The sequence below is a fragment of the Parasteatoda tepidariorum genome, chromosome 12, assembly GCF_982258835.1.
Source record: "Parasteatoda tepidariorum strain Cologne lab strain chromosome 12, Ptep-v5.0, whole genome shotgun sequence".
NCBI classification, from domain to species: domain Eukaryota; kingdom Metazoa; phylum Arthropoda; class Arachnida; order Araneae; family Theridiidae; genus Parasteatoda; species Parasteatoda tepidariorum.
Window position 1 is genome coordinate 15,549,079 of NC_141766.1, and position 144,179 is coordinate 15,693,257.

Below are 144,179 nucleotides of genomic sequence, written 5' to 3' on the forward strand. Positions count from 1 at the left end.
AGTACACGCTAAAATTAACTCACAAATGTTTATAGAACTTTCACTATTTATATTTTGATAATAAAGGTGAAAGTTTCTTACTCATCATATAAATAAAGAACTATTTATTATCTTATTAAAATACTACTTTGCAATAGATAAGACTGAATTTTTGTTTTTATTTCCCTTTTAATGTTTTCAATGAATTATGAACGACAAATCTATCTTACCAACATAATGAGTTTTAGAATTAAATGAAATTCTATAAGAATATTTTTATATAAAAATAGGTGTGATATTTTTTTAACCACTAGATCCTCAGAATTTTTTCCTCTTACTCGTTTATAATAAAGCGTAGCGTTTTAAAAAGTGCGTAAAAGTGCTTATTTTTGATTTACGTTTTTTAAAAGCCCTTAAAGGTGCTTTTTTATGCTGGGTTAGTAAAAAGTCTTTAAATTCTTATCTTTTAAAAAGGGATTTTTTCTTTGCCGTGTCGATTGTCGTTCCAAATTTCAAAAAATGCATGATTTTCACAATTTTCTCTGCAATATTTATCAGGAACTAGTTATTTTATCATGGTTATGTAAAGTTTTTAAAAATGTTTTTGAATTTTATTGATTTTAAGTTTATAAATTAAGAACTTTAAGCGATAGGGAAAAATAACTTTTATTACTGCACAGATCCTAATTGCGATTTTTGTAATTAAAAATATTTCTTGAGTGCTTAAAAAGTACTTAAAAGGTGCTTATTTTTTGTTGAAAAATCTGGCTACGCACCCTGTGTTTGAAATAACGTGGAATTTAAATTCATTCATGTATTCAATGTTATGGCTTTTTTAGATTTATTTAACAATTTTCTTAGAAGATAAAAATTTTACTAAATATACCATTGAAATTTTTCCTTCAAATTATTTTCATTTAAAAATTTCCAAAATTCAATAATAATGCAGACAGAAAGTACATACAAAGTGCAAGTTATATAGAAATATCTAGATGACATTCGATTTAGAACATCTCAGTTGCAAAAAGTGGTGTCACCCAATGTCAAGGATATACCCCTAAGAATTCAAACATTTATACTAAGAAAATGATCGTTCCATTTCTTCTCCTCCGCAGAATAACAGAATAGAATAATATAACCATCTGATGTTTGGAAATATTACAAATAACCACTTTTTAGTAAGAAACAAGGCTGTTTTTCCGGTGTATGCACTTGTCATCATCATAGTTGGCCACACAGCCCAATGTGGGCCAATGCCTTCCTCTGAAGATTTCTCCTTAACGACTTCCGATTTATCTTTGATCTCCAATTCTTTTCATTAATTAAAGTAAAATCAGACCCCACCGAGTCAGTCCATCTCAACCGCGTCCTTCCCCACTTTCTTGTTCCAGTGGGTCTAAAAAGCAATTTCTTTTTTATTGTATTGTCATCACTCATTCGAATCACGTGGGCCATCCAATTCATTATATTTTTATTCATGTATTTAATAATATCAGGTTGCTTATAGATCTTGTACAGTTCAAAGTTAAATCACCTTCTCCAGTAATTGTTTTCATTCACACCACCAAGAATACTCCGTTCGCAAAATCCTTCTCTCAAATATTGCGATACAATTTTCTTCCAGTTTTGTCATTGTCCAAGCTTCAGAAGCGTATGTCAAGACTGACCGGACAAGAGTTTTGTAGATTAAGAACTTTGTTTTTCTAGAAAGAAACCTAGATTTAATAAATCTCCTCAGCCCATTTGTGCAGTCGTCATCAAAATGATAACTGACAAATAAATAAATAAATCTTTATTTTTAAGCTTTCATATTTTAATTTAGAGTGCTATTCATACTTCATAATATGCATTTTAGGTCAAAATCACCTAAATGCTATCTTTCTTTTCACTGCCTGTTCACTTTTGGTGTAGGCAGTTAATAAGATTGAAACCTGTGCAAAATTTCAGCTTTCCTGCAATTTTCAGATTATGTCAGAAGTTTACCCCATATAACTTACTTCTTTATAGATATTACTCATTAATGTATCATGTATTGGTTGAAATATATGTGTAAGTGTGGTTTACTGTCAGCATAAGTAGATTTTGACTCTAAAATCTAAGAGGAAGAAAAAAAAAAGCCTTATTTTGTACAGTTTTGAATGATCTTTGTGCCAAAAGTCAACCATAGGTATTTATAGTTTAATAGTTATGACTTAACACTAAAAAATAAGAGTCAATGCCGTGGTTAACTCTTAGCACAAAAAGTATTGCCGTATGTAAATAGATTTGTTTTCCTCAAAATACCAGATGGATTTCAGTTTTAACCTACCAAAACGTAAGGACTTATTCACATATATGTATAAGAGCAATTCTACAAATAAACGGCCAAAAAAAGAAAAAAAATGGGGGGTTAATAATTTTTTTTTGGGGAGGGGGCACGCATTTCTACATGAATCTTCTTTTTTTTTTACACCCTAAAAAAGCAAGAAAAAATCGTGAACATGAAATTTTTTCTTTGTGACATACTTTAAATGACAAAATACCAATTTTAAATTTCCAATTCTAAAATACCAATTTTAAAATACCAATTTTAAAATAAATGGATCAGATAAATCTGAGCCATTTATTCAGATAAAACGATTTTTTCATAAATGTAATATTATTATAATGTCTCTCTAAAACGTATTTATAGAGATCTCATACTATAGGATTATATTTGAGTTTAAAATACAAAAATAAAAAAATTTAATCAAAGTTCGTAAATTGAAAAAATCGGGAAAAATTTAAAATTGGTATTTTGTCATTTAAAGTATGTCACAAAGAAAAAATTTCATGTTCATGATTTTTTCTTGCTTTTTTAGGGTGTAAAAAAGAAGAAAATTCATGTAGAAATAGCCTGTCCCCCTCTCAAAATTTTTTTTTGGCCGCCTAATTGGCGATTATTTGTAGAATTGTTCGTATACACATGTGCAATAGTTTTATATAAAGGACATGTCCTGGAAATTAAAAAAAAGAGTCATGTATCCAACCTTGCTTAATTAGCCCGATTTAAAAAGAAAAGAAAGAAAAAAAAAAACTGGCAGTGGTGATTGTGTTCCGGTACTTTCTTTTCTATTCTAGTACCTAAAATCTGGTAATTTCTACAGGGCTAATTTTTTTTATATTCAAGAAAAACTCAATTAGCTTTATTGAAGGAAGTTGAATTGAAGAAACTAAATTAGTTTTTTTTTTTTTATCTTCGGCAGCGTGATTTTCTTGACTGCCCGGACAAATAAAATAAATAATGAAAATAAGTAAATAAAAAAGGAAAAGAAGCGATTTTTTCCCCTTTCGGGTTGGCGAAATGTCAGTCTCTGCTTGAAAGGTTTTAGTTCGTTGCGCCTATGACCTTCGCTGGCAGAATTTCTCTCAAATAATCTTCAATTTTGCTCATAGATTTCGTTCTTTCTCGATAAGTAACGTTTCTTCAAATTTTAAATTCGTTTGTTGTTCCAAATTTGTTATACTTAATCAGTCGTTATTTCAAGTATTAAGGACAACAAATATCACATAAATAATAAATATCAAATATCATACGAACACTGTCATATAAATATGGATGAATTATTATATTAAATATTTTTAACGTTTCCGTTTAATTTTTGTGTGATTACATCCCGAATAAACAAAATTCAATTCTTCAGATTTGCTTTTATTTTTCTTAAATTACGAATCTCATATCACGTGTCACACTAATATCACGATTGTTATTTAAACGGTAAATTACGATTAATATCCGCATGACTTACGACACATTTTCGCTATTTATATTGGCCCGTTTTATATCACCTGTCACACTCATATCATGATTGTTATTTTAACGGTAAATTACGATTAATATCCGCATGACTTACGACACATTTTCGCTATTTATATTGGCCCGTTTTACAAACTACAATTGCAATTTAATCTCGATTTGTGAGAAACAAATGTGATATATTATGTACAGTGTACGATAAAAAAAAAAGAAAAAGGATATGACCCTGAATAACTTTTGTTCTAATTATCAGAATTTCACGAGCTAAGTGTCTTAATGGTTCGAAGGGGTGACTTCAATTATGTTTATTAGTGATAACTATTAACGTACGAATTCAGACAAAAGCGTACTTATTCTGAATAAACGTTCGACTTTTTTTTTACTATTTCGATTCCTGACCCCTAAAATAGGGGGGGGGGGTGTAGATAAAATATGAAAAAATTGGCACGCTAGTGAGCTATATATATTTACACTATATTATATATTACATTATATATTACACTACTACACCCCCCCCCCCAAAAAAAAAGCCTAGCAATATCGACGAAATAAGTAATATCGAATAAAAATCGACATGTTTCGAGCGCTCGAAAATAAACGTCCATTCAAAAGATTCGCAAGGCGTGAATAAAGAAAAAAAAAGTGATTTTAAACAGAAAATGTAAAGTTGCCAACAAAAATGAAAAATAAAAGTGAAAATAAAACTGGAAAAATTGCATTACCCGAGAGTGAATTACAAAATAAAAATTTAAATAAAGATAGAAACAAAATTAGAAGAAACACAGTTGCCGAGAGAGCGCTCGAAACAATTCGACCTTTCGACATCTTCATATTTTTGCAAGTTTAATAAAATTTTTATCTTTCGGCTTCAATTTCTTAGGATTATTTATTGAGTAACGCAGTATATTAAATTAAAATACTTAATGTGATATTAAAATAAGTTTTACGCAAGAAAACTTTTATGGCTCTTAGATTGAAAAAAAAAAAAAATATAATACTTTACAACTTTCTAAAAAATGAATGCAGTACAATTTTTATTTATTTATTTCAGGGATTTTTACCCACTCCAAACCCTATAAAACCAGAGTGGGTTTTATTAAAAAAATCCGAAAGAACCCGGGCTAATTTTTTTATTAACATAATCAAAATTTACCCTTTTATCAATTGTTTTTTTATATGACTTATGAATAATTAATATATAATACACAAATATAGGAAACCTTGCTTTCAAAACTTCGTGTATTTAGATAAATATATATGTACCTTTGAATTAATATATTCATTTTTCTTGTTTCAACATTAGGAAAAATCATATTTTTTTAAGACAATAATTTGAGCTTTCTTAATGTAATTTGCTCTGAACTGAACAGGTGCAGAGTACAGGCTGGAATTACGTTCTTTTATCTCCTTAATAACTAAGTGTTTAGATATTAATAAAATAAGCATATACACTCAGGGCTAAAGAGAATAGAAGGGCTGGTTCACTCCGCTCTTAGAGCTGAAGCTACGATTTCCCTCCTCATGACGTCACTGTGTCCACAGATCTCGGAGATCGCAAGCAAAGATATTATGATAACTTTGCATCTTACTCCTTGTAAAAATAAGTTAGACTTTGTCTGGTTATTAGCTTTCAAACTTTACGTAATCAACACTTAATTTCCGTTCATAAACATAGTTCAAAAAAACTTTCTTGGCCATTGTATTAAAAAAAATACCATTTTAAACTTATAAAAATATTTAGTTGGCGAAAATGACACTATAAATACTTTATTTTAAAAAGTTCAGTTTTAAATTTAATTATTAAGAAAAATGAAAGCATATATCGACACTTTTTTTTATCTACATATTCTTTTATAACAATAAGTTGAGTTAAATTTAGAATCCCTGATTTTAAAATATGCCGTTAATAGCAATTTGTTCATACTTAATCATTAGGAAACATCAACCTTAAACGCTAATTACTGAAACAAAATAATAATTTAGGTTCATAATGACATTAGAAATTTTACAATTGTTTATAGATATTTAAATTTACGATGATATAATTTATAGATATTTAAATTTAAGAGAATATAATTTTTAAAAAAAATCATAAATATTTAGAATAACTACATTAAAAAATATGTTATGAAATTAGGAGAATTCCAACTATATACTATAAATTTTATTTATACTTTTTATTTACATTTTAATTTTCTTTGACTTTTCCATTTCTTAATTTTTTTCACCTGCCTTTCTTTTTAAAGTAACGAGGCGGTTTCTATTTAGATAATGAATTTTTATAAAAGTTCTTAGCGGCAGAATAAACGTATTGCTGTTTTATATTAACTGTGTCATTTTGAAATCCATTCTTTACATAGTTGTTCATTTACTTTAGGGAACACGCGGAAAATTATATTTTTTCCTTTTGTTTTTCTATCAAAATTTTTCCAATCTGCAATCGCGCAAACTGGCATTTCGATAATAGTTTTAAATTCTTGTAAATTCACTGCAAAAACTGGGGAAAGTCATTATTGAAAATAACAAATGTCTTAGAATATCTCGCAAAAAGAAATGCTCCAATATTAGTTAGAGCTAGTAAGGCCGAACGCTGCGTTCTTGAAGTATAAGTGCGAGCTTTGCGCCAAAGTGACGTCACTAGAGAAAATCGGAGGATTGGCGCGGCGAGAGCTACGTCAAAGGACTGAACCAGCCCTTTTATTCTCTTTAGCCCTGATATACACTACTGTACAAGATTGGAGGAAACACCTTCAGTTTTTGAAAAAAAAATTTTTTTTTTTGATTTCTCAAGAAATACTTAAAGAATTATTTCGCAACTTTGGAGATGCTCAGTTGAGGCGATTTTTCATACTTCGCAATAAAATTTAAAGCTTTCAAAGTCTTGAGCGACCTACAATAAGTTACGAAAGAAAACAAGTTTTTTTGGAACACGCTATGCCAGAAAATCAAGTAATAAGCTTCCCTAATGAAAAAATCGAGGTATAAATGAGGTATAAACAAGGTATATTTTAAAGGTATAAATGAGGTTGTTGTTTAAATACGTCGTAAAGGTTGAAAAGGGTGCAAATGAATACCTCAAAATCAACCTCAAATATACCTTAAATATACCTCCAGAGGTATATATGTTTCAGCCTGAAGTATATTTTTTTACACTTCTGGAAGTATTTATTCAACAACCTAAGGTGTGTCATTTTACACTTCAGGTTATTATAAATCAACCTCAGGTGTATTTTGTTCGACTTCAGGTAATTATTTTTCAACCTCAGGTATCTAATTTTATGCTTGTAGAGGTAGATATTTTTCAACCTATAGTGTGTCATTTTACACTTCAGCTTATTATAAATCTACCTCAGGTGTATTTTGCTCGACATCAGGTAATTGTTTTTCAACCTCAGGTATATAATTTTATGCTCGTAGTGGTATATATTTATCAACCTGTGGTGTGTCGTTTTACACTTCTGCTTGTTATAAATCAACCTCAAATGTATTTTGTTCTACCTCAGGTAATTATTCTTCAACCTCAGGTATATAATTTTATGCTTGTAGAGGTATATATTTTTCAACCTAAGGTGGGCCATTTTACACTTCTGGTTGTTATAAATCAACCTGAAGTGCATTTTCAACAATTGGAAAGGTTATTTTTAATTAGCGCCATGTGTTCCATGTTCTACCTTAAGTTATTATTTCGTAACCTCAAGTATATATTTTTGTATTTTTAGAAGTATTAATTTATCAACCAAAGATGTTTTTTTTAGCACTTACGAAGGTGTGGTGTTATACGGACCACCTAGTTTATTAATTTTTAGACTCACTATATAAAAAATATAATATATATATAAAGATATTATATATATTATATGAAGAATAATGTACATTACACTTTTTTCACTAGTAGAAATCATTTATCAACCTGAAATTTTTAATATTAAACCTTCGGCAGTAATTGCTTCTTTTGTTAAGCTATAAAAGAAAGTTTTAAATGCATAATTCTTCTATAATTTTAATAGATTGATTTAAATCATCTTAAAATAACACTTATCCAAATTCTACAGTTAATAAAAATTATTTATGGGAACTCATACTCGTATTTTTAGAAGATAGTTGTCTAAGGTGCTTGAATTTTTAAAGCTATAAAACTACAAATTTAAATAATTAGTCAGCTGAAATTCAAAGTACTTTTATTTAAAACTAAAATTTCACTTTTTTTACAAACCAACAAAATTATTTTAAATACTGTTTCCGTCTACATGTTGAAACTTGTAATTATTGGAACCTAAAAGGAAAAAATATATAAATTAGTAAGAAAGTCATATTTACAATAATAGTGGCAGGTCTTAAAATATTAGAAGGTATTTTTTTTATCATTTAAATTAACTGGATGAAATTAATTTTCCTTTTCAGATAAATATCTTCTGCCATTTCTATTCAATCCTCATAGCTAAAAAGCATGACATGTATCACAGCCACAAAATAAAATACACTGAAGACAGTATTACTATTAACAACATTTACAGAAATTCAAATATACAGGGTGTTTATAAAGTCTCGGACCCATTTTGATGGTTAATAACTCATAAAATAATAAAGATAGATTAAAATTAATAACATAAATGGTTAGATAGACTCAAAAACTTTCATGAACCTTGTCAATGAACTTCCACGTGTGCCCCCTTCGTCGCACGGAGAATATCAAGTCGATAGTCAATTTCACGCCAGGTAGCGGCAAGCATGTCGGCATCCACAGAGGCTATTGCGGTTGTAATTCTGGCTTTTAGGCCATCAATGTTCGACACGATCCTCCTGTAAACATTGTCCTTTATAAATCCCCAAAGAAAAAAGTCCAGCGGCGTTATATCAGGTGATCTGGGTGGCCAAGGAATTGGACCTCCTCGCCCAATCCATCTTCCTGTAAAATGGTCATTCAAAGAACTACGAACGATGATACCCCAATGAGGTGGTGCACCATCTTGTTGCAAAAAGACATGTGGCTGAAGCTCTTCTAGTTGTGGAAATACGAAGTTTTCCAACATGTCTAAGTATACGACTGATGAGATTGTCTTTTCAGTAAAAAAGAAAGCTACCTCTCGTGAAATTGACTATCGACTTGATATTCTCCGTGCGACGAAGGGGGCACACGTGGAAGTTCATTGACAAGGGTCATGAAACTTTTTGAGTCTATCTAACCATTAATGTTATTAATTTTAATCTAACTTTATTATTTTATGAGTTATTAAACATCAAAATGGGTCCGGGACTTTATAAACACCCTGTATAATTCCAATCTTATTATGCAATTTTAACACTTTTTATTTTTCTATACATCTGTAACATTATGGTACTTGTAAGTTTAATAATTAGATTTCCTTCCCTTTCTTTTTTAAAAATCTTTAAACTCAATAAACCTAGCCTATATTTTTCAACTTTTTGTCAGACTTCATGAAACTAGCAGCTTTTTTTTAAATTTTTGACGCTGATTCTGAAAAGGACTTATGTTATTGTCAATCACATCAGAGTTTCTTAAAAAATAGCTATTTTAATAATTTTTAATCAATGTAATCAAGAATCTACAATCGTTTAATAAATTAAAATTTTAAAGTTATGTACCAATTTTTATTCTTTTCTTACACTCAATCGAATAGAACAAATTACAAGCGGATAAGGAGCATTTATTTTAAAGTTGTGAGTAATTTTATGTGAGGAAAATGTCTAAGAGAGAATGATTTGAAATAATACTTTTAAAATAAGTTGAGTATAATATCTCCTATATAACTTATAATACCGAGCAGAATAAAACTAATAGTTAGTTGTTACAAACACTTGTTTAAATATAAATACACATCCCATAGGATGAAACTCAAAATAATGCATATTACTTTTAACAATAAATGTCTTTATTTGCAATTGATTTTATTTAATTCAGGATTAAAATTGCATACTATACTGACTTATTTCTAAAATATTTAAGATTTCCGAAATTCGCACATTTTTGAAGTAGTGAACCATAAACAGCTGCATGAAAAAGCTCATAACCTTGAAACAAATTGTCATATAAACTTGAAATCGGATTTAATTTCATTCTGCCCAATATTCTAATAAGTAATAACAATCTGCTTAGTAAATAATTAACGTGGGTAAAATGCGAGAAAATAACATGTAGTGAAAATAGCAGTTTTGTGATCAAACATAAAGAAGTGAGCTAGTACAGTTACTAGTTTTCAATTATCAAATATCTAGCAAACTATTGTTATCAACAATTACACAAATTCTGTAGTTTATTAGGAGAGATTACTTTTTCTTTTAGGTATAAATTCAGAACTATATCCTAGGGGAAGGCTGAGCAGTAGCTTGCTTGTCTTTTCTTCTGCGCCGCCGCGCATGTGCTATTTACAGCCTAGGCCATCTCAGTAATATCAGGGAACTGTGGATAAGCTCTGTAAATATAAATATATATATATATATATATATATATATATATATATATATATATATATATATATATATATATATATATATATATATATATATATATATATATATATATATTTATATATTTATATATATATATATATATATATATATATATATATATATATATATATATATATATATATTTATATATTTATATATATATATATATATATATATATATATATATATAAACTTTGTATATATATATAAACTTTGCAACAAATATCCAAACGATAAGCATACAGCTATAGTAGAATTTCAAAGCAAAATTGCTATTTTAAAAATCTTTCAATTTTCAATGATTTATTTATAAGAGAAATTGTGAACATTTTTCTCAATTAATCAGCGTGCATACTGCTACTCTAAAACATATACATTTAAGCAAAATAAAAGGAATAGTTCTATTTGACTGAACTACGAACAATAAAACATACTGTGCATAACCTGCTGTAACGATTCACCAGTAATGTTACCTAAAACAGTGACGAGAAATATTTCGGTTATTCTCTCTTATTGCTAAGCCTACAACGATAGCCTCTAAGAATATCCTCCAACTTAAACTATTTAAGATCAGGAGGCATCTTTAAAACAAAAATAATAAAATTTAAGTTTGAAAATTGAAGCATATTTGATTGAAAGTGATAAAACCAAATTAATAAATGTCAAGCACACTTACCGAATTTCGAATACACTTTCGATTGTCAACACACACGCCATTTGCCGGCTCGCATGGAACTCTGGGAAGTGAGTTAGTTAATATGAAATGTACTCTAAGCAACCTTAAAACAAGCTTAGGTATAAATAAAACGACTTCAACTCCTCAATAAATACCTCACTCTCTTTAGTTGAAATAAGGTATATTTTTTTATACCTCATAAATACCTCAATATCGTTAGTAGAAAAAAGGTTTATTTTTTATACCTCGTAATTACCTCACTCTCGTTAGTTGAAATAGGGTTGATTTTTTTTATACCTCATAAATACCTCTTTTGTTACAAGTTTAAGAGAAACAACCTCGTATACCTTAAAAATCATCTTATCAGTCTGGATGATTTGAAGTGAATTTAAAACAACCTCAAAATAAGCTTAGGTATAAATAAAATGACTTCATATACCTCAATAAATACCTTTGTATCGTTAGTTGAAATAAGGTAAAAATTTTTATACCTCAAAAATACCTCTTTTGTTACAAGTGTAAGAAAATAAACCTGGTATACCTTAAAAATCTCCTTATCAGTCTGGTTGATTTGAAGTGAATTTTAAACAACCTCAAAACAAGCTGAAGTATATATAAATCAACCTCGTACACCTTAATTACAACCTTTACGAGGTATAATTTTTATTGCTGTTTTCTCTGCAACCTTAAATATACCTCAAATATACCTCAAAACAACCTTAATACCTCAAAAATACCTCAAATCAACCTTAAATATACCTTAAATTTTCATAAGGGAACAAACTTCGAATTTCCCATCGACCATTTCACTATTCTGATCTCCTAATTTTTCTTTGAGCTCTTCCTTACTAATTGTCTCATCTATATCAAATAAGATGACTCTAGGGAGTCTCATGGCTGGGATTTGACATTTAAAATCTTTATCCAGACCCTGCTCTTCAAATTCTTCTTTGATTTTCCTTGCATCACTCTTAGTCAACGTTCTAATTGCTATTCCGCCTTCTTTTAATTTTTTAATTCCTTTAATTCCAACTCGAAGCTCAGTTGGGTCAATCTTTTCCTTAAGCGACTTTTCCGTTTCCTCAGAGGAGCAAGGCGCTATTGGACGCACGACTATCACATGGTCTGGCTTCGCACTGGGGGCTCCCTTACTGATGCTGCTCTTTGTAATTTCAGCGTAAGTCCTTTTAATCTTTTTGGTATTTGTTGTTGTTGTTGTTAATTTACGTCGCACTAGAGCTGCACAATGGGCTATTGGCGACGGTCTGGGAAACATCCCTGAGGATGATCCGAAGACATGCCATCACAATTTTGATCCTCTGCGGAGGGGATGGCACCCCCGCTTCGGTAGCCCGACGACCTGCGCGCGAAGTCGAGCACTTTACGGTAGCACAGTTTAACGAGGACCCATACCGCACACCCTCGGTCCCTACGCAGACTGATCCAAGTGGTCACCCACCCGCACACTGACCGCAGCCAGTGATGCTTGACTTCGGTGATCTGCTGGGAACCGTGTCTTATCGATCAGTCCACTGCGGGACTTAGTATTTTTGCAGATTACGTTATTTAAAGCTTCTTGTGCTTCATCCTGGAGCCCCTTTGTGTACGCTAAAATTTCACCTTGACTTTGAAATAAGTCGTTGTAGCTCATGGCAATTTTTATTAGATCAATCATTTTCATTGCGTCTAGTTTTTTGTTTACGTTTTGGCTGATAAATCTTAAGAATACTTTGTTGAGCTCTTGTGCCTTTTTGGACCACTCTTTTCGAGAAAGATCAAGCGACTCTTCAAGGTCCTCCGGGATAGAATCCCCATCCTCAAGATCGCTCTCACTCATGATGAGTCCTTGACTTAAAGTCCAAAATGATTTCAATCAGGTTTCTAAGTTAGATTCCAACTTCGGCTCCCAAGCTCCGATTTTGTCGCTCAAGCGAGCGTATATACTTAAAGTCTTAAGTGTAAATACTTAGAGTCTTAAAAAAGAAAAATTTCTTCGAAGAATCAATCAATCGAAAATCGAAGCCAGATGAGCTGTTTTCTGTCTACCGTCCCCTCTGTCTGCGTTAGCCACCCAAAGGTGTTACTCCCTCGTACCACGAAGAGGTGCAGAGCAGGTGCTATAAAGCTTGATTTTGATGTTAAATGGTAGACCTTTTAAGAATTTGACGCAGGAAATAGACTCTCGGCCGTTGTTTCACTGCGAGTATTCGTTCTCGAATTACTTAGTTAGCTCGTTCGAATTCTAAGGAACACGAGGGATTAATGAATATAAGGATATTTTTATAAAAAATTCTTTTGCCTTATGTTTTTTTCGATAACTTTATACATATTCAATGGAATTAAACACAATTTTTGGAGCAATTTAAAAGTCAATTAAGAAATTACTGATTTTAAATTTTAAAAACAAATCGCTTAAAACTGCGCAAGATATAAGTATTTAAGTTCGTTTATACTGCGCATGCGCAAAAAAATTTAAAGTTTTTCATAATATTGTAGTGAATCGTATTAGGCAAGTAATGAAAAAGGTTTGATTTGAATATCTTAAAGGTTTTAAAAGTTTCAAGCAATTTTCTGAGCAGTTTTTGTACTTTTTAGAAGAAGGCTCTAAGCGATCAGGGGTTTTCTCCAAATTTTATTTTGTATCATAAAACAAAATTTAATAACAAATGGTACCTTACAATAATCATCCGGAAACCAAACTGTGACGGCATAAGGAAAGAAAACATGCTTTTATAGGGGATGACCCCTCACAATACCAGTCTCATTTTTAATAAATCTTGTTTAATAGTACAAAATGAAATTTGTGGAAAACTCCTTATCATTTGGAACTTTTTTTTTAAAAGTACAAAAACTACTTAGAAAATTGCTTGAAACTTTTAAAATACTTAAAATATTCAAATCGAACTTTTTCGTTAGTTGCCAAATATACACTGAAGAGCCAAAAAAACTGGTACAGGCATGAGTATGCAAAAATTTAAAGTTTTTCATAATATTGTAGTGAATTGTATTAGGCAAGTAATGAAAAAGGTTTGATTTGAATATCTTAAAGATTTAAAAAGTTTCAAGCAATTTTCTGAGCAGTTTTTGTACTTTTTAGAAGAAGGATCTAAGCGATCAGGGGTTTTCTCCAAATTTTATTTTGTATCATAAAACAATCAAAGTACAGCGCTGCGATCGGCAACGCGTATATAAGACAACGAGTGTCTAGCACAATTCTTAGACACTTTCATTCCAGTTCCAGCCTTTGCAGAGTGCGGACGTGTTGAGTCTAGCTCTGTGCGATCATGCCTTGCAGCAATTACAACCGACGAGGACGCGGCGGCAAGGTTTTACCTACCGTCCGCAGACACGATGCTTCCATCTCCTTGGATGAACTCATTGAGACCAGAATTCCCGCGAAATATCTACCACTGGCTGATCTTGTAGGAAAAGATAATCTCTACGAATTCTACATGCAGTTTCCCTGGGAAGAACTGAACGAAGCACATAATCTCCTGTGTGGGCACCTCGGTACTCTAGGCCTAGGACCATACTACAAACACTTCCTGAGTATGTCAGACGCTGCCTACCACGCCAAGTACCTGACAACCATCAGACAGAAGACACCAACCACTGAAATCGCTATGGATTCTGAACCAACAGAGGAGGTGATACCACCTGAAATTGCAACTTCAACTGAGCCTGAGACCATGGAAGAGGCTGATGCCTCGGAAATAGTTACCAAGCTCGTCTCCGACTCCGAGCGACCTGAGAAGAAGCGGAAGAAAAAGAAGAAGAAAAAGTCTTCTCCACCTGATTCCCCTCCCGACTCAGAGCCTACACCTCCCATCGAACATGAACCTACGACGCGAGAGGAAGTTCCCGAAGCCAGTTCGCCGATGGACCCTCCCGCAACCAACGCTACTGAGGACTCTCCACCTCCTGGAAAACTGAAAACCCTTTTTAGAGGGCTTGATGTGGACACCAGCATCCCTGAACTGGAGAAATACCTGAAAGAGTTTGGACTTTTCCCAGAAAAAATTGTGCAATTTAAGAGGAGAGTCGGGCAGGGCCTTAGGCCCCTCCCACTTTTCCTTGTCATCCAATCCGATTCCAGTGCCAACAGGAATATCTACAACATCAGGACTGTATTTGGGAAAAGAGTACAAGTAGAGCTCTTCCGAGGTGGCCGCCACCAAATTCAATGTTTTAAGTGCCAAAAATTTGGACACTCTCAACGAACCTGTTCTTCCGAACCTGCATGCATGAGATGTGCCCAACCTCACTTCTCGTACAAATGCACGAAGCCCATCTCCGAGCCTGCGGCCTGCATAAATTGCAACGGTGAGCACCCAGCCTGTTTTTCAGGCTGTGGTGCAAGACCCAGGAAAGTAACAATAAAGAATAAAGAACCAGCCCAAGAAAGCTACTGACTCTGCCAGTCGTTTTTTACGACTTTTTTCAGAAATGAAAGAACTCCTGAAAGATAAAGAACTTGTGAAACTTCTTCGCTCCCTGCTCCCAGAGACCTAGACTTCCATGACCGGCCAATCACGGGACAGCATCCTGATAGCCACGCCCATCCTTACAACTACTACCACCTGAGATGTGCCTCGGCACTTTTTATCATCATCTTCACTCCGATGAATGAGTTAGGGCCGCTGACGGGGCCGATACTTAGGTAAACATCTGACATAGGCATATAGACAATTCTTAGATTGGCTACTGCTGCTACAATGCCAGGTTATACAGATTTAAGTGAGCTTGAAAGTGGTGTTATAGTCGGCGCACGGGAGATGGGACATAGCATCTCCGAGATAGCAATGAAATTCGGATTTTCACGTACGACCATTTCACGAGTATACCGTGAGTATCGGAAATCCGGTAAAAAATCAAATCTACGACATCGTTGCGGTCGGAAAAAGATCATGCAACAAGATGTTCAGAAGATACCCCCCCCCTCTTACTCCCACTGGTTTATGGACAGCCCTGCAGGTTTCATAGTGTCAATTATCTCCAGTACTACTTCACACATTGATCGAATCCATGCCACGTCGTGTTGCGGCACTTCTGCGTGCTCGCGGGGGCCCTATACGATATTAGGCAGGTATACCAGTTTTTTTGGCTCTTCAGTGTAATTCACTACAAATATTATTAAAAAACAATTTTTTAAAAAACTTTTTTCTGCGTATGCTCAGTATAAAAGAACTATTTTAAATATTCATATCTTGCGTATTTTTAAAAACAAATTATTTTTTAAATCTTAAAGCAAAAATTTTGTAATTTACTTTAAATTGCTCCAAAAAATTTGTTAAATTCTATAGAATAGTTGTAAAGTTATATTTAAGAAAAGTAAGACAAAAAAATTAGTCTATATCTTTTCTATATTTTCTATATATTTTCTATATAATTTCTATATCTTCATAAATATTTATGCTAGGTATACGGAATTTTATGTAGTTATTAACAATAATAATTTAAGTATTTTGATACAAGTTACAGGCTTATTGATTGATTTTCTGGCATAGGGTGTTCGTGAATAACTTGTTTTCTTTCGTTGGTTGGTTCTAATGCCACATGCCACACGGGCAAGCCTGCTAGGTGAAACCGAGCAAATTTAAGCAGAGTGTGCGATTCTTGTTTTTCTGTGGCGCCATCTATGGCCAAGAATTCGACTTCTGCCACATCATACGTCACACCTGTTTATAAGGCGGACCCATTCATACATCCATTCATTCATCCACAGATCGTAATTTTGACCTGAATCAGAGAACGATCGATCTTTAATCCAGTACCCCCAGAGGTATTGATTTGTTATGGGAACACGGAGGACTTTGCGACTCGACAGAATTTTACCGTGCATCAGTCACCAACTACACGGGGAGTCTTCGGCCGGCGAGGTTCGAACCCATGAACTCTCGGACATGGGCCCAGCACCCTACCGGCTAGGCTATCCCGTCTTTTTCTTTCGTAATTTATTGTAGGTCTCCCAAATCTCTGAAGGCTTTAAATATTATTGCTAAGTATGAAAAATTGCAGGAACTAAACACCTCTAAAGTTACAAAATAGTTTTTTAAGTATTTCTTGAGAAATTTCAAAAAATGACAAAAACTGAAAGTGTCTTTTCCATTAATGTAGTGTAGTGTATTCGTATTATAACAAAATATTAAAAATATAATTTTTTAATTCTTTTTAAAAGAATACTTCAGTTTCATGAATTATACAAATGGATGAATTAAAATTTTTTGTTAGTAGTTATATTTTAATGCTACAAAATAATGATTCAAATATAAAAATGAATTATATTTCAAACCATGATGAAATACTGAATAATATCAAATTAACGTTAACTTATTTTGCATAATATATTTTATTTAATAACACTTTTTAATAATTGATTAATCATTTTATTAACATTATTAATTATTGAATTCTCAGTAAAACTATTTCTAAATTCATAGTTTGAAGAGCAATTAAAAAAACTATTAAGAAATTGTTAAATAAGCAGTATAGTTATGTAGTTCGTTGACCGACAAAAAACTTACTTTAATTTAAAAAAAAAAACTGTAATTTAAGTATTTAAAAAACAAATAAATAAAACAGAAAACAGCATATTTCTCTGACCTAAATATTAGCTTTTATTTCTAGTCAAAGAAGGAATTAATTTAAGAGCCTTTTATTAATACCAGCATGAAGAGATGGTGCTACTACTGCATTAAAATCTGAGCTATTTTTTTTATTTATTTTAGTTCATTATATATTTATTTTACTATGAAAATAACTAAAATTGCTCTCGTTTGAATTAAAAAATAATATTTACGTAAAGTTTAAAACTAGGCAATATCTTAAAAAACTCAATAAAACCTAAAAAAGCTCAATGAAACTCAAAACAATCCACCTGAGTCGGGTTTCTTTTCCTCCTTTCTTTTTCTTTTTTTTAAACCGACGTTTTTTTAAACCCTGATTTATTTATTTATATTTATTTTATTTTATTTTATTTTATTTTATTTTATTTTATTTTATTTTATTTTATTTTATTTTATTTTATTTTATTTCATTTTATTTTATTTTATTTTATTTTATTATATTTTATTTTATTTCATTTTTGATTCTGCTCTGAAAAAATATTTCTTAAGTATGCTAAACTACCGTCTACAATTGAAATTTCAAAAGTCGAATGAGACAATGGAATGACCTCCGCCCCCCTGGATATTAAAGCGCTCTCTGGAGGTTAAATAAAGCAACGTAAATTGTTTGAAAACGTATTTTTTATTCATCAATTCAAATTTTATTCTAAGTATATTTTAGCATATAATTGGGGGCATATCACGATAGACTTTTATTTTACACTCTTTATTAAGGCAATATTTTTTGCTTAAATTACTAAGTTATATGATTTACAATATGATATACAAATAATATGATAGTAAAAGGGCCTTTTCACTGCTTTTCCTCATCGTTCCTGCGGTTCCGAAACAAAATAAAGGTATAAGTTTTATTTCTTATAAGTTTTCATTTTTAATAATAAGAAATAAGTTCATTTTTATGTGTTTAACAGTTTTTAACAGTTTCAAGTAATAAAATATTTCATCCAAACAGATTTCAATTCTAAAGTTAAGGAAGGCATTGTCACGGTTCAATTGAGCATCAATATAACATTAACATTCTTGTCTCCTTACAACGAAATATAAGAAAAATTTCTGCTCATAAGTTCTGAAAAACTCCCACTAGTATATCAAAACTATTTGCTGATATACCTTATAATATAATATATCTTATTTTAGAATTAAGGAAAATCTAAGGTTAGAAAAAGTACAATTTTTTGAGATGATGATTCTTAAAATAGCACTGTTTTGGAATCTTTTTACAATTTTTTTTATTTTTGATGCTTGCTATTTAATAAAAAAAAAACCATAACTTAAGTATTTAAAAAACAAATTAATAAAATAATATCGAGCATTTTCCTGATAAACTAATATTTCGAGAATCGTGCTAAAGTTGAGAAATAATATTAACATAATTTTTAAGCAATTTTTTCCACGTTATCTTTTCTAAATTATGTTAGCGGGAGAATCTGAACTTCAAAATAAAACAGTAATTTCAAAATTTTCTGTTCATTTAAATATATATTCATTTAGATAAGTAACTTTGTTTTTGTGTAATTTACGTGAAGAAAATTTTTCCAATCCAATTCAGTTTTTATCAGTTTAAAAAAGCTAAAAACAGATAAATGTAGAGAATAAAATAACTTGTTCAAGTTTACATCCTAGCATCCTTTAATTGCTTTGCATTTTTTTGAAATTTTCTTATAGAAGGTCTAAAAGTTATTGAACTCTATTTCTAATCATTTAATTATGTATCTTTTTCATTTGTGACTTTTTTCAAAACGTTTAGGACTTTTGTAATGCATTTTTGAACACTAGGGTGATCGTAAGAAACGTAAGTTAGATTTTTTTTTGACAGAATCTTCTAAAAGGTGCCATTTGCTATAAAAAAACTATATTGTGTGAGTTTCAGCTCAAAAAATTAATATATAGCGTCATATTTCCCGCGAGACTCAAAGTTCGAAAAGGTAGTAATTTTTCTAAAAAAAATTCGATGTTTTCTGCTATTAAACCGCACAAATGGAGACACAAATCTTATTTTGTAGATAATGCTGAAACTTTTATAAATAAAATGTGTTTTCCAACCGAAGCAAAATAATTTTTTAAGGAAAGATAACATCTGCTTGCTTATCTTAAAATGATTAAACTATGAAACAATAAATAATGATTTTTAAAGCAAGATATATACGTATAAAATAAATTTAAAAATTACTTATTTAGGAGAACAAAAATATTTTACAGATCATTCAATCATATATGAAGGCCAAAGGGAACAAACAGTTAATGTCTATGAAAGCTGATTTAGTGAAAGAATGAATTCGAAGTTGTTTAGAAGCTAGCATACGATTGAAATTGCAAAAATAAAAATATGCATGAATATCACAAGCATTTATTAACATCTCCAAAAAATTCCAAAGCAAAATTTTTAATTTTGATGTTGAGAAAAATAAAATTTCCTCAAAAATTCCTCTCCGAGCACTATTTCCTCAGCAAAACTTCCGTCGTCTTCGTCACTGCGTTTTTTTTTTCTTTTTTTCTTCACCTTGTCAACGCGTGCATAGAAACCGTTTTTCCCCTGAATGACAATCAGGGAGAACGGATTTTCCACTCTACTGATTTAACAAACTTAGTAATCCTCAAAATACAACAGATAGTGATCCAATCGCCATTTTTGTGAAAAATGGACCTAACACGTTTTTCTTCCTTAGTCTACATATAGAAATCATAGAACCAAATAAAAAAATAACAATTTTAGTTATAAGATTAAATTAAATACTTATTTTTTTTAAAAAAAAATACAGAAACAAAAAGTTTAAGGTTATTTAAGAGTAACGATTATTTCTAGAGTATTACACGAAGAAAAAAAAAATTCTGATGTAATTACCGTACTGCATAGTTACGACATTTCTTGCAATAAAATAAAATAAAAAACATGAATTTTTTCAATAAAGACCAGAATTCATTATATTTAAAACATTTAGTATTTTTTCAGTTCATATGGTAACGTTTTACCGAAATACTGGTTTTCAAAATTATCGCTCTTATTGCCACATATTTAGTTTAAAAAAAAAAAAAATACAAAATTGGATAGTAAATTTCGAATAAATAGTTTTTATGCCATGCTCTAAAGTATCATGATGAAATTACCGAATTTTATCACACATTAAAGAACGATTTTTACTTTTACCAAACTCATAAGCAAAGCAATTCGGTAAAAATTAGCTAGTTTTTTAGTGTTTTCATACCCGGAAAAATGCACCTTATTATGACAATTTTGACCATATACTTTTACTCAGAGTTACTATATTCGTTTCATATTTAATTTAATAATTTTCAAAATTTTCGTAAAAAAATAAATAAACTAAATCAAAATTGAAGTACTATGTTGCTAATTGTCATGTCTTGATAATGCAGATGATTATAAAGACAAGATGATTATAAAGATCTAGGAAAACTGCTTTTTGAAAATAAACATTTTTGTTATTTAGATTCGCCACAAGATATTTTGTTTTGACCTTTTTTGTTTTGTGTGACACAATTTATAAATATCAAGCACAATTACAAGATTCTTTAGTCTCCTACTGGAAGATATATTTTGGGTTTTGTAATTGTCTAGAAACAATTGCATAGGAACATCATTATTTTTTAATTTGTCCAGCTCATCATCAATCACAATTTTATTCATTGATTGTTTCGATAGAAGTTACCTTAAATTTAAAAAACAAAAAGTTAAAAGCTAATACTTGATTCGATTTTCAATCCGAAAATTGATCTTAAAACTAAAGTGCGATGATGACGCGCAAATTGTAGCGAAAATTTTTAAATAATTGCTCTGACAAAATGCAAGTTCTTCACCACTGAAGTATTGTTTGCGTTACTTTTATTTTATTTCTGCCCCCAATTATGTTCATCAGAATCATCAGTTTTTTACTACGTTAAACAAACATCAAGTCTAGACTGAAAATCTTCTAGTTCTAAACCTCTCACGTACGAATCTTCCACTGGTTTTGAATTAATTATGCTTTGAAGGTCAATCCACTTCTAGCAAAGAATTTCAAGTTAGGCAAGGAATTTTTAATTTACTTTGTTATCTTTGTTTCTCTCGCCCATCCTCTCTTAAAAATAAAATGTCTTGGACTCTGAGCTCTCCCACATTTTTTTTCCGCCAATTTCACTAAGAGCTACGAAGTGCAGCAACTCGACATGTCATGGATTCAACAAGTAGTTGGAACTCTCTAGTTGGAATATTTCGCCATGCAGCCTCGATAGATGTCCATAATTGTGAAAGTGTTGCAGGTGTAGGATTTTGTGTACGAACTGATCTCTGGACTATATCCCACAAATGTTCAATTGGATTCATGTCAGGTGATCTAACTGGCCAAATCATTCGCTGGAATTGTCCAAAATGTTCTTCAAACCAGTCGCGAACAATTAAGGGCAGATGACATTGTGTATCGTCATACATAAAATTTCCATTCTTGTTTGTACACATGAAATCCAGGAATGGCTACAAGTGATCTCCAAGTAGACGAAGAGAATCATATCCAGTTAATGATAGGTTCAATAGAACTATAGAATCCGGTCCATTCCATGAAAAAACAGCCCACACCATTATGAAGCCACCACCAGATTGCACAGTGCCTTGTACACAACTTGGGTCTATGGTTTCATGGTGTCTGCGTCGCACTTGAAATCAGTTCTGACCAGTTGAAATTGTGACTCATCTGTCCAAGCTACAGTTATCCAATCGCCTATGGTCCAACCAATATGGTCACCAGCCCAGGAGAGGCGCTGGACGGAATATCGTGTTCTTAGTAAAGGTATTCGAGATGGTCTTCAGCTGCCGTATCCCTTTGCAGACAAACTTTTCCGCACTGTCCTAACGGACACGTCTATTTCAAGTCTTGCAGTTATTTCACACAATGTTACTTTTTTTAAACACTGACAATTCTATGCACAAATTGGTGGTCTTGGTCACTAAGTGCAGGCTTTCAGCCACTACGTTGTCCATAGTGGGTATGCTTGAACTTAGTTATTCTTGGCGCACTCTTGACACTGTAGATTTAGGAGTGTCTCATGCATCTAGCTCCTACTACCATTCTACGTTCAAAGTCTGTTAATTCTCTTCCTGCTTTAATAATAACAATAAAATCATTCTCAGGTGAATAACTTGAAGGCAAATAAAGTCCCGCCAATGTATTATCCCTATATATGTTTTGTAAGCGATACCACTGCCATCTGTATATTTGCTTATTACTATCCCATGACATTAGTCACCAGTGTAAATATATTTACGAAAAAGATAATACATGGGAAAAAATCAATTTAATCTGATTTTGTCACTTCTTTTTGTAAAATCCTGATTTTTTTTTTTTACCGAAATAGTAACAAAATTATTAACATCTATCTTACTTGAGCCATTTTACGATAGTTAACAAAATCTATACCACATTGTTTTCAACAACTCTTTAAAAAATTGATTTTGCTAGGAGGATTATAACAAAAAAAACCCTTGTATGTTTTAATTTATTCATTTTACAAGGAGGTTTTAATTATAAAAGAAGCTAAAAAAATTATTAATGAGTCCAGATTTGTGTTTCTGTAACTATCCATTTGAAGTTCATGGCAAAAAATGTGCAATTCTTAAGAGAAAAATCATGCTTTTTTTCTTCAAATTTTGACGCTTGGGGACTGGGTTTAAATATTATTTTAGTGAGCTGAAGCTTTTCAAATATTAGTTGTATACCAAATGGCATCTTTTTACGGGCTGTTGTGAAAGATTCGAAGATTCGATGAAAAAACTTTTCACAATGTTTTATTACTTAAAATGCTCAGACCATATTAATTCAGACCAATTAAGTATGGTCCGACAGCAAAGAAAAAAAAAAAAAAAAAAAAAAAAAAAAAAAAACGTTTAAATGTTCGTTTTAATTTCCTATTATTTTCTTGTGCTATATTTGCTTAATTGTGAATACATTTTTTAATTTAAACATTAAATAAAATAATGTGCTCAGTTAATGTGAATCCGAATATAGGCGCGTAACAAGCATTATTTAAAATTATTAAGGGCTTTACAGAATTTTTCTTCTCAAAATTTTAGATTTTTTGAAAAAAATGCATGCAATGACATGCTTAATTTTGAATAATTTTTGATATCAAGAAAACTATTAAACAAATTTCCAAAGTTACAACAAAATTACTGAAACCCACTCACTGAAAACAGAAAATTAAAAATCTTATTTTATAAACTGAAATCTTATACAAACTTAAGTATTTTGTCAAGTTATTCATTTAAAGTTTTGTCTTTATAAATCTGCTTTTTTTTTACTTCAAATTCTTTCACTTTGCGCACAAAAATTCGTACTAGCTGAATGTTGGTAAAGGTTTTATATATTTTCTTTCAATATTTTTTCAATGAAAATCTAAAAATATTAATGTTTTCTATTTAAAACTACTTTGTTTTTCCGTTTCTTTAGAGATAATATGATTTTTAAAAAGAGCACGTTTGTCGTCCTGTTAAAAGTTGTTTCAAGTCATCAAGTCTTTATGAATTTTATCGAGCGTACAAGGCTCCATAGTATCTTTTTTCGGCCATAGTAAATTTTAGCCCTAAAGAAGATTATATTATAATAATTCTTCGCAGTACAGTATACTCTTAACATCTCGAACTGCGATGTTTCGAAAAACTTGTTTTGTCAAAAAAATATTTTTCTCTCATATATACACCTAATGATAATTTGAATTCCTATGTCAAAGACATGTCTTTTCTAAACCTTGCTATGTCGAATTTTTTCGGATATATCACAATGCAATATTATTGTACACTAATTCTTTTCTACTTATTGCATAATTATTTTTGTCTTACTTTTAAAAATAAAATTATCATAGTTGTATTTAGACTTATAGTCAACTATCATTACATACATATTTAATAGTAGATAATCTTATGCATCATGACTCAACTTTTTAGAGTAATATTTTAGAATATATTTTTCTAATTTTTAGAACATATTTAGTTCTGAACTTGTTATCTCGAAAACCAGCTATCTCGAAATTTTTTTAGCGTCCCTTCAACTTTGAGATATCCAAAGTATACTGTATTTCAAAAATGTGTTTGCATTTAAATAATGCCTGTGCTTATGTTAAACTCTTGTAAAAAATTCAGAATGCTAAGTTAAATTTAATATAAGTTATAAAAAAAATTGTAAATTGATGCTTTCTTGATGACATCAACACCCTCAGACCCCTAAAAGAAAATTACACATAAACAGGGACCGATCAAGACAAATTCACGCCCAAGGCCCACAAAATTTTCCGGGTCCCTAACAAAATATTTTGAAATTAAATTTCTGAAGAGTAGTCCCAACAATTAAAAGAATCTATTGAATTGCATTATTTCAAAAGTTTACGCATCTAAATATTAAAGCAAAATATAAAACGACAAAACAATGTTGTATGAAATTAAAAATTGTTTGGTGACCATAAACAATTGAAAACGGTGATTTTTGCTAAAAGTCAATGATTAGCTGAGTTACTCTAAAGATTGTAGCCTTCCATCTACAGCTTTACATAGTTGTTAAGAATAAGTTTTAAGTTCTTGTTGACACTAATCATTTATAAGAGACTTTGCGAAAATGCATTCTCGTTGCATTTGCTTAAGCCGTTGGAGCAAAAATTGCACCTATTAAAATTCAGCTGTACTTTTGAATTTGATTAATGCAATGTTTACACGAGTTTGGTTTATCCCAATAAAAAGAAAATTTGAAATAAAAAATGCCTTTTTCGAGAAAAACTGTTTCTTTCGCTAATTTTTAAAATTTTTTATAAGTAATATTGTGAACATTTTACTAATTATTGAGGCCCCCAGAAAGAGTGAGCCCTAGGCCCACATAGTGTGGGCCTAGGCGATAATCAGGCTCTGCACATAAAAGAAAAATATAATTTTTAGTTGACTGTATATCCATAACTGACCCTGGTTTACGAAGCACTTAGATTAAACGATCCCTTCGTTCTAAGTGAGTGTCTGTAAAAATAACTTCCTTTTGAGAATGAAAATAAAACTTCTTTTTGATATTTCACAAAAGAAAGAAATTTTACTTTCATGTAGTTAAGGGGCAAGTAAAAGAGGGACGGAATTAGGTTACAGTACTAAACATCGACCTAGATTAATAAAGCGTGTCAAAACCCACACTGTTCTTCTTGCATACGGATCTGTTCTCTTTCTTTAAGTCGTGGTTTTCCCTTTGCAAGATGTTTTTCAATCATTTCCTGAGGATAGTTTGCGATTTTAGTTTCTCTACATAAATTTCACTAGACAATGAGGTGAGTTTGCATTTCTCTATTGTTATAAAAACAAATTTAAAATTTGATGTGATATTAAAAACATTTTATAGATTCAATTGAAATATGTAGAGTCGAAATTGACGCCCGTATGCCTTTCTCTTTATTTCTTCCCATTTATTTTTCATCTAATTTAATAAATATATTTTATATTTTGTGATAAAAAGAGCGAAAATATATTGCTATATTTTAAAGAAAAAATCATGAATTTGATTGAAATACACAGAGTAAAAAATGATATATTTTAACAATTATATTTTATATTTTAATAAATATATTTTGCATTTTAATAACTGCATTTTTATAGTAAATTTTCGAAAATGTATTGTTATATTTAAAAAACAATTTGAATTGAAATATATAAAATATATGAAATATACCATACCCGCTTGTTATATATTTTTTCTTCTCTTCTTTTCGCCATTCAAGTTTTTTTTTTCTTTTGAAATTTACTAAATATATTTTAATAACAATGCTAGCGAAAGTGATATTTATAGACATTTCTTGGATTGAACTGATAAAAACGAAGTGTTGCCAAATGTGTTGAAAATTATTGTATGGACCAAACTTCATTGGTAATTATTAATAATAACCGATAAATGTGATAAATTCTAAAAGATTAATAATTTTAAGTAATTTAGTAGTAATTAATAATGATCGATTAACTACATTGATCGTAACATACATACCATATCGTCGGTGGATGAGTTTTTAAATCTGGACTCAGCTCGAAACGCTTGTTGACGAAAATAGTCACAGCCAGGGCTCATGAAATACTGTCACGCGGTCGCCATTGGCGACCGAAACATTTCGCATGACGACTATATTTTTAGTTTTTTAATTACGATCAGACTTTTTTTTTAATTTTAATATTTATATGAAAAAAAATCGGTCTGAGAATAAAGCTCGAACGATTTTTCTCCCCTGTTTTTGACCCTATCTTCAACAATCATCGGAGAAACAAAATTTCAATTTTATTTTTGCATTCTCGAGTGTTCTTCAAATTTCACTCTCTGTAATAGGACTTAGGAGATAATATTTTTACTGACTGCTAAAAGTTTTTGCTAGATACCAACATTTTCAAATTCTTGGAGCTCTGAGTCACAGATCAAAGTGCATATTTACGAAAGTAGCGAGAAATGCGTGCTTACGCAAAAATGCTCCTTTTCAATTTTCAACCCAAATTTACGTGATTACTTTTCCTTTTAAACATAATCATTTGTGGTCTGGGCAGTTATGTATATTACCGATGTAACTTTTCATTTCATGTTTCCAGATTCGATGAAGCGAGTTTTGTGAGTTAAGTCAATCCAGTTTATTCACAGGAATAAACCAGGTTTTCTCTACTCATTGCATCTCTATTATTATTGTTGTATTTTTAGTATTGGAGGATGTATTGGAGGATTTAGTATTGGAGCTATCAATCGATCTTTCAAAAAAAAGTCGAAAATGAAAATGCGTCTCATGATGAGATTAGGAGAAATAACTCTCGATTGTTTTTAGAGTTTCAAAGAATTTTTTTTTTATAAAAAATGTAAAACTGCAAAATGATGCTGCTCTAAATTTTGATAGTTATTCATTATTATGCCTTTGTTTGGATTGTTTTCGTTGTTCTTAAAACGAATGAGAATCTGAGTTGGATAATGCCGAAAAACTCTTTGGATTCCAATGTAACTTAAAACAAAGAATTTATGAATGTGGTTTGAAGTATTGTTTTTTAAAAAAATTAATATCTAAAGAAAATAGTTTTTAAAAGAGGTTAATTAATTAAAGAGTTATTGTAGTCTCATTGTTTATAAAACATCGATATTGTTTATAAACATCGACATTGTTTATAAACAAGCAACGAATGTTCGACTGTTTGAACGAATGTTTGTGTATTTGTTACCGGTGTGTAACTAGACTCCTAGATTTTCGTAAAATTTTGGGGTTTTGAAAAGTCGACTTATGCACCAAGTATTAACAAAATATAGCAATGGATAATGCGAAACTATCTTTCCGATAGCAGTATATGCCGATTGCAGAATTGTAACGGTATAATTTTTTTCTGAAAAAATCAATAGAGAATCTGAAATACATAATTTCAAATACATCACTATTTTTAAAATTCTGATTGGGTACTTTATGTGTTTCGAAATATTATTATGTGTTTCTATTATATATGCCGATTGCAGAATTGTAACGGTATAATTTTTTTTTGAAAAAATCAATAGAGAATCTGAAATACATAATTTCAAATACATCACTATTTTTAAAATTCTGATTGGGTACTTTATGTGTTTCGAAATATTATTATGTGTTTCGATTAAATATACCGATTGCAGAATTGTAACGGTATAATTTTTTTCTGAAAAAATCAATGGAGAATCTGAAATACATCATTTCAAATACATCCCTATTTATAAAATTCTGATTGGGTACTTTATGTGTTTCGAAATATTATTATGTGTTTCGATTATATATGCCGATTGCAGAATTGTAACGGTATAATTTTTTTTTGAAAAAATCAATAGAGAATCTGAAATACATAATTTCAAATACATCACTATTTTTAAAATTCTGATTGGGTACTTTATGTGTTTCGAAATATTATTATGTGTTTCGATTATATATGCCGATTGCAGAATTGTAACGGTATAATTTTTTTCTGAAAAAATCAATGGAGAATCTGAAATACATCATTTCAAATACATCCCTATTTATAAAATTCTGATTGGGTACTTTATGTGTTTCGAAATATTATTATGTGTTTCGATTATATATGCCGATTGCAGAATTGTAACGGTATAATTTTTTTCTGAAAAAATCAATGGAGAATCTGAAATACATCATTTCAAATACATCCCTATTTATAAAATTCTGATTGGGTACTTTATGTGTTTCGAAATATTATTATGTGTTTCGATTATATATGCCGATTGCAGAATTGTAACGGTATAATTTTTTTCTGAAAAAATCAATGGAGAATCTGAAATACATCATTTCAAATACATCCCTATTTTTAAAATTCTGATTGGGTACTTTATGTGTTTCGAAATATTATTATGTGTTTCGATTATATATGCCGATTGCAGAATTGTAACGGTATAATTTTTTTCTGAAAAAATCAATGGAGAATCTGAAATACATCATTTCAAATACATCCCTATTTATAAAATTCTGATTGGGTACTTTATGTGTTTCGAAATATTATTATGTGTTTCGATTATATATGCCGATTGCAGAATTGTAACGGTATAATTTTTTTCTGAAAAAATCAATAGAGAATCTGAAATACATAATTTCAAATACATCACTATTTTCAAAATTCTGATTGGGTACTTTATGTGTTTCGAAATATTACTTAATAGATAACCGACATCAGTTTATTTTAGAAAATTAAATACGGATGATTAAAAGCATGTTCAGAGTTTTTTTCTCTCCGTATCTTGACCCCTTTGATGGTTGAGTTCCGTCGGGAGGAAACAAATAATCCTCTTAACAAAACAAGGTAAAGATAGTAGCAGGATTTTCTAATTGGGAATTATCAAAATAACCATCTCGTGATGCTTCAATAAAATTAAATTAATTACTTAATATGGAACTATGTCGTGGAATTAATTTTAAATAAATTTAAGTTAATTGAAAAGGTTAATTGAAGAAGTTAAAAAATTATGAAATGTTAAAAGAATTATAACAATAGTTTTTTAGTAGATACATGGTCATTCAACACCTATAAGGATATTATCACTTTTAATAATCGTCTATAAGGATATTAGCGGAAAAAATACTAATTCGATGTTTCACTTAAATAAAAACCCTTATAAATGCATGCAAGAATGCCCGATGTTCGAAAAATTTATCTAAGTATTCAATTACTTCAATTTTATCAAATTTATATTGTAATTCATATTATTACTTTACATAAAATCATAATAATACTGTAATTAAATTCACAATATTAAAAAAAACTTGTTTTTACAAATAATTTCCAGTATAAAGTTTCTGAAATTTTTTTTTGATTATTACGAAAAAAAACTTTCATACAAAGATTATCTGGAACCTGCGCTAAAAGATTTAAGAAATGCTTTGACTTTTACAGTTATGTATAAAGTATTGTTTTTGTCAAAATAAATAAATGGAAAAAAAATGAGAAAATCTATATAAATTCAGAAAGTGTTGTTTTAGAACTATCCTTCGTAAGATGTTCGTGGAATGATACACCTGCAATTCTCAGAAATTAGTCTAATGTGGTCAGCATTTAAAAATATCAAATATTTATGAGTCATGGTGGTCAAATTAAGTTTATTTATGAAAACAATGATCAAATAATGACCTCTGAGAAAAGGAACTCCTAAGCAAAATGTGGCAATTCTTTTTCTCTGTCCTATTTTTCTTTTTACTTTAATTTACTACTTCCATTTTTTAATTTTACTTTTTCATTAAATTCAAAAATAATAATTAATAAAATTAAAAATAGACACTAAATATTTAAGATTGCTAATATACTAAATATTTATTATTAAAATTATTTCTTGCGAGAAATATTTTCTTTCCTGAGTATCAGAAACAAAAAATAAAAAAATCCGTTACCCTTTGAGTTCTTATGCAGAGATGCATTAAAAATGAAATAAGTAATTATACTTTTTATTATCATGCAATTCTTTTATTTTATTAAACACATTTTTAAAGTACAGGCAGAAAATCAAAAAATAAAGAAATCCGTAAAGTTATTTTGAAAGTTATCATGAAAGTTATTAATATATATTAAGTGAACCGGAAAATGATGTCGTTTCGGCGCATTAAATATTCGTTAGTCTTAAAAACCAATTTATTTTTTTCGATCTATTTCGATTCATTTTTCATTTTCGACCAGGCATTGAAATGTTGTTGTTAACGAGGGTGAATACATTATTGATTAAAAATAAAATCTTGATAACAAATATCGAATGCACCGAAATGACATTACTTTCCGGTTCATCTAATATATATACAGTCCTACTTCGATTTAACGAACTTCCATTTTGCGAATTTCTCTATTTTGCGATTTTTTTAGAAGAACCAAGAAGGAACCTATTTCCCAAAATACTTCGTATTTTACAGGAGAAATGACCTTGAATTGATTTTCGCAGCCACTTTTAGAGAAAGTGGTAAAATCCCTTTCCCTTTCTGTTTGCATTTCATACAGGAATCCATGCCAAAAATCAATTTACGAGAAAGCATCACAAAAATTTCAAAAGCTATTCGTAACAGTTTTGCTAAAGCTGGATTCTTAGTCAGCGCGGGGAATTTGGAAAGTGCTGAGGACGAGGGTAATATTCCATTAGAGGAACTTAAGAAGATGTGGGTAATGCTAAGAGAGAACCTCGAAATTAACAAGGATGTACTGATTAATGATTTTATTTTTATTGATTCTGAAGCCGCAACCACAGAAACATTAACAGAATCGGATATTTTGGACAGTGCAAAAAATAAAAACAATGCAGCAATAAATTGTGAGAAGGACGAGGAAGATGAAAACAGAATTGATAAGGAAATCACCAAAACTTCATACGATGAACTGCTATAATCATTTAAAACAATTCGATAGTAGATAACAATTTACAAAATAAAGGTGTATCAATTACTATTTTAATTATGCCAAGTGTTTTTGAATTTGAAAACTGCTTTGTGTTTAAGTATTTCAAATGGTGATTTTCTATTTAACGAACTTTCCATATAAGAAGATATTTTATCGGGATTTTTAACGATTTTGTAAAATAGAGGCCCGACTGATATATATATATATATATATATATATATATATATATATATATATAACATAAAAAGCTTTTATTAATCTTTTTATGTTAGTTTCTTTGCTATAAAACAACTCCTACTTTATCACTAATTAATTATTCAAATCGAAATACTTTCTCACACTTTTAAAAGCTACATCCTGTTTCTAAATCTATTTTTAGCCAAAGTATGCATAAATTTAAATAAAGATCTTTTTTCCCTTTTAAGCCGTGGGAATCACTCGAGCAAGTTCATTAACCAATAGTAATTTCTAAGATTTCCCTTTCTTCTCTAAATAGAGACATTTTCGGATTATTTGCAAGATTTTCCCAACCAGAAAGACTGATCCTGAATGGAGTTAACATCATTTTTCGCTGGTCTTCCATAAGAACATGATCTAAATAAAATACCTCTGATTTCATTAAAATCCTGTGTCTGTTTCCCTGCTCGGTCCGACTGCATCATTTTACAAGCCGAGCAGGATTATAAGAACTGATGAAACGGGCGCAGGATAATATTAAATGCTTCTTCAAAACATAAAAATAAAAAATTAACTAAAAGAACACACTTCTACTATGTTGGAAGATTTGAGCCTATTAACGAACGGATCGACGACTTCACAGAGAAATGTCATAACTTCAAACTAGAAGAGAATGATGAGCAGTTTATTGCCAATGCTGCGAAATTGATTGGATTTGGATGAACCTTGACCCTGGCTGGCGACACTTTCCCGTTCTACCCAGAAACGTTAGTCTGTGACTCATCTTAACGAAGAAAATTGGTTTATTCCCCATTTAACTAACTGCCGTGTTTACTCTTGGAATGGAGCGACTATGGAGAAAACATTAAGAAAAAAAAGAAAAAGATGTTTCGTTTGCTTCACCTTTTCGAGAATTCCATGCCTCTGAGTGACAGCGATTCTACATTTCCAGAAGTTCATCTTGGTGGCACTTAATGTTGGCCAAAGCGAGTTGTGTTCAGTGTGTGAACTTTAGTGGATCGTGCTTATTGGTGAAATCTAGTGAACAAGAATGGATGAGTGCTATGAAAATCTTCTTTGGGGGGATTAATATTTTACACATTTTATATCAATTATACTTATTTGACAAATCGTGCTCTGATATTTTTAATGATATTCTCCAGGTGAAATTTTTAAACGTGAATGCTTTCTAATCTCGTGAATATCTCGAAATTTAAACAAACAAATTTATGGCTATTGATATTTATATTTTGATAATATTTCCATTTATTGATATTATTATTCAATGGTTTACCATATTATTTGTTTAAATTAAATAATATTAAAATTTAGTGTTACCATCATATATTTTTTTTTCACTTTTGATTCAGTATGATTATAATTTTAATTATTTAAGGAATCACTCTTTTTATTGCATTATATATCACAGTGTATATTTTATTAATTGTAGAAGCGAAATTTAAATTTTTATTTTATTATGGTGTTTAAAAAAGCAAAATATGTGCTATTCATATATTTAAATTAATTTTTCTTACTTCTAAATGTTGTATTTAATTATTGAAATTTGATTATTTGAATGCCCTTACGGAGTGGCAAAAACTACAATTTTAACATGGATGAAAACGCTAAAAGCAATACAGAAAATTCTGTAAATGAATTGAATGATAACTTACAAAAATTAAGTATGGATCAAAATGTACCGGATAAACCAGACATACTAATCTTTGAGCCTGACATGGGTGTTCTATTCACATCCTGGCTCAAACATTTCGAAAAACAGACTTTAGATGCTAAATTAAATGACGAATGGAAAGTTAGACATTTTCAAAAATTCATTAAAGGTTCAGGTTTGAAATTGTATATTAATAACTGTCTTAATTGTAATTCATATCAAGAAATAGTTGAAATTTTTAGAGAACATTATTTTTCACCTCCCTTTGGCTTTAATGATTTTCAAAATTTAAAATTTTCTGGCCAAGCTAAAACCTAAATTCATATTTTACCGAAAAGGTAGAGTTAGGTCGAAAAATAAATTTAAGTAATGAACATATAATTGAGGGTCTATCTATAGGTTTGCCTCCCTAAATTAAAGCACTTTTGGTTTTAAAAGAAACTAAAACCCGATTGAATGGCTCACTATTGTTTCGAAAATAATTCATGATGTACCTATGGTCTTACCCCAAACTGAAACTAAACAAAAATTACCAGAATCCAAATTTAATGGGTATAGACCACAATATCAAGGCTGGGCACCAAGGCGACCATTCTTTAACAACTCAGGTAATCCAAATTATAATCCTCGACAAAATCAGAATTTTTCCCGGCCTAGTCAAAGTTTTAACCAACAATCCCAATTTAGACCTAGAATTCAAAATGAAAAGTTTCAAAGAAATAAACAACAAACTAATCATTTCGCCCAGGCTTCCCAGGAGTTGCCTCCTAAGCCATGCAAATACTGTGATAAGCTTGGTATAACCAATGCTTATCATTGGGGCCAAAATTGTATAAACAAACCTAATTCTTTTATGACTGAGAATCAAACTCAATCTAAACAAGAAAATGACCAACCAAAAAATTGACAATTAATTGTATCCGGATACATACAAAATACTTATGACAACTATAAAAGTGACAAATACCCGAATATGACAAATAAAACTATCTTGTTAAATATTGATACAGGTAGTACTTTAAATATCATCCCAACTAAACTTTTTGAAAAACTTAATGTCCAAAAAGAAAGAAAGAACTTTGTAAATGTAAAACAAACAAAAGGTATTTTGCAACTTGACCAAACCTGTACTTTAAATTTAAAAATTGGAAATATAGCTAAGTCAGTGGAATTTTACATTTTAAATACTGATCTACCTTATGCCATATTGGGTTTAAAGGAATGTAATGGGTTTAAATTTGTGATAGATTGTGTTGAACGAGTTGTAATGCAAAATCAGAGAAAACTGATCACTTTTTCGGATTATAAAAGCAACTTGTCTTTACACATTTCTCCTGAAATCCAGGTTAATGATTGCAACAAAAATACCAATAAAGAAAATAAAGCTAAGAATAAAAATAAGGAAAGTAGAAATAAAAGAAAAAATGTTAAATCAAATAATAATAAACAAAAGGAAGAATTTGTTATGGAAAATAAAATTTTGGACGTGAGAATAAACAAAAATAAAAATGTAAACAAAGTGAATTTAAGGAAAAATGGGATTAAAAATAAAGATTTAAATAGCAAAACTGAAAATAATCTTGAATTTTCAAATGTTCTTGAGACTAAATGTGATAATGGTGGCCAACATTGTCAAAATCATGTTGACGGAATTATGCAAATTCAAGATGATGAAAAAAATTTCCAACTTCAGGAAATTTTAGAAGATTTTTCAGATATTTTCGCTAAAGATAAATATGATGTAGGGACAATAAGAATTGAACCTCAAAGGGTAAGATTAACATCTGACTTACCAATATCCTTACGAGCATACAAAACTTCCCCAAAACAACAAGAAGAAATAGATAAACAAATTGAAGAATTATTAAAGCATAATATAATTAAAGAAAGCTCTTCTCCCTATTCTGCTCCAGTAACTCTAGCTTATAAAAAAGATGAAAATAAAAAAAATAGATTGTGTATAGACTTTAGAAAATTAAATCAAATCACTAAATCGGATGCAGAACCATTACCTCTTATAGAAACTCTTATAGATAAATTAGGGAACAGTGTTTATTTTAGTAGGCTAGATATGGTAAGTGGTTATTGGCAAATTCCAATCAACCTTGAAGACACTGAAAAAGTTGCTTTTGTCACCAATAGTGGGTTATACGAATGGTTAAGATTGCCATTTGGGTGGAAGAACGCCCCTGGTATTTTTCAAAGAACAATACGCAGAATACTCACTAAACATAAAGTTTCATTTGCAGCTAATTATTTTGATGATATCATAATTTATTCTAATAGTTTTGAAGAACATTTAAATCATCTAAAGGAAATTTTTGAAATATGTAGATTTGAAAACTTAAAATTAAAAGCTTCTAAATGTTCTTTTTTGCAAACTAAAATTCAATTTTTGGGTTACGAAATATCTAATGGTGTAGTAACTCCTGATTACAACAACATTGAAGCAATTAAAAACTTGAAACCTCCAACTAATGTTAAATCTCTTCAACGATTTTTAGGTTCAATAAATGTGTATAATAAATTTATAAATAATTATGCTAAAATTAGAGCACCTTTAAATAATCTCTTAAAGAAAAATACAACCTGGTGTTGGACTCCCAAATGTCAAGAGGCATTCGAAATTTTAAAAAATGCTTTAGTTTGTAAACCAATTTTGAAAATATTTAATCCTAAATTACCATGTCATATTTTTGTTGACGCAAGTCAAAGTGGTGTTGGAGCAATTTTGAAACAGCCAGATGTTTCAGGTGTCTTACATCCAATAGCATTCCATTCTCGTTCTCTTAGAGACTATGAGAAAAATTATGCTATCACAGAACTGGAATGTCTTGCTATTGTTGATGCATTAAACAAATTTTATCATTATTTATTTGGAAATAAATTTACCATACATACAGATCATGCGGCTTTAGTTTGGTTAAAAAATGTTAAAAATCTGAAAGGTAGATTGTTCCGCTGGTCTTTGCCATTAAGTATGTATGATTATGATATAAAATACACAAAAGGCACCTTGAACTTTAAAGTTGGCATGTTATCCCGAGACATTCCTGACAATATTGAACACAATAGTAATGTTGATTTAAATAATGTAAGCCATTTTTCACATCTTTTGCAATTAGACGAAATTCGCGAAGCCCAACAAAATGATAATTTAACTGGAAATTTTATTAAAATAGATAATGTTTTGTGTTTACGTAAAAATGGTTTTACCAAAATTGTTGTTCCATTTTCTTTAAGGCATAAATTACTTGAAATTACTCATAAAAAATTTGGCCATCCCGGAATTCAAAAAACTATTAATTTACTTACTCCTGTTTACTATTGGGAAAATATTACTTTGGACATTACAAATTTTAACAAACATTGTCATACTTGTCAAATTACTAAAAAACTTAGACAGAAAAGATTTGGGTTACTTCAGGAAATGCCCCCAGTTGACAAACCTTTTGAAATAATTGCAATCGATAGTGTAGGTGGTTTTAATTATTACAATTCTACCAAAAAATATCTAACTTTAGTAATTGATCATCACACTCGATATATGTGGTCTTTTGCATCAAAATCAATAACTACGGAAACTTATGTAAATTTTTTGCATCAAATTTCTCAAATTCAAACCCCAAAAAATATTTTGGTGATAGAAATGCCGCGTTTACTTCTTCCCATTTTAAAAAATTTCTTAAACATAGCAAAATCAAACAATTGTTAACTACAGCCCATAGACCTGAAACTAATGGAAAAGTTGAGCGTTTAGGACAAACCATTGTAACACGTTTAAAATGTAAAATTAATGATTCTTCTAAAAAAATTCCTTGGCCTAAATTATTAAAAGAAGTAACTGAAGAATATAATTTAACTCCACATTCGGTAACTAAATTTCCCCCAGCTTATTTAATGTTTGGCACTCTCCCATTTAATCATCCTTTATCTGAAGAAATTTTTCCACCAATAGAAGAAGCAAGAAAAATTGCAGTTGAAAGAATTAAACATTATCATGAAAAAAATAAAATTTATTATGATGCAAGATTCACTCATATTGAATTTTCCCCTAGTGATACTGTAATGTATGAAGATTTTAAATACCCCAATACTAGGAAACTTACCCCAACTTTTTCCGGTCCATATATAATTCTTGAAAAAATTTCTGATGTTAATTATAAAATAAATAAAAAGAATATTCATAATAAAGAAAATTCAGAAATAGTTCATATATCAAAATTGCGAAGGTACCACCCACCTGACAAACTGAAATTATGTCACGAATAAAAAACCAGTAATAGATTAAATAATATATATTTTTTATATTATTAAATTTAATGATTTTTCATTGTTAAAATAAATTAAAAACACCGAATATGACAACATTACACATGGTTCAATGAACATGTGGTCCCCTTTTTTCTGGAAGATCCGACCTTTCAAATTTTCTTCAAGTTCAACGTATACCCAATCTAGTAGGATATGGGGCGATGGTAGTTTTTGTCTGTGGTGAAAACCAAAAAAATCAATACTTAAGCATCTGTTGAAACAAGGATCTTCCAGTACATCATTGTTGAGACTAGGGACTGTTTTCCTCCTTTTGGGGAATACAGCCCCTAATCCAGCAAAACAATTTCCCCTAATAACACTGAAGTCTTAAAATTCAGATTAAAGACCATTGTGTCAAAATTTTTTTAAATTTTATATTGAAATTTTTTTTGATAAAAAGTGTCAATTTGTATTTTTATATCTCATATCACTTGCATTTTCCTATTTTTTTTTTATCTTTCATGTTGTTGAATATGAATATTTACATCTTTTAGAAAATTTTTATAGATTTTCTTGTCTTAAGTGAAAAGTTTATTTGAATTGCGTTAGTATGAGGAATAACTTTATTTACTGTGATTATCAAGAAGGACTGAAAAAACTTAATCACAAAAAATTCTTGAAAATGGAGATCTAACACTTCATTTTGATAGTAGAGCTAGTTCAATTTTTTTTTCTTCCTCTAACACTTTATGAAAAACATTTTTTATATTGTGCGCAAATGTGTTTTTTTTTATAATTCATGTTACTTTATATCTTGTTGATATTACAAATATTATTATTATTATTATTTTTTTATTTTAATTGTGTCATCATAGGGAAAGTTTTGCAAAGGGATAATTTAAAAATTTTTTAGATATTAGTCAAAATTTTTCGGCGAGGGGGGATGTAACATAAAAAGCTTTTATTAATCTTTTTATGTTAGTTTCTTTGCTATAAAACAACTCCTACTTTATTACTAATTAATTATTCAAATCGAAATACTTTCTCACACTTTTAAAAGCTACATCCTGTTTCTAAATCTATTCTCAGCCAAAGTATGCATAAATTTAAATAATGATCTTTTTTCCCTTTTAAGCCGTGGGAATCACTCGAGCAAGTTCATTAACCAATAGTAATTTCTAAGATTTCCCTTTCTTCTCTAAATAGAGACATTTTCGGATTATTTGCAAGATTTTCCCTACCAGAAAGACTGATCCTGAATGGAGTTAACATCACTTTTCGCTGGTCTTCCATAAGAACATGATCTAAATAAAATACCTCTGATTTCATTAAAATCCTGTGCCTGTTTCCCTGCTCTGTCCGACTGCATCATTTTACATTTTATATATATATATATATATATATATATATATATATATATATATATATATATATATATATATATATATATATATATATATTGTAGAGAGAGAGTAAAAACACTGAAATTTCAAATTTTAATGATTTTTAATGATTGATAACTTCCATTGAAAAGATTTTTCTATTGTAAAATAAATGAATAAATAAAATAAGGCAATTATTTTAAATTCTTTTTCAAGTCTGATTTTTATTCTTATTTTACTTTTTAAAAAAACATATCTGAAAACATGCAAGGTATTTTAAATTGAAACGCTTATTTTTTGTAGAAAAATGTTTCAGTCATAAATTATTAAGACAATTAAGAGTTAGAGTGGCTTTATGTATACAAAAAATTAAGTACTGCAAGTACTTTATACAAAGTATTTTTTAAATCATGAGTTTTTTGTATATATTTAATTTTTCATTCCTGTTTTATTTTCAATAAATACATGTTTAAAAGTCCGAAAATAATTCATAAAGGAAATTTTATTTCGACTTCGAACTTCTGAAATTTGCATGTATTATCAAAATACATTAAATAAATAATCCCAAGAAACTGAATCGGTAAGATATTATTACCTAATTGCAAGAAAAATTTCCTGCTATGAATATTCCGATAGAAAAATAATTAAGAAAATGTCTCTATTATTGCGTTAATGCTAAACATTCTTAAATTCTAAAGATTTTTTTGATCCCAATTCAAATATATTAACTTTTTTTAAAATATAACTTTTAGAAAAACCTTTTTTTTTTAACTATTATTTAAGTTAATTCGTTTTTATATAAATATTTTTTAAAACTCGTGCAAAATTACTTAAGGTAAAATTGCGCAAATTATCACATAGGGCAGTATGAATCACCTTCTCGCTTCGCTCACAAGCCCTCACTATTACTTTTCAATCATTTCGGTTTCATTAAAAGTATTATGCATATTCTATTTTCAATAATATATGCCATATTTCATTAATAAATAATTTATTAAAATCAAGTTTTATGGATTAATTGATGTTAAAGTATTTACACTTATTTTATAATTAGTTCTGTAATTATGGCAATAAAAAGGGTGTTTCTACGTAAAAATTAATGCTAAAGGTATTTTTAATTTTTTTTTTATGTTATTATAAATGATACCGGATATTTTCCTCTATATGTTTCCCCCTTTTCTTGAGGGAAATGAGGGTGATTCGAAAGGAAGAGATGAATTTCTTTGAGACAAGAGACGTAAATGTTTCGATATATTAATTCACGTTGAATTAAATGAGACCAATACTTGAGACGATCAGACTAATAGTTTAGAAGTCATATGAGTTTTATGAACAAAAAGTAGAAATTTGTGTTTGTACCTATTTATGTATCTGGTGTTGTTGTCTGAAGAAAGGAGACATTGTTCCCTTCGTATTTTATTTTATTTTTTTGCACTGAAACGAAGTCAATCTACACGCGTTGAATCGAAGTTAATCTATCCGCTAGTCAATTTTAAAATATGAAAGGTATGTTGAAAAAAGTTAGTAATTTAAATCTCATGTTTAAAAGGAATGGCTTATATTATTTTGTTAAAAGTGTTTGTTCAATTTATCTAACTCTGAGAACTACGTTTTTCTGGGGTCAATAACCAGAACTTGTTTAATCTGTTAATTTGTAGAGAGTTTTCAGCATAAGAATAACAGCCCATGACATTAAAATATCGACTACAAAATTTTAATAATTTTAACTAAAGGAATTAAGAAATGTATAGCGTTTTTTTTCTTTTATGTTGTACTACTTCAGTTACGTCGTCGTTTTGATCTAAGAAATATTTTTCAGGAATCGCAACGCAATAGATAAAAAAAATATTTAGCATAAGCGATTAAAAACAAATATTTGAAAATTGTCTTTTTCATTTCCTATTTGCAAAAACGGGAGCGAAAAACAGAACTCAAACCTTTTCATATTTCTGCAGAGTATTTGAGAAAACTTTATACGCAATAATTACCACAACGAGTTCAAACAATTAAACAAAATTAGATTTCAGTTGAAGACAGGGCTGAAAGCCGATATATACCATGACGGAAAAGAGCGAAAACTGGTACGAAAGTCATTTTTCATTCTAGCATTTTTTTAAGAAACATTAAATTTCTGCAACTATCGAGATTTTTATACAATTATAGCATGCTAGATATAAAACTGCTTTTATCCTGAGAAAAGGTAGATAATGTTGAATAGTTTGAAGAAGAGAATAGATTTACTCCTCCCCAAAACGAGTTAAAACTGAAATGGTTTTACTACCCGGTTGTCCTCTTTTCCGTCTCGCTTTCACCCATGGTTGAAGAACATTGACCTTGACATTTCAACATTTCTATAAACAGGGTGACAAAACTTTACAAAGATCGCATTTTAAGTGTTTTTAGAGAAAGCCAATTTAGAAACGTTGGTTTCACGCTAGTTAATGGCCAATGTTTTTTCTTTTTTTCTTTAATTTTTCTCATTGCAATACTTCTGAATACTATATATAATTGTTATATATAAGTAATATGAAAACATGGTACTAGAATTTTGTTTAAATAATCATTATAAATATACATCTTTAACTAAGGCTCCATCTTAGTCTTGTTTAATTTTCCAGCTAAATTTCTTTTATATATTTATTTTATATGGATTTTAAAAACGTCACAGAACAGCTGATCCAATTTTTTGATTTACGACTACTAATGCTCAACTCCGTGGCCTTGGAATTTTGAACCCAATCCAGAAGACAAGAAACTCCTGGATTAAGTATTGAGAGAAACTGCCTTCACGAAGGACTATTTGATTGAACTAGTCCTCGTTTGCGCTACATCGTGAAGAAATCACGAAAACCTCCCGCAGTTAGCCTCCCGGCAAGGGGACTTACCCATGATCCATCCACCACTGAGGATATTTTACGTCAGTACTCTGGTTGGTGCAAGCCGGATGCGGAATTCGCATCGACCAGCCATCGCTGGGATTCGAACCCAGTTCACCTCATTGGAAGGCAAACGCTCTATCCCCTGTGCCATCACGGCTCCCTTTACTTTCATTTCATTTTATTTTATAACCATCATTGATCAGCAGTCTCAATTTTGGCCTCACAAATATTAATGTTCAACTCCGTAGCCTTGTAATTTTGAACCAATCTAGAAGACGAGGAAACTCCTGGATCAGTACCCCAGAGGTATGATTTGTTAAGGGATTATGGAGGACTTTGTCACTCAACAGATTTAACGTGCATCAGTTATCATTTACTGCACGGGGAGTCTTCCTCCGGTAGGGATCGAACCCGCAGCCTCTTTGATATGGGCCCGGTGCCTTACCAACTAGGCTATCCTGGGCCCACTTTATAATCATTTCATTTTATAACCGTCGTTGAACAGCCGACCTGATTTTTGGGTTTACGACTACTAATGTTCAACTATGTAGCCATGTGATTTTGAGCCCAATTCAGAAGACAAGGAAACTCCTGGATAAGTACTCCCAGAGGTATGATTTTTTTTATGGGAACATGGAGGACTTTGTGACCCGACATATTTAACGAGCATGCATTAGAACTAATGCACCGGCTAATCCTATGAATTACTTGCGCATGTTGTTTTAGAGAGCTTTTTGATCCTTCGTTAGCTAATTTCGTCACCGTTGTTATCATTCATTGCTATGAGGTAGTTACGCCGCTCACTGCCTCAATTTTTTAATAGTAAAATTCATGCTTCTTGGGCTGATGGGTGGTTAGGTATAGTTTGTTTATGTAAAGAACTCCCCTAGCCATTCTTCTGGAGTGATGGTGGTGGTTACAATGGTTACGAGGTTTAAGTATTTCAAGTAGGGGTTTTGGACCATTATTTAAGCCAGGTTTTGACTCGAGTCGGCAAGAGAAAGGGAATCAAGGGAAAAAGAAGCTACCCACTTTGTATTCTTGTTTCCATAGTAACAGACGGCCTCAGACTTCATGTCGAGGGGAGTTACTTTCATCGACAAACTATAGAGGGGTTCATGTTTTTTAAGTGTTTTAATTGTAGTTTTATGTGTTTTAGTTTATGGATTTTCTATTATCTTGATAAAAGAAAGTGTATAAACTACATCTTATGTTTTTTGTTATTATTTTTTTCCTTTTAAAGGGTTTGTCCTTAGAAAAATTAATAACCTTATGTGCTGTTAAAATTATATTCCTAATTTATTACCTTTTTAAAGCTTTCTATTGGGACAAAATAATTTATACAGCTCAAATTTCGGGAAAATTTAATAAAGTTAAGCAGAAAATTAAAGCTTATACTTATACTGTAATTATTTTTAGAGATCAGTGAACCTGCATTATATGGTCTAGATCCAACAAGTTACATTCTAACAAGTTACATTCTAACATTATCTTGTTAGTTGCCAGAATATAGATTAAATATATAATTAGGTTACGTATCTGCCCTAAAACTAAAATAGGAAATGGGCTAATGTCCCTTGCCAGTTACATTTCTTTTTTGCTAGCATTGGTATTATACTTTTGTTGTGTTGTTCAAATAAAATAACTTTTTTATTGTACTGGCACTTTTATATTTTACTGGCATAACGTAACTAAATTATGAAACATCTTATCACACCGTCCCCATCCCTTAATTTTTTGTGTCTTTTTGTTGATTTTGAAAACTGTGTCAACCCAGCTAAAAATAAACCGCAGAAAATTTATATTTAAAAAATGCAGTTTATAGACTAAGGTGATCCTAGTAGTTACAACTGCATCACAGCTGCAAGGATTTTAGATTTTTCATTAGGTGGGCCTAGTAGGAGCTGGTAAAATTCTTGCTTGTTTAATCATCTTAGGTGAAAACAGTTAAACGATTTTTCTCACAGTTAAAAATTCGAATACCGTCTTTTTAAGGCTATTTGAATGTTTTGTTTGAATATGGCAAAATAACAATTTAATGAATTGTTATTTATTAAAAAGTGTTTACAATTAAACATGTTATTTTTTTCGAGAAATTTCTGACAACGTAGATTTGCTTCTTTCTCGTTGTTCGAATTAGTTTGAATTCGTTATTTTTTTGGAGATTTTAGAACGAATTTTAATGACAAGCAGTTCTATAAATCTTAAGCCTATTTATGTTAAATTTGTTTTTTTTTTGTTTAAAATACTATGCTTTAATATGTATGTTAACTATATTTTTTATCAAACGAAGTTGTTTGTTTAATTTGAAAAAGGCTTATTTTTAAGCAATAAAAAAGATATATGTTTTGACTTATCTAAATTTATCTAAGACAAGTTTCAAAAACGGTCTGAAATAAATTTGAGAATTTAAGGTTTATCATTAAAGCTAAAAATTCTGGGATTAAGCATCCATTTTTAAATTCAATTATGATTTAAAATTTCAACTATTGATTAAACAATGATTTTATGATTCAATTTTGAAATAACTGTGTTTGAAACACAAATTAAACATTTATTTTTATTAGACAAAATAGTAGGTCTGGTTTTGGATCTGAAGTAGCTCTAATTTTGTATGAATTCAAATTAAGGAAACTTATAAATTTTAACAACTTACATTTTATTATAATATTATTTTCCCCATAACTTTGTGTAAAAGCAACTTTTTTAAGTCAAAAATAAATAAATAATTGATAAATTAATGAAAATAAAATTACTAAAATATAGAAATATTTAATTAATTAATTTTATACAAGTTTTAAAATAATTAAATTGTAAAAAAGTTGAAGATTTATTAACGAAGAAAGCGAGATTAAAGAATCTGATTGGCGGAAGACACTCACTTTTACAAGAATACAAAATAACTATAGTTTTTCCACAGATACATCTGAAAATATACTTCTGAAACAATAACTGTATAATTACTTCAAATTTACTGCCGTATAACCCACGGATTTAAAGTATCGTTATTTTTTATAATCATGATTTTTAAGGGATTTCACATAAGCTACAATAATTTTGCAGACAATAGCTAAAACTTTTACTGAAATAAATTACTTCAATTTGATGCAAGACAACTGACCTGTTTTTATGGTTAAGATTTCACTACAGAAAATCTACAGTTGACTGAAGAATAGTTTTTAAAATTTCTACAGAAAAATTTCAAATTTACTGCCGTATAACCACGGATTTAAAGTATAGTTATTTTTTTATATGTATGATTTTAAAGGGATTTCACATTAACTACAGTAATTTTGCAGACAATAGCTAAACATTTTTTTGAATAAAATTACTTCACAGTTTGCTGCAAAACAACTGACTTGTTTTTACTGTTAAGATTTCACTACAGAAAATCTACAGTTGACTGAAGAATAACTTTTACAATTTCTGTAGAAAAACTGCAGATTATTTTTAGCATTTATCAGCTTTGTGATATGACTTATTGATCAGACTTCTTAGATTTATAAGTGAATTTAAGAAATTTCTGTCTTATAATATATTTTTCTTACCAATGATACTTTTATATCAAATTTAAACTAAAGTTAAAAACTAAAGACATGATTTTCCTGACTTAAAATTCGCATCCATAAAATCAAAAGTAAATTCAAGTCGAAACAGAAATAATGCTTCGTGTTAACAATTATTTCAGTTTCTGATTGGTTATTCGTTGCAGGCATATATTGCTATGTGAAGGGGTTGTGCAGAGCGAAGCTGAAATCTTGACGGAACGTCTGTTTTCTGCTCCACTCTGCAGACTGAAGAAGACAGACAGACTGCAGACATATGTGGCAAAAATTTAAGGTATAGAAGTGGATTGAAATTCGTTTCTTAGGCGCAAAATTTAAGCTTGTAATTTATTCATAGAAATATTAATTTTGGGTTTTTTAAATGAAAAAGTAAATTTTTTGTCAATGAATGCCAACTATACGACGATAAAAAAACACTAAATTTTTATTAACCTTTCGGGATTATATTAGTAAATTTGACTGAAAAAATAAATTTAAATTCTAATAATTTCAAAACTTCATCGAAATTTTAAATAAGGGCAGAAATCTTATATATATATATATATATATATATATATATATATATATATATATATATATATATATATATATATATATATATATATATATATATATATATATATATATATATATATATATATATATATATATATAAACTCCTGTCTGTGAAAATTGCAACACCATGAAGGAATCGTCATAATTGAATGAAATTTACTATACAGTTGAGTGGTAGTGGTGCAAATAAATGATTAAACTTTAAAAGCATAAAAGCAAACAAACAATAACAAGAGATCAAAATCAGTATTTTGTGTAGCCACCACGCACCGCAATAAGCGCTGCTACACGACGTGGCATGGAGTTATGCAAATTTTGAATGTCTGTCTGAGGAAGAGCATTCCATGTAGTTTGTATGCGTACCCAAAGTTCGGCCGTAGAAGCAACAGGACGAGGATCGCGAGCGAGGCACCGACCAACGAAATGACACGCATGTTCAATCGGTGACATATCTGGGGAATGCGCAGGCCAAGGAAGAAGCTGTACCTGTCGCAATGCAAGGAAGGATTAAACAGTCCTAGCAATATGAGGGCGGGCATTCTCTTGTTGAAATAGAGCGCTTGGCAAGGCCTGAAGGAAGGGAACAGCTTGGGGCTGTAAAACTTCACTGATGCACGGGTTGTTGTTCAGATTACCCACAATTCGTAGCAATTGAGATCGTCCATGATATGCTATGGCACCCCAGACCATAACCCCGGGTGTTCGTCCGCTGTGGCTTTCGATAATGCACTCCGGAAGGTGGCGTTCACCGGTATAGCGTCTGACACGAGTGCGGCCATCATGGTACTACAAATTAAAGCGGGATTCGTCAGAAAACACGACACGCTGCCAATCAGCACGCCAGTCCCTATGCTGATTGGCCCATTGTAGCCGTAGACGGCTATGGTTTAGTGTGATGGTGATCCTGTATAAAAGAGTCCTTGCGCGCGAGCCGCCTACCAAGCGTTGAAACTAATACTAAATAAAGAGAGCAAACTAGCCCTGAACACCAAAAGACATGTATACCTTATGTGTATCAGGCCGATACTATGTTACGCATCCCCAACTTGGGGCACACTACCAAACATTCAACGAAAAAGACTGCGTACTTTTGAGCATAAAATCATGAGGAGAATTACAGGGGCCCCCTGGTTTGTTAGGAATAACACTCTATATAATGATCTCAATATACCCAAAATAGATGAATATATCTATAAACTTAACACTGCCTTTTTTAAGGGCGCCAAAAATTGCGATACATGCGATTTCAATAAACTACTAGATATCGATTTTTTAGATGATAACAAAAATTATAGTCCGATCACAGCCTTCTTTCTCAGCGACTGCGTACTCTCAAGACACTTTAGCTAATTTTACTAGACAAACTTCGCACTCCGCACCTACGAAGCCCGGCTTGCCGGGGGGAGGCGAGGGAATGTGAAGGGAGTCCAATACTTTTGTAAATTTTGTAAATATTTTTTCTTTTCTCTTTTATTGTTAATTCTATGTAATCAATTGCGACGTACTTATGCATATAACCCAGATTTTTTACTTTATTTTTCTCATTGTAACATTTGATAGTCACACCTAGTTAGGCACCCCCTTTCCTTCCTCCATTTAAATTTTTCTACTGAGATGAAAGAGCAGATATCCTGCACAGGATAGGCACTCTGCAAAATTTGAATAGTTAGTTAGTCCACTCTGCACTTGACGTCTACGAATTGATGAAGCACATAATGAAACACCTGTAGCTATTGACCACTGTGCTGCCAGTTGTCTAGAGGGAGCCGTACGGTCTATCAGCACCATGCGGACCAGGTGTCTATCATCGCGAGCTGACGTGACATTTCGGGATCCACTCCCGGATTTCCGAGTTGTCTGACACTCGTACGTCCACTGCTTCCAAACACGCATCACTGTGCTTCTGTTACGCTGCACACGAGCGGCTAATCATTTGCATATTTTGCTCTACTTTGCATTTCCTGAAAATTTCAGCTCACTCGCGTAATGGTGTAGCAATTTTCACAAACATGAGTTTATATATATATATATATATATATTACGCGATATAAAATAAAATAAGAAAATTTGGCATAAAATAATTCAAAAAGCAATTTTCGCATCAGTAATATTTTCATGTAAGAATATTCCTCAGACATTTTAGTGGATTTCATATATTTCTTTTTAGAAATGAGTGGATTTCATTTTCTTTTTTTTTTTTTTTCTTTGACGAAATTTGTTTGCGTTATAAGAGGGAGAAGCGCAAGTGGAAAATTTTCTGAAATAGCGGTGATGTCGACAGTAATTTTTCTTTAAAACAAAGAAATAATTTTTAAGTTAGCAATATGGTAGACTATAGTTGGTACATCACGCTCCAGTTGTATAGCAAAATTCTTCAACAACAACAAAAAAAAATAGAATGCGATTTTGATTTCTATTAAAATAAATCACCATATTTTGATGTTAGAATTATTGATTTTACCTTCTCAGAAACAAATTTCGTCTGAAAATAAAATGAGGTGATAAAAAGTAAGAAGTATAAAATACGTTTTAATTTGAAAAATTTGAATTGATTTGTTTGAGCTAAGACTAGACTTCCTTTCGGGCAGAGTCAGGCGCCAATTTTGCTTTCCCATTCTTCTTTCGTTAGAAATGGTCTTCTTCACTGCTCAAATTTGTATCACATACTTGATATTCTATTTGATATTCTGTAGCTCGAATCAAATTATTGATTCAAATAGTAATTTGAACCACTAGATCCAAATCAGTTAATTAGGATCAGTGATTTGAGTGGTGATTCAGATCACGTTCGAATCCGTGATCAGAATCCCATGATTTCAATAAAATATCTGAATTACTTGACTCAATCGTTTTGAATCTAGTCACTATTCGAATGAAACGTTTCGGCTCACTGATGCGAAGCAAATATTTCGAATCACTGAATCGAATCAAACATTTCGAATCACTGACTCAAATCAAATGTTTCGAATCAACGATTCGAATCACAGGATTGTTAAGAAGTGATTCAAACCACTGATTCGCATCAAATGATTTTTTTGAATCAAATGTCTCAAATTACTATTCGAATCAAGTAATTTCAATCAGTGAGTGGAATCAAGTGATTCATATCACTGGCTCGAATCAAGGGATTTAAATCACTGTTCAAATCAAGTGATTTAGATAAGTGATTCGTATCGATTCAAATTATCGATTCAAATTAAGTGAACTGAATCATTGATTCTGCTTGGAGTTTGATGACTTATAAACTACCTTGTCCCTCCTTGAAAATAAGGTAAAAGAGAAAAAGCCGGAGAAAAAAAAACCAGATGTTTTCTTTAAAAATATTCACTACAATTTTAGATCTTAGCAGTACTTTTAAATGCTTAATGAAAAAATTTTTAATAAGATTTTATGACTAAGAAACAAATGTTACATGAAAGTATAAAAACTTTTTTGATTTAGATACAGCTCTCATATTTAAAAAAAGTAATTGAAAATTAGGCTTAAGAAATTAGCTTAAAAATTAAATTAATATTTAAAAAATTAGAGAAAGAACTTTTAGATTGAAACTTATTGATTTACAAGCAAATTATTTCAGCAGTTATAGGGTAATTCTAGTGTAGGTGACTATAGTTTTGAAATATCAAAATGATACTATGAATAGAGATACAATAAACGTTTATGTATATTTTAAATTCTTATACATCTACTCAACATATTTTGAGGAAAAATAATGAAATATTGTAAATAAATTATGAAGAATATTGTTTTAAAAAAACTTACAAGTGGCAAATCATGGCAAGTTGCATTTCCAAGCCGTAAGAAGGTTGGTGAGGAATTCACATCGTTAACTAGGGAATCTGCACTATTCATATGAATGAAACATGTTTCAAGAGAAGCAAGATGAGCTGACAGTATAGGTAATCGTAGACTTATTTACCACATACCTTACCAAAGCAATCTTGGCTGCATCGGGAAAACCAGACGCGCTGTGAAATTTAGATTAAAGGAACTCGATATCTGTCATCAAGGTCTGAAGGTCTGTCATCAAGAATATGATAAATTATCTGTCCATACATTGTTTTTATTTTTTATTTTATAACCTTCTTTGAACAGCCGACCGATATTTCAGTTTACGGATATCAATATTCAGCTCCGTACCTTGTAATTTTGAACCCAATCTGAAGACAAGTGGACTCCTGGATCAAGTACTGGGAGAAATTTGCTTTCGTGGAGGACTTTTTGATAGAAATAACCCGTATTTGCGTTACATGGAGAGGAAAACCATGAAAACCTACCACGGTTAGCCTGATGGCTACAGGACTCTAACCCATGATCCGTCTACCACTGAGTACGTCAGCACTGTGGTTGGTGCAAGTCGGGTGCAGAATTCGAGTCAACCGGCCATGTCCGCGATTCAAACCCGGTTCGCCTTATTGGGAGGCAAGCGCTATATCCCCTGAGCCACTACGGCTCGCCATACGTTGGAATCTTCGGCATAAACGGATAATTTCAATAACGACAAAATTCTTTTCACATCAGCTCATCTTCCTTATTCACGTCTGGTCACGCCAAATAAGTTATAACGTCATAAGTTCGTAATGTGATGTCGTCTATTTCTCTAAATCTCACGTTTTTAAAATAATCATTTTTTGAAAAGATGTTAGAAGTCAACAGCTGATCCTTGCTTGAATTAAAGCTTTTGTGCTTCCCCAAATTTTATCTGAAAGGGTGATACATTCTTTAACTTAAATAAACATTCCTTTTTTTGAAAGCAATTTTTTTACTCATATTAAAAAGAAATTTTAAATACATTTTTAGGTCAATTTATTCGTATAGTTAATGTAGTTTCTGCTTTGTGAAATAATTCAGAAGGATACAATCAAAATATAATTAGCTTCGGATTGCTGATTATTAACTCAGAAACCTCAGTGTTAGCTGTATGAATAAAAGGCAGGAGATGTATTGTTGACTGACCTGATTTCATTTATAAACACCTCACTTATTTTATATTTTTCAGAGTATTTAAGAAGAAGAATATTTAATTTAATCTTAAAAATGATAAATTTAATTTATTTTTATGTGAACACTTAAAAATTTTACAATTTTTTTCATCAAAATCAGCATTAAATAACACTATGTTGTTCACTAGGTATACTTTCAATAATTTGAAAGCATAGTTATATGAAATTGTCCTTACAAAAATATTAAAAAAAACTTAAAATAGGGCAATTTTTTTATTAATTATTTATTTATTATTATTATAATTTATATAACTTCGTGAAGGAGCATTGTAAGTTTTTTGACCTCTAAAGTGGGCTGCGACCCAAAAAAGTTGGGTACCTATGGATTAAACTTATGACTTTTGTGTACCCTTTCTAAATTTTTCGTAAAGCTGTGTACCACTAATAAAAAAAATGAATGTATTTTTTGAAGAATATGTTTATTTTTCTCTTTTGGTACTAAGTTTTGTTAATAAGTTTATTTGCATCAGTGAAAAGGATGATATTGTTTTTGCTGTGATAAAAAAAATTCAACAAAAGTTAAAAAATCACAACTGGCTGTTGACACCACTAATTATTAACTGTAAACTCTGCAAAAAATAACCAATAGAAAAATACGTAATCGTAAATTTTCATGGCTAGTTTTGTTCTTAAATAAATGTTTCTGAAATTTTGGTTTGGTGCAAGATATTTCGCATAAGAACTCGTATCCCCTGCTTACGTACCTCTGGGGGTACACATATCACACTTTTGGAAACACTGGATTAAGTTAATGATAAAGAGCTGGACACTGGTCTTTTAAAATAAGAAAAGTGCAACGCTTACAAATTAATATTTTTTACTATTAAATACTATTTTTTTAGATATTTTTTCTTTACTAATAAGTTTATTAATATTTTAAGTGGTTTCAGAATAAATAATAACGTCCCTAAGGGAAATTTTTAGATAGAAAAATATTTTCAATTGGCAATATTTTGAGAAATTATTTTATTAATAATTAATATCAAACATTTATTTTTACTTTACATGCGTTTCCTTTTAATAACAATATATTTTTTAATGCTTAAGTTAATAAATTTTTAATAATTTTTTAGTACTTAAGTTAATAAATGTTTTAAATCTAAACGTTTTTTTTTATCTTTTTTTAATACAACATTGAGTAGTATTTAACGAATAACGTCATTCTCCCTAATTCTAGAAGAGTGAAATCTATTAAAAAATTTGTATAAAAAAGAAGCTAAAGAAACTATTCGGATGCATGTTATTTATGTAAAATATTAAAATGTTGTTGCGAATTATGTTAAAACATTAAGGCAATAGCTATTAATTAAAAAAAGTAGTGAATGCAGAATGTAGATAATTTTGTTTAAAAGAATTACATTGATCTATTTATTCTGGACACTTTTCGAAATGCATGCTTAAAAAAGAATACTGCTCAAAATGTGTGTTTAAGAAAATGGATACAGCAAAAAATGCAGAAAATACACTAGAACAAATACAAGCACAATGATCAGTACACTAAACGATAAAGTGGTTTGAAAAAAAAAATCAAAATTTGTACAACGCTAATTCGAGAATTCGTGGGTTCGAGCCCCGCCGGCCGAAGACTCCCCGTTTAGTAAATGGTGACTGATGCACGTTAAATCTGTCGAGTCGCAAAGTCCTCCATGTTCCCATAACAAATCAATACCTCTGGGGGTACTGGATTGGAGATCGATCGTTCTCTGACTCAGGTCAAAATTACGATCTGTGGATGAATGAATGGATGTATGAATGGATGTATGAATAGGTCCGCCCTATAAACGAGTGTGACGTATGGTGTAGCAGAAGTCGAACTCTTGGCCATAGATGGCGCCACTGGAAAACAAGAACAATCGCACACCTCTGCCTAAACAGGCATACGAAAGCAAACAAGCATATATATATATATATATATATATATATATATATATATATATATATATATATATATATATATATATATATATATATATATATATATATATATATATATATATATATATATATATATATATATATGTTACCGTTAAAGTATGAAATCCGTTATTTTATAGAATACCTAGTTATTCCATGAAATAACTGATCGTGTCCGTTAAAGTGTAAAACTCACTTGTATTTCATGGTTTAACTAGTTATTTCATAGAATAACGATCTGCAGCCCTTAAAAGTGTAAAATAATCTATATCATGTATCTCGCACGACAAATACAGTGTTCTTTGTAATTCCGAGTAATGTAAAAAATGCTCGTGTAAAACCCAGTGTGTCAACAAAAAGTGCTTTTGTTTTAGAAATAATGTTCTTTGTAATTCCAAGTGCCATTTTAGTAATCCTAGTTGTAACAAATGATTTTATGGTACGTTTCCATAAATACCATTTATACGCTGCATGAATTAGATAAATTGCTTCTTTTTCATTTTAATTGTCTATCATTAGTTTATTTATCGAATACCTAATTATTTCATTTTAGATAAATTGTTTATTTTACACTTTGACTGACACGATCAGTTATTTCATGGAATAACTAGGTATTCTATGAAATAACTGCATTATATACTTTAACGGTAGCATATATATATATATATATATATATATATATATATATATATATATATATATATATATATATATATATATATATATATATATATACGAGGGTTGTATATTAAATAGTGGCAACTTAACCTTTAAACTCACAGAAGGACGGGCATGCGCAAATTAGATATGGGAGCTGTGAGGTGGGGCTGTTGTCGATGTGTAGAGTGCAAAAAAAAAGTCGATTAGCTTAGAAGGGTAGTTGTTGTGTGGCGTTAAAGTGAGGAGTTTCGTTTCCATCGCTCTAAAGCATGTTTTCAAAAGGTGATCAGCGGTCGTGGCTTACAATCGAGGTTGCCCGTGGCAAAAATGCAACAGAATGCTATCGAGGATTAGTGGAAGCCTTTGGAGCAAATGCTTTGCCATATAGGACAGTAGTACGATGGATTCAAGCATCTCGTCTTTTTTCGTCATTAAGCCTTTTCACAACATGCTTTAGAGCGATGGAAACGAAACTCCTCACTTTAACGCCACGCAACAATTACCCTTCTAAGCAAATCGACTGTTTTTTGCACTCTACACATCGACAACAGCGCCACCTCACCGCTCCCATACCCTATTTAGGCATGCGCGCCCTTTTGTGAGTTTCAAGGTTAAGTTGCCACTATTTAATTTACAACCCTCGTATATATATATATATATATATATATATATATATATATATATATATATATATATATATATATATATATATATATATATATATATATATATATATATATATATATATATATATATATATATATATAGTGTTTCCGGATAGCAAACTCCTGTTTATAAGTAATATTCCGTCTCTCATATTGGCACTGTATGTAATAGTAGACTTTCCAGATTAAATAAAATAAATTTATTCCAAAAATTCATTGGATTTTCGATTTTTTTTACAAATGATAGAAAGTTTATCATGGCTGTGAGAAAAAAGAGAACAGTTCTATCCGCATTAGAAGTTAAAATAATTAAATTTTATTTATTTAAATGTAAAACTTAACTCCCTTTAAATATGATTTTTTGTAATTTTCTGAAGTTACCTAAGAAATAAAGAAATCTAGGAGCAGTCCTTATAATATTTGACTTATTTATATTTTATCCTAATTGAAAGTTTGTTAATTTTCAGAGTTACGATTTTACTTTTTACGCTATATCTTGTGACTCATGGACAGTTAGTAGAAGACAGACAACGTAAGTACTTTATATCATTAAAATAATATTTTGTTTTAAAAAGTTGACACGAATTTATAGATCATGCATTAATAAATTTAGTATACACTAGTTCACAATTAAAGGAGCACAAAATGTTTATTACTATCATTTAAACATGAATTATTTTTCAAAGGATTAGAAAAAGATAGTATAAAACGACTGAACCATGAAAAAATAATACAAAAGAAGGGTTTAACTCACTTACGATCCATAAGAAAAGAAAGAAAAAACAGTTTGAAAGAAAATAGTGCAAACTAATAATTTATAATTAAAAGAAAAAAAAATGAAAAGGATATTTGGAAGTTTAATAAGATGTACCTCAGGTAGCCGTGTATGCTGATCAACGCCATATGCACTATGAGAGCGTGAACTAGTTGTATCCTCGAGAATTACGATGAACTCTTTTCAATTCTAGTTAGCAATGACGGCTGCTGTTTGCTTACCTGACGATTAAAATCACTGAGCTGTATATTTTCACTTTCAAGAAAATCGTTGATCAAGATCAAACGGTGTCATCCATGAATATGAATCTAAGACTGTCCTCTTCCGTAACTCAACGAACAGAAAAGAATTAGGTGACAGAATTCATCTGCAAAAACTAATAAACTTATTTAGCTGTGTTCGGAAATATATTTGATTACCACGCTGTCTTAGAGTTTTACTTTTAAGAAGTTAAAAGAAAATACAGTATTTAAACCGCCATTCTCAAAGGGAGTTTTCCCTTTGTTATGGAGGGTAATGAAAAATTAGAAGGTTTGATTTCTGATTTTTCAAAGTGACAACGATTCCGCTTTTGCAGTTATATAAATAGTGATAGCTTGTCATCATATTTTCTATAGTGATACTTCTCAAAAGCACATTAATTATTCAAAAATTTAATAGGATATCAGTGCTTTTCGAAACCAGATAAAATGGTGATTGATCTGGGGAATGGAAGTGATATTAACTGCTTCCCTGATTATCCCGAGTTAACCCGGGTACGTATATATACCAAATATTTACCATCCCGAGAAAACTCGGGCTTAGCAGAATTAGCCAGTAGATTTTGTTTTATCACGTTTTTACTCGGTCGGAAGCGGAAAAAAAAAATATCTGCTGTAATTGGAAGTTTGCCAAGTTTAATTTGGGAGTTTTGCTGTTGGACTGTGGGACTGCACACGTGTTTTGTGCAATTGAATATACGATGGTTGCTGAATTTACATAGCAATAAGGTTAAAAAAAGAATTGCGCATTCCTCTGCTGACGTTTGAAAAGTATTACTTTGTGTGTGTTGTTACAAACTATTACAAAGACTAAACTTTTTTCATTTGCTCAAGATAACTCGGGATAGTAAACTGATTTTAAATTAAATGTTTCTTACACATAAAAAAAAAAACAAATTTCAACTTAAAAATTTCACATTATGTTTTGGTTTCTTGAATTTATTAATAAAGTAAAAAAATCTGTTGATTTTTTGCATTTTTCTTCAAAATAATTGCTGAGGGAGGTGGTTAATTTTGATTTCCATGTATTTTAAGTGGTATGTATTTTAAGTAGTACATGTAGTCCTTTCTTTTTTTAAGATCATTATCCGTTAACTATGGAAAGGTATATAAAAATGACAGTTAAAACATCTACTGAACGTATTCATGTACACTGAAGAGCCAAAAAAACTGGTATACCTGCCTAATATCGTCTAGGGCCCCCGCGAGCACGTAGAAGTGCCGCAACACGACGTGGCATGGATTCGATCAATGTGTGAAGTAGTGCTAGAGATAATTGAGATCATGAATCCTGTAGGGCTGTCCATAAACCAGTGGGAGTGAAAGGGGGTGGGGATATCTTCTGAACATCACGCTGCAAGGCATCCCAAATATGTTCAATAATGTTCATGTCTGGGGATTTTGGTGGCCAGCGGAAGTGTCTATATTCAGAAGAGTGCTCTTGGATCCACTCCCAGGCATGAACATTATTGAACATATTTGGGATGCCTTGCAACGTGATGTTTAGAAGATATCCCCACCCCCTTTCACTCCCACTGGTTTATGGACAGCCCTACAGGATTCATGATCTCAATTATCTCTAGCACTACTTCACACATTGATCGAATCCATGCCACGTCGTGTTGCGGCACTTCTGCGTGCTCGCGGGGGCCCTACACGATATTAGGCAGGTATACCAGTCTTTTGGCTCTTCAGTGTAATAACACAGTATCTCATATTGTTAAAAGTAGTATGAATAAAAATAGTTTAAAGAAGCAACTAAAAAGTTTCTTTTACACCATAAAAATCTTGTTTTTTTAACTTGCTTCGTAACAAACTAGTTTCGTCTTGTAACTACATATTAAAGTGCAAAACAGTTTTGCTAATTTTCTAAAATTAATAGAGAAATTTTAAGAAGTGGATAACAGAAATATTCTATTTGTCTTCACTATCCTTACTCTCCTCTATATTTCGATCTTTTTATGGAATTCCAAACAATTAAATTTTTCTCTAAGGAATCGAGATGTTCGTGCTTCAGTTCTACAGATTAACCTATGTTAATTGCCTCATTAACCATTTCGTGTTTTTTTTTTATTCAAATGAGATTAAAAATTTTTAAATTTTTTTATATTTAATTTCAAATTTGCATACATTATAGAGATAAAATAGACAAAAAAATTTTATAAAAGTTTTCTTTTTCACTATAGATTTGATCATAACAAGATTATAGGAAAATTGAAATTTAAGAATGAATAATAATCATGTAAAAGCAAAATTTTGAAATTTAATCTTTGTTGAATTATGATTGAATTTATGTAATACTAAGGTTATACGTATATACTAATGAAAAAATATGGAAAATACTTACAAAACATTTATTAGAAATGATGTTTAGTATGATTAACTTCGAAAAAAGGTCACGTGGCAGTCCTACATTGATATCTTTTCATCAAATTCGTTTTTGATTTCCAAAAAGCCAGGAATGTAGTGTTTTTTTGTGCCAGGAATGTAAGTTATTTCACTCGTGAAATGCTTTCCTCTTTGAGATTTGGAAAGAGCACGCAAAATGCTGCAAATCATGCTTGTATAGTTCATAGGAATCTGAGCAACCATTTGTTGACTTAGATCTAAATAAACAAACATCCCAGGAAAGCCGAAATGAAATTATGAGTGGCAAAGGAAAAATCACGGATTATGCAAATTTTGCTACTTGCATCAATTGCACCAACTACTTCATATTAAAGATCAAAATAACGTGCTTTCCGCTAAAAAGTCTATATTAGCACACGGTGTAAGCCTGAAGCTTAACTTCGAGTTTAAGATACTTAATTTGGGGCTTTATTTTATTTTTCTTGTTGAAAGAATTTCAAAAAGCAGCTATATATTTTTTATTTAAAAAATTCAAATATTTTGTGATTCGAAGATGCTTCACTCTTTCATCCCAATAAACTATAAAAAATTAAAAAATTAATTCTTTCTTGATTTCAGTCTCATCTTCAGTAAATTACTGCCGAACTCCTGATGGGCTTGCTGGAGAATGCGGAGAAATATCAAGATGTCTATATTTATTATTCGATATGGTCAAATTACGACGATCAGTTTGCTTTAGAAATTTCTTTATAGTAGGAATATGCTGCCCAGGGTTTTCGGTAAGTTTCCATTATTGATAACAATTTTGCAGGATTTGATAAAAAAATCCATCAATTAAAAGAAGTTAATTACATTACAAGGAGATTGCGAAATTTGCTTCGATATGAAACTCAGAAGATTAACAGTACAATCAAACGTGTTGTTTCTAATTGCACTGCTCACCAGCCATTAGCATTAGTCATTACTGCAATTTAAATATCAGTTATGATTTAATAATTAAAATAAATATTTAAAAAAGTATAATAATTTATGAGTTATTAATGATAGTAAGTAGAATATTTACAAAAAAAATGTCATTAGACAAGCAATTGACCATCAACGAGATTCAAACTTCTACTAACATTGAGTCTCATACTGAAGTAAATTTTCCCGTGGAAGGAAAAAAAATAGCCATAATTGTAACATTTCGAACTTATTCGTCAAGTTACGATCGATGGTTAATTTCAACCTGACCCCAATCACAAAAACCGTAAAGTGGCATTTTTTCTTCTTTTTGATATTTCGTTTTAAATGCAATGTAGAGCTCTACATATATTACAATTTCTGCACAACTCTTTTTTAATGTTGTAAATTAAAGTTTTTTCTAACAGTTGAGAAATCAAAAAAAAAAAAAAAAAAAACTGTTTCCGTATTACCACCTTGCATTGGTTAACTCTGGGACACCTAATTTATGACCATAAAATTGACTTCAACATTAATCTAGCACACAGCAAATCTTCTTGGCATTGAAAATAGACACAGAATTCTTATTAGATATATTTTAATAGTTTTGTGTCTTTTTTTAAATTTTTTTTAGGGGAAATAAAAAAAGGAGAAAAATCCGAAATAAAAGTATTAACTCCAGAAAATGAGAATGTTTCATAGTAAAATCGCTAAGTAAACCCATTTTACGGTCTTTTAATGGTAATGGCGGACATTCTGCAGGAGAGAAATTAGGGAAAATAAAAACTTGTCAGTATGTTTGTATTCAAATACTCCGTGACCATTAAATGTCATGCCAGTTTTTAACGAAGAGGTGCAAATGTTTCGAATCACTTATTAACAGATAGAAAATAATTTCAGGTCGGAAATACAAAACTATGATTCAATTTTCACCAGTCGTCGCCTTGAATTCATGTTGGTAGTTTATTACTTAATAAAATAAATTGTTCCACATCGTAAGACACGATTCCTAGCAGATGGTTGACCATTTTGATCAAACTCAGAAGGAACCAATGGTGCGCGTTATCGGTCCTTTTTAAACTGTTTTGCCATAAAGTACTTCGCTAGCAAATCGTTTGGCTACCAAAGCGATCCTAGCAGCAAAATAACTTGGGACCTCATTGGGCAATATTCATAAATCTTGACTCAATAAGGATTCAAAAGGCAGTTATTTTTCCTATTATTGGCCCTATTATATATATTGGCCCTATATAAAATTTTCAGATTCACCCGATATTTTACAGCCACTTTACAACCGATATCGGTCTTACATAGAATTGTCAGATGCACCTGATATTTTATATCCATTATGCGGGGTATTTCCATCAAAAAGTCCTCCCAATACTTAGGCAAATTTCTCCCAATACTTGAACCAGGAGTTCCCTTGTCTTCTGGATTGGGTTAAAAATTACAAGGATACGGAGTTGTACATTGGTAGCCGTAAACTGAAAATTCGGTCAGCTGTTCAAGGACGGTAGGTTGCTATTTATATTTCTGGCCTAATAATGAAAAAACAAATATGTAGGATCGAAATTGGTTTTATTGTTTTTCAAAATATTCTCCATGATGATCAATACACTTTTGCATGCGTTTGAACCAATTTTCAAAGCACTTTTTCCAGTCCGATTGAGGTAACTCCAAAACATGCGTTTTGAATGCATCAACCGCTTCTTCGGGGGTCGAAAATCGTTGTCCACGTAATTTATTTTTGATGTGTGGGAATAAGAAGAAGTCATTGGGCGCCAAATCAGGGCTGTACGGCGGAATACCCATCAGTTCGATCAGTTACTGTTGCCAAGGCCAGAAATATAAATAGCAACCCTCGTAATAAAATAAAATAGTTGAATTGAGACGTGGTGGCTTAGGGGATAAAGCGTTTGCTTTTCAATGATAAGGGATTTGAACTTTGGTAGCCGCAAACTGAAAATTTGGTTGGCTGTTCAACGATGGTTATTAAATAAAATAGTTGAATTGCAAAAACCGGTTACAATCGAATAGCAATTGAAATATCGTGTTTCAGTTGTATAAGGGGGTAAATTAGACTGTTATTTGCTTCTCATTTTGTGATCTTGTGAAGTTAACCGAGATTACAGCCAACACATGAATATTTGCCTTTACTTTGTTCAAAATCTAAACAAATACTGGTTCTGAAACGTGCTTGTTCTCCAAGAACCACTTTCCTGGCTTCGAATAACAATAAAATTTGAGGCAAATATTTAAAGAGAAAACTAAACACTAAAGGCTTTGCTCAATTCTAGTGGCTTATTCTCTTTATCCTCTCCATAACATATGTCTTTTCTAAAACAGGTGTAAAGGTTACCTGCAAAAGTAAGACCTACCAAAATATGTTTTAAAAATACAGAGGCTTTTGCCATAATTAGCTGCACTTTCTGTATTTTTTTTATATGATTTCATATGTTTTGAAAAGAATATTGGAAAAAATTTTTGACCAGGAAAAAGTTAATAATAAATTTTCTTAAGGTAGGTACTTTTTTACGTCGCACTAGAGCTGTACAATGGGCTATTGGCGACGACGGTCTGGGAAGCATCCCTGAGGATGATCCGAATCCAATACCATCGCAATTTCGATCCTATGCAGAGGGGATGGCTCCCCTGGTAGCCCGGTGACCTGCGAGCGAAGTCGAGCACTTTTCGATAGAACAGTTTAACGAGGACTAATACCGCGCACCCTCGGTCCCAACGTAGGCAGATCAAAGTGGTCACCCACCCACTTACTGACCCCATCCAGTGATGCTTGACTTCGGTGTTCTACTGAGAATCATGTTTTTACGATCAGTTCACTGCGGGAAGCAAAATTCCTTAAAAGGTTTAATTTAGTAATAGGAGACAAAATGGCAACAAGAATATAAACTTTTTGAAAGTTTTTCCTTGTATTTAGAAGCAACTTTTGAAACTAACGAACATTGTCGGAAAAAAAGTTCCTTGCATATTGAAGTTTATGAAAAGGAATTCGTGAAAGCTACTCAATAATTATGATGAACTTTTTTTTCTGGCAGTATCCTCAGTCAATAAAAAATGATTCATGTGTAATTATAAGTTATTTCAGAATATTTTTCATTGCATATCAATATTTATTCAAATTGTTTTTGTTTTGCGTTATTTTTCAATTTGTTTTGTGTTATTTTTCAAAGTCCACCACCACATCTATTGCAAATGTTACGACAGCTCCGGAAACGACAACAGAAACTCCTGAATCCACAACAGAAGTAACCACAACAACTTCTACTAAACCACCAACCACAAAACGAGCTACTCTTAAAACAACTATATCAACAGCAATACCTTTAAAAAGATTCCACTCGAAGTCCACAAAGAAACCGATTACAACTTCAACAACGACTGTAAAGAATGTCGAAGTTTTTACCACAACCACCACTACTCCTTTAGATACTTTGGCATCTGAAGCATCCATACAAAATTTCACTTATTCATCAGCTTTCAGTAAGTTTAGCTTCATCATTCATATTATTCACCTAAAAATAAAGCAAGTTGTGGAATCAAGTTTTTTATTTTTTTTTTGGTTTCTGATACATGGATTCCTTTATGAGCTTATTTCACAAAATTCATTGCAGCATAAATTTTCTTTAGGGGATAAGACTGGGCCATTAAGATCCCCCCTTCCCAAGGAACTTCTTGAATATCGTACAAGTATTTTAATAGCCCTTTCTAGTAAAAAGAAAAAAAATGTAAACAAAACTATATTTTAGTATGTATATTAATTAGGTTATCGCTGTATGCTAAAAAGGGTATACGTATAGTCAAACCCCGCCATAGTGAACCTTCAAGGGACCGAAATTTCAGTTCACTATAACAGGGAGTTCGCTATATCCGTACTGCAAACAATTTTAACCAATTTTTCCGAACAGCTCCCCTTTATTACACATTATTTAAATAAATGACCAATAAAAAGAAACACAAAAATGATTGAAAAACTGTATGCAGTAACAAAAAATGTGTTAGCTTATATTTTTTATTACTCTTCGTCTTGCGTACAAAACATTTAGGGGTGGTCTTTATTTAGGGATGCAAAACTGAGACAGAAGAAGCAAACAAGAAAAAAATGCTTATGGCTACATTCCACGCAATTGATGGTTTTAAAAATCGGTATATGTATTTTATGTAGAAATTTCAAAATTATTAAAAAATGAAAAAAAAAAAATCAGTCAAAGACAGAAAAAAGTTCATTATATCCAATTTTGCACTTCTTTTTGTTCACTATATCCACAAAAAATAATATTATATGTGTATGCGGGAACGAACATTTTGTTCACTATATCTGGGAGTTCACTATAAACCATGTTCACTATAACGGGGTTTGACTGTATATAGAAATAACGAAGGAGAAAAAATTTTTCCGGCTAAAAAATTTGTTAAAGCTAAAAATTTATATAATGAGCCTCCTACATTGAAAAAATACAGTGCAAAGTTTATACGTAGGGGCGTTCTATATTCTTTAAAATAAGGGTTGAAAAATCATAGAAAGTAAGAAACAGACCAGTTATAATGAACCCGGGATCTATTGAACAATAGGTTGTAGTGAACGTTTTTAGTTGTCCCGTCCAAATTGTTATTTAGTTAACGTTATTTCGTATGTTAATAGTGAACAACTGAGAAATTGATAGTTTGTTTATAGAGGACTCAGATTTCCTTTTTGCAGGTATTTAAATGTAATAAAATTTTTAGCCGATGTGATAAGTTCTAAAGTTTATCACCATGACTTTTAATTAGAAATGAATTCATACACTTTATAAATGCGAGATTCAAATTATGTTATAATGCAAGTTGTTCCTAAAGCAAGCACACGAGAATGAATCGGTTGCATCAAATTTCGAAGTTTTAAGTGTTTTTTTTTTTTTTTCAAAAATTATGGAATTAGAAAAGAGAAGCATTAATAAATCTTCCAAAAATGGCGAAATTTGACATAAGGATCAAACATTTGTTATAAGGAAAGCACTATTTCGTTATATGGAGAATATTTTAAATTTTATTCTGACTTCTGATTAAAAATTGATAGGAAGAATTTCGCTGTAAGGAAATTTCGTTGTTGAGGGGCTAATACAAAAATTTTTTCCCAATGTCTTTTTACATTATCATACTCCAGCAAGTGTCAGACGTGAGACGTTTCGAAATATTAGAAAAATGTCGATATAATATTTCCTGTAGAGATACGAGATGATTTTACGTATGCTGTTGGTTTGAGTTAATCAGTGCGAGTCTATTTTTAATACATTTTATTACTAACTTAATAGAACGACAACAAATTCACTGAAGGGAAAAATTAAAAAAACCCTTTACTCCCATCTAAGATGCGCACACTGCGCCATCTATTGAAAGAAAAAAATTATTAGTTTAATGGAAGGAGATGCAACATTATCCAAATAGAGAAAAGGTCAGACATAAGGAATTGACCCAACAAATGGTTGGTTTAAAGACTTATTCCTCTCGCGCTTAATTGGTATTTTTGATTCATGCACGGCTGGGCATGTGAGAGTAAAAACAAATGCATAACAGAAATCGTACATGTACCAGGCATGTTGGGCTACATAAATTTTGAACGCTGATTCATATATCTACCAGAGAAAACAAGACTTATTTTCTTACATAAGCATAAAAACGTATTGTATTTCTTTTGTTCTTGAAATATAAAAAGTAAAAAAAAGTTTGGTTTTGAAAAAAATGATAAAATTTGAATACTGCTTTTCTCATCTTAACTTTATATGTTTTAGTATGTAACTAAAAAGAAATTATAACGATTGATTAATTTTTTCAAAGCTTGTGGAAGCTCTGGAAGAGATGGGCGTATTGTTGGAGGATATGAAGCTAATCCAGGACAATGGCCTTGGATGGTAGGTAATTATAAGAGATTTAAAAATAAATTTGGCTCAGAAATATATCTTTAACCTTCTGAAGGATCGGCAAAGGACCGCTTCCCCATATCCGCACTTTCCGCGAGTACATTCACGCATGGGACTAGGCGATTTATTTATTACCTTGAGCCTAATTTCCCACAAATATGCTGAAATTTACCTTATCATTGATAATACCTGAATATACTGCAATAAAATTTTGCAATATTTAACAAAAAAGCTGCAAGTCTGACTTAAAACATGCACAATGCTATCTAGAGAATCCCAAAGTGCAAACAACAAATCTGCACCCAATATAAGCATTCCATCCTTTTCTTAGTCCGTTAAATTCCAAACAAAAATTTAAAGGGTAGTAATTTGCCTGCCTAATTCGCACTAATCAAGTTACAAGAGTTGATCTCGTGCAGTTGTTTAAATACTCCGGGTTAAATAAATAAATTAAAGATAAAAATACTTGGTATCCAAATTTCCTGATCACCTGGATAACATTATTCGAAAATATAACGAACCTCCTTCGTTATTTGATATGGTTTAAAAATTGAAATAAAACGTTCCAAATTGAAATCACAGCGACGTGATTGAAGTCTCAAGATCACGTGAAATCCCCACTCTCCACATTTTCCCGTAATCCATTACCATGATTACGGAAATCGACGGGATTCGACAGATCTTTCATTTTTCTCATGGTAATACGTTTCAGTAAAATGGAAAATACTGGCATGGGGAAAAAGTAAAATTACCCAATACGTGGAAACAGAGAGGGTAAAAGTGTAGAGAGCATGAAAATCGTATAACTTTGCCTATTGGATTCTTTAAAAAAGCATAAATCAATTGCGACTTACTTGTATTTGATTGATTACACTCCCTTGATTTCGTACTATCGCCTATCTTTTGCGGTTTATTATCAAATCAATGTCTGTTGCAGATTAACAATTCAAATGCCTGTAAAATCTTTAAAAAAAAATCTATTTCTGTATTAATTGGAAGATTTATTTCGACTGTATTTACTATAGAATTTTATAGCATACACGTTAAGTTAAACAACTCAACTATCTTGAAGAGTGAAGAGGCAATAGAACTGTAACTTACACTGCTATCCGGTTATTTTCTATTTGCGGTAAATCCTTAGAGCATCAAATACTGATAAATACCTTCTCTTTTTCCAAAACTAGTTCAATTTTCTGGCTATTTGTACATAGAAAGCTTCTCATACTATACAACTACCACAAAAATCTTTTTTTCGAAAAGCATTCAGGTGATGGAAGTTATCTTGATAGTTTAACAGGCATTTAACTATTTTTTTAAAATTTAATTTATTTTTATTTATTTATTTATTTGTTTTGATGACAATGGAATGATTTAATACAATGACATCTATGAATATCAGTGATTGTTCCTACCAAATCTTTTTTTTAAAAATCTGAAAAGTTTTCAGAATACCTTTTCTCAGAATAGAATATCTCTCTTTTAGAATATCTCAAAATTCCGTATAAATTTTTTTTTCAAAACAAACAAGATAAAGTGTTGTCTTCTAAAAAGATTCCAATCCTTTATACATAAATTTTTTTTTTAATAAATTATAATCAAGTTTAAACAATCACATTTTTGACACTACATCCATTTTCTAAAATAGCTAAGTCTACTTTCTTAAACATGATTTCGAGATGTGCCCATTTTCGTAAACACGCATTTCGAGCTATGACCATTTTCGAAAACATGCATTTCGAGCTATGTCCATTTTCGTACACGCATTTCGAGATGTGTCCATTTTCGTAAACAATGCATTTCGAGATGTGCCAATTTTCTCAGACACTCATTCTCATCTGTTTCCAGAATAAAAAGCTCACTGACGAAATGCTTCTCTTTTACATTTCTGTAGATTTTTTTTTAATTTAAGAAATCATAAAACAGTCATATTTTTGGTCATTCTAAGAGACCAGATTAAAAATCCAAATGTCCAAAAATATGAATGACAACTGATCTCTGAAACAGAACAGATAAATAAAAAAAAACTCAATGATCAAAGATTTAATATATTATCTTATAATACATCATTGTTTATTTGTTTCACTTGTTTAATCTTTGAATCATAATATATGATTCCAACCTATCATCAGTTCTCTGTAAAAGCAGTTGATTAATATCTCTCTACATTTGTTGTTAACTAACCCAAAATTTTCTGAAGAACTTAATGGGGATGAGAATATAAACTACTTAATCGGGGCTCCATTTTGAAAAACATATCATGTCAAAAAATTATAAAAATCAAAATTATATATTTCCAAAAATAATCTAAAATATTTGTTGAATAAAACTATATCATTTAATAAAATGGTTACAAATAATAAACAAATGCGATAATATTTTACTGAATATTGCGAAAAACTATTTGCCAGTTGGAAAGCTGATATTTTTTGATAAAATTTGATGGGATTTAAAAAGATTCCATAACAAGAGTCAAAATTTTATTTTTGGTTTAGTACATTCTGAAATGTTTTAATAAATGTTCTTTAAAATAATTCTAGGCTGCAATATTCTTGGACAGTTACAAAGGCCGGGAATACTGGTGTGGAGGAGCTCTAGTTGGGACATGGTACATTTTAACCGCGGCTCATTGTCTTTCTGACCAAAGAGGAAGAAGGTCTGTAATATTTCCTTTATTGTACATTATAATTGCTGCTCATTGTCTTTTTGATCAAGAGGAATAGATATTAGTATTATTTTAATTTTCCACTGCTTGAATTTCCACTATTGTAGTATGTATTTTTTAAATGCAGTTCATTGATTTTTTGATCAAAGAGAAAGTAAGCTTTATAGTGCTTATACGATCTCTCATTGTACCAAAAAGGAAGAAGGCTTGTAATATTTCCTTTATTGTTCATTATAATTGCTGCTCATTGTCTTTTTGATCAAGAGGAATAGATATTAGTATTATTTTAATTTTCCACTGCTTGAATTTCCACTATTGTAGTATGTATTTTTTAAATGCAGTTCATTGATTTTTTGATCAAAGAGAAAGTAAGCTTTATAGTGCTTATACGATCTCTCATTGTACCAAAAAGGAAGAAGGTTTGTAATATTTCCTTTATTGTACATTATAATTGCTGCTCATTGTCTTTTTGATCTAGAGGAATAGATATTAGTATTATTTTAATTTTCCACTGCTTGAATTTCCACTATTGTAGTATGTATTTTTTAAATGCAGTTCATTGATTTTTTGATCAAAGAGAAAGTAAGCTTTATAGTGCTTATACGATCTCTCATTGTACCAAAAAGGAAGAAGGTTTGTAATATTTCCTTTATTGTACATTATAATTGCTGCTCATTGTCTTTTTGATCAAGAGGAATATATATTAGTATTATTTTAATTTTCCACTGCTTGAATTTCCGCTATTGTAGTACGTATTTTTTTAAATGCAGTTCATAGATTTTTTGACCTAAGAGAAAGTAGGCTTTATAGTGCTTGTACGATCTCTCATTGTAAGTTTTAATAGCAGCTTATTGTTTTTTTTTTTGATAAAAAAAGGATATTAGCATTGTAATTCTGAAACTTTAACTTCTTGAATTTCTGCTGTTATATGTTAAATGCAGTTTATTGCCTTTTAAACCTAAAAGGAAAGTTTGTTCGGGGATAATAAAATTTCTCTTGTTGTAAGTTCCATTTAGCCTATAATGAGTAACAGAAGTTCATTGTTTTTCTTGTTTAAAGAGGAAGGCCATTAGTATTGCATTTTTTAAACTTCGACTGTTAGAATTTTCGCTAGTGCAGTATGCACAATTTTAATGTGGTTCATTACTATGAAGGAAGTTTGTTTTATAATAATAAAAGGTACAAGCCGACGTCGACGTTAAAATTCCTAAGAAATTAACTTCATTTCTTTTATTATAATTATTTTTCTGAGAATTTGAAGGTTTGCCATTATTTTTTTTATTATCGTATTATTTGCGAGTGTTGACTTTTATTGTCATTAACATGAACTTTTTTTCTTCTTAATACTATGTTTATACAGTGTTATTATTTTTACTGTTAAAATTTCTACCATGGTACATTTTATGTGTGATTTTAATCAAAGTGGAAGAAGGTTTTAAGGATAATGTTCATGAATTATTTGAATGTTAGTAATTCAGAAATATCATTTAACAGGTACAGAAAAGAACAGCTTACAGTACGATTAGGAGATCATCATTTGTTCAAGACAGATGATTTTATGAAGCCCATTGAGTTTAAAGTTGCTGAAACTTTACCCCACCCTGATTTTTCCAGAAGTGGGTTTTATAATGATATAGCTCTCTTAAAATTAAGAAAACCAGTTACTTATTCTGAATTCATCAGTCCAGTATGCTTACCTACTGTCGGATTGAAAGCAAATTCCTTAGTTGGATATATGGGAACAGTCACTGGATGGGGTACATTATCTTATGGTAAGCTTTTACATTATCAGTTCACTTTATTTACATAGATCAGAGATGACTAGCCTTCTTTTATTAGTGTGCCAGTTAAATTACGGTTTATTGCTTTCAGCTGTCCAGTTTGCCAATTGTAAATTTATAAGCATCTTATTGAAAAAAAAATTCTTTGAAGTGAGAAACTGTGATAAATCATGTTTAAAATACATATCTTGAATTTGTTTTTGGAATTTATGCATTTTTTCAATAGTTCAATCAGACGTAGGCTCAAAATTGCTTAAATATGATGAATTAAATATGAGATAAGTTATATTTTAAATAATTGTTAAAATACTCATTTGAGAAATATTTTCGTTATCACTCTTAATTATAAATATTTGTAAAAATAATTTTCATAAGATCAAAACATCCATTTCATATAACCTATATTACCTAACTTTTTAACGATCCAGGGTATCAGTTCAGTTAATTTTTCGGGCTACCTCAAAATTTTACTCTACTCTAATTCCGAATCCTATTTACAATATTGGCATTTTCGATACAAAGTGGAAGTCCATAGTAGTAACCACTGAAAACGTAATCGAAAAACCACAGATTTATGAACGACATAGCGCAAAGGAATTACTTAAATGCGAGTTTCGGAATTCACGTGTAGTAATAATATCGTTTTTCAAATATTGAGGATTTAAATAGGCATGTGGAGTCCGTAGCAATCAATCACTGAGAAAGGGACCAAGAAACCACATTAATTTATAATTAAACTACTTGAGACAGTAAAAAAGTGATAACTCAAATACGCATCTGAAATTTATGTGTCGTAATAATATCGTATTAAAAAAAATACTAAAACCCCAAAATCTTTAGACAAAATTTTTTTCTGTTAATCTAACGCGTATTTGCGTTAAACAGAGAAAAAGAATCCAGGAAAACCATCCATGGTTAGCCCGACGATAAGAGAACTTTAACCATACTGGCTGGAAATTGACTTTATTGAGGTAATGAATAAGAAACTCACTTTTTAGTAAATATTTAAAATTACCATAATTAGCTTTATCCTCAAAAAGACAGCGAGAATTAATATTACAATGTAACTGAAACATTTTTGAGGTAAGAGATATAAAGTACACCCTTGTGCAAATTAATTGAAACAAACTCAATAAATTCAGAAAACTAATAGAAAATGCTATTTTATTTAAATTTATGCAAACTCAAAAATTTTTAGTACATAATATGATCTCCACGACACTTTATTAACATTTGGAGACGATTCGGCATGGATTCCACTAATTTTTTACAGTCATTTATAATATTTGTGTCCTTGTACCACACACGCCGTGATTAGTTTCTCCATAGTTGTACAGTCCATATTTAAGAGGCGATTCTTGCATATGGCCCAGAGATTCTCAATTGGGTTGATATCCGGAGAGTTCCCTGGCCACTCCAATGTCTCAATTTGATTCTCAGACATGAATTTCTTGACAATTTTGGACGTATGGCAAAGAGCTAAATCCTGTTGAAAAATCCCTGTTCCATCAGGGTATCGTTTCTTCAACTCTGGAACAACTTTTTTATCCAGAATAGTAATGTACTGCTCAGAACGCATCATACCGTCAATAGGCTGCAAAGGTCCAACCCCATTGTAACCGAAACAACCCCAAAACATCTTCTTTAAAAAACACGAAAAAAAAAGTTTGTTTCAATTAATTTGCACAAGGGTGTAGCTTAAGGAATAAAGAGTTAAAAATAATTTTTTTTTATTTAACTTAGTTACGACAGGGAATTACTGAGTTATACATTTGTATTGAATTAAAAAAATAGTTAGCCGTTTCATTGATTGTTAAGAAGATTATAAAATATTTATAATTGTAAAATTTGATTAAGGAAAATTAAAAAATTAAGTTTATAAAATTAGCGAAATTTTGAAAGCGAGGAAATATGTAATGCCTATAATGGCATCAATATTGCTTTTACTCATTTGCTGGAAGAAAATTTAGTAAGAGTAATATACATACATCGTATTTTTCTACAGTTACCTTGGAATTTTTATTGTTTTCTTGGAATTTTTATTGTATTTTATTATTCTTTACAGACATGTTCCTTAGCATTTCTCTGTTCCTAAGGTGTTCCTTTCTTTTTCTGTTCCTAAGGTGTAAGGTGTTCCTTTACTTAGGGTTTTCCTGGATTAAATTCTTCTCAAGAGTAAAATATGTCGTGCCCGAGACAGTTATTTCAGCTCGAATTATTAAGAAACTGAGGAATTTCGGAAACTACAATAATTTTTATGAATAGTTTTAAGGTTACTGTCAATCTAAATAGAGCCGTGACGGCTCAAGGGATAGAGCGTTCACCTTTCAATGAGGCGAACCGGGTTCGAATCCCAGTCGACACGAATTTCGCATCCGACTTGCACCGACCACAGTGCTAACATGAAATATCCTCAGTGGTAGACGGTTCATGGGTTTGAGTCCCCTTGCTATCAGGCTAACCGTGGAAGGTTCTCGTGGTCTTCCTTTCCATGTAACGCAAATGCGGGTTAGCTCCACCAAAAAGTCTTCCACGAAGGCAAATTTCTACCACTACTCGATCCAGGAGTTCCCTTGTCTTCTGTATTGGGTTCAAAATTACAAGGTTATGGAGTTGAACATTAGTAGTTGCAAACCCATTAAATTGGGTCGGCTGTTGAACGACGGTTATAAAATTATAAAATATCAATCTAAATAGAGCCGTGATGGCTCAGGGGATAGAGTGTTCGGCTTCCATGGAATTTTAAGTTGGCTAAGTAGTAGTAGTAGTAGTAGTAGAAAGGGGCACCGAATTTTAAATGCTAAATGCATATTTTAAATAAGTATTAGAATAAATGTGTATCAGAAGTAGACATTATTAATTAAGCATTGCAGTAATAGATTGAAAGGTATTTTCATAGTAGTCGAAATAATTTAAAATATTTTCATTCAATCTAAAATGTTTACCATAGGTGGCACTGGCAGTGGTTCATTACAGCAAGTCACCATGCCCATATGGGATAATGCAGACTGTAATCGAAGATATTTTCAACCTATAACCAAAGGATTTTTATGTGCAGGTTTTTTTGAAGGTGGAAAAGATGCTTGTCAGGTAATTATTCATTTTTATATTAATTTATTATTTATTGTAATTATTCAGAACTCAAAACTAGAAGGGTCTTCCAGACTGGTAAAAGACCATTCCAAAAGATTTTCAAACTCAACTCATTTAAAAGAAATTACAAAGATTGAACAATTCAGGAAAATAAGGAATATCATATAAAAATAAATAATTTAAATAGGTTAAAGAATTTAAAATTATTTAATAGTTTGTTTTAAAGTCTTAACTTTCTTGTGCTATATTAAATAATATTTAATTCTATTGGTCACCTTCATTCAGTTTATTCCAGTTTTTTCAGTTTACTGGAAGAAATCCATCTCAAAGTGATACTTTTGATACATTAGGAAAATCTCCTAACACATTTCATTTGTAAATATGGATTTTAAATTGAAAATAAATTGAAATAATTTTTTTTATAATTTAATTTTTAAAACTTGTTTAATTGAAATGCATTATTAATAGCTTAGTTGAATATTTCTAAAGAGCTAAATATTTCTTTAAATGAATACTCAAATTAAATTGCATGTTTTTTAGAATTCACATTTTATGGTGCGTTCTGTAATTTAACATTGGTCATCATTTGCATAAAACGGATGTGATTAAAAGTAAGTTACGCTAAAAATTGCTCATTTACTTCAAAAAGAAAACTTATCATATTTAAGAAATTTTCGCCACAGATGTTAAAATGCTAGAACAATCTGACGCAATCTATCACTGAAATTTCCTGCTTTTTTTGTGATGATATATTTGTTTGACAGGGAGACTCTGGTAGTCCTATGGTGATACCTGATAGAACAAGACATTGGACTGTGATTGGAGTTGTATCATTTGGAAGTAAGTGTGCTCAGGCTGGATACCCTGGAGTTTACACAAGAGTCACGGAATATTTAGATTGGATTGATGAAAATATGCAATAAATATTTAAAACAATTTACTTAGTCTATTTTATCACTACCAATAAACGGCATCGAACCTCACTACGAGGGTTGCTATTTATATTTCTGGCCTAATAATGAAAAAACAAACATGTAGGATCGAAATTGGTTTTATTGTTTTTCAAAATATTCTCCATGATGATCAATACACTTTTCCATGCGTTTGAACCAATTTTCAAAGCCCTTTTTCCAGTCCGATTGAGGTAAGTCCAAAACATGCGTTTTAAATGCATCAACCGCTTCTTCGGGGGTCGAAAATCGTTGTCCACGTAATTTATTTTTTATGTGTGGGAATAAGAAGTCATTGGGTGCCAAATCAGGGCTGTACGGCGGATGACCCATCAGTTCGATCTTTCGCTCCGTCAGAAATGCCTTTGTTTGAGCCGATGTGTGAGAGCTCGCATTCTCATGATGAAGAATGATTCGCCTGTACATCTGCTTTTTTCGAATTTCTCCGATGACTTCTGACAAACAAATGGTCGTGTACCATTCAGAATTGACCGTCCTGCGTTGCTCTAACGCCACTGTTGTCACATGACCGTTAATGCCGAAGAAACAGGCAATCATTTGTTTCGATGTGCTTCTTCCTCGAACAACTTTTGTTGGTTTTGCCTCGTCTGGGAAGACCCATACAGTTGATTGCTGTTTTGTTTCCAGCTCATATGCATAGATCCATGATTCGTCACCTGTGTAGATGTTATACACAGCCTTTGATGTACCTTGACCGTATCTTTCCAACATTTCCTTGCACCAATCGACACGAGCTTTTTTTTGAGCGTTTGTCAGATTATGCGGGATCCAAAGCGAACAAATTTTTCTTACGCTAAAATGTTCATGCAATATTTTATTGATGCTAGTCATACTAATGTCCAAAGACGCCTTTATCTCACGGTATGTCACATGACGATCTTGCTTTATCAGTTCACGCACAGCATCGATCTTTTCTGGCACAACAACGGATTTTGGACGACCTGCACGGGGTTCGTCCTGTATCGAACATCGACCACGATTAAATTCGTTATACCAATTTTTTTACAGTGCTGTAGGATGGCGCTTTATCGCTGAATAAAGAATTAAGTTCATCAAAGCACTCTTGTCTTGACAATCCACGTCGAAAGTTATGAAAAATAATGGCACGAAAATGTTCACGATTCAATTCCATTTTTTGAAAGAGAAGAACTTTTCAATTTACTGTCAACAACACAAATGAAGCTATAATGGTAAATCGTCTGCTGAATTTATGTTTAAAAATATCAAACTTTCGATTAAAATCGTCTGCGGTCGCCTAGCAACACTTACTGTTGCCAAGGCCAGAAATATAAATAGCAACCCTCGTATGAGCAAACTTTTTTGAGAATAAATCTCCCACGGTTAGCTTGACAGCAATTAATTCAAATGAGTATATTTGTATCAGCCCAGTTATGAATCAATATTGTTGATTCACTTGTCTAAGTTTCGTTTATTTATTGGCTATCGAAATGGGCTACATGTGTCGTAGAGCAGAACTCTCTACCTATGGCAACACTTCGCCTGCTTTCACCAGTAGCGCGTGGAAAGTCATAGGAGAAGGAAGTACGTCAGTTTCTCTCTTGATTTTCAAATAGATTAAAAATTTTCGAGTTAGGAAAGTATATGGAATTGAAAACTACATTGAACATAGTTTTAAATGAAAGCGTTGTGAAAATTTAAAAAAAATATTTGTGACAATTAAATACGAAAAATATTAAGAAGAAGTGAAATATCGTAGTACATTTCTATACAACTGAAAAGAGGGAGATTCTATGTAAAATTTTAATTATCAGGTGATACTATACAGCATCATTGTTTCTACGCTTCTGAAACCGGTTTGCACTTGTTTATGCTCGCGTGTCAATTAGTTAACATTGTAATGTAATACGTTAAAAGTAAATATAAATAAGAAGTATATAAAAAATCACCCGAAATAAAACCTATTACATGCATGTTTAAATATAAAAGTATTGAATACAAACTCGTGCGGAACATGCAATTATTAAAACACTACAGTCTGTCTATGAATTTGATATAATTATTATAATATACTTATAAAATACCTGATATAATAAATATTCTATATTTATGTAATATGTCGTTTAATTTATCCAATTGCCGAATTTCTATTATGTATCCTATAATTTTACTAATTGATGCACGAACGTAAACAAGTAAAAACCGGTTTCAGTCGCGTAAAAGCAAAAAAGATGTATAGTATCATATGATAATTAAGATTTTACATGGAATCTTATAGTGCGTCTAATAATTTGGCCATGGACTGTAAGTGGTATTTAAATATAGAAATTCTTACAATGTGAACTTACCACCGCTATTATAAATTTATAGAACCTATGTCAATTCTTTGTTGTTGTTGTTCATTTACGTCGCACTAGAGCTGCACAATGGGCTATTGGCGACGGTCTGGGAAACATCCCTGAGGATGATCCGAAGACATGCCATCACAATTTTGATCCTCTGCGGAGGGGATGGCACCACAGCTTCGGTAGCCCGACGACCTGCACGCGAAGTCGAGCACTTTACGGTAGAACAGTTTAACGAGGACCAATACCGCACACCCTCGGTCCCTACGCAAGCTGATCCAAGTGGTCACCCACCCGCACACTGACCGCAGCCAGTGATGCTTGACTTCGGTGATCTGCTGGGAACCGTGTCTTAACGATCAGTCCACTGCGGGACATGTCAATTCTTTAATGAGAACTAATTATTTTTTTTTCAATAAAATTGTCTTTTATGCAAATGAGTAATATAACGAATTTATTTGAATTCATTGGTGAACTCTTTTAAAAAGGAATACTCAAAAAAGAAGTTTGAAGATGAAATCAAATGTTACATCTGTTTTCTTAAAAACGCATTTTTGAGAATTTCCTGTTTTTAATAAATGTATGATTCGCTCGAAAGGTTTCAGAGATATGACGAAATACACAATAAGTGAAATTAACTTTCGACCGCTCTCCTGGCTAGACTATCGGGAGCCTATTTTTTAGATTGCGTCTGCACCCCCCTCACATTTTAGAGGTCTAAAAAATGGATGTTTATTCATAGTTTCTTATTTTTAAAATACAGTCTGCACAAATTGATGAGTTTATTTGATGTTTTGCACCATTAAGATTAGCACTTCATTTGTGAAAGTGGTCATTAAAACAGAAGTTATTCAGGGAGAAACAATTCTGCTCTATATCAACATAACGTGAAAAAAACGGACCTACAATTTTTGATTCAATGATTGAATAAGTTATAGGACTCTTATCTTGATGGTTCGAGGTCGTAATATCAAAAATGCTAATTAGTGCGGATGATATATTAAGTTACGAAATTAGACACAAAAATGGCTGAATAAATATACTTTTTTTTAATGGGTTCTGTTTTCTGACCTCCTAACCTAAATATAGGAGGCAGTCGCAATCTGGGAAATATGGTCCCCATAGTTTAGACGGGAGAGGGGTTCAAAATTTGGACCCATTTAATGTTTATTTTGCTATATATATATATATATAATTGAAAGGTATACATTATAAAAAGTCATTTTACAAAATTTGAAAGAAATCGGTTCTATAGTTCCTGAGAAATCTAATTTTAACTATAGACTTTTTAAAAAAAATTTATTTCTGAAGAAATATTCAACCGATTTAGCTCCACTTTCGTATTTTGCCATGTAAAATTATATACTTTAAAATGATGTAAACAAATATATACCTTACAATTCAAAATTTTTTCAACTATTAAGTATAATAAAAAATATTAAATGAAATTTATTTTTGCTCTAGATTACTTTTGGAAAAACGAATTTCAAAACTGTGTGAACGAACTTTAAAATGTTTATTCTGAGAAAGTATATTTCTGTGTCAGATTTCGTGTCTTAAAATATCGTGAGCACTAATTAACATATTTAAGGTCATGCCATCGAACCATTAGTCCTAGTAAGTGAAAATCAAAAGTTTTTTTAGAGGGGGTTGTTTTTGTTCACTGTACACTTTTTTACTCTTTATTACTGCCTCATTGACAAAGACATTTTTTTTTTATTACAGGAAAATCTTTAGTTTAAAATGGGGAATATGTTTAATCAGTTTTTAAACTTTCGTCTTTTTTCTGCGAAATGACAATCACTTCAAAATATTTCTGTATTTTACTAAAACAGTCTCATTTTCTCACTTTAAACAAGTCTATTGATAATTTTTTTCTAGTTGATTCATATGCATCTTTGATGAACATTTGTTCAGAGTTCACTAAAATAGAAGCAATAGCAGAAAATTGTTAAAAAAATCCAAACACTGCTTAATATATGTTTATTAAAAGAAATACATTAGAATAAAAAATTTTAAAAGTATGTTTTGATAAAATAGTTTGATTAAATTGCGTGTTGTTTAATCCAATCCATGTAAGTAGTTACTCTAGTGAAAACGGATGGAAATTTCGTATTACAACCACGTCTTCCCCAAGATACAATTCCAATTACTTTCCAACGATTTTCATCATCCAAAAGCATAAGGGGACCTCCAGAATCTCCCTGAAAATTTATTATAAACATTAATATAGAAGAAAAACGCGATCATATTGAAGTAAATCGTGATCATATTGAAGTAAAGGTACTTAAGTAAATAAAATTAAACAGCGCTTGAACAGTTTAACAGTTTGTGCGACAAAAATTTAATATCTGTATCAAATGTAGTTAGAAAGTTAATCTCAAGAGATACTTTAAATACGCCATGGTTAAGTAATACGAGTAACAATCAGATTGGCTGAGAGTCAAAAATTTTTGAACTTAGTATGTAATAATTGACAATGTATCTCAAAATTTAATGTATTTTTCTTTTGCATTCAAAGTATCTATTATATGCAAAAAATATTGTTAAGTAATTAATTCTTTTGCTAAAAAAATAGGCTTTAAAAACTAAGATAGTTATAACTGGCCTTTTTAGGAAGTTAATACTATTTTACAAGGTGTTACGCAAAGACCGCTGTTGATGTACATTTTTAGAACTTTTATCAAAAGTGAAGACAAAAGTCTGCACATTGCATTTAGTTAATAGAATAAAAGTTACCGAAATCTTAAAAATCACAGTTGAAGATTGGTGTTCGAAACATCAGAACTTCCTGGAATTCCAAAGCTAACAAGAGTTAAGATGGTTCTTAGAAACACCTTTAAGTTTAAACAGGGTATCAAACACGCTGATATTCTGTATGTCAGATAAATGTGTTTTAAAACATTAGCTTTCTTGTTAAGAATAGTAAAAAACATTGCGAACAAACTAGAAGCTCCTAGCAGCAAAATTAAGCAGCGATCCTTAAAAAAAAAAAGTAGTTTTGATATTGGAATAAAATTAATCACAAATTTCTTCATTAGCTTTCAATTTCAAATTTAAAACGAAACACAGGTTTTACCATATTTCGAAACCAATAAAGACGAAACCAATGATTTCGCATCTATCGAAATATTTATTTCGGTGCGTGGTGAAAAGAAATCCTACTTTTGCTATAACTTTTTCAACTTCTTAAGGACAGATAAAAAATTGGACGCTGATATCCTGGAAATAATTTTAAAGTTGCTTTACTTAAAATTATAACAAAAATAGCTCACGTTACAAGCACTTTTATCTTTGGAAGGAGCTGAAGTACAAATCAATGATTCTGGTATGGGCAAACCGTGAGTCTGTGCACATTCTTCATTTGTCACAACAGGAAATTCGACTTCCTGTAAAACATCACTTGTAAAGGGTGAAACACCTAAAATAAAGTTATTACAATCTTGTAAACATTGAGAACCTAAACAATAAAAATAATCTAATTAAAATGATCCTACTTGTATACTTATGAAAGTAATCAAAACGTAAATAAAATAGGGATTATTGTATGTCCTTCAATAAATTTTAAAAAAAAAAATAGTCTTATTTCTGAAAAAATTCATTATGATGTATCCATTATTTAAGGAAGAATATACAATTATTTAAATTAGATATTTTTAAAAATTTTGCTCAAATGTTTTTCAATATACGACTGCCTCCGAATTCAATAAACGTTTATTTTTTAGAATGCATATAGACGCCCCTGGTTTACAACTCATTTATTTCAGAAATGAAATTTCATAACAGTTAGAATTTATATCAAACTCTGCTTATTTTAATTCTAGGCTGATATCTTCTGATACAAAGAAATTAAAAAAAAAAAACTTGTTTGAGTACCGAAGGAAAACTTTGTTATCTGAACTAATTAGCCTAAAAGTATCTCTTGAACATAAAAAATCTGTATTCAAAAAATTTCACTAGAAATAAGTTTGGCAAGAAAAGTTTTCACTTTAATCACTATATCAAGGAATGATTTTTAAATATTTCATAATCCTAGGTAGTAATTTTTCAAGCATAAAATTAGATCATAATCATTATCATAATTAGATCAGTGCTGAGATTAACTCACTATATTCATTCTCTTTACAGAAGAGAGTTGGCTTATTGGGAGAACTAAATCAAACAGTATAAAGAATTTAACAGCAATTATAAAAATAAATTATTCCGTCACGTGTTCAAATTATTTGAGAAGTTCCATAAGCGTCATAGAAATACTTTTTTTTTAAAGAAAAAAAGACATTTCCAAAGATGTATGTGTCGTATGTTAATTGAATAATCTGGATTTGCGTCATTTTGCAATGCACCTAGCTCAGGAGAAAAATCTTGAATAATCAGCTTGGCACTTTATAGATTTATTACGGTGAGAACTTTTGGTTAGTTATATAACCGGTGTTCAACAGCCAACTTATTTTCGCTTTTGCGACTATTAACATTTAACTCAGTTGTCTTGTGATTGCGAACGCAAACTAGAACACTAGGCATCAAATATTCGGATAAACTAGCCTTTTTGATGGAACTAATCCGTTTTTGTTTTACACAAAGAAAAAAAAAAACCACGAAAATTTCCCATCGTTAGCTCGACGGTAAAGAGATTCTATCACAGATCAGTTTTATTTCTGAGTCAGTGCTAGCAAAATTCTATTGACTAGCCATCGCTGATATGCTTATTGTAAATAGCCTTAAAGGTTTATTGCTAAGAAAATTCATTCTAAGAAATTTGTCTTACGTTTTCACGTTAAAGACATGTAGACTGATAGTAATAAGCCTGAAAGTCAGATTCGAATATACAGGCTATTTTCTTAATTAACCTTGCTCATTACAAACTGCTGGAGATGCTCGGTAAAGCGCCAGATTTTCCAGGGGATAGATCCTCCCACTGAGGGGATCCGGGTTCGAATTCCGCACCCAGCTCGCACCGCTTACAGTGCTGACGTGAAATATCCTAAGTGTACGGATCATGGGTTAGAGTCCCCTTGTCATCAGACTAACAATGGGAGGTTATCTTGGTTTCTTCTCCTAATGTAACACAAATGCGGGTTAGTTCCATCAAAAAAGGCCTCCACAAAGGTAAAATTTCTCCCAATACTTGAACTTGGAGTACCCTTGTCTTCTGGATTGGGTTCAAAATCACAAGCATACGGAGTTAAACATTAGTAGTCGTAAACCCATAAATTGGGTTGGCTTTTCAGCAAAGGTTATAAAATAAAGTATTATTGTAATAAATTAAGAAAAATTCTTAAGACTGATAGTTATTTTTCATCGATAAATTAAATTTATGAAACAACGAATAAATTGTTTGTTAATTTGCATCGATAAAGTACAAAAGATATGAATTAAGTAAAATTACAGAAAAAATTTAATATAAGTTTATAAATAATTCATAAAATAGATTATATAAGTTAATAAAACAGTTTTAAGATTAAAACATTTAAAATTTCTACGCTATAAGTAGTAGACGACTGAAAACCTTATCGTGAAAGACAATTTTGATTTAAAATGATACTTCAAAAATGCTCAAATCTAACCCTGCAGGGTACTGCATAATCACTGTCCTAATATATTTTTAGAATACTTGTCAAAATTTAAGTAAAAACACATTAAGGGTTACAAATTAATCTTTAAACCAAGAAACAAAAACGCTATCTGTCGAATGATTGGTGAATAAAGTGGTTCGAAATACAAGGTTGATACAACAACCTCCTGGAAGAGAGACAGCAAGAATCACTTTACTAGTGCGAAGGAATGAACATGAAGTGGATAGTAAGAATGTTACAACGTTCGGACTACTAAGGATCGGATTTCCAGTTTAAGGTAACTCATGTTTCTAAGAAGTGTTAGTAGATTAAAGAAACTCGTGTGTTTCTAATTATCACCTCTATTTCCTTTATCAGAAATAGTTTGTTAGCTTTTGTTTTTGTATATCCTAGCTCTACAACACTTCATTTTTGAAGATATATGTATGATACTGAAGACATTGTTTGTAATATATACCCAGCCTTTGTCGAGGACAAAATATGCGTTTAAAAATCATCCATATATAAATTTATTTTAAAGTCAAATCCAATTTTCGCAGCATTTCAAATCAAATTCATTAATAAAATTTTGAAATATACATTTAAATCTATACTAGATGAAATAAATTTTTAATTTTGATAAAGCTGATCAAATTTTTTCTTTCAATATTTAAATTGATCTATAAAAACGTCAACTATGAATTTTCAGCGCACTGAAAGGACTTGCACAATTTACTTAAGAGGAAGCTACACCATGTACGACTTTTTCATGGCAAATCCTGCTTAGACTACAGTGGCATTTTAAAATTTAATTCACAGAGAAAAAGAGTTCAGGTAAGCAGCGTAAATCATGAAATTTCAGTCCTGAAAATTTGATTTCAAGATATTCAGATGCAAACAACTAGAACTCCCTTTTTCCATATTGAATTGAAATTACTTATGTTATGTGAAACAGAATTCAACTCAAAGGGTTTCTCTCTAGTCCTCTTAAGATGCCATACGGCGGAAGAAAATTGTTTTCACATTATCTTTCTCCTTCAGACAAATCTAAAGTCATAAAGCTTCATTAACAGGAAAAGAAAATTCTGCAAGATATTAAAATGCAAACAAATTATTAAAAGAGAACTTCTCCGTAGCGCAATCCTAAGTTTATCATCCCATAATTTATTTACCATTGCATATTTTAAAATATTCTTTTCAGAATTTGAAACTTCATGGCTAGATTAGTCTGAACTCATTTTTTTCTACACTTTAAATTAGTAATAAAAGAGAAGGAGAATTCGAGACGAAACTTTTCTACCGCCGTATGGCGTCCTTTTAAACCGTTCAGGGACAATTTTGCACTCAATTTATTCACTTACCTCCTTGAAGACGTCCCCAACCTGCCAAAGTTGCAATTCTTCCAGTGTAGTTTTTAGTTGGATCCGGAAAACAAACTGTTTGTGTAAATTCATTAAATGCAACAGGCTTTTGTATCTTCAACAAAGCTATATCATTTCTCAGTGTAAAACGATTGTATTGACCATGTCTTTTGATTTCTACAACTTTATAATCTTCACCTTTATCACTTCTCAAATCAAAGTCTCCTAATCTAGCTATTATTTCATTCTTTTTCACTCTAAAAGTAGAAACGAATTAAATTGTAAAAAACACTCTGAACAACTTTAAATCTAATGATAGTATTTTCTAGTACAAGGAGTCAATATTAATGGATTGAGAAATGGTGGTTCATACAAAACACGTGTCTCAAATAATGCTAAATGACAAAACCATAAATGTAGAATGCAGAAATTTACGCTTGCCAGTGGGTTTTCTTGACGGGGAATCAACGACTAATTCAGAAAATTTTTCTAGATTCTGATTCCGGAATTCATAAGCCCCTGCTCGAAAATGTCTTACGTGATTTGGGGTGCTTCCCTATTATTACCTGTTCAGAAGAAATAGTTCATAATAGAAAAGTGCCCCTAGCGGTGTATGATGACATTTCAGGACTTTGGTTTCAATACCATTTTAATCCAGTTACTTTAACACTAGATTGCCTAAGTAAGTCATTTTGACTGCTTTTAATTTCAATTAGAAGAACAATGATGTATATTATGACACAATTTCTTAGAATTTTGTACAACACATAATTTTTTTATAGTTAATATTTACTAATAATTTGTTATATAACTGTAAATATTTAAAATATTAAACATTAATTTTAAACAAATTTCCTTACACATTGTTTATTTCTTTACAATCCAGTCATTTTGACTGCTTTTGGGCAATATAGGTATATACTAAGTTTCAGTCTTCCTAGTGTTAACTTCTCTAGAAGCTTGTTGCGACCTCCTATTATTTATAACGCTTTTAAAATTGTACATTTCGTAAAAAAAAATAAGACTAGAAATATTATTTAAAAAAAAACTAGATCTCAGAGGAACAGATTGCAGATTTGAAATTCCCACATTCGAATCAAGTATTTGTACTAATGCACAGTTTTTCCCCCTGCGTTATCTTTTGATTCCTAAATTCCAATTGGGTCACGAAATTGCATTTTACAATTCAGTAGATATTACCATGAAGAGGAAATAATTCGTTAATGAAAATTAAACATCTATGATTAAAAGTATATTTGGATGTTTAACTCTTCTTTAGGCTGCTTAAACAGCTTAATTGCCTGATATGAGAATTGCCTGATATGATTCCGATATGAGAAAAGATATCGGAAAAATATTTTTAGTCTGATTACGTAATATAGTTCGTTCTTATACCCTTAATTTCCCTAAAAATAAGATTGTGACTTCGTATGATTAAATACATGGGATTGATTTAAATTGTCTTTTCTTACCCACTGTACATACAGCGTGTTTCAAAAATATAGCAACGATCTTTCAAGGGTAAACATGAGAATGTCGCAGGCGCATAGAAACGTAAGATCGGAATTATCATCGTACGCGTGTATCATCTGCTGGAGAGTTTGAACTTCGTTCGCTAATCTTGATTTCTTTCCGTGGGGAGCCCTCCAAGCTATTGCGTATCACGAGCCTGCCAACTCACAAGTTATAACACTTTTCAACATTTTTGGCGGTGGGGAAAGCATGACCAGGTATGCAAACCTGTTTAAAATTTTCCCAGCACTTTCAAATAGTCAGGTTTTTTACATACCACAGAAAAATTTAAATGTCGCGGCAGTCAATATTAATTCAAATGTTTAAAAAATCTCAAAAATTGCTACTACTTTAAATATTTGAAGAAAATCTCCTGCCAGGAAGTTGGAAGGTCAGTTATGGACTGAAAGATTAGTCTGCGCTACAGTTGAAGAATCGACTGACTCCGTTCTCGTCAACTAATCATGACGAGTAACAATTTCTTCCCAATTTGTTCTAATTATCCATTCTTTTGTATTCTCTCAATTGTCACTTCTTCCTGATGGCCATGGATTTCTTTGTCGCTACATATTTAAGACAGCCTGTACTATGAACTTACCCAAATGTGCAGTGCGCAGCAGTCAGTACGTAGCGATCGTTGATAAGGACACCTCCACAGTAAAATTTCTTATTATTGATTAAAGCAACCTGCAAAAATTAAATATTAAATGTAACATGGTTTTCAAAAACATTACATGAAAAATTTTGGTTAAACAATTCTTGCAGCAAAAACAGATGACAAGGCATAAAGCTTTTCACTCCAGATTCTTGGATTAAGTTAAAAGTGTTTATGAGAGATGGCGCTGGACATAGTAAACCTATAAATTTAGGAAAAATAGTTTAAAATAGCAGTGGTGGATATTTCAAAAACAATGTGAGAGGTGATTTTCATTCAGAACAAATTTTCGAAAAGTTGTGATGTTCCTTCACTTTTTTTCATTTACTACCAGCAGAATCCTTCTAAGAAGAAATTTTTGAGCTTAAATTAGGAACTTTGAGAGGAAAAAGTTGCCTTATCACATAAATTTGCTATAGTAATTCTGTTCTATAACCTAAACTGTTTTCGTGTTATAAATTTTTTAAGTACCACTAGGGTAATTTAGAACATGCAATGAAATGAAATAATCTTACCATCCAGGGCCAAGCTTTGTTGTTTGCATCTGAACCACCAACTATTCTTGTATTGGTGCCAACTCCACATTCTTAGAAAGAAAAAAAAGTTAAGGATATTAGAGTATGTTCTGCTCAGTTATTGCGCTTCTCTACGGAACAGATCATACATACATACTACATGAAAACGCTCCAATAATTTAAGGGATTATGAACTCTTTAAAAATTTCTCTTAATTCGGTATACGTGGTGTGACTATTAAACAACGAGACTGATGCTTCTATGGAAAAACTATGCACCTGTCAAACGCAACAAACCAACAACAGTAGTGTAAAGTTTTTTTTTGTGAGCCTCCCGTGTGTGTAAAGAATTTAGTTGTGCCCTTCGTTTGCAAAAAGCTTTGTTTTGTCGGTAGAAACTCGAAGTGTAGTAGTAGTGAAATTTCAAATAAAACTTGGGAAATGTGTTACTGAAACTTATTAAAAAAGTGTATAGCAGTGAATTTATTTTTCACTTAAGCGTCTTTAAGATAGCTGAGAAGACGTTGAGGATTAATCAAGTCACACTTCCACATCTAAAACGGATGAGAAATCGGTCATCCGATTCGATCTGGCCAATGGTGTGATTGCTGAAACTGTAGGAATTTATAAAGAATGCGTAAAGACGAGTTGTCCATAAGCAAGCTCATTCAACAGTCTGTCAAGACGTTTTCAGACAATTATAAAATCCTTGTGTCTGATTATCCTTTTAATCGCCTGACTTTGCTCTATATGATATCTTTATTACCCCAAGATCAAATCGGAATTCAAAAGATTTCATTCCAATTTTCAAAATCAAGCTTTCAGTCCAATTCAGTCCAATGGGAAAAAAAAAGGTGCTGCGTCATGGAAGAGAAGACTTCTTCCAGTACTGTTTCGACCATTGAAGCGTTGTAGGGATAGAGTGTATATTGAAGGTGATTAAAAAATGAACGAATTTAAAATGTGTTTTGCAGCAACAATCTCGTGATTAAATGGCCACCGTTCTTACATAATATATATAGTATATATAAAGTGAAATATAATCAGGTATGAAAAGTTAACGTGTATTAACTGTATTAAGGTTTTTTAGTGATTCTCGCTTTATTCAATATCATAAAGCGCAAATTTCCTTCAATATTGTATGCTCGCAGAACGAGTTTTATTTATGTCGAAGTTGAAGACTTTCTTAACTACAGATTAATTTTACAAAGCGTAGTACCTCAAATCAATAATCTGAGGTCATTTCTTAGAGTCTCTTTGCCGTCAGGCTTACCATGGGAGGTTTTCTCCATGTAACGCAAATGCGGGTTAGTTTTATCAAAAAGCCCTCCACGAAGGCAAATTTCTCCCAATACTTGATCCAGGAGTTCCCTTGTCTTTTGGATTGGGTTCAAAATTACAAGGCTAAGGAGTTGAACATTAGCAGTCGTAAACCCAAACAGTTGGGTCGGCTATTAACAGTTATCAAATAAAAGTTTCAGCTCTTAGAAAATAATTTCATGTTAAGAGGAATTCATCTCAGCGCTAATGGTCAAAAATAATGGGTAGGCTTACAAAGTAGGGTAAAAACGATCAAGGTGTCTCTTTTTGTTATTTAATTTTTCTAAATACCGAGAGTGAATGTAATGAAACTAGAGTTATGATTAAGCCAAGGGTGAAATGTTCTAGGTAGACTCAAGATCATGACGCCAAAATTAACCTTAAAGTAAATACGTAACGTGAAATGTCCCAAATTCGCAGTCCTCAGTATTTTGCTATTTTAAAATTTATCCATTGAACCATAAAGCATTTTTCCATATAGGGAGATCACGATATTTAAAAAAAAACTGCAAATCTGATCCAAACAACAAGTCTCAAACTGCAAATGACAAATCTACATTAACCGATAAGCATTCCATTTTTTTCACACTTCGACAAAATATAAACAAACCCTGATTGAAATAATTCTCGTGCCTAATTCACTAATCCCCTGCAAAAAGCAGAGGCAGGTAGGTACTTTATCAACATCGCACTAGAGCTACGCAATGGTCTATTGGGGACGGTTTGGGAAACATACCTGAGGATGATTCGAAGACGTGCCATCTCAACTTGGGTCCTCAGCAGAGGGAATGACTCCTCTGCTATGGTACCCCGACGACCTGCTAGTGAAGTAGAGCACTTTATGGTAGAACAGTTTAACGAGGACACCACGCACCCTCGGTCCCTTCGCAGGCTGATCAAAGTGCATCATCCACCCGATTACTGACCGCAACCAATGATGTTTGACTTCGGTGCTCTACTGGAAACAGTGCCTTTGATATTAGTTCACTGCTGGACTCGAAAAAACCGAATGCATGCAGTTATTTAAATGAACCGATTTTAGGGATAGAAATAAAAATAAAGAAAGAAAAATACTCGGAACCTAAAGCGCATATTGACTATTAATCATTAGTGAGACATTATACGAAATTATTGCTGACTTCTTCCTCCATTTAATGCTGCTGTTAAAAAATTAAAATACGTAATAAATTAAAATAATTGAAATCACTTCATTTTAATCAAGAGCTGCTAGTGTCGAAAAAGCTCGTCTCATTCACAGAATACCAAGGCCGTGAAGGGAAGATCAAGTCAACATGTACATAAAGTCATGATTCCGAAAGGGTTAAGGGGGTAATTACAGAATATTTTGAATGAATAATTAAAAAAAAAACTTACCTCCAGTAGTATTTACTTGATCATCAAACTTTTCCTGATTATCTTGCCAGTCAATAGATATTGCTTGAATAGGAAAATTTGGACAACAAACGCCAATGAATCTGCTCTCAATGATGCATACATTATTCATAAATTGTTGAAGTGAACTTAAAATACTTGGTAGAAAGCAATGTTGCACATATCTACAAACACCCGATTCATTTTTAGATGTTTGACACTCTTGAAACTTAGATTCGGAAGATGCAAGAGGATTAAATACAAAAGATTTAAAATTTGGACCAAGCATGCTTCTTACTTCATCTTGCAAAGTAAAGTGCTCTTCTGATTCAATTAAACTATCTTCATTCAAAACATTTTGATTGGCATTGTTTCTGCCCTGAAAATCTACTTTTTCATTCAGTAAAATATCTTGAGATTCTGTTGAAAGTTCTTTTTTAGTCTCTGAAACTTTAGGTTTTACTTTACAAATTTTTGAACGTTTATTCGAATTATTCTTTGGTTCCGACAATTTTTCCAAGTCCTTCTCCGGTTTTGTATCCGGTTTATTAGGATTTGGTTTCGATATTTTCTCTGCACCTTTTACAGCTTCCTGTTTATTTTTCTTATTACCTTTATAATTTGGCAAAGTTTTTTGAATATTAGGTACTTTAATATACTTTTTTTCAGCGATGTAAAACACTTCATCCATTTTTAGTTCAGAAGTTTCAAAATTGTTGCTTTGATCGACTTTTAAAGTCCTCTCTGTTACAAATTTGTTATCAGACTCTCCCAGATCTAAAACTTCACTAGGTTCAGCGAATTCTTGGGGAATAAATATCGGTTGTCCGTCTATCAAAGGTACGTAACTTCCCTTTAAAACAGAATCTGAAAAGGGAAAAAAATATTTATATATGTGTGACAAACGAAACAACGCCTGTGTGAAAAAAACCAACAAAGGCCAATAGATTTTATATTTTATTTAATAATTGCAACCGACCCAAGTTTTTGGGTTTACGACAGCTAAAGTTCACCTCCGTAGCCTTGTAATTTTGGACCCAATCCTGAAGACAAGAAAACTCCTGGATCAAGTATAGGGAGAAATTTACCTTCATAGAGGACTTTTTGATGGAACTAACCCGCATTAGCGTTACATGGAGAGGAAGACCACGAGAACCTCCCACGGTTAACCAGACGGCAAGGGGACTAACTCATGATCTGTCTACCACTAAGGATATTTTTACATCAGCACTGTGGTTGGTGCAACCCGGATGCGGAATTCGTATCGATCAGCCATTGCCGGGATCAAACCCCGGTTCACCTTATTGGAAGGCGAACGCTGTATCCCCTGACCCATCGCTGCTCTAAGGCCAATAGATGTCGCTTCCTCCGCTGTTAGAACTATTTTGATGTAAAGAAAGTTGTTGTTGTTACTTTACGTCGCACTAGAGCTGCACAATGGGCTATTGGCGACGGATGTAAAGAAAGAGTGAGTTCTACTGTTCCTGGCCTATTATTAGACGCACTATTAGATTCTACGGAAATCTTAATTATCAGGTGATACTAAACAACGTTATTGTTTTTACGCGACTGAAACCGGTTTGCACTCGTTTATGTTCGTGTATCAAGTAGTTAACATTGTAGTGCAATACGTTAAAAAAATAATAGATTAATGCAAATAGAAAGTATATAAAAAATTTCAATAAAAACCCATTACATGTGTGTTTAAATAGAAAAGTATCGCATATAAACTCGTGTAAAACATGTAATTATTAAAACCCTACAATGCGTCGAACAATTTGGTCTAATTATCATAATATAATAACTTATACCAGTGGTCCCCAACCTTTTTGTACCTAAGAGCAAATACCAGAATATCGGTCGAATGGCGGGCACCATTTAATTTTTCAAGATAAATTTATAGTTGGTAGACATAGGTAATAATACACACTACATATAGTGTACAAGAAATTTAATTTTCAAAATTAATTAAATAAAAATATAATTAGTACTAATATATTAAAAATATAATTAGTATTAATATTCTTGTGTAAAATAAAGGATTACTAAATTGCTTTCCAAACATATGAAGTATAAAAATTATTTATAAAATACAGTCAATGTGTTGTTTGGCATGGCATTTCGCTGGCCAGCGCTACACAATTGAGAGAATATGATGCTGTTTTCAAAAATGGAATTTATTACTTCAATTATATTCCAAAATTTCTCATGTGATATAAAAGTTTTGAGGATAATATCATTCTGAAGATCCACAATTTCTATCTCCAATTCATCTCGCTTTACTTGAAGAAATTCTGAAATGTATGTTGTTATAACGGTTACGTTTATTTGGTTGGTAAAAGGATTAACAAAAAAGTTATCAAAGGTTCGATGATATTAAATTGGTGAAAGCGCTTTTTAAATTGATCTTTAAGCAATTGGAGGTTGATGACAAATGTTAATAAGTCAATTTCACTGTCACCTATCATTTTTTTCATGTTTAGAAAATGCACAAGACTCATTTTCAAATGTGATATCCACAAAACAAGCTTAGCTCAGAACAAGTTTATAGCTTCTATCATTTTTGATTTATGTTTGTCCTTTCCCTGCAGCTCCAAGTTTAAATTATTTTGTTTTTCCATTATGTCCGTTATGAAAGACAAATCTGCTAGCCAAAGAGCCTCTTAGTTGTAAAAATGTTTGATTTTTGTCTGCAAGATAATTTCTTATTTCTCCAATTAAATGTAGAAATCTTTCAAGTACTTTGCCTTTACTGAACCAGCGTACTTCAGTATGTATTTGCATAGCATTTATTGGAAAAATGGAAAACTGTAATATTTTATCGTTGGGCACAAGCAGCGGGCGCACCTAGATCGATCGACGGGCGCCATGGTGCCCGCGGGCATAGGGTTGGGGACCCCTGATACAATAAATATTCTATATTTATCTAATATATCGTCTAATTTATCCTATCGTCGAATCTATTATCTATGATCTAATTCAACCAATTAATACACGAACGTAAGCAAGTGCAAATCTGTTTCAGTGGCGTAAAAAACAATGCTGTATAGTATCACCTGATAATTAAGATTTTACATAGAATCTTAGAGGTTGTCTAATAATTTGGCCAAGGACTGTATAAGCAAACCTGTGCGACTCGACTCGCGTCTACATGAGCTTTTGTTAAATATTAAAGTATCATCCTTATTGGTTTTTCCATTGTCTTAATGAATCGTCATCTTACATATAGAACTAAATTTTCATGGAGTATACAAACAGTTCTCTCTTTCAAAGATATTGCTACTCTGTTCGTAAACACTGCATCGCAGGTGATGGTGGTCCGCAACTGGTGCTAATTTACTATCCTACGGCTTTTAACGATACGCTCTTTTTTGTTGAAATTTTAAACTTGGCTGTAGTTGGTCAAAATTATAATGCAAGCTTTTATTTCTTCTCTGTTCCACCATTGCGCAAATTAAAAAAACAAAAAACAATTTTAATCCTTTGAGTGTTAGTTCTGGTTTTTCCGAAGTTTAAGATAGGAGCTTTCTCGCCTCAAGAAACCGGTTTTTTCTGTTATTGAATAGGAAAATAGTGCGTAGCAGAAAAATTTCTGCACAATTTTACCCAAGGTCTCAACGTTTGGAGGGTTAAAACAAGTGATTCTAAATAAGAATTAGAACTAATAATTATTTCAAAATGTTGAAAATGCAAATTATTTTGAAATAAAAGCATTTCGTGCAACTTTTTTTATAACATTTCATGAATTATTTTTAATTTTTATTTCTTTAAAAATATATTTCAAAAGCATTTTATGCAAAATTTATTCTAAATTTTACTCATAACTATATTTTTACAAAATTTAAAAATATTTTTAAACATTTTAGTGCATAGAGATATACTATTTTTTTATTACTTTTTAAGAACTTCGTTCATTAAGCAATGGAAGAAGAAAACTTAGATTTAAACTTATGACTCCCACTTTTAGTTTGGTCAAGAATATTGCAAATGAATGGCAGAATGAACAATTAGGTAAAAAACATTTTGAAATTCCCCTTTTAGATTTTTTTCGATGTTAATACGAAAATTTATCAATTAATCCTACCATTAATTCCGTCATCATTTTCAGTTTTAATACATTTTTGGAAAAATTGAATTTTCCCTGTATCGATTCTTTCCTTAAAGAAAAAAGGAAATTTTTTAAACTAGACATTTTGATGAAGTTATTAGAAAAAATATAATCCTGTCACAGTTTATTTCAAAAGTTTATGAAAAAAATTATATTACTTCAAAAGTTTATGAAAAAAATTGCTCCCATTTCTGAGTAAGAAATTGAACTTTTAAAACTTATTTTCATAATTACAGATGATTGGTGAATTTTTAAATCTGGACACAGCTCGAAATGCTTGATTATGAAAACAGATAGCTTAATAAGCGTCCTTTCAATCTTCAACCAAAATTTTACCGCCAAACTCGAAATTACTTGCTTACTTTTCTTTACTTATTTTAAAGCTAAGCATAATAATTACGGGGTGTAGTTCTGGACTTCGGGATTGTTGCAGCTAGATATATAACAATTGTAACATTTCAAGTGATTTCTTCTTATTTAAAACTCAACCATAAAGTGAGATTTAAAAATCTGAAGTGCAACATAATTTACTACCACTATTATAAATTTATAGGACCCGTTACAATCTTGTAAAAAAGTGTACTTTTAAAGTGCTTTATAAAAAAATAAAATTAATCGATGATATCACATTATGAATTTATTTGGTTTAAGTAGTTTATTCTTTAAAATAAGGAACACTACTTTTAAAAGCTTGAAAAACGGAATCAAATGCTTTGTTAATTTTCGTTTTCACGCATTTTGAACTGTGTCCACTTCCGTAAGCACGCGTTTTGAACTGTGTCCAGAATAAGGAGCTCACGGGCAACTAATTTATTTCTAATGGATAAGATGCAACAACTGCTACATAATGGATGGGATTGTTCACATAAAAAACCTTGTTTCATACCAATCATAGAAGACAAGGAGTAAATTATCCTGACAAATCTACTTCCACATATGGTCAAACTAATCCATAATTGCGTTATATGCTGAGGGAACTTTCCGTCCCTTAAACTACCTTACAGAATTGATTAAAAAATGCTTTCGAAAATTAAAGAATAAAAATGACATATTTCATGAAAAAACGCATGAAAAACTAGATTGATTATAATTTTGGCACTCAATATTTGTACCCATAAAAATTTATTTTCAAATAAAGTATTGCAGAAATTTGATTATTCTCCACGTATTAAAATCAAAATCGTTCTGAGGCCATTTGATTTTATAACGCGGCTGATTTTATATACCAGAATTTCTACGATCGTGGAAAGAATGTTTTAAATTTCAACTTCGGAAGGACACTAAAAGCTAAATTAACTACTATTATATTCAATTTCTGCTGACTTTACATTCGGCATTTTAGTTAAACAGGAGTAAAACTTTCAAATTTTTCAGAATGATTTTAAAACATTGACGTATTTTTTTTAGTAAAATTTGAAGTTAAAATTCAACATGGTTAAAAGGTTTATAAAATTTTTTGTATTTTTAAACGTTTCTTTCTTTTTACTGTAAAATTGATTTAAAAATATGAAGCGCTTTTCATCAAACTATTGAAGATTGATTTGCTTTTGAATCATAGATTCACTTTATTGAACGATTGAGTTAGTGAGGCAATGATTATTGAATCAGTGAGTTAGAAAGAAATTTATCAACATTCTAGCCCTGTTAATAATCATTGTTCAAGTTTGATGTTTTATCAAATTATAGTGTTAAAACCATCACCCAAATTGATTTACCTTATTCAACATTTTAATTTCATTCAAAAAATAACTTCTAAAAAACGTCTTGCTTACACCACTTTTAAAATTTACGGCATATAAGTACTGCAATTAAGTATTCGACTCAAATTTTGCATTCTTATTTATGGTCTGAAATAATTGGCTGAATAATTACTGTCTTTTCATTATTACAAACTCTTATTTTAAACTGATTATTGAGATAACTCAGCAAACCATTTTGTCAGTGGGCCACGCATTAAACACCCACACATTCCGAAATTCAGGTTTACTTGAGCTATAGTGAAAATGTTCTTTTTATGTTAAAAGTTTTAAATAACATTTAGCTAGAAATACAGCATAATTTTTCTTATATTTGCTTTTTTAAATTAACAAAGATATCTTACCCTGTGGAAAAATCAAATCCTGTTTCTTGTCGATGGATTTTGAATCTACTTTCCACAAAAAAACCGAAAAAATCACAAACACTTGGAAGAACCACATGATTTCAAATATTTATTTTGCATTGGAAGATTTTATGCTATGGAAAAAGTAAATGGAGAGAACACAGGATAAAAATTCACTGATAAAACAAAATATAAGTATTAAATGCTGAATTGTACGAGTCAATGGATGAGATTTGTGACACGAAGACAGTAGAGTGAGCCTCGAATCGTCAAAACTGTTGCTGTGAGCAAAGAGTTGAAAAAGGTTAATTTTTTTCAATGCTAGATGCCCTCCGAAGCCGAGAGGTATCCGTAGAGGTAGCGGGTTCGAATCCCACCGTAAGTCTGGATATATCTTTAAGCTGTCGTTCTTTAATTTGTGCTGTATGTTCTTCGTATACTTGAATATGATGCTGTTGTTGTAGTTCATTTACGTAGCACTAGAGTAGCACAATGGGCTATTGGCGACGGTCTGGGAAACATCCCTGAGGATGATCCGATGCCATCACAATTTTGATCCTCGGCAGAGGGGATAGCAACCCGCTTCGGCAGCCCGACGAGTTGCACGCGAAGTCAAGCACTTTACAGTAGAACAGTTTCACGAGGACCAATACCTCACACCCTCGGTCCCTACGCAGACTAATCCAAGTGGTCACCTACCCTCACACTGACCGCAGCCAGTGATGCTTGACTTCTGTGATCTTGTGGGAACCGTATCTTAACGACCAGTCCACTGAGGGACTTTGATTAGGATGCATAAGCAATTCTTCGCATCGAGCTCACTAACTAGCATAATATGTGAATATGGAAAAACGTCCTTTTTCTCATTGTTATGTAAACAAACGATTAAGAGTTAGATTAGAGTGATAGTGACAATACCAAAGAATAATCACAACAAGGAGATTTACGACCTCACGAGACTTAGGAACTTAATAATCACAGTAGACAACTACAAAGAGCGCGGTGGTGTGACACAGTGCCATAGATGTCAGAATTAATTTTAATCACGTTCAACACTTATGCAGACATGCTCCTAAGTGCTTAAAGTGCGGTGAAGGGCACTTAACATATATCTGCCAAAAATCCAAAGATACTCCGGCCAAGTGTGCCAATTGTGGTGGCCCCCACCCTTCAAATTATAAACAATGTTCTAAATATCCACAAGTTGAATCCAGACATAGTTACAGCTCCAATAACCAAAATAACGAAGTCTACCGAAATAGAACTGCTCCAACTGCAACATATGCCTCAACCCTTAAAGAAGCTAAGATTCGGGGTCTTCAAAATGCCCAGCAGGAAGACAGAAGTCTGGTCCAAGAAGCACACATAATCCTGAACGAACTTAAAAACTTTGTAGAAATTTTAAAAAACAATGAAGGATTCAATCTAATTCGCCAACTAAAAGCAACAGCAGAAGCCGTAAAATCAACCAAATCCTCAACAACTAATGAATAAAGCCACTTCTCGTAAAGCACCACTTCACATTATAAACTGGAATGCAAATGGAATTTTTAACAAAATACACGAACTTAAAGACTTTATTTCTGAGTTTGACCCAGATATTATGATTATCACAGAGACTCATCTTAACAAACAGCATCACATAAAAGTTGCCAACTATACGACCTACAGGTGTGACAGGAATTTCAGAGGTGGGGGAGTTGCTCTCCTGGCGAAGAATAGCCTAATGACAACCGAATTTAACAAATCTAACCAAGCTGGATATGAACAAATCTCAATTTTTCTTAACTACGATAACAAAAACATCAAGATCACTGGAATTTACAACTCCAGGTAATACTCTCTCAGACGATGACATCAGACAACTTTTCCCAACAAACATGGAGACAATTGTAACTGGAGATTTTAACTCGAAACACACAACATGGGGATGCAACAGAACCAACCGCAACGGACTACAGCTCAAGAATCTTGTGAATAAGCACGCACTCACTGTTATCGCGCCATTATGTCCTACATATCTACCAAACATGAGGAATCAAAGACCGGACATTCTTGATTTCGCTATTTCCAATTTGAATGCACCCATAGCAGCTGACGTTATAAATGCATTATCTTCCTTCTGATCATCCTCCAGTCTACATCTCGATTGGGATATCCTTAACACAGGAGAGTAAGCAGATCACTAGAACTGACTGGAATCTTTTTCAAAATATTCTCACATTAAATAAACCAAACCTTGTTGCTCTAAAGACTACCGAAGAAATTGATGCATAAATTGCTGTTCTTCGGAATGATATAATAACTGCCTATAATAAATCAACTACATAAAAAAAACTCGCTTCAAATCATCTTAAACTTCCACCTGAAATCAAGTTTTTGATCAAACAAAGAAACTGGTGCCGAAAGAAATACCATAAAACTTCTGATCCAGACTACAGAGATGAGATGATTAATCTTAACAAGCAAATACACAAGAAATGTCGTTATTACAGAAGAAGACAATGGGTAGATAAAATTGAATCGCTCAGCACGGAGTATAATTCTGTCTGGAGTATGATAAAAGCACTTCAAGCCACACCTCAAGTGGATAAACCTTTACATAAAGATACCGGGTATGTCTTCACAGCTCAAGATAAAGCTGAAACTTTTGCTGACTCTCTAGAAAAACAATTTTCTCCAAACCCGGACTTCAATCTGAACAATCATAACTTGGTTATCGAAGATGTCAAGCAATTCAACTTAACGCATTCATCTCCAGAGATAATTGAACCGACCAACACCGAAGAAGTTATAAATCACATTAAAAAACTAAAAATAAAAACAGCTCCTGGTTGTGATAATATCAAAAACAAGATGATCAAGCTACTACCAAAACAGTATATAAAACTAATAGTTCATATCTACAATGCTTGCTTTATCTTAGACTACTTCCCTGATGCCTGGAAGAACGCAAATGTCATACTTTTCCTTAAACCCAGCAAAGATCCTACTTTACCTGAAAGTTACAGACCCATCAGTCTCTTGTGCAACTTAGGAAAGCTCATGGAAGAAATTATCTACACAAGAATCAAGCCTAACCTTACTTCACTACCAGATGAGCAGTATGGCTTTCGGAAGCATCTTGACACAACCAAACAGCTCCTCAGAATTGTCGACTATATTGGTCGTGGACTCCATAACAAACAGAGTTCAGCACTACTGATGCTTGATATTGCAAAGGCTTTTGACCGAGTTTGGCATCAGGGTCTCATTTTCAAGCTTATACAACTGAAATTACCATCTGGTGTCATTAAAATAATACAGGCCTACTTACATAATAGAACCTTTCAAGTTAATTTTAAAAACATGAAATCAACAAACAGAAAAATAACAACAGGAGTGCCTCAAGGAAGCACCCTTGGGCCCATACTATTCATACTATTTACCTATGACTTTCCCATCAACAGACAAGACTTTAATAGCATCACAGCACTTTTCGCAGATGATACAGGAATTGTCGTGAAGTCCAAAAATCCCAACATTGCCTTACAGAAACTCCAAGAAAAGCTTACAGAAATAGAAACCTGGTGCCTAGACTGGAAGTTTAAAGTCAATGGCCAAAAATCGAAGCTACTAGTCATTCAACATAAAAGAAAAACTATCCTCCCAAAAATTCAAGTTGTTGTCTTTAACGAAACTATACCCATAGTCAAAACAGCAAAATATCTTGAACTGGTCATAAACAGCAAATTTAATTGGAAAGATCACGTCAAAACAGTTATCAACAAAGCAAAAACAGCCTGCCACAGATTACAAATCCTTCTTCAGAACCCTAAAATGGAACTCAGACTTAAACGTTTACTTTACATCTCGATGATCCGTCCCATCCTAACTTATGCATCTCCAGCTTGGTGCAACATCTCCACATCACTCCTTAAAAAACTCAAAATATGCTAGAATGAAATCCTCAGGAAAATAACAAAAGCAAGATGGTTTATCCGCAATAAAAACATACATCGCGACCTCAACATGGATTTTTTAGATCATCATATTGCAAAGCAAAATTTCAGATTTTTTGATAAGACCATATATTGTGACACAGCAGGATTCAATGAAATTTTTACTTTTGAAAACTTAAGAGAAGACATAAACCTTAGGCCGACTGCAGCTCATTTTAGTAGTGACATAATTTTAACTAAAATGCAAAATATTTAATTTCCTTTTATTCCAATTGCATTTCATATACCAGAAAGAACCACCTTAAAGAATAAATACAAGACGAATGGGAAAAAGGCCGCTAACGGCCCCAGGCGCCCAGTTATATTTCGATGATGATGATAGCTGTAAAAGTTTAAGCTGAATGCTTAACTTCAGAGATGTTTTTTGATTATGACTTACGAAGAAAACATGAATACCTTTGCCAAGATTGAAATTACTTGTCTATTAAAATTCCTTCGGTGCTACGAAAAATTCAAACAACCAGCTACAGATTCAAGAATATTTGAGGTTTGGAGAAATATTTTACTAGTGGTTATGAACTAAAGCAGAAGTTTTCAGACAAACAGAATTATTTAAGAACATATATCAGATCCTCTAAATATTGAACATTTGTCCATCTGATCTTTTTTATACTGCCATGCAATAGAAAAATCAACATAAGCGACAAAAAATTGAGATTTTTATCATGTCATTTTTGTAGGACAAGCTGCATATTGCTAAAACTTCCATTTAAAAAATCAATTTTATTACTTATCAAATTATATTTTAAAATTGATAGAATGGGAAAGAAAATAGTTGTATAGCTGTAATTTTTCACTTTATCGTAAAGCCCTAACGTTTTTCTGAATTGCATTGGCAGTATTACTATTTACATAATTTTTATGTATGTACTTGTGAATAAAATTCTTTCAAATCTAATTTATTGAAACATTAATAAATCTAAAAAACATATTTTCTGAACCTACGGAAATTCCGTAGTTGTTGCAATTATGAAAGGTAGTTTGATAATCAATATACATTCTTATAATTAATTTATGCTTGTTTTATTTAATTTATTGAATTTAAAAATCAAGCAAAATGTCAGGTTTACTATCTATCCACTTTATTCTTGTTCATTTTTGAACTTAATAAAAGCATATTAAATAAGTTCAGCCAATTATTTATTTTTCTAAACTTTAAACCATTGCAACTCATTTTTTTCAGTTCAAAGTAAAATTTCAAAAATATTCGATTTCTATTTGTCGATTATCAAATTAAACTGTTTGATCGTTCCCATTTGAGGCAGCAAATAGTGGTTCTTGAGATTACCATGATTGGCTTAGAAGCGCATTCTTTAGAAATAAAAATTTATTATATGTATTTTTGATAAAATTATATCTTAATGCGCTAATTCGGTAATTATAATAAATCCCGATAGAGGTATTATGAAAAACTCAGTCTAGGAAATAAAAATGTAATGAAAACCATCAGTGTAATTTTAGATGATGCATAAGAAAATACACAATAAACATTTGAAAGAAGAACTTTTTTAGAAAACTTGCAACGTAATCGCAAAACTCATTTTAAGTCAAAACACATTAAAATAAATAAATCAACCTCAATAACTTTTATTTTAATGATAAAATTTTTACGAACTGAAAGCCGTATAAAAACTATTCAAAGGGTGCAATATATGTGTGTATGTATATATATATATATATATATATATATATATATATATATATATATATATATATATATATATATATATATATATATATATATATATATATATATATATATTGTGCCTCAAATATTGTACAGAGCTAATAAATACTAACTACTAAGTTTCAGAATCATATACAAAAATATACTTTCTCTGAAACCTAACCTCTGAATAAACCTTTTTTTCTTCTTCAATAGTTTGGATTTGCAACAGCAAATCTGTTAGGAGGAGGAAAGAGGTAACCTCAAACTAGAAAATAGTTTAGACAGGAGAGCGATTAAAAGTTTAATCCCTTTAATATTTAATTTTTTGTCTGTATTTTAACTTATTTAGGGGACTTTTCAGCGAATCCAAAATATTTTTGCTTAAAATTTTAAAAATAGTTTATCTAAAAATAATTTTAAGCAAACAAATTTTAATAAAAAATTATTTATAAATTTCATAGTTTATTTATTATAGTATATAAGTTTTTACAGCACTTTAAACTATATTATTTTAAATGACGAAATTAGAAGAAAATTGAATAAGTAGTTTTCGATAAATAGAAATTTAGAAATACGGCTTTAAAAAAAAATTTATTGCGTAACTACTCGACAAACTTCTTTTAAATTTTGTCATTTAATATAAAATGGTTTAAAATGACGTAAAAATTCTTATATCTTACAATGTAATTTTTTTCCATTATTAATAAATAAAAAATAATAAATAATTAATAAATATTTATCACTCAAACACAAGTAACATCACCTCCCACCACAACAGCTCCAACTACTGTGTAAAGACTCAGGCACTCCAAGCCCCACTAATGTTATATTAAGTAAATATTCACAATTTCTCTGATAATAGAAGAATACAAACAATTATAGTTACAATTTTCACGTAGACATACATTTTTTTGCAAACTTGAACATCAGAACAAACCTGTTAGTACCATCAAACCATTTATAAAAATTCTCAATAGCTTGATATACATCATAATTTTGGTATATCTTGGAATATATATAGGTCAGCAAATTCAGTTTTTTCTGATGCAAAACCTAAGCCTTTTTCTTGTATTTATAGAAAGTTTTACATAAGAGTTATAACTTACTATAGATAAATGACTAAAAAAATGATATCTACAATTGAATCAGTTATAAGTATTCATTAAATTCACGAAACTTTCTTTGAGTTTCACCAGTGAGCATCAGATTAAAAAACATAAAAATTAAATAGCATAAGTTTTAAGTCAATTACGGCCGTTTAACATGATTTCCGTTACTAGAATCAATAGAAACATGTGGAAATATATGAGCTGAAATTCCAGAAAATTTTGATGAAGAACTTGATCTAGCTGATTCTTCATAACCAGGAGGTGGATCTGGGTATATCACATTGCTAAAATCACAAGAAGTGAAAAATTGTCTTATAGATCCTTAAGTAGTACTGATTCTGTGTAAAGTAGGAATTGCAGTTCTTGAGGACGGACCAGAAATTGGAGTTCTTGATGACGAACCAGGAATTGGAGTTTTTAAAGAAGAACCAGGAGTTAGAGTTCCTGATGAACCCTAACTTTGTGCCTGGAGCATCTAAATTACCGTTTATTCGATTGGTTTGCGAGAGTCTCTCAATCTTGTGGATGTTTTTGGGACCTCTTAAATAGGCAGCGATGAACAATGAAATCAATGAAACTTTCTTGGTAACGCTGGAGAAAAATATGTATATTTGCAATAATATTACGCTTTTTAGAAAAAAAATAAATGGCATAGGTTAAGTCAATTACGACTGTTCAACATGATTTCCGTTTCTAGAATCAGCAGAAACCTGTGGAAATATTTGGGATGAAATTACAGGAAACTGTGACGAAGAACTTGGTCTAACGGATTCTTCATAACGAGGAGGTGGATCTGGGTATATCACATCATCAAAATCACACGAAGTAAAAAATTGACTTATAGATCCATAATTAGTACTGATCCTGTTTAAAGCCGGAATTGTAGTTCTTGATGACGGACCAGGAGTTGAAATTCTCCATGACGGACCAGGAATTGGAGTTCTTAAAGGCGGACCAGGAATCGGAGTTCTTAAAGACGGACCAGGAGTTCTTGATGAACCCAAACTTCGTGCTACAGGAACATCTAAATTATCGTTGTTTTGATTAGTTTGTGAGAGTCTCTCGATCTGTTGGGTGATTTTGGGACCTCTTAAATAGGCAGCGATGAACAATAAAATCAAGGAACCTATTATGGTAACAAGTATGACAGCCAAAGATTCACCAGGTGACATAGTAGCTGAAAATAAATAGGATTAAAAGTTAAACGATAGTGTTGTGTTTATTATTATTTTTTGCTTCATTTTAGAAATTAATTATTATTTATTATTATTTTGCTTAATATTAGTGATCACCCTGGCTAAGCATCTTAATTTTATCTTTCACCTTTCTTTTTTTTAAATAAAAAAAAAACATGGCTGTAAAAAGTACACTCGTAAAGCTTTATGTCATATCTGCAATAAAACATGGTGGTCAAGGCAGTTACACTCCTCCCAAAAACAAAGAAACTAGAAATAAAATGGTTCCAAGAGTTAGTTTTTTAAAAAAATTGGGAAAATCAGGTTGTATTGGATAAATGTTTTAACAAAATCAAAAATATCAGGCTCCAACCTGTCTGACTCTTTAAAAACCAAGCTCTTAAATCCAGTTTAATTTTGCATTTCCAAATAAATGGAAATTGTTTTCTAGTGACGGTGAGTTTAAGAAAGCAAGCATACTTTTTGTGATGCATCATATAGTAAGTTAAAATGTCTAGAAAAATATTTTCGAAGTTTTTTTGAAAGTTTTTTTTTAAAAATTAAACTGTGACAGGCTATCAGTCAAACCGACATGCAGCACTTTTCTAGGGTATTCATGAGTAAGTTTCCTTCAAAATTTCTTTCAAAATTTAATATTTTCGGTCTTACTGTTTGGCTGTTTTACAATGTAATTTCGCAGTGAAAAAAAAAATTGTAAGATGATACGTTATAACAAGAGGTTCAGAAAATCTACAATTGTTTTACAACAAAGCCGTGATGGCTTAGGGGATAGAGCGTTTGCCTTCCAATGAGGTGAACCGGGTTCGAATCCCAGTGATGACTGGTCGAAACGAATTCCGCATCCGGCTTGCGCGAACGACAGTGCTGACGTAAAAATATCCTCAATATCCCAATATCCTCGCGGTCTTCCTCTTCATGTAACCTCAAATGCATGTAAGTTCAATCAAAAAATTTTCCACGAAGGCAAATTTCTCCCAATACTTGATCCAGGGGTTCCCTTGTCTTCTGGATTGGGTTCAAAATTACGAATCTACGGAGTTGAACATTAACAGTCGTAAACCCGAAAATTGGGTCGGCTGTTCAACAACGGTTATAATAAGAAGAGAACAATTTGAAGAAAGGGTAGTGACTTGCCTATATTAATTTCCCCTTCCAAGATGCATTTTTGTCCACAAGAAAAAAATGTTTAATCGACGAAGGAAAATTTGTCCTATCCACCATTATTCCTTTGCTTATTTCGACTCGATATGTCATAAAGTAATCGTAGAAATGTCATGAAATTTTGTCAGGCATCTTTTGTCAGAATTCAACACACTTCTGAGTGGTGGGGACTTTTTAACCTAATTCACCGGCATGCAAAGGTCCAAAATTTCTTGAAGTCAGGAACATTTTGGAACCAATATGTGATGAAATGAAAAGCTTTTTCTTTCTAATAAAGTTGTCAAAAGTATTATATAAAACTTGAATGCAAAGACAAGCTAAAATCACTTAACTTATCTGAGTAATATTTAAATATAGATTTTCGAAAACAAATATTAAATGCCGAACTGATTTTTCTATTTCAACTGCAAATCAACATATTGTGGTCAAAATTCTTCTTCCCCGAGTATGAATGATTCAATTCAAACTATGCAATAAATGTTCGAATACAATTGCATAGACGGCATCTTATCATCATTGAATACAAAACGAGCAGAGAAACAACGCATGACTCTTACCTTGCACAACCCCATGCAATTTTTTCTTGTGGGGATTTGTATAAGATCGTAAGTTTTCAGGATCATGACTGATTTGAAAGCTCGTATTACAGCTGTAATCACCAGCATCAGTACAGATATTTCAGACATGATGTAAAGGAGCACATATTGTACAAAGCGTAGAATAAAAAGCGGACCACGCAGGATAACTTTTGCTCCTAATGATAGCATTTTCAAGTTTTAGGACTCTTAACTCTTACTTAGGACTAAGGACTTAGGACTTACTTAGGACGTACTTAGGATTTAGGACTTGCTCAGGATTTAGTCTCTTACTTAGGACTAGTTATCTTAAAGGTTTGAGGGGGTGACATCAAATATGCTAATTAATTAGGGCACACGATAGTTTAAGTTACGAAATCAGACACAAAATCGTACTTTTTCTGAATAGACATACATTTTTTTCGAAGGATTTTGATTTCTGATCCCCAAATTATAGGGGTATATAGGGAAGTATGGTCCCTATAGTTTGCTTAGGAGTGCGGTTCAAAATTTGAACCCCTTAATGTTAATTTTATTTTTTGCGTATTTCGCCATATCTCGAGAACCTTTTAACCGAATTGAAAAATTTTTGCAAATAACTATAAAATTCGATCATCCAAAGATAATTCCATGAAAAGTATAGCCTTTAATAAATATTTTTTATTATATTTAAGAATTGTCGAAAAAATTTTGAATTATTATTACTATTACCTCATTTTAAAGAATATAATTTTACATGGCAAAATACAAAATTTGAACAAAATCAGTCGAATGTTTCTTGAGAAATCGAATTTTAAATATACCTTATTTTTAAACCCCTTACATTTTGGGGATCAGAAATCAGTAAAAGACGCAAAAAGTAAAATTAACATTAAGAGGTCCAAAATTTAGACCGCTCTCTTGACCAAACTACGGGGACAATATTTCCCAGATTGCAGCTACCACCTTTTATTTTTACAACCTTTTTTTTGTCTGATTTCGTAACTTAAAACATCATCTGCATTAATTAATTAGCATATTTGATGTCACATCTCGAACAATTAAGATTGAGTCCTAGAACGTGAACAGCCGATCATTAGATCAAAAGTTATTCAAGGTGGTCCGTTTTTTTATTTTGCGCACTGTACATTTGTGAGAAATACTCGCTTACATTACCTTCGGAAAATTTTTAATGAATACATTTATTACATCTTGCGTAGTGCATCTATGAATTTGGTGCATTTATTTTGACTTACCCTGCATTTATATTTGCATGTTTTTAGAAATTGTTCAATATGCAATTAAAAATTTATGGACCAGTCTTTTTGTAGGTTCCTCAGCGACCGGGTTTCAGCGATTTGTAGATCCCTGTATATATTTGATTTTAAATACGAAATAATAATTATTTTTGCATATATCCAGTATTTACTTGAAAACAAATTATTCTTCAAAAAAATGCAGTTATATTTTAATAAACTATTATTTTTTCACGCCTATTTATAATAAAATTTTAAACTGCTTGGTAAAGACTGACTTTTTCTTTAATCTTTCGGTAGCACTGATCAAACTTTTAAAACAAAGTTGTTTATAAATTTAGGACAATTTATATATATAGTATATGACTTACAACATTGAGAAATATGCTTATCAAATTCATCACTTAAATCTCCACAATTATTATGTCCATCACAAGCTAGACCTTTCCAAATGCAGTTATGATTACGGCAGCGTTTTTCATCTTTAAAGCAGAACCCTGCAAAAGAAGAGCGTATTTTGGAAACACTAAGCAAAATAATATGCAATAATGACAAAAATAAAAATAATTCTTTAAAGATTCTTGTCAGTTTCAGGGGCTGAATTTAATTGTGAAACAGCTGACATTTCAGTGATAACTTTACTTGTGTCGTTCGACTGCTTAACCGGTTATCTCCAAAAATTTAAATTTTCTTTAAAATTTAAATTTAGATAAACTTTTTGATTAACTGAATACAAGAAACCACAGTGAATTCGATCAAATGTTGTTGCTCTTGTTGCCATAGGCAAGGGATGCGATTAGTCTTGTTTTCCAGTGGCTCCATCCATGGCCAAGAATTCGACTTCTGTCACACCCATTTATAGGGCGGACCCATTCATACACCCATTCATTCACCCACAGATCATTAATATGGCTAAATAACGCTGATTTAAAATTGCTTTAAATACTATCGGTAGTAACTAAAAGGCTATTAATGTCTCACAAATACTTAGTTTGAAAAATTAGAATACATGTGCAGGAACTTGAAGGTCAAGAGGGCAATTCCATAAAGTATATTAAACAGTAGATCAGTAAGAAAGGAGGTAACTAAACGAAGAAACAACAAATTACTTACCATTCCTTACTGCTGTAAATGTCAATTGAAAGGATGCTTTTTTCTGAGAGGTATAATTAGAGGTGTGAAATGAGATTCGCGTATCTTTCCTACTAATATAAGATTGAAATTCAAATTGATCATGACTGTAGCCACAAAGTTTCACCAATCCATGATGTTCAACAGGAGAAATCTGTATAGAAAAACATATTCTATTTCAAGTAGCTCTATTAATGCAGTTTTTGTGTTTAAAAACAATAGCCTTACTATAAAACAATAATGAACTATAATTAAAAAAAATGATAAAGAAATCGCGGTTGAAAATTTCTGATTATGAGTAATGTATAGCATTTTGTCACTTTAATTAAAATAATTGTGGTATACAAAGAACATCATACTTAAATATTTTTTGCTACAAATATTTTGGACAACCTTTCTAGATTTGGTAGTTTTGTTAAATTATTTTTTATTTTTTTGAGATAACATTACCATGCTCTTAAGATTTTCAAATTTGGCTGATCTCCTATGATTTAAACAGTTACATTTATACTTTAGATATCATAATAATGAACATCATAATAATTGTTATGTTCTAACCTGAATATTTAAAGAGTTTGCTTAAGGAGCCCTTCTCCTACTATTTTTGAATTGTGCTTTGTATGAACTCTTATCAGTTCTAAATAATTTATCTTACCAACTAAAGAACTCTGATTTTTACTCATTCAATTTAGAGTAAAAAAATACATAGAAAAAGATACTTTATTTGTCTAAATGGTCCACTACAGAGCCGTTTTATCCATTAGGCACTGTAGGCAACTGCCTAGGGGCCCCGCCACGTTCAGGGGCCCTGTGCTACAGAGAAAAAAATTGACAATGTTTCTTAAGCAGTAAAAATTTAATTCGAAATTTCAATGACGATTGTCTTGCTCTGTACATTACATCGACGCTATTTTAGTACATTTCTGAACGCATTCCAAATTAGATATTAATATTATGGTAGTTAGTTCATATATAACGCAGTAAAATAATCGCAAGCAATTTTATCGTGGTAATTTTAACGCCGACTAATCAGATGACTATACAGCAAGAGCAGCTTTTTTAACACAACACGCTTGAAAAACGCGCAAAATTCTACGTTGTGAATGCACACTTACTGTTCTGGTACCTACCATAGGTATGTATATTCTATGGCCAAGCTACCAAAGAGTATGTAAAAATAAGGTTGGCAATACTGGTTCTTTCGTCGCAAGACTGGGGAATTCCCCGATCCGCTAAATACATACGTTGTATTTTGTCAAAATCCGACGCTGAAATTAGACAGGCTTGCACAAAGTTTAAGGAACATTATTTCGAGGACATTGAGCCTGAGTTTATAGACGAAATGGTGCAGTATAAATACTTCATCTTACAATTAGAAGACGCCGGAAAAAAATTGTGCCTGCCGAAGAGTCTTACAAACTGACTATTGGTAACATGGCACAATCAACTTTCCCGAATGTAATGACAGCTTTGCAAATATATAGAAGTCTAATGATTACAAACGCCACTGGTGAACGAAAATTTTCCAAATTGAAATTAATTAAAAACTGTCTTCGTTCAACTATGTCTCAAAACCTTTTAAATTCATTGGCCATAATGCCAATTGAAAATGATGTATTGGAAAAGGTTAACTTTCAGGATGTCTTGAACGATTTTGCAACAAAAAAAGTTAGAAGAGTTAATATTTAAGCTTATTGTATGATTTTTTTTTTAAATGCATATATTAATTACTTATATTCTTTTCGTTTGATTCAATATTTGTATTGAATAATGTGATAATATACCTATGTAGTAAAAAACAGCGTAATTATGTTGTGTTAGCGAAAAAATATATTAGGAAGTTAGAAGACGGTAGGGGGGGTGGCCGAGACGAGCATTGCCTAGGGGCCGCGACATGCATAAGCCGGCCCTGGTCCACTAGATAACTTATTAATAGGATATCGGAAGAATTCATCATTGGCAAAAATGCGCATAGTGAGCTATCGTTCGGGTAAGTGATAAGATTGGCACATACGTTGTAAAAATTGTGGTATAATACCTATTCAAACTTGTTGAAAAACTTTAAATTGTGTGTTATTTCAAGTAAATACCGTACAGAGCTTTCATACACACTTTAAAGGCTGTAGTTAAATCTAAACTCGAAAAAAAAAATTAGACAGTTACCCCAAGATAAGATGCATTTCTTCCATTTATGAATTATTTTCGCCAATTTTGGGGCATCGAAACCGTCAGACGATTAATATTCCTCGCTTACAATCGAACAGAAAAAGTGAAAGTTTGATTTTGCCTCGTCTGATGAACAACATTCCACAGAAGTAGAATGTTATCAAAAGTCATGAAAGCTTTTAGTTGTATAACGTTTTCATAAAGAAGATATACATAATTCTGTTAATTTTTATTACTAATTGTATTAAATAATTTCGTAATATTTTATTTCCTCTTCCGTAAGCCTAGTTCGAATTCATATTAATATTCTCTCTGTAATGTGTGTTTGTTTAATTAATTTTATTTTAAGAAATATTGTATAAATGCATCCTAAAATAATGATTTATACTCTGTATTGTGTTATAAAAATAACGTTAGTGACTCTTATGTGTATCATATATTGATTATAAATTTTAGTGTACTAAATAAAAAAATAGAAATGGCTCGGTTACTTTACATCAAGTAGTGTAAGAAAACAATCTTGGTGTAGTGAAACACGTATGAGTTATGTATGATGTTTTACTATACCACTTTGGTGTAAAGTAGTTGCCACCATTTTTGGTGTTGAGATTCACTAAAACGTAGTCATAGGCAGGGATAGCCTGGTCGGTAGTGCGCTGGGCCCATGTCCGAGAGTTCGGGGATTCGAACCCCGACTTCCGAAGACTCCTCGTGTAGTTGGTGACTGATGCACGTTAAAATTCTGTCGAGTCGCAAAGTCCTCCATGTTCCCATAACAAATCAATACCTTTGGGGGGTACTGGATTGGAGATCGATCGTTCTCTGACTTAGGTCAAAATTACGATCTGTTGATGAATGAATGGATGTATGAATGGGCCCGCCTTATAAACAGGTGTGACGTATGGTGAGGCAGAAGTCGAATTCTTGGCCATAGATGGCGCCACTGAAAAACAAGAATCGCACACTCTGCCTTAAATTTGCTCGGTTTCACCAAGCAGGCTTGCCCGTGAGGTAAATGGAATTAGAACCAACCAACCAACAGTGTAGTCATTCGAGCAACCACGCTTTTCATGTGCAATTTTCATGACATAGAGTTTTTTGTTAGAATTTGACCGATTTTTTAAATTCATTTTCATTAAAGTAAATATATAGGGTATAAAAAATATTAAAAAAAATTTACGAACCTCTACATAGTTCTCACAATCATCTGTCATAGGTTGTAAGTCAATATTTCTAATACTTATAACAACACCATAGGAAAGTGGTGCTCTTAAATAAATCGAACAGTTTAAAGCAGGTTCATAAATGCTACTTTTACCACTCATTAATATCCCAGATGAATTTCGAGAGAATGATCCGATATTTATTTCCACTAAATTACCAGAGCAACTTCCTGATTCCTTCATATAAACTAGAAATATAATTTATTTTCAATTTAGTTATTGACATTAATTCCTTTTAATTAAATAATTATTCAAAAAGTAAAATTTCAAAAAAATTTTATTACACATATAAATTTAAAATCTTTCTTGGGTTGGTTTTTGGTTAAGTTTAAAATATTTTTTAACCAAATTTATTATGAGTTTAATTGATGACCTCATAAGCACTAAATAAAACATATAAACAGTGATTTTGATGAATAGGATTTCTTTATAACATTGTTTCTACTTCATTTCGTTGGTCAGGTTTCTCTAGATATAGCTCGAAATGCGTTTTTAAGAAAATGGACACAGTTCGAAATGTGTGTATATGAAAATGGACACAATTCAAAATGCGTGTTGACGAAAATGGACACAATCCAAAATGCCTGTTTAGCAAAATGGATACAGCAAAAAATGCGTATTTACGAAAATGGACATAGCGAAAAATGCGTATTTAAGAAAATGGACACAGTAAAAAATGCTCCGTTTCAGTTTTCAACCCAAGTTTTAGTTAAACAACTAAACAAGGAATTACGTGCTTACTTTTCCTTACAAATTTTAACACGAAGCAAAAATCAATGCGGAGCAAAGTCTCGGACTTTAGGGACGGGGTGGGTAGGTATAATACAGTTGTAACTTTTCCCGCGATATCTTCAGAATACTAAAGGTTAAGGGGGATTTTAAAAATATAAACTTGTATAACGTAAATTTAATACCCCTATTATAAATTTATAGCATTCGTAGCAACCCTGTGAAATAACTATTGACTGCAAAGTTTTCTACGTAGGTAGGTACTTCAGTTACGTTGCACTAGAGCTGTACAATGGGCTATTGGCGATGGTCTGGGGAAAACATCCCTGAGGATGATCCGAGGACATGGCCATTGCAATTTTGTTCCTCTGCAGAGGGGATGGCTCCCCAGCTTTGATTGCCCGACGACCTGCACGCGAAGTCGGGCATTTTACGGTAGAACAGTGTTGGCGCATGCGCGCTATTCCCTAACGGAACGAGATTAAATCATCACTTCTCCTATGAGACTCGATAAACATTAGATGTGGATAAATACCTCTTGAACCCTTTCGAAATCCACAATATCTCCAGCTGTTGTTATTGTTTATACCTAATGTTGTTGTTGTTAATAAAAAACAAAAAGTGCAGCTGGTGGTCCGTCGTTATTTACTAAATTATCAAGCGTGTTGGTTTTAGGCTGACAAACAGTTTAACGAGGACCGATGCCGGTCCCAACCAACACCTCCTACACCCGTATTCACCACGCCGAGTTAAATTCAAGAGTAACTCGGGGATCGGAATATCCACGGTTCAGAGTTACTCTCGGATTAACCCTCGCTTTTTATTCTCCAACCGTTTTCAACAGAGGATTTCACAACTCGAGTTTAACTCTTGGAGGAAATATAACGAGGCTTTTGATTGGGCAAGGTAAAACCATGTGACTTTGTATATAATATAAACACGTGCTGTTATATAATATAAACATGTTATTTGCTGGTTTCCAAATGCATAAAATCTTACAGCAGTTAAAACTTTTTCCGTTGGAGTTAAGGCATTGTTCCGATCTGTATCAGATTCCAACTTACTGCCAATTTTGAAGATCAGTTCTTCAATCGTCGGTTTTAAGAAACGATATCTTTCAAAAAAGTCTATTTCATCTAACTCTTCTAGGTCATTATTTCTGATAGTTGGGACATATCTTTCCCTTCTTTCAACAGTTTCAAGAAATTCAAGATCTTCAAGCTCAAACGCAGCGATAGAATCATTCATCTTGTTTGTTTACAAGCTCCTCGTGAATAGGTTACCCTCCGATAACTCGGCAAAAACGGCGGGTTACCCGGAGAGTCAGAACTGTCGATGAAATCTGCGAGTTTGGCGAAATTTCGGCTGGAGAATAACGTTTCGCACTAAACTCGTGATTTTACTCTTACCCATACCCTCCAACTGCTACGGAATTTCCGTAGTTTCAGAAATCTTCTTTTCAGACGGTAGCAAAATTATTGTCTTAATATTTAAAAAAAATTTATTTTAGCGTAACTTGTCCACTATTACTTATAAAAGTGCAGGCCATATGGCTAGATTCTTAAGTTCTGATAAAAGTTTTATCAGAGATCCATTTGCTTTAACAATTTCTACTTTGGTTCGCTACCACTAGAAAGAATTATTTTCAAAATCCTCATAAGTTGGAGGGTATGCTTACCCATTGATTACCCGGAGGTAATCCGTGTTGGTGAATACGGGCGCTAGAAGTAGAAAGGCCTCAGCACGGATCAATTTAGTAGTTCGATGTGATGAAGTTAACTACGCAGTAGACGAAAAATAAGAAAGATGTCATTACGTTAGGGGTACTAAGCTGCGCAGTGGTTGAAAATACAACATATGTCATTACGTTTGGACTACTAAGGGATATTTATGGTAACCCGTGCTGAGACCTGTTCTTTCTAGGAGGTGTTGTCCCAACGGAAGGCTGATCCAAGCGGTCACCCATCCTCTTACTGACTACAACCAGTGATGCTTGACTTCGGTGATCTACTAGGAACCGTGTTTTTACGATCACTGCGGGACGTAAAGTTTTTTTTTTTAAAAAAAAAGTAAAAAAAGTGATTTATACTAATGGACCATATCACAATACAAATTTATTTGGATTCATAATTTTTTTTCTTTAAGAAAAGAATAATACTCGAACTTAGAAAAACAGAATCAAATGCAACGTCCATTTTCTATAACACGCATTTCAAACTGCGTCCATTTTCTGTAACACGCATTTCAAACTGCGTCCATTTTCGTAAAGACGCATTTCGAGTTGCTTCCATATTTAAATTTTGCAGACGAAATATTTCTTCCCATTCAAATCACGGTTTATAAAAATATCAGATTCGTTACTACTAATACTAAACCCACATACCACTCAGATTCATTACCAATGCCGAAAATTTTAGTATTGTTTTTTGAAATATTAGTATTGTTTTTTGAATTCTTATAATTAAGTATTACTTTTTTGTTTCACAAATTTTTACAAACAATGAATTAATTTCCATCGTGTTCAGACTAAAATTTGTAAATTCCTCATCACCTCTCTCAGCCGCTGCGGTTTTTCTAGTTTTGATTTTCTTCCTTATTTTCCATGTTTTCTCGTTGGTAATTTTGCGTTCTTGTTTCAAATCACTTTTGTTTTCCTCATTCCAGTCTGGCGAGTCCTGAGAATGGGCACCTATATTTGAGCACAGTTAGAGTGTAGAATAGGGTGCCCATCATATTGCAAATTGTTCATCAAAGATTTTACTCTATATAAAAACTACCATTTTCCTAATATTTCTATATTGAATACTTATTTCAGAAAATATCACTTATTAAGTTATTTTTCCTGTTTTTTGTAAGAGTATAAAAAAAAAATTACCCAAAATAAAATAGGAGAACAATTGTTACCGCAAGCGCTCGAAATATATCTTCATATTTTTTGAAGCAAATGAAGTTTTTATATCATCAAGCATATCTTTCCACTTGGGATTATTCCCTTAATTTGAACCTTATTTTATTTCGCAAAACTGTTTGTATTATAACAATTATTTAAAACTATTCTATCTGGTAAACTACATAATTTCAATACCTACATTTAAAACTTGAAGAAAATTGAATTAGTTCAATGGTTTTTAAGTTACAAAAATTTTAAGTTAATTAAATTTTAAGTGACTTTTTTAAGTCAAAACATTGATTTTTAATTTTTCAAGAACATGCATTGGCATTATTAAATAGTGTACTAAAATTTCAATGGATAAATTTTGTAAATGTCCATTTTAAAGAAAGTAATTTTCATCGAACATGGCTCAAAAAGTATGAACTAAAAGTATTTTTTAAAAAAATACTTACGAAAAATATTTGGGATTATTTTCAAAAATTACCCAAGTTTGATCTCATTTTCTTTTTCTTTCATTGATCTACAGTTTCGATTTCTCAGGCAAGCCACAATCGATGCGAATAAGATGGGATATTTACGCTACATGCATCAAAACTACAATTCCAGTATTGGCTGGATTTACGGTCATTTTATCATGCCACATACACACACAATCCCCGCAATTTTACACTAACCCCTGTTTCCTGCTCAGGCACACCTTTCGAGCGATTAGAAGGGAGGTTGACGTAAAATATCCTCAGTTGTGGACGGATCATGAATTAGTGGCCCCTTGCCATCGGTCTAACCGTGAGAGGTTTTTGTGGTTTTTCCTCTCATTGTAACGCAAATGCGGGTTAGCTCCATTGAAAAATCTTCCTCGAAAGCAAATTTCTCCCAATACTTGATGAAGGAGTTCCTTTGTCTTCTGGATTGGGTTCAAAATTACAAGGCTACGGAGTTGAACATTAGTAGCTGTAAACCAAAAAATTGGGTCGACTGTTCAACGACGGTTATAAGATAAAATATAAGATTAGGAGGGAGGTTGGAAAACACAGGTGTGAGGAAGAAAAGTATATACCACCACCAACACTTCATGGCCTATTGCATATTTGTGGCAATGTGGTCAGCATTACGTATAAGCCACCTTTACTTCCCAAACAAGCTGGTACCAATCGATCTGAAATTTAGTGGGCTTCGAGCCGCCACTGCGGCTCGAACCCCTGTCCTACAAAATAATAGTTCAGTGACTTAACCGCTGAGCGTTCCCACAAAATATTTCACACAGATGTTTTTAAATGTTTGATTCTATGCGATTTCTTTTCCAACATCATTTATAACACCAACATTAACTTATGCTTACATATTTATAAATTCCATTCATTATTAATTATCTCTTTAATTACAAATAGAAATATCCATTTTTAAAATTGTTATAGATATCACTTTTTAATTATTTTTGAACTAGTTTATAAATAAGGTGTTGTTAAACGAACCAAATTAAGAATGAATTAGAAAATATTTAAAAACAACTTCAATTTTACTTACAATGGTGCAGGGTTTAATCCCCATTATAATCAGAATTTGTCAATTATTGGCTAACGTGTAAACAACAATATGTATGGAATCTATTCAATGGTTTGCATAGAAATATCCTGAGTCAATGTTATTACTACCAATAATTTCCTATCAATTGTAATTCTTCATTAACTTGTTCTCAAAGCCGGAATGCTGTTCCGGTACTTTTTAGGCAGAAAATGGTTCTGGTACTTTAGGGAACATGTTTTTCAATTTTACCTTATTGTAATAACTTTTTTTACTACAGAAAAAAAACAAGTTTTAGTACAAACAGTTCGTAATGCTAATAAATTGCAAAGTAATACTCGTGATACTATCTAATTGTTTCTCAAATATCCTAATAAAAGTTAGAGTGCTAGTGCGCATAGCACATTTACATTTATATATTACCTAGCTATATATTTCTATTTTATCTATATTTCTATTCCTATAGTGATTATGAAATTTTTTCCTTTATAATTGCTTCTAAAAGTCGTAGTAGAAAAAAAGTAGCTTTCAGTAAAGTTTTTTTAATTTGTCAAGCAGTTCAATATATTAGTTTTATATCCATAAATCTGTAACGTAAATTTTTAAGAGAGAAGAATTGAATATGTAAATAAGAATATTTAAAAGTGCTTTTCGGCGACTATATTCAACCAGAATATGAAAATAAAACAACGAAATTTAAGTAAATAAAACTAATTTTTTTAGATGATTTTATTATTGATATTTAGATTTCGGGATATTAGTTTGATATATTTTTTAAAATTTCTTACAATTTTATATTTGATTTTCTTCTTGTGTTTCAGGAAAAAATTGGTTAATGATTGATAGTGAAACGTTCTTGTTTATTTAATACGACTTAAGGGGATACTTTCGAATGGAATGAAATGTTTTAAGTAGTATCCAAAATGTTCTATTTGTAATTAGAGATTTAAACTGATCATTTATTGCTCGTCATAAACGAGTTCATTATTAAATTTGAACAACAAAAACTGTCATTTATTCTGCTAATAATATATAGAATGAAATTACTTACAAATTCGGTAACCGAAAACATTGCTAATGTTCCACAATATAAAAATAATGGTACGTAAAAATCCCCTTTTCATGTTTTGTTGTTTTTAAAGATTTATTTATTGAATATTTAAGGTATATTTTTTCTGTGTAAACACACATGACATCATAAAAAAAAGGACATCACATTGAATTGTTGATAAAACTTCTCATAATATCTAAAGCTTTGGATTTTATCAGCTTTTATAGCTGATAAGATCTCTAATTTCAGTTTGATTAATATCTATTTATACGGCGTAAATTTCATGAATCATTCATACGTATCGAAACAAAGTATCGCTATATTATTATAAAATACATTGGCAAGGAAAATATGGTTATTAATTTCTTTTATATGTTATTGGTTTATTTATTTAAATAATAACAAATAATGCTGGTTATATATATATTGATTTCTCACACATATCAATAAAGTTTAAAGCCTTTAGAGGGTTTGAGAGACCGAAACAGAATGTTTCTAAAGAACCTGAGACAACAAATGAAGCGATTAGCTTGTAATTTATATCAATTACGTTGTTTATCACACGCAATAACTGATCAAAACTTCGCAAACCTTACTTAAATATTCATCGAGATATAGAAATTTTTATAAAAAAAAACCTAATATTTTTGCCTTGCGTTTTTTACTATAACTGCAGAAATACTCAATTAAAAAAAACTTTAGAGTAATTTTTAATTAAAATAAAAATATTTTAAAATTTAAAAAAAAATCATTAAAAATTGTGCAAAATATGTGTGCATGCAAGAAGCAAGAGTGTTTAAACTAATGCTTTCATAAAGAGCGAAAAAAAATTTTTTTCTCTTAGTTTTATTCTGAATCGTACCAATTTAAATCGAACTTAGGAAAATAGATAGCTCTAAATGATAGAGTTTTCCACGAATCTCACTTTGTATCATATAGCAAAATTTAATAACGAATGACAGTAACTAAAAAGGACGTCCCAGACAACAAAATGTGATATAATGGGCGAGAAAACGTGTGAAATTAAACATAATTTGATAGGGGGTGATAATATATAATGCCGATGTCATTTTCAATAAATTATTTTTAATAGTACAAAAGCAAACTTGTTGGAAACCCCTAACCATTCAAAGCTTTCTTTCCAAATTTAAAAAAACTGTTTAAAAAATTGCTAGTAACTTTTATGATTTTCAAGACATTGAATTCAGATATTTTTCGTACTCACCAAATGTGAATGAACGAAAATTGCGGGAAAAAAAATAAAAATGTTTTTCGTGCATGCGTGGTTTGAAAGGAGGACTTAAAATGCTCATCATATCTTACGGAATTTATAACGAATTTTTTTTTCAAATTTTAAAATATTTTTGCTATTAATTGAGGCAAGTTACAAGCTTATCGCTGTAGTTTTTGGCATAGGATGTTCAAAAACACTATTTTTCGTTCGCCATTTATTGCCGATTTCTCTCGCTAAAAGCTTTAAACTTAGTTAATATGTATGAGAAATCGCATGACCTTAACACTTTCATAAGTTATAGAAAAATTCTCAGAATATTTCTTGACAAATATTGAAGAAAATTAGTTAGTATTTAGAAGGGTTTCCAACATTTTGTACAACCCATTCTATAAAGTTTTAATGGACCTTCTTTTATTTGCAAATAACTGAGCATAAAAAAAGGAACACACGAACTTGCTGTTTTGTCTATTTTTAATTTAAAGAATTTAAATAAAGTATGATTGTTATTAACTTATTAATGCACGTGTGCCAAATAAAAATAATAATGATAATTAAAAAACAAACGGACCACCCTGAATAACTTTTTATCCTAATGATCAGATCTTCACGTTCAAAGACTCAATCTTACTGGTTTAAAGGAGGGACTGCAAATATGATAATTAGTGCAGACGATATTTTAAAATACGGAATCAGGCACAAAAACATACTTTCTCTCGATGAACATACCTTATTTCGACGTATACACATTTCTGACACCCAAAATATAGGTGTTAGTCGCAATCTGGGAAATATGGACCCCATAGTTAGGTCAAGAGAGCGATCCAAAATTTGGAACTCTTAATGTTAATTTTTGCGTACTTCACTGCATTTCGAGAATTTTTTTAGTGAAACGAAAATTTCAGTGAAACGAAATTATAAAATACGTATATCCAAAGATAATTCCATGCAAAAAATATTTTTTCGTAAAAAAAATCACAATATTTTTTTTTAAAAAAAAAGTCGTATATTTAAAATTTGATTTCTCGGGAACTATTCAACTGATTTCGCTAAAATTTCGTGTTTTGCCATATAAAATTACAAATTTTAAAATGATGTAAAAAACTGTATACGTTACAATTCAAAAAATTTTCGAATATTATGAAATAAAAAATATTTACTAAAATTCATTTTTCGCATTGAATTATTTTTGGATAAACGAATTTTATAATTGTGTTCAAAAAGTATTCAATTCGCTTAAAGTTCTCAAGATATGGCGAATTACGCCATATCTCCATAAATAGCGAAATACTCAAAAAGTAAAATTAACATCAAAAAGTCCAAACTTTGGATCCCTGTACTGACCAAACTATGGGGACCATATTTCCCAGATGGCGGTCAACCCCTATATTTTGGGGGTCAGAAATCCGTATCCGTCGGAAAAAAAGGTATGTTTATTAAGAGAAATTATGTTTTTGTGTCTGATTCTGAAATTTAAAATATTGTCTGCACTAAGTAATCAGCATATTTGCAGTCATTCCCTTGAACCATTAAGATTGAGAACTAGAACGTGAAGATCCGATCACTACATAAAAAGTTTTTCACGGTGGTGAGAGAATAACATGCATAGATTGCAAGAGTGTGGCACACAGTCAGTTTTTGTCAGAGTTACTTCCTGATATTATAGTCAGAGCGCTTATAACTGGAATTCAAACGAGATGTGCTCTATCTCATGCACATTATTGACACAAATGCACATGCTTGAAAACTAGAAATACATATTTGTAGAAAATGATTGAAAAAGATACTTATTTTATGTTTTTTGACAAAAATGATTTTGAGAGAATAGATGTGCCAACAATTCAGTCTGTTTTACTCACTAAAACAGTGTAAAAAAGTTGCACAATTTCCGTCCCAAACCATTACCTACTCACTTGTTAAAACAAATAGGTCTTCTGTCATTATGAAATCAATAAATGTCTAAGTACAGTATTTATGACTTTTCGGTTAAAATAATCACAAAGGGTAACACACATAACATACTGTTAACACACGAAATGCATTTTCCACAAATTATAAGTTTTTACTGTTAGAAAACATTTTAAAAAATCAGTAAGCACATCGTTGATATTATATCTCGCTACAAAAGAAAATATCTTAATTTTACACATTTATACTTCACAGAATTAAATGAATATATTCAAAGTTTCAAATATCGAACATTATAAAAGGTAACACGTAATGAAATTTCAGAATTATTTTTTCCAAGATCAAATTAATTTGTACCTTAAATTTTCTTTCTCAAATTTAAAACACACGTATATTTAACAGCTAATTAAGAAAACCATGAAAAATATCTAACAAGTTTATTATAAAGGGTTTTAAAATTGAAAAATGTTGTTTAAAACAAACACACTTAACAAAAGAATCGCCCCAAAAATAGATTTTAAAAAATATAAAAACATAAGATGTACTTAAATTACTAATCCAACCACATAATGTTATAGCTTTGAAATTTTAAGAAAAATCTGTTCAAGTTCTAAAAGTTACCAAGTACTATTGCTTCTAATCTAATAAAGCATAGTCTTTACTATCCACCTTTTTCAATTGGCGCAACTTGTCTTTTTGGACCCCCTACATTCAATTCAATACCATCTTTCTTGAAAGGTATAAATAATACTGTTAATGTACTAAATGTTTGGAATGTTACTGCCTTTACATTCTTTTCCAGCCTTTTTGAAAGGTACAAAGTAATACTGTCCCAATAGAAAATGCTAATGTATTAAATGTTTGGAATGTTATTATTGCCTAGAAAGAATGGAACTCAGTCTGTCAATTCGAACAATTTTATTAACGCTCTTCAAATGTACAGGAAACAAAATAAATGCTGTTTCCACTGAAAAAGTATGAAATTATGTACACGCAATGAGGAAACAGAAATGATGTAGGGGAATGTTCTATTTAAATAACAAAATAAAACCTTAAATATATTATGTACATATTTAAAGAAACTGACATGATGATAGACTTTAGGGGAGCACTGAGCACAGAATCACAGACCTCCGTCTCTCGAGTTCAGGGCCTTCAGGTATACTGAAACACTTCATGCCATATTAACCTGAAATTGTGAGGAAAGGGACCATTTCAAAAATGTTGCTGCTTGAGCAATCCTGACAAGTTGCAATGAGAAAAATATAAAAGTGTAACAGATTTTAAGAATTATAAAGCCTTAAATCTCAGAAAAAATATTTTTGTATACTTCAAGAACATGACTAGCAGTTGGCCTTTGCAAAGGATCTACACTTTTGCATTGCTTATGAATAGTAAATAATTTATATTTTATGAAATCAATGCTGGAACTGTTACCCAAAAACCAATTACAAACATCTGGTATTTTCCAAACATCAGTCTTTTCATCATATGATATCATTCTTTCAGGATCATACTCATAATTTGGAAAAGGCCACAACTGTTCTGGAGCAACAAATGTTCCACTCAATAATTTATTACCACAAATTACACCCTTGTTAGTATTTTTTTGAACCTCAGGTGTTGCATCTAAATCATTAACCAATATTTCAAAACTATCAGTCAATAAATATTGGGATAAAGTTTTTTCCAAAGAATTAGAGTCACACATAACTCTAACCCCAACAGGACTCGAATGCAAAAATTCTATCACAGATGCATAACTAATACAAAGATTTAAACGCATTTTAATATTGTCAAAGGAACGCAAAGAATGTCTTAAATGATAATTTGCATTTAAAGCACTTCCAAATCTATAATATTTTGTAACTATAGAGTTATTACAAAATCCAATTAATTCCACAACTTGATTATGTGATGCAAGAGATTTTATCATAAAAAGATTTTGTTTGAAATCTTCCTTATAGATTTTTGATGATAGCACTGAAAGTACAACTTCATAATTGGACCATCTTGCCAAATAAACCTGAAATATAAAGCAATTAATTCATTTTTACATAGGAAATGATAAAATACAATTAAACGTTATTACATACAATTAAACGTTAACAATAATACATCAAAATCAGATAACTAATTTTCTGAGGTTATGCAGAAATGATTGGCTTAACCTCTTATAAGGTAAAACAATGCAAAACCAGTGGAATCAACAAAAGGGGATAGCTTAAATAAATGTTGTTCTAACAATCAGATACTTTTTCCCTAAAAAACAATGTTAATGGTCTGATGAACTGAAGTAATCTTATTGATTTGTGCTAATCATCAAAAAAGTAGCAAAATCAGACACAAAAATGTACTTTCTCAGAATAACATACATGTCTTTTTTAGGAAAAGCAGATGCATTAAAAGAATACACATGCTTTACATGCATACATATATACAAAAATTTGGATTTTTGACTCTCAAAATATGGAAAGTAGCCACAATCAGAAAAATATGGTCCCAACAGTTCAGTCAGGAGAGTGGTCGTTAGTTTGGGCCCTTAATTTCACTTTTGGTTTAATTTGCCGTATCTTATAATTTTTTTTTGAACAATTATAAAACTCTTTTATCTAAAGGAACTTTTTTGCAAAAAAAAACTTTTAATAATTAGTTAATAGTTAGTTTTTAATATTTCATTAATAAATGGCCTAAAAATTTTCTGCCGTAAGATACACATATTTTTACATAATTGTAAGCTAAATAATTTTAAATGACAAAATACAAATTAAAAAAAAAAAAGTCTTAAAAATACGAGGGTTGTAAATTAAATAGTGGCAACTTAACCTGGAAATTCACAGAAGGGCGGGCATGTGCAAATGGGATATGGGAGCGGTGAGGTGGCGCTGTTGTCGATGTGTAGAGTGCAAAAAACAGTCGATCTGCTTATAAGGGTAGTTGCTGTGTGGCGTTCAAGTGAGGAGTTTCATTTCCATCGCTCTAAAGCACGTTTTCAAAAGGCTTGATGGCAAGAAAAGACGAGATGCTTGAAACCATCGTGCTACTGTCTTATACGGTAAAACATTTGCGCCACAAGCTTCCACTAATCCTCGATAGCATTCTGTTGCATTTTTGCCACGGGCAACCTCGATTTTATGCCACGACCACTGATCACCTTCTGAAAACATGCTTTAGAGCGATGGAAACGAAACTCCTCACTTTAACGCCACGCAACAACTACCCTTATTTATAAGCAGATTGACTGTTTTTTGCACTCTACACATCGCTAACAGCGCCACCTCACAGTTCCCATATCCCATTTGCACATGCCCGCCCTTCTGTGAGTTTCAAGGTTAAGTTGCCACTATTTAATTTACAACCCTCGTATGATTTTTTAATATAAAATAATTTATAATGATAATAATATTAGATACTTATTAGAAGGAAATTACCTGTCAATAAACAAGTATTTCTGATTTTCCGAAAAAAAGTTTTTGATTACTTGAAAATTTCCCACAAAATGGTAAAACATGCAAAAAAGGAAATAAACATTATGGAGCCCAAAATTTTGATTTCTGGAGTTAAAAAGGGATCTAATTTTTCAGAGGAAAAAAAGTACATTTTTGAATCTGAATTTTGTAACTAATTTTATAGTTAGCAATAATAAATAAATTTGGATGAAGTAAATCCTTCAAATCATTAAGATGAATTTAGAATATGGAAATCCAATCAATGGAACAAAAACTATTTCGGTAATTTTTTTAGCTCACTGTACATACACATTAAGTTATTTAATAAAAGTCAAATTTTGTTTTCAAGATTTAGACATTTTTTTCTTATGAATAAGAATTGTTTTTTTCCCTTTTTTTTCATGTAACAAGAGTTTTAATAGTGAGTTAAAGTACCAATTGAGCGTGAGAGTTAGTTGACTGTGAGCTCTGACCGTGATGTTTGTGGTTTTTCTTGATGCTGAGGGCTTTGCCGATTATTTAGTTAAGTCTCACCACCCTTTGAATGTCGTTTTTTGTCTTTTCTTTCTTTCCATCCTCTTTTCAGGTTTTTGCTTAGTATCCAGGGAAAAATCTTGCTGAAGAGTCATGAAAATGGAACAGACTTTATGGCACTTGGGGATTTAACTGTAATGTGGTACTTCTGTGTATAGTTATGTTCAGGCTTAATGAATTTTTAAATACCTAATACCGATAATAAGTAATTTTTTACATTATGTTCCTCTACGGCTCTGTATTGTAATAGAGTTTGTCTCATTACAACTAGACAATAGTTTATTTATGGATTAATTGTGGACATTTGTTCGGCATTATAATATTTTCTGAAAATTCAATTGTTACTGTAATAATTGCATAAGTTAAGTTATAATCCACAACTCAATAGTATTTTAAAAAGAAGTGTACAGGTATCCTTAGATAGGTTAACAATTACTAATAAGCAAATGTGTTAGTATGCACTTCAACAAAGAAAAGAAATCCATTAAGCTTAAGGTAATTAGAGGATATATTAACAAAACATACTTACAGACTTGACAACACTGATCGAAATTGTTGACACTATAGTTAGTTTATCTTCACAATTTAACCATTGAAGACAAGAAGTCATGCCAGGTAATGAAAACTCTCCATCAGAACAGATTAAACTACATACTGTTTTATTTTTAATAATATCACTGTGACATTTTTTAAGCCTCACATTTTCTACAATAATGGTTGATTTCCGAAGATATATAATGATAGCCAGCAAACTGACAATGAAACAGAAGAATATTTGTCTTGCATTCATTCAGTAACTATTTTATTCTGAAAAGGAAAAAAAAAAGTTTAAGTTCCAGAAAAGCTAAAAATGATAATATTTTTTTCAAATGCAAAAGTTACAATTTTTAAGCAAATTGATAGTTTTTCAAAGAAAACACAAAAGAAAGAAGAATAACAAAGATTAAAAAAAAAAGTAAACTTAAAAATTCTGCCATTATTTAATATTATGAAACAGTGCAAGTTCCTGATAAAGTAGTTTATATTCTCATTACTATTTTGTCTCCTATTAGTATATAATACTAAACTAACCCTTTTAAGCAATTTTAAACTCTATTGATGCTCAGTGACAGGCATTAATCACAGAAATTTTATTCATTATTTAGTCAGCATAAATTTATTTTGAACGATTATCCACATGTACATTGAGTTATTATTCATTAGGCAAATTTTTGAATAATGATTAATGAATAAATGTATAAGTCTTGACTAAATTTTCAAAATAATTTTTTGGATAATGGAAGCAAAATAAAAATATCATTTCATTTTCATTGCAAGTTTCATGCACATAGCAGTAATCAATCACAAATTTAATTAATTACATATGATTACATTGTAATCAACTTCTTGTAATCACAATAAGCATTTTTTTCTTGTTTGCTTCTTTTATCTCACTTCCCCATCTCTAAACAAACCAAGCAGATGTTTCCAACCCAGGCAGACGATGCCCCTGTAAGGTGTCAGTGGGATCAATATGCATTTTCTGTTAGAGGGAATGAGTAATTATTCATTATTGATCAAAGGGTTGGACCCTAATATGCGTTGATAAGGCCCTCATTTCAACTCCTTTTTGCTCTCAGTTCAGTTAAAAAAATCCTGCAAACAAGTGTCTCAAATTTAACTATGGCGAGCAGTAAATGTAAAACGTTCTCCATTGATGATAAAATGGGCATAATCAGAAAAATTTAAAATGGATGCAATCAAGCTGACATTTGCAGGGATAATAAACTATCCAAATCTGCAGTTTGTAACATATAGAAAAATAGGCAATTAATAATTTCTGCTCATGAAAAAAGTTTAGATGGCAGAAAAAAGTTGAGAAAAGCAGATCACAAGGATGTTGAAGAAGCATTACTGAAGTGGTTCAAAAATCGAAGAAGCCGCAATCTTCCAGTATCTGGACAAATGTCGATGAATTTGCTAAGCGATCTTATGAGACTATTTTTATGTGTTCGAATGGCAGGTTAGACAGGTTTAAAAAGCGGAATCAAGTAATTTCTTCATATTCATATGATTACAAATAATGAAAACTGCTACCATTATGTTTAATTAACTAGAAATGCAGGAAGCTTTGTATAGTCTGGTTTCTCATTCTTGCTAATGGTCTTTCACCTTTTCAAAATAAAAAAATTAAATTAAACCAGTATTTAAGAATTAGATTCAAGACAAACAAAATTTTTCCTCCTTAATTACATTTACGATACCCAAGTTTCCAGCCTTAAGAAAGGAACTTATACTTAAGAATTAAACCAAAGTGATGTTTCATTCCCGAGCTTCTATGATTAAGAACTTGTACATAAAAAATATGTTATAAATTAAATGTTTATTAAAATTAATGAAATTAAAAAATGCTATTTATGGTTTTAATTTTATGCATCTGTTTATTCGTTCAAATATAAAATTTAAATATATTTACAATTAGTAATGTACAATAACACTATTTCTACAGAGCAGGTATTTATCACACATTAAAATCCTTTACATAATTGAGAGACCATTAAATATAATTAAATTCTTTAAATATTTTAGCAGAAGATACATTTTTTAGCAGAATATACAAAACTAGAATTTGAGCAAACTGATCATATTTTGTTGTTGAAAATAATCTTCAAGGGGAGATCTTAAAATAAATCCAACACATCCAGTCATTTTACAGAAACATCTCTACACAATTCGGTAAAGTGTAACAAAATATGAAAATGGTATGTAGAAAGAGATTTTAATTGTAACAGATTTTATAAAAAAGTCAAAATAAAAAATGAGTTTTCAAATTATGTATTGACTACAAATAGAAAAGGTTTAAAAAATCTGGATTTTTTTCCTCACAAAACTTAAATCTCATGATTACATAATTAACACTCTAGATGAGTTTGGCATTCATACTCAGGAAAGTAAATGCAAAAGTATCTATCATTTTCCATTTAGTGGAGTGCATTTTATGAATAAAAATTTGTGACTCAATGAAATGATGATCCAGTTTAATATAATACAACAACCATCTTTTGACCACAAGAATATACCTGTTTATGAGACCTATGTAAATTAATCATAACAATTATGAAAAATAGCCAGTAACTTGCTCACAAATTATTTATTTAACATGTATAAAACTGATAATATATTTCAGATACATTAAAATGTCTGTGATAGACAGCCAAGAAACAAATCCGAGTCCTTCTGATACTTCAGTTATAATTGAAAATAGAAAGTGCAAACCTTTATTTGGTGGAAATTATTTCAGATTTATATCTCATAAATGCTTAGAAATTTCAACTGTAGCGTAATGCGTGACTGAAATAAGTGGCAACATAACATCATCAATTTCTTAAGTCATCTTGAAAGAAAACACGGGTCTTTACCTTTAAGAGAATACAAAAAATATGCTAATTTAAAAAAGAGGACAGAAAAAAAATCAAGAAAAAATTTCATCAAAAAAATTAACTTGTAATCCTAAGTAAAACAAATAACATAAGCCAAAAAGAATTTGAGAACAAAATTATTAATTTTATCATACATGCAATGGTTCCCTTACAAGTAATTGATAATCCTTTTGTTTTTAAACATTTTTAAGTCTAAATATCTCTGATCAAGGATTTAATCAGTCGGAAAACACGAAGATGAATGTATTGTACGAAAAAACTTAAAAAAAGGCAAAATATTCTAAAAGAAACACAGTATGTTTGTACAACAACAGATATATGGTCAAGAACAAAGAGATTCTTCCTAGGAGTAACAGTGCATTGGATTGCTTCATAGTAGTCAAGAATCAGCGGTGCTAGCTGGCCATAGATTTCGAAACGACCATTGAGCAGAAAATATAATGAAGCTATTGACAAGTATTCATACAGAATATAAAATTACTATTATAAATAATAGATCAAATTTTGTAAAGGCATTTAAAGAGTATGAAATAAAAGAATGGGTTATAGAAAAATATGAAGAGGGTGAAATAAATATAGATAAGTAAGGCAATAGTATGTTTTTAAACACTGATACAGACGGCGAAATTCCTTTACTGAAATTAATATAACAAACAGTGTAAAAAATGAAAAACCAAATCCACAGTTACTATACCTAACCAAACATATAAGATGTAGAGCACACACATCTGATCGCATCTTCCGACTAAATGAAGTGCATCAAATTAGCAAATAGTTTGTGGAGTATGCACATGAATGTGATAAACAAATGCTATGTATTATGAAAAGCAGTAGTTTGCCAAAAATATGAAGAAATTATAATTAATATATTAAGTTTTGCACTTCCAGAGTCGTGTGAAACTCGATGGAATTCACTGTATAATGCACTTAGAAAAATTCTGCAAATAAAATTAAAATTTAGACTTTATTTCAGACTTTAGAAATTTGAATTATTATTTCTGATGAAGAATTCAAATGCATAAAGGAACACCAGGCATGCACTAGGTTTATCACAAAAGCTTTACACCGGGATAAGGTATTCTTTGAAATATAAGTAATTTCATAGTCTAACTAATTAATAGTAAATAATCTTATTATAATTAATAAAATTTGAAATGGAAAAGATGTAAATATTCTTTAAAATGTTTTAAAAGACAGAGAGATTAAAAATAGAAGGAATTGCTAGCTCTTCGAATTTGAATAATAAAATAAATTGAGTAACCCACAATTTCCACTCGAATGTATGAGAAATTTCCGTTAAATTCGCGAAACAATCCCTAAAATAGGAGAATTAAAAATATATAATTTTACAAAATCTGCTTTGATATCAAAGTATCTGAATATGTATTACCTTAATATTACCTCATATAATTTTAATATTTATTATCTTTAAAAGTTTAATTTTGCTAACAGTCATAGATATAAAGGCAGAAAGATCAATCACTCGACCAAACGGACGTCACGGTGAACGTTGACAACACTGGTCTAGTAACCAGTTTGTACTCTATATCCACGCCCTCTAGTGAACTGCGGTTTTGGTTTATTGCAGCTGTACATAATTTGTTCTTTTTTTATTTGATTTATATAAGTTGTAATGATTAATAATAATTGATAACATTTAGTTTCTTTGCCAGAAAAATCTGAAATTCGCAAATTTTATGAAATTTTTTTTTCAGATTTTTTTAAAGATTTATAATTTTTAAATTTTAAAATTAAAAAAAAAAAAGAAAACTAGTATGTTCTTAAAATTAATTCTCTATATCATTCTGAAATTCAAATATTTGAAATGAAATAAAACACACAATTTATGTACTTACGAAAAATAAATAAAATAAAGAGCATTTTAGTAAACATTCCAAGCTAGCCTGTTAGCGTACAATTAGTTTGCTAATAAAGCGTTTTCTTGGTTTTCATTTATGTGTAATGGAAATTATAATTATTTTCATTCAAAATTTCAAATTTTTTCATTTCATTTACTACAAAAGCTTTTATAAACATGATTTTTCTCTGATATTTAAATTGCAAGTTACTTTGATTTCTGGGTCGTGTTAAAAGTTAAAAATATAAGAAAAGTATTTCACAACATCCACTAAGATGACAAATTGTCTGTCAAGAATGATAAAAAAATTAATGGTTAAAAGAATAATTCATTGCGATAATGAACATGCAGCTGTATTGTTATTATTGTTCAGTTATCTAGAAGACTTTTTCGTGGTTTTCCTTTGCATTTAACGCCACATTTGATTTGTCTAAATTTTAATTTAATTTTAAATAATATATAGGTTACTACAAAAGCTTTTATAAACATGATTTTTCTCTGATATTTAAATTGCAAGTTACTTTGATTTCTGGGTCGTGTTAAAAGTTAAAAATATAAGAAAAGTATTTCACAACATCCACTAAGATGACAAATTGTCTGTCAAGAATGATAAAAAAATTAATGGTTAAAAGAATAATTCATTGCGATAATGAACATACAGCTGTATTGTTATTATTGTTCAGTTATCTAGAAGACTTTTTCGTGGTTTTCCTTTGCATTTAACGCCACATTTGATTTGTCTAAATTTTAATTTAATTTTAAATAATATATAGGTTACTACAAAAGCTTTTATAAACATGATTTTTCTCTGATATTTAAATTGCAAGTTACTTTGATTTCTGGGTCGTGTTAAAAGTTAAAAATATAAGAAAAGTATTTCACAACATCCACTAAGATGACAAATTGTCTGTCAAGAATGATAAAAAAATTAATGGTTAAAAGAATAATTCATTGCGATAATGAACATACAGCTGTATTGTTATTATTGTTCAGTTATCTAGAAGACTTTTTCGTGGTTTTCCTTTGCATTTAACGCCACATTTGATTTGTCTAAATTTTAATTTAATTTTAAATAATATATAGGTTACTACAAAAGCTTTTATAAACATGATTTTTCTCTGATATTTAAATTGCAAGTTACTTTGATTTCTGGGTCGTGTTAAAAGTTAAAAATATAAGAAAAGTATTTCACAACATCCACTAAGATGACAAATTGTCTGTCAAGAATGATAAAAAAATTAAAGGTTAAAAGAATAATTCATTGCGATAATGAACATACAGCTGTATCGTTATTATTGTTCAGTTATCTAGAAGACTTTTTCGTGGTTTTCCTTTGCATTTAACGCCACATTTGATTTGTCTAAATTTTAATTTAATTTTAAATAATATATAGGTTACTACAAAAGCTTTTATAAACATGATTTTTCTCTGATATTTAAATTGCAAGTTACTTTGATTTCTGAATCGTGTTAAAGGTTAAAAATATAAGAAAAGTATTTCACAACATCCACTAAGATGACAAATTGTCTGTCAAGAATGATAAAAAAATTAATGGTTAAAAAAATAATTCATTGCGATAATGAACATACAGCTGTATTGTTATTATTGTTCAGTTATCTAGAAGACTTTTTCGTGGTTTTCCTTTGCATTTAACGCCACATTTGATTTGTCTAAATTTTAATTTAATTTTAAATAATATATAGGTTACTACAAAAGCTTTTATAAACATGATTTTTCTCTGATATTTAAATTGCAAGTTACTTTGATTTCTGAATCGTGTTAAAGGTTAAAAATATAAGAAAAGTATTTCACAACATCCACTAAGATGACAAATTGTCTGTCAAGAATGATAAAAAAATTAATGGTTAAAAAAATAATTCATTGCGATAATGAACATACAGCTGTATTGTCATTATTGTTCAGTTATCTAGAAGACTTTTTCGTGGTTTTCCTTTGCATTTAACGCAACTTTTGATTTGTCTAAATTTTAAATAATATATAAGTTACTACAAAAGCTTTTATAAACATGATTTTTCTCTGATATTTAAATTGCAAGTTACTTTGATTTCTGGGTCGTGTTAAAAGTTAAAAATATAAGAAAAGTATTTCACAACATCCACTAAGATGACAAATTGTCTGTCAAGAATGATAAAAAAATTAATGGTTAAAAAAATAATTCATTGCGATAATGAACATACAGCTGTATTGTTATTATTGTTCAGTTATCTAGAAGACTTTTTCGTGGTTTTCCTTTGCATTTAACGCCACATTTGATTTGTCTAAATTTTAATTTAATTTTAAATAATATATAGGTTACTACAAAAGCTTTTATAAACATGATTTTTCTCTGATATTTAAATTGCAAGTTACTTTGATTTCTGAATCGTGTTAAAGGTTAAAAATATAAGAAAAGTATTTCACAACATCCACTAAGATGACAAATTGTCTGTCAAGAATGATAAAAAAATTAATGGTTAAAAAAATAATTCATTGCGATAATGAACATACAGCTGTATTGTTATTATTGTTCAGTTATCTAGAAGACTTTTTCGTGGTTTTCCTTTGCATTTAACGCCACATTTGATTTGTCTAAATTTTAATTTAATTTTAAATAATATATAGGTTACTACAAAAGCTTTTATAAACATGATTTTTCTCTGATATTTAAATTGCAAGTTACTTTGATTTCTGAATCGTGTTAAAGGTTAAAAATATAAGAAAAGTATTTCACAACATCCACTAAGATGACAAATTGTCTGTCAAGAATGATAAAAAAATTAATGGTTAAAAGAATAATTCATGGCGATAATGAACATACAGCTGTATTGTCATTATTGTTCAGTTATCTAGAAGACTTTTCGTGGTTTTCCTTTGCATTTAACGCCACATTTGATTTGTCTAAATTTTAATTTAATTTTAAATAATATATAGGTTACCACAAAAGCTTTTATAAACATTATTTTACTCTAATATTTAAATTGCACGTTACTTTGATTTTTGGAATGAGTTTAAAATTACAAAAAATATGAAGAGCATCTCGCTATATTCACCGAAATAATTGACCGTCTGTCAAAGACGCTAAAAAAATGATTTATTATATAAAAATATTCATTACGATTACTGAGCATTTCGCTGGAACTCCTTAAGCGTCAAGCAATCTGAATGATCTTTTCGTGGTTTCCATTTACGCGTAACGCAAAATATGATTGTTTTATTAAAAAAGCATTCATGAAGGCAGCAATGTTTAAATATTTACATAAATTATGAGTTATTCAATCTTTATTCCTTGTTAAATCAAAACAAAATGAAGAGCATTTGATTGTGGGCAATTAAATACACACACACACACGCACGCACGCACACACACACACACACACACACACACACATATATATATTATAATAATAATTTGAATAATTATTTGTGCAAAGGCATTAATAAGGATCGGAAATTAATAGATAGTTCAATCAAATTCATAATAAATGCTACAAATAATTATTTTTAATTCTCTTAGGAAAATTTAACAAATTTACGATTACGAAAATTTAACAAAATTAATTATGGCTTATATTTTGTTTAAAAAAAATATGTTATTAATGTGCATTTTTAATTCTAACGATTTTAAAACAATAATAGTAAACTTATAAAATTCAAAGGATTTTAGTTTTGAACTCGTTCTGTTAAATCATATTTTTAAATATAAAAAAAAGCTAATATAAGCATCTATACTTCAGTTATAATAGAACCAGACTCTCCAAACTAATAACTATGGTTGAATAAGCAAATATCCTTCCTTCGATTTTAATTAACCTAAGTTCTGTAAACCGAAACTAAACAAAACCGAAACTATAGTATATAATTGCTCGTAATCTGAATGATCTCTGCTTTTAAAGCTTCAATAAACTAACAAATAAATTATGAGCAATGAATAGACATCTTTAAACAATATACAAAATAATATACTGGTTTACGGAAATGAAAAAATTTTAGAATTTAAATTAAATTGCTTTTTAATGATCAACATCGATTACGCGCAATGCTAAGGTACGGCGGGGATGTTAGAAAATAATCACTGGAACGACGCGAACGCCACTTTTTGTGCGTAAAACCGGTCTGTCAAAAGCGTGTTGCTTTTCTGAACCCCCCCGGGGAAAGTTAAATGTCCTTATCCCCTATATTAGTCCCTGTAACAGTTTAAATTCGCTAACAATCGGAATTGGAAATAGGTATATAATTTATTTTCAGTGATTTAGTAATTGCCGTTGTGCGAGCTTACAGCTTTTGAAGACTTTGAAACAGGAACTTGAGTCTTATTTTCACCATCGATCTCTAAAGGCGATCGCATCACTCGAAAACGCTATCTGGGGAGAAACTCGGTTCCATGTCTTTCATCCTTCCCCCATTCCTCTCCTCCTCTTTTCGGTTGTTGAGAAATGTACTGCGATATTTTCTCCTTTCTTAATATTTACCGTATTTAATTGTTAAAAATATTTTTGTTTCAAATTTCCATGATGCTTTTTTTAGAGCTATGTTTAATGTAGTTTTCAGTTCCATATTGTTTCCTGACTTAAAATTTCTTAATCTATTTGCGATTCTCCGTTCGTTAATGGTGAGAGCCTGAGAAGTGTTGTCATAGGTGAAAGAATGAGAAATGTTACCGTTCCACCTGTAGTCCATTTCGATCGGTAATTGGCGATTGAAATGGACTAGAAGTGGCGTAGAGCAGTACTCTCTACCAATGGCAACACTTTACATGCTTTCAGCATTAACATGTGGAGAGTCTTAGAAGGAGGAAGCCTGTTAGTTTCTATCTTGATTTTCAAATGGATAGTGTTTTCGAAATAAATGTACACAACAACAATCTCGAGTTCTTGACCTGCTTTACTTTCGGTTGGAAAGTATACAACTGCTTATAGCAGCTTATTCTGCAAGGCGTTATTTTCGAACAGATAATTTTGTTTTTAACCCTTTGCTTATGGTGTTCCACATTGTACCATCACGTGTGGTCCACATGCTGTACCTACCGTAAGCAAAAAGTTAATAAAAGAAATAGATTATAAAATTTCTAAGCTCAAATCAGCAGCATTTCATAAGATATTAACGATATTAAGTAATTTTGATCAGTTTGAAGTGAAATTTTTCTTAGATATTAATGCACGTATTGTTAAAAAGGTGACGTGGTTGCTAGATTTAAAAAGAGTTCACGTCTTTGGCAGTCTTGATTTGGCCCCTTTTTACTCGTTTATTACTGTTTGTTCCTGTTCCAAACCATGCACCATCATACGTTAGTGTTAACATAATGTTCTAGCAGCGAAATTCAGTTCATTTTGCAAATTATCATTTAAGCTTCGAAGTTGGTATATTGTCGACAAGGTAAGAAGTGTTTTATAACGATTCTTTTTCTCAAAAGAGATTCTTACGTTTTGAAATGACAATAGGTCTTCAAATGACATTTTCTTTTTTTAAACGCATAATAAATTGGGTAGCAAATACACGTATGCAAGAAATACTACTCATGGGAGTCTCAAATCACAATGATCACGTTGTGAGCCAAATGGTTTCAAAATACACCAGAAACAGTAACCCGGAAGTATTCGTATGGTTCCATGGTTCGACCCTTTCCCTTTCTCTCTCTTTTTCTCAATTGCGTAGGAGTGTACTACGATATTTTCCCCTCTCTTAGTATTTTTCGTATTTATTTGCCACAAATATTTTTTACATTTTTCACGGAGCATTCTTCTGGAACTATGTTTAATGTAGTTTTCATTTCCATATAGTTTCCTATCTTGAAGGTTTTAGTGGCGTACGCAGAATTTTTTCAAGGGGGGTGTTCATAATTTTCTGAAACTGCTAAAAGAAATTCGAGTTCGAGTTTGTAATAAAGCACCATTATTTCTCTAATTTAGACAGCTAGACAATTTTGACTTTTTATTTAGACAACATTGTTTGGTTAAATTTTGATTTGATTTTTTAAGTTTAAGAACATAATGTAATATCTTCTGAAAAAAGTCCAATGTCTTATGGGTGGGAAGTAACACTTTGAGGGCAACTTTCACATTCATCAGATTTTGTTATGCTAGAAACGTTTTCTTCAACGAAAGTATCACATTTCTGTACAACAGAAAAACTTACATTGATACTAGATGCTGTCACCTCACTAATTTCAGGTCGTGATTTTTTCTCAAAGTAATTAAAAATTGTTAAATTCTTACGTTTTGACATCCTAAAGATCCAAGAACAGTAAATATATATATTGGCACAGAAATAAATGCTATGCTCAGGGCCGGCGCGTACGCGGGGACCTAGGCGATTCAAATTTTTGGGACCCATCGATTAAGTTGTTTTTCTCGTATATTTTTTATTTATTCAAATATAAAAGTATTTATATATCTTTTCATTTCAGATAGCATGTTTAAAATTAAAATAAATAATATTAAATTGAATTTTACTTTATTTTGTTAAATTAGAACTAAATTTTAATCATAACATTTTGAAAAAATTTTAATATATATTTAAAATTGTTTTTTTTTTTAAAAAAAATCATTGTTTTTCTTAATATTTTAAAATTTATTTTCAAACAAATCCATTTTAAGGGGGCCCCTAATCATTTGATATTACATCATCCACTGTACTCCGTTCCCCCTTTTATATAATTTTTCACCGCATCTCCAAAATTCTCGAATTGTCTCGAAGACGACAGAACGTCTAGGATTCCAGAATCATCGCGTAAAGATCTCGCGAATGACAGCCAGTCTCGAAAACTATACTGGCAGGACAGAAAGGAACCAGTCCGTAACAGTATCACGTGAATTTGGTTTCAAAAGTACAACCCTATTATAGTAAATGTTTTTTCAGTATTCTGAGAAATACCGTGAGAAAAAAAAAGTAGGCATAAGGCAGATAAAAATATATTGTCTTAAAAAATAATAGCTCGCATAATTTCTACTAAAATTTTTATTTTTTTCATTTTGTCTGAGCTCAAGGGGGGTGTTTAAACCCCTCCCTTGCGTACGCCACTGGAAGGTTTTTAATCTATCTGAAAATCAAGAAAGAAACTAAAGTACTTCTTCCTTCTATGACTCTCCACACGCTTATGGTGAATGCATGTGAAGTGTTGCCTTAGGTAGAGAGTTATGTTCTACGCCACCTGCAGCTATTTCAATTGCCAATAGGCAGTAAAGAGCCTGCGTTGCACTTTAGTGTAGAAAGCACCACCCATAGATTAAAAAGTTTAAAGTTAGCAAACTATATGGAACTGAAAACTACATTGAACATAGTTCTTAAAGAAAGCGTCGTAGAAACATAAAAAAATATTTTTGACGATTAAATACAAAAAATATAAAGAAAGGGGAAAATGTCATAGTATATTTCCATTCGCGAACGCAACTATCTATGGATGGTGTTTTCAATCGAAATGTAAACAATAACAATCTCGAGCTGTATGCCTGCTCTAGTTCCGGTTAGAAAGTTTGCAGCTGCTTACTACACGTTATTCTGCGAGCCGATATTTTCAAACGGATAATTTTGTTTTCAATAAAAGAAATAAATTAGATAATTTCTGAGCTCAAATCTGCCGTATTTCATAAGATATTAACGTTATTAAGTAATTCTGGTGAGTCTGAAGTGGAAATTTGTTTTAGTTATTTAGAGATATATTGTTAAAAAAGGTGACATGGTTGCTAGATTTTGAATAACTCGCTTTTTTGGCAGTCTTGATATGGCCTCTTTCCATAAGTTTATTACTGTTTGTTCCTGTTGCAAGCTGTGTACCATCTTACGTTAGTGTTAACACTTTCAGCATTGTAAACACAAGTATTGTTAGCATTGTAAACACAAGTAATAGGTAATCAAATACATTGTTTGCAAGAATCTCAAATCACAATGATGCCAAATAGCTTTAAAATACAACGGAAACAGTAACCCAGAAATTTAGGCGGTACCGAATTTGCAGCGTTCCCTAGTGTAGAAAACACCATCCATAGGGAGCGTTGCGTAGGAGATTTCTTCAGTGCAGCATGGTAACGTTCTTGCTTTATTGTGACTTGTTAAGTTTGAAAAAGAAAAATGTTTGATATTTTTCCTTATGCAAGCGAAAACCAAGGGGAATCTCTTTTTTTTTTTAGAGAAGGAAGATCCAAAACGCATCGGAAAAATATTTGTAAATAAACAGAAAAAAAAGTTATCTTATTAGGGCTCAAACCTAATGCCTATGAAATCGCTCTATTAAATTAATGATCTAATATGAAAGATCTGTTTAAACTTTACATTCCATGCCTTTCTGAATCATATTACTTAAAACATTAAAATATGCAAAAAGTGTACTGAAACACATAATGTAATATAAATTAATTTTTCAAAAAAGTTCATTGACAACAATTTTTATCAAAAAATTTAAAGTTTCAATAAAAAATCATTATTTTTAGACCAAAATAACGTAAAATGAATGTTCACGATTTAAAAAAAAAAAAAAAAAAAAAAAAAAAAAAAACGATTCTAAAAATTTCCCCAAAAAATATTTGTAAGTAAATTTTTTACTACCCTTAATTTTGCAAACATAGGGGGGAAAATTATAAAACCTAATTCAACTTTAATGAAATCATTAAAAACGTAATACGAATTAGTTTCATAGATGCAATTAACCCTTAACAATCTGGAAATATTTCAAGTTTACTTCCCGCCATTGTAATATTTATTTTAAAAAATTATAATTAAATTTATGACAACGATAAATTAATGATTTTTACTGCCATTTACGTGGCACTGGATATAGGAAATGGAAGTGCCTTTCCGCTTATGTGAAGACATTGGTTCTGTTAAGAGTTAAATGATATAAAAACAGTTTATGTTCTATAATAATATATAAATTTAGTTTATGAAATATATTTTAGCGTTCAATATCATTTTCAAGCTACATAAATAATTTCCTTTAAAAAAAACTGATAATTTTTGTTAAATGTAGTAGTTTGATCTAATTATAATTTAAATCACTGTAAACAGAATAGATTTTTTTTTTTAAAAAAATGCAAAATCAGTATCATATCAAAAGTTAAGTATTTGTTATGAAAATTTCATTAATAAAAACAATAATAGTAATAATAATTTCATTTAATATTCGTAAGGTCTTAAGAGTCCCATTTGCCAATTTATGAATCAAGTTAAATTATCTTCTATTATTTTGAGGTCTTGTTCTACGGACAAAAATGTACAATTATTTTGCTTTTGAAGCAAAATTTATTGATCTAGTACAATAAATTTCAAAAAAGCCCATCTTTAAAAAAGTGGGTCTCGTAGACCCACGCGAAAAATCCCACCCGGGTTCCCCGAAGTTGCCTGGGCCAGCTTTGGAGAGCCATTGTAATAAATACAATTAGATTAGTACTTGTAGTATAATATATTTTTTTTAAGGAAATAATTTTCATTGCCACTGTGGGTATATGTATATTTGTAACCATAACCACTAAGCCATCGCAGCTCAAGAAAAAATTAACAAGACTATATTTATTAGAAAAGTGCATTTTTAAATATGCCAATTTCTCTTCTGAAAAAGTAAGCATTAATTTTCCAACACGAAGTATTAAGGTTTTTTATGTGTCGATTGTAAAATACTAACTGCTGTTTAGAAATCTCAACAATACATTTTTCTGTTATCTCAGAAAGCTGTATTGTTTCTTTGATTTTTATAGCTTTTTGAAATATTGTAATACGCGTGTTAATTATTTCAATAACGTAGTTGAAGCATTTTTAGGGAGTCATTAAACTGCTGGGGCGATTAACGAAAATGCAGCTGTTCTAATCATCTATGGTGCAAGGGCTTTCCGAAAGTTGAATTTTTTAATGTTTATTTCGGGATTAAAATATTAAAAGAAGTGGTGCAATTGACACGCACTTTAATGAAGGATTCTATGTACTTTCATTTTTTATGCAAATATAGGAAGCAAATATGTTTGGAAGATTATTAAAAAAAAATTAAAAAAAATTAAATAAATAAAATCTGAACTACATTGTACAGAGATTGATTACAATCCAAAATGACATAAAGCAAAATATTACAAAAATATTATTTATATAGTATCTGATGAATCGATGGGAACGAGGTTAAAAAATAAGATTTTTTGGAAAACGTGATTGAAATTTAAAAATTTATAAATGCTGCGTTTTACTACATACCACTGCAGCACTCTAAATCTTCTGAAAGTTTTATTTTAGAAAATATTATTTTTGCACATTCTTTTACGTACTAATTGAAACTATTACGAACTATTTGAATATAAAATTTAAAAATAAAAAGAATGTTGGAAAAATTTGGTTCTCTTACAAAAAAGTTTATTAGAAATCAAAAAGGCATTTATAAATATCACGTTAGTTTCAGTGAAATATTGGTAAATGAAATATTTTTCTGCATCAGATCTGAAAATATTTTTCCTAGCTGTAGCAAGGATAACGTATTTACATTTTTATAAATTAGAACTAAAAAAATTTTGTCAACCGTCAGACAGAAGTAATATAAACATTTTTTTTACATATAAGGTCATATGGACAAATAGTCTCAGCAAACATTACCTGGGAAAACATATAAATCGCCTTATAAAAAACAATGAGCTGATGATTCGAAATTCCTGAATCTTCCGTATATATATATATATATATATATATATATATATATATATATATATATATATATATATATATATATATATATATATATATATATATATATATATATATATATATATATATATGCTTCATTGGTTTTGTGGGAAATAATAATTTATTATAGCCGTATTATAATAAATATATAATATTAGCGTATGCATTTGTTAAGAAATACAAAGGATTCTGAAGGTCTTCTTTTAGAAAATTGAAATTAGTTTAAAATCTTTAAAGTTTCGGACTTTTCCAATAAATTTCATTTACATATTCCTGAATGATAAATAAAAATTCGTTTCGTATTTTTTCACTTTTTCTTGGAAACGATATATGATTATATGGTCTATTTTCCTGAAAAAGAATATTAGATCATTGGTTATAAGATGCCTTTGTAATAATCACCTAAATTAATAGAGTGATTTTTATAAAAGTTCTACTTTTGTTCTCAACGAAGATTACTTGACCTAGTGTTTCGTGTGAGAGAGAGAATCAATTTTAGCGATTTTTTTTCTACCGTTAAAATAAATTCCTCATGAAAATGTTCTCTAATTAAAATAATCTGCAGAATCAGTTAAAGTGAATTCTTACGTTTATTTATTTCTTTTTTGCACATTTCACATATTGAAACCTGAATTATTAATCGTTTGTATGATATATTATAAAGATGGTTAAAATATAAAATCCCAACTACTAATATTAACAGTTAAATTTTTAAAAATTTAGAATTCAAATCTTTATCAATCTAAAACTTAACCCTTGTTAGCTTATATTAGCAGCTATTATCTAAAGGATTTTCAATGGAGAATTTCCTGTTTACAAGTTTTAAATTTTTCGGTACGATATCAGAGATCAATCAATTCCAATATCTTGAATTCTTACTTCTGTTGGGGTAATAAGTACACCACTGAGATTTGCGAAATGATCAAAAAGAATTATGTAAGCAATTATGGAGTTGGCAAGCATGATGCAGAGTCATTTAAATGTAAAAATGCCAAAAGGCGCATTTGTTGATAAGAATATCTTTTTCTTATTGTACGGCAAAAATATGACATAAAAAATAGACATACATGCTTCTGAATCAAAATCAGTTCTTAACACTAACATTCAATGCATAGTTACAAAAAATGTAAACATCGACATATCGTGTCCAGCAATTACTGCTTCTGAAAGATATTTTTAGAATTATTAAATATTCTGACGAGTATAAAAAAAAAGAAAAGAAATTATTATTGGGTAACCTCTTAATAGTCAGCCTCGTGTGTACCTAAAGAAGGCAAACCGCTGGATGTGGAGTGCAGTACGTCATTTTTTGAAAGAAAGAAAAAAGACGCATTTTTAAAATTTTAATTTTTTTGAACTATTTTATCGATTTTATTCAAATTCTAGATTTGAGCCGTGATGACTCAGGAGATAAAGCGTTCTCCTTCCAATGAGGTGGACCGGGTTCGAATCCCAGCGATGGCTGCTCGATATGAATTCCGCATCCGGCTTGCACCGACCATAGTGTGGACCTCAGTGACAGACGGATCATGGGTAAGAGTCAGGTTAGCCGTGGGAGGTTTTCGTGTCTTTTTTTTTTAACCACGTAACGCAAATGCGGGTTAGTTCCATCACAAAGTGCTCCACGAATGCAAATTTATCCCAATACTTGATGAAGGAGTTCCCTTGTCTCCTGGATTGGGTTCAAAATTACAAGGCTACGGAGTTAAACATCAGTAGTTGTAAACCCAAAAAATTGGGTTGACTGTTGAGCGATGGTTATAAAATAAAAAATAGAAATTCGAGATTCTTAATTACTACTTTGTGATTATTTAAAAAAAAATAGAAGCCTAGCAATTTTAAATTATTAAATAAAATAGTAAAATGCAATAAATAATTATTAAAAATTGTTTTGTATGTGAAATTATTTTTGCATAAACAAACTTAATTATTTTATGCCAAAAAATTTATGCTATTCACTTCAAGATATGGAAAAATACGCAAAAATTGAAACTAATATTAAGAGGTCCAAATATTCTCTGCTCTCGATTAAACAATTTTTTCCAGATTGTGGTTACTCCTTATATTTTGATGAATCTGACTTCTTGGAAAAAAGTGTGTTTGTTCGGAGAGAGTGCGGTTTTGTATCATATTTCGTAATTTAAAATATAGTTCGAACTAATTAGCATATTTGGATTTGACTTGTGAAAATCCGATAATTTAGAACTAAAGTTATTCTGGGTGCTTGCTAAAAGAATCGAAAAATTGTTGCATACAAATATAATATTCGTTTAACCAAAGATAATTAAATGCAAAAACTAATTTTTAATAATTATCGATTATTTTTTATTGAACGAAATCAGTTGAATACTTCTTGTGAAATCAAATCTCAAATATATGAGATTTACTAGTTATGTACTATGGAAGCCTTAAAATTTGTAAAGTAAAACTATCATAAAAAGTCATGAATTAAAAATCATTAAGGTAGTATCAACAAGGTAAATATGTTTAAATCAAGAACATATTTTAGAAAACCTCTGCCATAACAAAATTTGCTACGCACTTATTTTTTTAAAAAATTAAATGATGCATTAAAATTTCATTATGAAATTGAATTAGTTGTTATAATTTGATAGTGTGATGTTTCGATTTGTAGTATAATAAAGCCTAACATAAGTTTTAAAACTATATAGAATAAAAACCCATGAGTTAAATGGAAAATCTTGAGCTAACTTTAATTTACTAAATAATTCAATTTGGTGAAAGCTTCACTCCAATCATAAAATACATCCCAAACATTACGCATTTACATATAGTTTGTGTACTGTAAGTATTTCACTGGCCATAAAGTCTGAGACCGTCTGCTGCTATGGAAACAAGGGCTAACATAATAGATGGAAGAAAAAGATTCCTTTTCTCTCTCTGACCAGAGCAAAAACCTGTCCTAAAACAACGATCCAACTTGAAATAGTTATATCTCGTTACCATAGCCACCGCCACGGGTCCAGACGAATGGCTAGGAAAGTTCTACTTCTGACAAACTATAATTATAAATTGTTTGAAAACAAACATTTGCTGATGTCCAAAGGAGCTCACTAAAGCATTCTTAAAACCGATAAAATATTTCATTCAGACTCAAAAAATAAGAATTCTTGTTGTCTCGATTTTATTTTTGGATAATTACAAAACGAGAATAAGGGTTAATAATAATAAAGCAAATAATACTTTCTGTTGAATCTTAATAAATGCGAACAGAAAAAAAAGCATTTAGCAAAAAAAAAAATAAAAAAAATAAAAAAATATTGTATTAGAAATAGTATATTTAAGCAATACAACGTCACGGACGGACTATGCTAGTTCACTTTATCTAGTGCAAAAGCGCTGTAACTGAACATTCTCGTAACTGGTAAGCTTGACCGAAAAGCGCATTTTCGGGAAAACATAAAAAAATAAACCCAGAAAATTGAATGTCTCATTTTTGTCAGGGGTGTAATGTGAGTGACCCGTGACCTGAATGCAAGACCCAAATGAGATAAATCTGTTAGTGACAATTTATGCTAAAAACTGGATAAAGAAATTATACTGTAGATATCTGATGTTTCTAAAAATCAGATAGAAGGACAAAAGAACCCCAGGCTAGAAGATAAAAAAGAAGAAAAGAAGAAAAGAAGATTAGAATGGCAGTAACAATTATAGTATTTTTGTAAACGCTTATTTTGTTATTTCTTGATACTGTTTGGTTTTTTGTAAATATTTTTATTTTTGTTTTATAAATTCTATATGTTTAAGAAAACATGTTATATTTTTTATGGAAAACGAAACAAAAATAAATTTTACTCTAAATTTCGAGATATTTCTTTATATATATATATATATATATATATATATATATATATATATATATATATATATATATATATATATATATATATATATATATATATATATATATAAATAAATAAATACAAGAAAACACTAAGAAAGTTAAGAAAAACAATAAGTAACATTTATTGCGCTTAAGCTGCAAGTAAACAGCACTCATTAGATAAGTTCAAAATGAAGAATAAAACAAAGAAAAATTATAGACACATGAAAAAAAGGGGGTGGGAAATAATAAGTAAAAAAACAACAAACATTTTATTTAAAAAAAAAAAAAAAAAAAAAAAAAAGTGAAATGTTAATTAAAAAACCGGAAAAAAAGCGGAAAACTTTTACTTTTCCGGCTTTTTTTCCGGTTTTTTAATTAACATTTCACTTTTTTTTTTTTCTTTTTTTTTTAAAAATAAAATGTTTGTTGTTTTTTTACTTATTATTTCCCACCCCCTTTTTTTCATGTGTCTATAATTTTTCTTTGTTTTATTCTTCATTTTGAACTTATATATATATATATATATATATATATATATATATATATATATATATATATATATATATATATATTCATTTAAATTGTATAAATTAAAAAAACGTAATACTATTTTTGTACAAGGAAAAAAAAAGTAGTTGTCGAATTTTGCACACTCACGGAAGAAATTTTTTTGCGGTATTTAATGTACTGAAATTCATCAATACGTCGAAAATTTTTTTATTTTCGCCATCATTTAACAGCATAAATACATAATTATCAGATTATTTAAATGTTTTATTAATTTATATATACTGAATGTTTAAATCCTTTCAAATCACATTAATTTACAAAAGTGACAGTTGATAGCTAAGTAGAAAAAATAGGAACTGGCCAATGTTATAGAACATTCTTCAATATTTTATTAGCATTTTATCTATTACACTAAAATAAAACGACTGATTACGCCAAATATTGGGGGAGGGGTTGAAGGAGGCATGGAGACTCCCCCCTCCCCATGAAGGAGGCTTGTGCACAAAGCTGATCAGATGGCCATAATTATGTCCTTGTTCACGAAATGCTATGGACTTAATATTCATGATCCTTCTCAGCCCACAAGAAGCAGGAGCTAAAATGCTTTTTTTGAACACAGACCTTCATGAAATAATAAAAATGCAATTGAAACGCAACCACATGATGAAAATCTAATTTCGTACAAAAACAGTATCAGTATCACACATGGTTTCATTTCGGAGACTGTGTTTCATACATTAGAATTTTTTTTTGTATCGAGATTAAATTTTTTCCAAAGGGTTGGAGCCTAATTTTAGCTAGTCGCGTTATTTTTTACGCATACTTTAAAGTTGCGTTGATAAAATAATGACACCATCTTAGAATATACATGTGTGGGTGATGCGTACAGACAAATGGCAGTGATATTACCGTAGCATTTTATAGTGCTTTTAAATGCTGATATAGTTTGAGTCACGAAGCTATTGTTTTACCATAATTCAATCATTTATTTACTGTTCTGAAAATAATACCAATTTTATGTGCGCCCATCGGACTCAATATTTTGTCACTATGTAAATTATTGGCAGTATTCTTACGGTGTACCATATTGCTTTAAAATAATTATAGTTAGCGTTATAAAAATTATAATTCTCGCTGCAAAAAAAGAAAAAAAGCAAATAAAAAAAAACATTACGAACTAACATAATAACAATTATAATTAGAACTATCATAAAAACAATCATAATCATAATAAACAATCATATAAAAACTATCATATTAACATTTTCTTACGTAAAAATGTTTCTTTTTTAATTTACTGATTAGTTTAATAGCATCAACTTAAAAAAGGTAGGAATCTCTCCAATCAAAAAATATAAATTTTTTATATTTTATATTTTTTTAGATAAGTACAATGCAATAAAATGCAATGCTCTTGGCACTCACTTCAGATCAGGACAGGCTAGGTGTCTCCCAAAATTTT

At 30.8% G+C, this 144,179-nt stretch overlaps 4 protein-coding genes across 12 annotated transcripts; 1 reads left to right on the forward strand and 3 right to left on the reverse strand.

Annotated features, from left to right (window-relative positions):
- Positions 1–25,659: 25,659 nt before the first annotated feature.
- On the forward strand, positions 25,660–72,826 carry LOC107438120 (venom protease). Of its 2 annotated transcripts, XM_087155889.1 has the most exons (10): positions 25,660–25,804; positions 45,459–45,586; positions 54,577–54,641; positions 58,112–58,272; positions 61,627–61,936; positions 64,268–64,341; positions 66,888–67,003; positions 68,507–68,784; positions 71,744–71,883; positions 72,651–72,826. In XM_087155889.1, exons 4-10 carry the CDS (start codon positions 58,201–58,203, stop codon positions 72,807–72,809), a joined length of 1,149 nt encoding a protein of 382 aa, XP_087012015.1. In that variant the 5' UTR covers positions 25,660–25,804; positions 45,459–45,586; positions 54,577–54,641; positions 58,112–58,200; the 3' UTR covers positions 72,810–72,826. The 2 variants fall into 2 exon arrangements, with proteins under 2 accessions (XP_087012015.1, XP_087012014.1); XM_087155888.1 differs by lacking the exon at positions 45,459–45,586.
- A 4,300-nt stretch (positions 72,827–77,126) lies between these two features.
- On the reverse strand, positions 77,127–93,948 carry LOC107438130 (phenoloxidase-activating factor 3). 2 transcript variants are annotated; one of them, XM_016050320.3, is made up of 7 exons: positions 93,655–93,948; positions 87,449–88,312; positions 84,756–84,826; positions 84,184–84,272; positions 82,074–82,330; positions 78,436–78,581; positions 77,127–77,364 (listed from the first exon to the last, which is right to left on the reverse strand). In XM_016050320.3, exons 1-7 carry the CDS (start codon positions 93,749–93,751, stop codon positions 77,206–77,208), a joined length of 1,683 nt encoding a protein of 560 aa, XP_015905806.1. In that variant the 5' UTR covers positions 93,752–93,948; the 3' UTR covers positions 77,127–77,205. The 2 variants fall into 2 exon arrangements, with proteins under 2 accessions (XP_015905806.1, XP_071044169.1); XM_071188068.2 differs by lacking the exon at positions 78,436–78,581 and having other exon boundaries at positions 93,655–93,931.
- A 6,521-nt stretch (positions 93,949–100,469) lies between these two features.
- LOC107438132 (uncharacterized) lies at positions 100,470–115,501 on the reverse strand. Of its 3 annotated transcripts, XM_016050322.4 has the most exons (5): positions 115,315–115,498; positions 109,082–109,308; positions 105,714–105,885; positions 104,972–105,097; positions 100,470–101,610 (listed from the first exon to the last, which is right to left on the reverse strand). In XM_016050322.4, the coding sequence occupies exons 1-5, from the start codon at positions 115,385–115,387 to the stop codon at positions 101,099–101,101; spliced, it is 1,110 nt and encodes a 369-aa protein (XP_015905808.1). In that variant the 5' UTR covers positions 115,388–115,498; the 3' UTR covers positions 100,470–101,098. The 3 variants fall into 3 exon arrangements, with proteins under 3 accessions (XP_015905808.1, XP_071044302.1, XP_015905809.1); XM_071188201.2 differs by lacking the exon at positions 104,972–105,097 and having other exon boundaries at positions 115,315–115,501; XM_016050323.5 differs by lacking the exon at positions 109,082–109,308 and having other exon boundaries at positions 115,315–115,480.
- Positions 115,502–119,354: 3,853 nt separating this feature from the next.
- LOC107438133 (protein O-mannose kinase) lies at positions 119,355–127,409 on the reverse strand. Of its 5 annotated transcripts, none has more exons than XM_016050324.5 (4): positions 127,246–127,408; positions 125,692–125,834; positions 122,966–123,243; positions 119,355–120,479 (listed from the first exon to the last, which is right to left on the reverse strand). In XM_016050324.5, the coding sequence occupies exons 3-4, from the start codon at positions 123,224–123,226 to the stop codon at positions 119,754–119,756; spliced, it is 987 nt and encodes a 328-aa protein (XP_015905810.1). In that variant the 5' UTR covers positions 123,227–123,243; positions 125,692–125,834; positions 127,246–127,408; the 3' UTR covers positions 119,355–119,753. The 5 variants fall into 5 exon arrangements, with proteins under 5 accessions (XP_015905810.1, XP_015905813.1, XP_015905818.1 ...); XM_016050327.5 differs by having other exon boundaries at positions 127,257–127,407; XM_016050332.5 differs by lacking the exon at positions 125,692–125,834 and having other exon boundaries at positions 127,257–127,409.
- Positions 127,410–144,179: the final 16,770 nt, after the last annotated feature.

Excerpts from the sequence above, each read along its gene's own strand:
- LOC107438120 (XM_087155888.1), top strand. Across the intron at positions 61,937-64,267 it reads CACTTATTCATCAGCTTTCA|CTTGTGGAAGCTCTGGAAGA; the intron begins GTAAGTTTAGCT and ends ATTTTTTCAAAG. Across the intron at positions 68,785-71,743 it reads ATGGGGTACATTATCTTATG|GTGGCACTGGCAGTGGTTCA; the intron begins GTAAGCTTTTAC and ends TGTTTACCATAG.
- LOC107438130 (XM_016050320.3), bottom strand. The coding sequence starts at position 93,751 with ATGTGGTTCTTCCAAGTGTTTGTGATTTTTTCGGTTTTTTTGTGGAAA. Across the intron at positions 82,331-84,183 it reads GCTGCGCACTGCACATTTGG|AGTGAAAAAGAATGAAATAA; the intron begins GTAAGTTCATAG and ends TTCTACTTTTAG. Across the intron at positions 78,582-82,073 it reads TTGGGGACGTCTTCAAGGAG|GTGTTTCACCCTTTACAAGT; the intron begins GTAAGTGAATAA and ends ACTTTATTTTAG.
- LOC107438132 (XM_016050322.4), bottom strand. The coding sequence starts at position 115,387 with ATGAAAAGGGGATTTTTACGTACCATTATTTTTATATTGTGGAACATT. Across the intron at positions 109,309-115,314 it reads TGTTTTCGGTTACCGAATTT|TTTATATGAAGGAATCAGGA; the intron begins GTAAGTAATTTC and ends TTATATTTCTAG. Across the intron at positions 101,611-104,971 it reads TAAGCATATTTCTCAATGTT|CTACTATGTCACCTGGTGAA; the intron begins GTAAGTCATATA and ends ATTTATTTTCAG.
- LOC107438133 (XM_016050332.5), bottom strand. The coding sequence starts at position 123,226 with ATGAATGCAAGACAAATATTCTTCTGTTTCATTGTCAGTTTGCTGGCT. Across the intron at positions 120,480-122,965 it reads CGATCAGTGTTGTCAAGTCT|GTTTATTTGGCAAGATGGTC; the intron begins GTAAGTATGTTT and ends TTTATATTTCAG.